The sequence below is a fragment of the Paroedura picta genome, chromosome 4 (genome assembly GCF_049243985.1).
Source record: "Paroedura picta isolate Pp20150507F chromosome 4, Ppicta_v3.0, whole genome shotgun sequence".
Lineage (NCBI taxonomy): Eukaryota > Metazoa > Chordata > Lepidosauria > Squamata > Gekkonidae > Paroedura > Paroedura picta.
The window spans coordinates 137,639,372-137,760,741 of record NC_135372.1 but is presented as its reverse complement, the minus strand read 5'-3'; the positions used below and the strand labels follow the sequence as shown (position 1 = coordinate 137,760,741).

General features: G+C 47.5%; 2 protein-coding genes and 1 long non-coding RNA gene across 9 annotated transcripts; 2 read left to right on the top strand and 1 right to left on the bottom strand.

Moving 5' to 3' along the window:
- The first annotated feature begins 5,675 nt into the window (after positions 1-5,675).
- On the top strand, positions 5,676-68,635 carry CABLES2 (Cdk5 and Abl enzyme substrate 2). 6 transcript variants are annotated; one of them, XR_013230623.1, is made up of 11 exons: positions 5,678-6,511; positions 40,781-40,852; positions 41,061-41,153; positions 43,089-43,166; positions 48,649-48,757; positions 51,975-52,140; positions 55,684-55,787; positions 59,802-59,908; positions 60,513-60,717; positions 63,906-68,038; positions 68,177-68,635. XR_013230623.1 is itself a non-coding variant. In XM_077335791.1 (10 exons), exons 1-10 carry the CDS (start codon positions 5,796-5,798, stop codon positions 64,044-64,046), a joined length of 1,788 nt encoding a protein of 595 aa, XP_077191906.1. In that variant the 5' UTR covers positions 5,676-5,795; the 3' UTR covers positions 64,047-68,109. The 6 variants fall into 6 exon arrangements, 3 of the variants coding, with proteins under 3 accessions (XP_077191906.1, XP_077191905.1, XP_077191907.1); XR_013230621.1 differs by having other exon boundaries at positions 63,906-68,059; XR_013230622.1 differs by having other exon boundaries at positions 63,906-68,059; positions 68,169-68,635.
- Positions 68,636-72,668: 4,033 nt separating this feature from the next.
- RPS21 (ribosomal protein S21) lies at positions 72,669-81,667 on the top strand. Its single transcript, XM_077335788.1, has 6 exons — positions 72,669-72,813; positions 74,813-74,908; positions 76,976-77,039; positions 78,764-78,835; positions 80,766-80,821; positions 81,600-81,667. Exons 2-6 carry the CDS (start codon positions 74,859-74,861, stop codon positions 81,607-81,609), a joined length of 252 nt encoding a protein of 83 aa, XP_077191903.1. The 5' UTR covers positions 72,669-72,813; positions 74,813-74,858; the 3' UTR covers positions 81,610-81,667.
- A 13,996-nt stretch (positions 81,668-95,663) lies between these two features.
- On the bottom strand, positions 95,664-102,462 carry LOC143836895 (uncharacterized). Of its 2 annotated transcripts, none has more exons than XR_013230823.1 (3): positions 102,324-102,462; positions 98,368-98,475; positions 95,664-95,969 (listed from the first exon to the last, which is right to left on the bottom strand). It is a non-coding gene; the product is annotated as an uncharacterized LOC143836895 (long non-coding RNA). The 2 variants fall into 2 exon arrangements; XR_013230822.1 differs by lacking the exon at positions 102,324-102,462 and adding an exon at positions 99,967-100,099.
- Positions 102,463-121,370: the final 18,908 nt, after the last annotated feature.

Below are 121,370 nucleotides of genomic sequence, written 5' to 3'. Positions count from 1 at the left end.
GGAGCAGTCCCTTGCCCTCACAAAACTCCACCCTCCCCAAGCTCCAGCCCCAAATCTCCTGGAATTTCCTAGACCAGCCTAACTGGAAAAGCCCTTTCATACAGATGAAAGGTACCACAATAACGACACAAAATTATTCTCTTTGGGTTTGTCTGTTAGGTTCAGCTGCTAGATACTAGTCCTACGGAGGGCTAAACTCCTTCTTTACACACCAGTTAACCCTTGCGAAGAAGAAGAGCACAGGGGGGTCGCCGTGCTAGTCTGCAGCTGCAAACCAAAGTGGTAAGGAACCTTCCTGACCATCCATCAAAAACTTCCCTCTCTCCCTTGGACTGTGGCTGCCACCTTGTGGACGACAAGGCAAGCTTCTAAAATTTAGAAATAGATAGCTTTGATAACATTAAGACAGGTTTTCCCGATCTTTCAACCAGGGAAAAGCCCCTGAAATACATAATAATGTGCCCTCTTTTCATTCCCTCGCCCCACCTTTACTACTAGTACGGTGGTTTAGAATCATAGAATCATAGAGTTGGAAGGGGCCATACAGGCCGTCTAGTCCAACCCCCTGCTCAATGCAGGATCAGCCCTAAGCATCCTAAAGCATCCAAGAAAAGTGTGCATCCAACCTTTGCTTGAAGACTGCCAGTGAGGGGGAGCTCCCCACCTCCTTAGGCAGCCTATTCCACTGCTGAACTACTCTGACTGTGGAATTTTTTTTTCCTGATATCTAGCCTATATCATTGTACTTGAAGTTTAAACCCATTACTGCGTGTCCTCTCCTCTGCAGCCAACAGAAACAGCATCCTGCCCTCCTCCAAGTGACAACCTTTCAAATACTTAAAGAGGGCTATCATGTCCCCTCTCAACCTCCTTTTCTCCTGGCTGAACATTCCCAAGTCCCTCAACCTATCTTCATAGGGCTTGGTCCCTTGGCCCCAGATACCTTCTGCCGCACGTAGGCCGGAAAGAAGTGCAGGAGCTGAGAAGACAGCTCAGACCCCCATACCATGCCACAACCGACTCTCCTCCTTTTGGTTTTTACACCCATGGACTACCCACCAAACCCGCAACCAGTTCCCTAGCTTGTGCCAAAGTCCATTTAGGCTGGAGGGGCCAGGCCACGCCCCTCCCTTAGCACTTACGGACCGCCAGTAGTCCACGGACCCCTGGTTGGGAATTCCTGCATTAAGGCAACGCACCATGATAAAGAGCCTCTTGTGGCGCAGAGTGGTAAGGCAGCAGACATGCAGTCTGAAAGCTTTGCCCATGAGGCTGGGAGTTCAATCCCAGCAGCCGGCTCAAGGTTGACTCAGCCTTCCATCCTTCCGAGGTCGGTAAAATGAGTACCCAGCTTGCTGGGGGGTAAACGGTAATGACTGGGGAAGGCACTGGCAAACCACCCCGTATTGAGTCTGCCATGAAAACGCTGGAGGGCGTCACCCCAAGGGTCAGACATGACACGGTGCTTGCACAGGGGATACCTTTACCTTTACCTTTACCATGATCTAGTTGCAAAACCAGGATGCTGAATGTAGATTCAACAGTTACATCTGGAGACTCAGCTGCATGTTCGGGATTTCCCAGCTCCCCAGCAGTGCCTAGAGGAAGTGGTCGCATGTGAATTTTCTAGGGAAGCCAACCTCCAGGTGGGACCTGGGGATCTCCCAGAATGACAGCTCATCCCCAGACTACAGAGATCAGTTTCCCTGGAGAAAATGACAACCTTGGAAGGTGGGCACTATGGAATTGTACACCTCTGAGTTCTATGCGGTGGCACAACTTGCCCCATGGCAGGGATGCACAGGACCCAGTCTGCACATTGAGGGAACAACAATGCTAATATCACTTGTAGTCATAGAATTGGAAGGGACCTCCAGGGTCATCTAGTCCAACCCCATGCAGAATGCGGGAAACTCACAACTACCTGCCCACCCACAGTGACCCCTATTCCATGCCCAGATGACGCGCCCCCCCCTCCAACCAGAGTCTCACACCAGCCTGGAGGAAATTCTCCTCCCAATGCCAAAGTGGCGATTGGCATTTCCCTGGACATGAAGAAAGGGCAATAAGAGGTCCAAGGCAGGATCTTAAACCTGTGCTGTAACTGACCAACATCCAGGTAGATCCCCTCTGCCAGATCCAGTCAGGTTAAAGAGAAACTGACCAATAGCCCAGACTGGCAGGAAGATCTTTTGTGGGCCTTGTGTATGTAAGTTGGGGTTGGCCGAGGGTTTCTTCGGTTCAGTTTCTGCCTCTCACCCCATCGTGCTGGGCTCACAATAAAGAGCTGAAAAGGTCTCTGAACCCCTGGATCTTGCATTTCGGAAGACAGGGGCGGCAGGGGAAGTGTTCCCCCTACCGCCACATTTGTTCTTGTCCTCACCTTTCTCCCTTCCTACACGAAAGCCCGGCAATTCTTTTGTGAGTTCCCAGATCAGATCCCAAGGCCGGCGGTTAAAGGGAATGTATTTAATCCGTTCACGTCAGGCCTGGGAGACTGCTTCATCAGGGAAGGCACAGCAGCCTCCGCAGGCTGGCGCCCCGTGATTAAATCCATCCGCTCCGCCATTCCGAAACACTTAATGTCACAATAAAAACCCTGATTCATTTCCCAAGGCTGAGAGCTACGGGCACTGCGTGTGCTGTTCTTTGCTGGCAGTTTCTCTCCCTGAGCCTGGGCAGCTCCCTGCCCTTTGGAAAGGAAGTCTTGCGGCACCAGAGAGAAAGAGAGAAAGGCAGCTTGACGGGGACACGTTTCTCGCTTCAGATGCAGAGAGACAATATCCGTTCCTGCTGGGATGATGGAGAAGCAGTTATCGTGGGATGTGGAGGATAACAGGGACTTCTGCATAGAATCATAGAGTTGGAAGGGACCACCTAGTCCAACCCCCTTCACAATGCAGGACACTAACAACCCTATTGCTCATCCACTGTCACCTGCCACCCCCTTGAACCTTCACAGAATCAGCCTCTCTGTCAGAGGGCTAACCAGCCTCTGTTTAGAAATTTCCAGAGATGGAGAACCCACCACTTCCTGAGGAAGCCTGTTCCACTGAGGAACCAATGTAACTGTCAGGAACTTTTTCTGGATGTTTAGACGGAATTTCTTTTGCATTAATTTCATCCCATTGGTTCTAGTCTGTCCCTCCGGGGCAAGAGAGAACAACTCTGCTCCATCCTCTATATGGAACCCTTTTAAATAGTTGAAGATTATTATCAGATCCCCTCTCAGTCATCTCCTCTCCAGGTTAAACAGACCAAGCTCCCCCAACCTTTCCTCATACATCTTGGTCTCCAAACCCCTCACCATCTTTGTTGCTCTCCTCTGGACACGCTCCAGTTTGTCTATATCCCTCTTCAACTGCAGTGAAGGGGCGTGAAGGGGGCTATAAGATGCACCAATTGCTTAGGAGTAGGCCAAGGCCCTTCTCAAGAAAACAAAGATGAAAAATGAATGCCACAGGCCTGCCTCAGCCTCTTGCAGATAGGGTTGCCAACTCCAGGTTGGAAAATCCCTGAAGATAGGAGTGGGGGAAATCAGTAACCATTGGGTTTAGGAAGGCGAGGGACTTCAGTGATGTATAATGCCATACAGTCCAAATCAGCTGGAGGGAGTCTGTTATAATTCTAGGAAGTCTCCAGGCTCTACCTGGAGGTTAGCACCCCTATAAGCACTGTGCCTTGCCAAAATATGTTCAGGAACTATTACAGGTTCTGGTATCTTGGCACTATAGTGAAACATGAAATGGCTTTCTAAATATTCCAGGAACCGGAATACCTGAAGGCCCTCCGTAGCCAACATGAAGACAAATGCCACCCGCTTGGTGTTTTGCCCTCTCTGCCAAGCACAATTTCCCCCTTTGGAGCTGCAGGCCTAATTCAATTTAGCTAGCATAGCTAACGGCACTTTGAAGGGATGCCAGCCTCCAGGTGGGGCCTGGGGAATCCCTCGGAATCACAGCTCATCTCCAAGCAACGGAGGTCAGCTCCCCTGGAGAAAATGGTGGCTTAAAGAGGTAGACTCTACACCTTGTACCCCGTTAAATTCCCTTCCCTCCCCAAACTCTGCCCTCTGCAGGCTCCGCCCTCAAAGTCTCCAGCTTTATCCCAACCTGGAGCTGGCAACCCTACCCACACTCCATAAATTCTCTTGCCCCCCTTGTAATGCCCACTGAGACAATGGCCATCCCTCCCTCCACAAGCTGTCTAATTCCCCATAGAGGGGAAAAATTATTCATTGTTTGTCCTGAACCTACTGCCCATCGGCTCCTCCTATCCTGGCACTATAGAGCAGTGATAGTCAACCTGTGGTCCTCCAGATGTTCATGGACTACAATTCCCATGAGCCCCTGCCAGCATTTGCTGGCAGGGGCTCGTGGGAATTGTAGTCCATGAACATCTGGAGGACCACAGGTTGACTACCCCTGCTATAGAGGAGAAAGAAAAAGAAAGGGTGAATATCGGCTTTAACAGCAAGAAATCCTTGGTATCTCCAGTCTAAGGATTAGGACATGGGATTTATTCATTTAGTTTATTGTTGTCCTTTATTGTCGTTTTTATCATTATTGAAGCGTATTTTATTCCGTGTTGTGAGCCGACGCGGGCTGGCTGGCTAGGAGCGGAGGAATACAAGTTAAATAAATAAATAATAAATAAATATACAGTATCCTGCTGTCCAGTGAGGTCTGGTGGCTGGCAATTACAGAAAGTTTCAGGGGTGGGGCAGGGAACACGGCTGGCACCATAGGGTGACTGTGTGATGTCACTTCCAGAGAAAAACTGGAAGTGACATCACACATCCCTAGGAATGGTGGAAACCTTGATGAGAAAATTATAATGAAGCAGCTAAGGAGACATATTTTGTTTTCCAGATGCCTAGCAATGTAACCAGTGTGTGTTTGTGTGTACATACACACACATATAAATAACATTTTATATATATATATATATATAACATTATATATATATATATATATGTGTGTGTGTGTGTGTGTGTGTGTGTGTGTGTGTGTGTGTGTGTGTGTGTGTGTGTGTGTGTGTGTGTGTGTGTGTGTGTGTGTATATATATATATATATATATATATATATACACACACACACACACACTTTTTCTTTTGTATCCCTTTTATATTATTTTAATATTTAATAATGTAATATTTCTAATATATTCTAATCTGTTTATTTTAAACACAGGATAACGATGGCCCGTCTTTTTAAAGAATATTGTTATACAAAGATTTTTTTTTTAATTTTAAAAACCCGGGCAATAACATTAAGGATACACAAAGAGGAGCAACAACCCCGATTACGATTCATACAAATCCAGCAAGCCAAATGCACGCAACCGAGCTCCAACAAGTTGCTGCGGGAAAAAAATCCTAAATCCCGGCGGGAACCCTAAAGGGCAACGTCGCTCTCTCCCCTTCCCAGATCCTTTTGTTGTCGATGGGCGCGGGAGAAGCCACTTCCCGGTCCGCACCCGGCGCCCTTTAGGACCCAGCGTCCAACGCCCTTCCTGACAAAGGGAAAAAGGAGCGGGCGCGGAGAGGGAGGGGGAGGAGAGAAGAGAACCCGGCGAGTCGCTAGCGGAGGAGGGGGGCGTGGTCCAAAGGCCGGCCTAGACAATGGGCGGCGGCCGCGCGCCAATGAGCGCCGTCGCCGGGCGTTCCGTCATTTACATACCGGCGCGACGCGCCCAATGGCCGCCCGGGCGGCTTCCGGCGCGGTCTCGGGCTCGGGCCGTGGGGGGAAGGCGAGTCAGCTCCACCCGGGCGGCCGCTCCGGGGAGAGCCAGAATGGCTGCGGCTGCCTGCGGCTCTCCCACCAGCCCGCCGCCCAAGCAGCAGCAGCAGCAGCAGCAGCAGCAGCAGCAGCAACAAGAGCCGCCGCCGCCTCCTCCTCCAGCCCCGCCGGCCGCCGCCACCACAGCAGCAGCAGCAGCAGCAGCAGGGAGGAAGCGGGGAGGCGACTCGCGGCGCAGGCAGGCCGCCCTCTTCTTCCTCAACAACATCTCCCTGGACGGGCGGCCGCCCTGCCTGGCCGCGGAGAAGCCGCTGCAACTGCAGCAGTTGCAGCAGCTGCAGCAGCTGCAGCAATTGCCGCTGCAGCCGCCGCCGCCTCCGCCTCCGCGCCCGCCGTCGTCGTCCTCCTCGACCGAGCAGCCGCCGGACGAAGATGCAGCCGCCGCCGCTGAGCCGGGCCCCCGCCTCCTGCTGGCCCCGCACGGGCCTCCGCCGCCCGCGGGGCTCCTGCTGCCCGCCGCTGCCGCTGCCGCCGAGCTGGACCCCGCGCGGGGACTGGGCGCCGCCGCCCTCCTGCTCCTGGGCAGCCCCGCCACGCCCGCCGCCGCCGTCGTCGCGCCCGCCGCCCTGGCAGGGGTCCTGGCCGGCGCCCCCAAGCCGGGCATCGCGGCCCAAGCGCTGCTCAGCCCCACCCAGGCCACCGCCGCCGCCGCTGCCGGAGGAGGAGCAGGAGGAGGGGGAGCCTTCCCCTTGGAGGTCCAGAGGCAAAGGTGAGGGCCGCTCCGCGGTTCTGGAAGGGAGTGGGGAGGCAAGGGCTGTACCAGGTGGGAGAGGGCTGTACCAGGCATGGCTAAAGAGCCTGGGCAAGGAGCGGCCCTTGGCCAAAGATGCCCGTCCCAAGGGTGTTTCTCCGTCCGGTTGCAAAGAATTGCTTTCTTTTGGGACTGTGGCTCCTTTTTTGCACAGGGCAAGATGGGGGGGGGGGGGCTTGTTGTTAAAACTTCATCCACTTCTGCTTCTCACCCCCCTGGAGGTTTTTTCCGGCAGATCTGTTGCTGCAGCTTCGTTTTTAAACTGGGCAGGTTTTGAACTCACACCTGGTTATTATTCTGGGCACCTGGTTATGGCTTTCCCTCTGTCGCCTCCTTGGGTCTGGTCTGCACTTCTTGGCCGTTTGCGTCTCTTTGTACGGAAGAGGTGCCTTCCCAATTTAATCTTTCTTAGTTGCGAGTTTCCCTTCCCTACAGGGGTCTTCTTTTTTGTTGCTTTTTATTCCCCCTCTTTAATAACGCGAGATAAGAGCAAGCGCCCCGTGGCACCTTGAAGACTAACACAATTGGTGGCAGGGGAAGAGCTGTCTTGAATCACTGTGACACATGATGACACTTTCCCTGCTAGTCTTTAAATGCCACAACTCCCTTGGTCTTTTCTGCTGCTACAGGCCAACTTTGTCAGGTGTCTGAAGAAGGGACTGACTTCCTGCCACCAATTTGGTTAGTCTTCAAGGTGTTCCTGGACTCTTGTTCTTTTCTGCTGCTACAGACAGACCATCGGGGCTACCCACCTTGATAACACTAGGAAAAGGTATACAGGGGGGAAATCTATGAATTCTGCAATAAAAGCCACAGTCCTTGAAAAAAAAATCCTACAAAGCAACCTAAAATGGGGAGGGCTCTTGACTCCCTAGAACTGGGTCATTACCCTGAAGTTGTGAGTGGCCGCCTCCATCTTGGCAGAGAGCCCCTGGTTTCATGGCATTAATGTGGTGCTCCCAAACTGGAGTCAAATCTGAGGATGATAGGAAAGGTTTGAACAAAAGGTGGATGAGTGTAAAACTGTTTCTCCAGGTAGCCTCATCTTTCTTCTGGTACCTGGCGGGCAATTGGGATGGGGGTCAAGAAAAGGTACTTGCAATGAGCTGGGCAGATTAAAACGCAGTTTAGATGCTGTTTACGGAGGGAGATTGTGTCTCTTTTCTCCCCCCCCCCCCAAAAAAAAATCTTAACCCGTCCCCTTCCTTTTTCTCTACTTCGTGTCCCTGTATAACTTTGGAGAAATTAGTGAAGAGTCTGAGAACAGAGAGACCCCTCTGCTAATAATTCCCTTCTTGCAAGATATGTGAAGGACCCGTTTGTGTCTCTGACCTGGATCGCTCAGGCACGCCAATCCCGTCTGATCTCAGAAGCAAGACCATGCCTTGCATTTAGATGGGAGACATCCAAGAATTTGGATGCAGTTCTTCCCAGGAACACTAGGGGGCATGATGCAGAGGCAAGCAATGCCTAACCACCTCTGAATGTCACCTACCTGGCAGCCCTCCAATCCCCTGGCTACGTTACAAACAACATACAATAAATAATAGCAATTTAAGATGCCTCTCTGGCCTGGGATATATCTTTCAGTGTCAGCAGAGCTGCTGACTAAAGCTTTCTGGTTCTCATTTCCTGCTCAGAGGGCCCACGGAGAAGGCCTGTGTGTGTTGGGCAGACAGAGGTACCTGCAAAAAATAATAGCTTGGGTTCTATTTGTGGGTCGTGGGCCCTGGTTAGAGCAATGCACTGCGGTTCCCCAGAGATTGGTCAACAGGTTTAAGATATTTATGTATTTTTTATTAGTTTGATTTATTATCCGCCACTCCCAGCTGGCTCGTGGCAGGTTACGTGTGCCTGAATAAAATCTCCATAAAACCCCAGACATAAAAACAACACAATTCATTAATCAAAAGAAGAATATACAGTGGAGAAACTCAATTGACTATTCTCATTCCACCAATAAAACATCGCCTAGAGGGGTGGGTGGGAAGAAGGGCGTAGATGGAAGTTGCAAATTGCCACTCGTGCCTCTGTATCTTAGAAGGGGGGGGGGCATGCAGATCTTCTTAGCTGCACCGGCCTCAACCATAGATCTAGCGGAAGGGCTCTGTTTTGCAGGCCCTATGGAATGCCAAAAGCTCATACAGGGCCTGCAGCTTCTCTGGGAGCTCATTCCACCAGGTAGGGGCCAGGACCAAAAAGTCCCTGGCCCTAGTTGAGGCTAGGCGTGCTTGCTTGGGGTTGTCTTGACAGGGTTATCATGTTTCTGAAAGGAGCAGGTCGATAGATTGGGCCTACTCCTGGATGTACAGGTAGCATCTGAGGCCAGGGAGACTGATACCAATTTCAGTTAGATAACCAACTGGGCAGGAAAGATCTGGCCTGTGTGGTGGGTGCCTTGGTTACATATGGATTAGATTGCTGCAGTGCACTCTGCATGGGGCTGCCCTTGGACGCTTCACTCAGTACAGAAGCCTGTAGCCGGTTGGCTGGCTGGTCATGGGGATTATCTTGGTCCATCGTCATTGGCTCCCAGCTTGTTTCTGGGCGCAGTTCGAGGTTGATGTTAATTGGGGTTTTTATAGGGATTTTATTGTGTTTTACATATTTATGTTGTAAACCGCCCTGAGACCTATTTGGAGAAGGGCGGTCTAAAAATTTAATTAAAAAAAAAAGGTGTTGTCTCTGCCATTTAAAGCTGTATATGGCTTGGGACCAGCATACCTGAAGGACAGCCTACTCCCATACAAACATACCTGATTGCTGCAGTCATTTTCAGGGCTTAGACCAGCCTTTCTCAACTTTTTTACCATTGAGAAACTCCAGAAACATTCTTCAGGCTTCAAGAAACTCTAGAAGTGGTGCGATCATGCAGAATATGGTGGGGAAGCAGAGCTGTGGCCACGCCCACTCAGGGCCCCTCCCCTTCCTATCCCCTTCAGGCCCATAATATTGGCCCTTTTGGGAGGTGGGAGCAGGTCAACATGACAATATATGGTCATATCACCCAATAAATGGTTAAGACGTTTAAATCATATATAAGAATTAATTAACTCTCACCTCTTTGGTAAATCCTTCCAGGGCTGTCAAGAAACCCCAGGGTTTCATGAAACCCTGGTTGTGAAAACCTGGCTTGGACAGGTAGCAACATTGGTTGTAGTCCCAAAATTGTGGAGACACCGCCCCCAGGGACACTGACATTTTCCCTGACATCACGGTCTTCCACCTGAAGGTGAAAATGTCTGTATCCACTCTCCATTCCTGCCTGTCCTATGTTTTAACAGCTATATAATGAGTTGCTTTTTTAAAGGATGTGTTTCATAACTTTTTGACTTGATCGCTACTTTGGTGGCTCTGACAGGGCAGAAAGAATAGATAGTTTGTTAAAGAGTTCTTGGATTCAGGCTATGGAGTGGGAGGGCTTCTCCAGAAGGTTCCAGAAGCTTTCCCCAGAAGACGGTACATGGCCCTGTTTTATTCCTGTGAAGTCACCTAGGTCAGGGGTAGTAAACCTGTGGTCCTCCAGATGTTCATGGACTACAATTCCCATGAACCTCATGGGAATTGTAGTCCATGAGGCTCATGGGAATTGTAGTCCATGAACAGATCCTGCATTGAGCAGGGGGTTGGGCTAGATGGCCTGTATGGCCCTTTCCAACTCTATGATTCAAAACATCTGGAGGACCACAGGTTGACTACCCCTGATCTAGGATGTAAAAAACTTCGCTTCGTGGTGACATTTCTGTTGGCTTTTATAAAGGGCTGGAAAAAGAATAGATATAAAGGATCTAGGAGCCTTAGTGGACCATACATTGAACATGAGTCAGCAGTGTGAAAAGGCAAATGGGATTTTGGGCTATATCAATGTCCAGAGCTGTTCTTGGAGTTACTTGGAGTCCTGTGTTCAGTTTTGGACACCCCAGTTGAAGAGGGATGTAGACAAACTGGAGCATGTCCAGAGGAGGCCAACAAAGATGGTGAGGAGTTTGGAGACCAAGACGTTTGAAGAAAGGTTGGGGGAGCTTGGTCTGTTTAGCCTGCAGAGGAGATGACTGAGAGGGGATCTGATAACCATCTTCAAATATTTAAAAGGCTGCCATGTAGAGGATGGAGCAGAGTTGTTCTCTCTTGCCCCAGAGGGATGGACCAGAACAAATGGGATTAAATTAATTCAAAAGAAATTCCGTATCAACATCCGGAATAAGTTCTTGACAGTTAGAGCAGTTCCTCAGTGGAACAGGCTTCCTCGGGAGGTGGTGGGTTCTCCATCTTTGGAAATGCTTAAACAGAGGCTGGAGAACCATCTGACAGAGAGGCTGATTCTGTGAAGGCTTAAGGGGGTGGCAGGTGACAGTGGATGAGCGAGAGGGTTGTGAGTGTCTTGCATAGTGCTGGGGGTTAGACTAGATGACCCAGGAGTTCCCTTCCAACTCTATGATTCTAAATAACCATGGAACTTTGTTTCGATATATGAAACCGGCTGCAAAACGTTTATAAGCTGAGAACCGGGAAAATACACCCACCATAGAGGGCTGGCGAAGATGTTAGAACTGGCTGAAAAGGTTCAACTTACGTCCCTGATTAGAGCGAAGAGAACCGCTTCCTTTACGGCTAATTGGAAGCCTCTTAGTGTCTTCTTGCAGGGAAGAGAATAAATTGATTGGACGACTGGTGGTTTTAGAGATTAAAGACAACAAATGCAGCATTAATTTTCATCCTGATCGTAACAAGTACACTTGGTTGCAATCGATCAATCTGTTGTATAGACTGCAATTTGCAATTTGTTTGGCTAGAACAGGGGTAGTCAAACTGCGGCCCTCCAGATGTCCATGGACTACAATTCCCAGGAGCCCCTGCCAGCATTCGCTGGCAGGGGCTCCTGGGAATTGTAGTCCATGGACATCTGGAGGGCCGCAGTTTGACTACCCCTGGGCTAGAGTCTCAACAAGTTATTGCAATGGAGTTGAAATGTCTGTTCTTTGTTCTGTTGTTTTTTAATTCTTCTTATTTATATCTCCCCCATTCTTTTTAATCTGTATGAAAATCTATAATAAAAGTCCTTGGGGGGGGGGAGGAGAAACTACAGTTCATGACAAGGTGAAAATCAGAACCCAGAGGTATCCCCTGTGTTAAAGCTACTAATTGGGAACGCAGAACTTATGTCACGGATCTCAAAATGACATTCTTAAAAAGACTACAGTTTGCCCTGGAAACATGGCAAGTTTCGTACCTGTTAAAACAGCTGAAAATTGACCGCTATGTACAACATATTCTTTATATTCTTTAAAGAATATCCGCCTGCATTTGACCAGAGTCAACTGATCAGCATTCCAATCTTATGCGCCCCTTTCAAGAAACGCTATCATCTCTGCTCTGGCGTATTCTTGGGTTCCTTTGGATTTCGTTTATGTTTACATCGTAAGTTGCCTTGATCTGTAAGGGAGAAAGGAGTCTAATAAATGCTTTAAATAAAATTCCAGCGCCTGGGGGCAAAAGGGTTGGGCAGCTATTATGCAGCCAGGTGTGGAGCCGTAAAGCCAGCAGGTGTTCATGGGAATATTTTTTTCTAAACTCTTACTGGATTCAAACCGGTACTTCAGTCTATTGAATCGAGAGCCACTGGGGTGTAGTGATTAAAGAGCGGTGGTCTCTAATCTGGAGAACTGGCTTTGATTCTCCACGCCTCCACATGCAACCAGCTGGGTGACCTTGGACTAGTCACTGCCCTGATAGTGCTGTTCTCAACGAGCCCTGATAGTGCTGTTCTCTCCGCCTCCCTTATCTCACAGGGTGTCTGCTGTGGGTAGAGGAAGGGAAGATGACTGTCAGCCACTTTTGAGACTCCTTCAGGTAGTGAAAAGTGGGGGTAGAACAACCAAGTCTTCTTCTTCTATTGACCTAGTCTTAAAATAGTCAGCTGCCAACCCCAGGAGGGCTTTTGTACCAGGATAAAGTGCCCTCAAATACCAACCTCTTTATGCTGGGCCTGTCGGGTTTTCAAGGCAAGAGAGGAACAGGGGCAGTTTCCTATTGGCTGCTTCTGTGTAGCAACCCTTTGACTTCCTTGGTGGTCTCCCATCCAAATCCTAGTCAGGGTTGACCCTGTTTACCTTCTGAGCTCTGACAGGATCAGACCAGCCTGCCCTGTCCAGGTCAGGACTGATTTATCTTACCCAGGGGCAAATGTTTCCTTGTATGTTTGTTTTGCCCTTGCTTCTCGAGGACTTGGAGGATTGGCACCTAGAAGAAAGAGACATTTCGTTCTTCAGCAAAGGAGTAAAAACGAGAGCCAGTGTAATGGTTAAGAGTAGCAGCTTCTCATCTGACGAGCTGGGAGAGCCAGTTTGGTGTAGTGGTTAGGAGTGCAGACTTCTAATCTGGCAAGCCGGGATCAATTCTGCGCTCCCCCACATGCAGCCAGCTGGGTGACCTTGGGCTCACCATGGCACTGATAAAGCTGTTCTGACTGGGCAGTGATATCAGGACTCTCTCAGCCTCACCCACCCCACAGGGTGTCTGTTGTGGGGAGAGGAAAGGCAAGGTGACTGTAAGCTGCTTTGAGACTCCTTCGGGTAGAGAAAAGTGGCATATAAGAACCAACTCTTCTTCTTCTTCAGTAATATCAGGGCTCTCTCAGCCTCCCCTCCCTCATAGGGTGTCTGTTGTGGGGAGAGGAAAGGGAAGGCGATTGTAAGCCACTTTGAGACTCCTTCAGGTAGAGAAAAGCAGCACATAAGAACCAACTCTTCTTCTTCTTGACTCCCTGCTCTCCACCTGCAGCCAGTTGGGCTAGCCACAGCCCTGATAGTGCTGTTCTCACCAAGCAGTCCTGTCAGAGCTCTCTCAACCTCACCTCCCTCACAGGTGAGAGGAAGAGAAGACAATTGGAAGACACTGTGAGACTCCTTCAGGCAGTGAAAACGGGATATAAAACGACTGCTTTGAATATGTCAGGCTGCCCTGATCAGAAATAAGGGTGGGTGGTCTTCATGCAGCGACCCAAATGTATGTTTACAGAGATGCTTTTCTTTTTTCTCCCTTGAATTGAAGTTCTTGAATAGCTTTTCTGGTGCCCCGGATCACCAGTTGTAGCAAATCTCATACTGGTGCATCACAGTTTTCCCCACAGATAATAAAACAATCAAGCACCGTTGATTGAGCTTCCGATCTGTGTGGGTGAGACCAAAATATCGTCCTTGACATTGCTAGCTGCGAGAAATCTCTAGAAGCAAAACGGGGAGCGATCTTTCCAGAGGTGGAATAGACTTGCTGTTTCACAGGGAGGGATAATATAAATATTGATTTATTTGCCGCCAAGTCACAACTGAATTATGGTGACCCCGTAGGGATTTCAAGATGAGAGACGTTCAAAAGTGGTTTGTCCTTGGCTGCCTTGGTATTCCTTTGAGGCCTTGCATCCAAATACTAGCCAGGGTCAGTCCTGCTTAGCTTCTGAGATTTAAGGTGATCAGGCTTGTTGTTGATGTTAGTTGCGAAGTCGTGTCCGACCCATCGCGACCCCATGGACAATGATCCTCCAGGCCTTCCTGTCCTCTACCATTCCCCGGAGTCCATTTAAGTTTGCACCGACTGCTTCAGTGACTCCATCCAGCCACCTCATTCTCTGTCGTCCCCTTCTTCTTTTGCCCTCGATCGCTCCCAGCATCAGGCTCTTCTCCAGGGAGTCCTTCCTTCCTTCTCATGAGGTGGCCAAAGTATTGGAGTTTCATCTTCAGGATCTGGCCTTCTAAGGAGCAGGCAGGGCTGATCTCCTGTAGGACTGACCAGTTTGTTCGCCTTGCAGTCCAAGGGACTCGCAAGAGTCTTCTCCAGCACCAGAGTTCAAAAGCCTCAATTCTTTGACGCTCGGCCTTCCTTACGGTCCAACTTTCGCAGCCATACATTGCAACTGGGAATACCATAGCCTTGACTAGATGCACTTTTGTTGGCAGGGTGATGTCTCTGTTTTTTAGGATGCTCTATCTAGATTTGCCATAGCTTTCCTCCCCAGGAAGCAAGCGTCATTTAATTTCTTTGCTGCAGCCCCCATCTGCAGCAATCAGGCTAGCCAGTGTTAACCAGGGCTGATTCTGAACCTTATTTATTCCATTGAGGATCCTGCTGAATTCAGATCAATTTGAACTTGGGTCTTCCTCTATTCCCCCCCCCTCGAAACAGAAAAGTGTTCTGCACATTATAAGGGAAGCTCAGAGAGGTGGGGAGCCAAGCACAGCAGAAGCCTCTTTCTTTCTTTTCTTGAACGGGGAGGCGGGAGAGGACTGGAGATAGGAGAGGAGGGGGAATAAATCCAAGAGGAAAATCTCTGTTGAGAGAAGTTAGGGCTTCTGGAGGTTCTGCTGAGAGAAGTTAGGGCTTCCTCTTTAAGGGAAGCCTTGCAACATCAGAACCAGGAACTAACACCCTGGCCAATCAGGGCTTTTCTACAGCATTGGAGGCTTGAGGAAGCAAGTTAGTTTGAGACAAGCAGAGAGCTGCACGCTTCCTCATGCCAATTTTTCAAATATCAAGAGTTATATCTATTCCAGGATATCCCGAGGGGAAGGTAGGGTCACTCCAGATCAATCATGCTTGTTGCAGAGGGAAAATTTAAATGGCCCAAAATCAAAATGAAAATTGCATTCAGTGGAGGCGGCAGGGACTGAATCGACCTGGGATTGGAATAAAAGCTCTATGTAGATTCAGCCCAGGTCAGGGCAGGGGCTTCACACCATGGGTCAAACTAGTGGGCAAATGATACATTGGTCTGAATTGATATACTTAAAACAGTGTACGTAATTCATGGGATCTCAGAAAGAATGCAAAATGTGCAATAGGAAACTGAGTGCATTTTCCAGAGAACAATGGGTTTATTTGTGCCTTTAAAAAAAAAAGATCTAGTTTCTGGCCATCAGGACTGCAAAGATATTCTGGGAAGCATGTGGATGAAACGGCAGAAGCTAAACAGATGAGTGAATGAATGAGGTTTTCAGAGGATGGGGTTGGATATTTGTTGTCATGCATAAATCCCAATTTTCTCCCAGATCTGCAGAGCTGGAATACATCATGAGAAAGAGTATTAAAGTGGGTGTGCTTGCATCATTTATGTGCCCTTTCAGTCCACAGAGGCATCAATCTTTATTTTTAGCATGTTGTACCCCACAGATTTGGCCCTGACCTGGACAACCCAGGCAAGCTGGTCAGATCTCAGAAGCTGACTCAGCCTTGGTTATTACTTGGGTGGGAGACCTTTAAGGTAGTCCAAGGTCACTACACAGAAACAAGTAGTGCAGACCAGAGGCCCATCAGTGGCTATTAGCCACAATGTAAAGATGGAACTGCCATATAGAGGATGCCATGTAGGGCAGGGGTAGTCAACCTGTGGTCCTCCAGATGTTCATGGACTACAATTTCCATGAGCCCCTGCCAGCAAACGCTGGCAGGGGCTCGTGGGAATTGTAGTCCATGAACTTCTGGAGGATCACAGGTTGACTACCCTGATGTAGAGGATGGAGCACAGTTGTTCTCTCTGGCCCCAGAGGGACAGACCAGATCCAATGGGATAAAATTAATTCAAAAGAAATTCTGTCTAAATATCCGGAAGACGTTCTGACAGTTATAGTAGTTTCTCAGTGGAACAGGCTTCCTGGAGAGGTGGTGGGTTCTCCATCTTTGGAAATTTTTAAACAGGGGCTGGATAGCCATCTGACGGAGAGGCTGATCCTGTGAAGGCTCAAGGGGATGGCAGGTGACCGTGGATGAGCGAGAGGGTTGTGAATGTCCTACATATTGCAGGGGGTTTGACTAGATGACCCAGGAGTTCCCTTCCAACTCTATGATTCTAAATAACCATGGAACTTTGTTTTGATATATGAAACCGGCTGCAAAACGTTTATAAGCTGAGAACCGGGAAAATATACGGATCACTTCCAACTCTATGATTCTATCTCTGTCTGGACCAGTGGTATTCTGCATTCTTGAAGGGCATCAATGGGAAGATCTTGGGCGTTCTGGTTTTGCTGGTGGACCTTCTGACGGCATCTGGGTTTTGACCACTGTGTGACACAGAGTGTTGGACTGGATAGGCCATTGACCTCATCCGTCATGGCTTCACTTATGCAGTGATGCTCTATATTCTTGGTGCTCAGGGGGAAAGAGCAGGAGGGTTTATGGAATTCTGGTTCCGTTGGTGGAGTTCCTTGTGGCTCTTAGGTTTGGGCAACTGTGTGATACGCAGTGTTGGAGAGGATGGGTCACGGGCCTGATTCAGAACAGCTTCTCCTGTGCTCTTATGTACAGCAGAGGTCCATGAGTGGCTATTAGCCACAAGGTACAGATGGAACACGATCTGTGGGACATGGGTGCTCTTTCTTCGTGGTGCATGGAAGACCACAGTAATAGGTCTTCTGGAGTTCTGACCCCGCTTGTGGACCTCCTGATGGCAGCTGTATATGACACAGAATGTTGGACTGGATTGGCCAATGGCCAGATCCAATATGGCTTCTCTTATAGTTTTAATGAAGCTTGCTGGTTGGCTCTCCTGATGACACCAGGGTTTTGGCCACTGTGTTGACACAGAGTGTTGAACTAGATGGGCCAATGGCCTGATTCAACGTGGCTTCTCCTATGTTCTTAACCACTGCCTCTTGTCCCGGAAACCATAAGTCAGCCATGACTTGGTGGCACTTCCCACCCACGGATCTGAGTAAAAGGTAGTGGGTAGCATTCTTCGTTTAATACTGGGTATGTCGTCCTGGTGTGTGCATACACTGCTCATCTCCTTCCCTTCTGACTTCTTTGCTTTGTGAGATCTATCTGGGCTATTCTTTCTGCGTTGGCACAGCCAGCATCGAAATTCCAGCCCTCTTTTTCTCACTTCCATGCGCCATGCGCATGACCAATCCCTAAATCTTTTTGAAGGCAGCCAGCAGCTTGGGTGGCTCAAAGGACTCTGAACCTGCAGCGGCCCTTTTTGCTTGTAGAAAATACCTCCCACGCATCTTTCCTGTCCCCTGTACGTTCTGTACCGAATCTTAACAGTGCTCGCCCTCCCATAAGTCATCAGAGCTATTGATACTGCCACACACCTCCCACCCCGTGGTGTTCCTCATAAATCAAAAGGTGACATCACAATAGTCCCTTGATGCAATACCCTCCTTGTGACCTTTTGAAATCTGTCTGCTTTTCTCCTTTTTCATTCGGCATTGTTCGATACGATCTCTCTCTCTCTCACGCACTAGCTCATTAGAAGTTCAGGGCAATAAGCTATTGGGTGGCATTTCTGTCCATGCCTGCCATGCATTTTTTTTTGGGGGGGGGGGTTTGCAGAAGTTGCAACAATGCTCCATGCATGGATTTTTTAAAAAGAAACCTGGCCAGGTTCTATCGTTTCATAGAATCCTAGAGTTGGAAGGGGGCCATACAGGCCATCTAGTCCAACCCCCTGCTCAACGCAGGATCAGCCCAGAGCATCCTAAAGCATCCAAGAAAAGTGTCTATCCAACCTTTGCTTGAAGACTGCCAGTGAGGGGGAGCTCACCACCTCCTTAGGCAGCCTATTCCACTGCTGAACTACTCTGACTGTGATTTTTTTTTCCCTGGTATCTAGCCTATATCGTTGTACTTGTAGTTTAAACCCATTACTGCGCGTCCTTTCCTCTGCAGCCAACGGAAACGGCATCCTTGTTCACTAACTCACCAATGTTATTGTATTCAAGGAGGACTGGGAACTGAGTTCTAATCACAGCACAGCTTCTGCCTAGGCTAGGCCCGGCCTTTCTTACCTTTTTTACCATTGAGAAACCCCTGAAACATTTTTCAGGCTTCAAGAAACCCCAGAAGTAGCATGATTGTGCAGAGTATGGTTGGGAAGCAGAGCTGTGGACATGCTCACCCAGGGCCCCTCCCCTTCCAGGCCTGTTGTGAAACCCCAGGGTTTTGTGAAAGCCTGGGTTAAAGAGTGTCAGACTCTGATTTGGAGAACCGAGTTTGATTTCCCACTCCTCCTCCACATGCAGCCAGCTGGGTGACCTTGGGCCAGTCACCGTTCTCTTAGGGCTGTTCTCATAGAGCAGATCTCTTAGAGCTTTCTCAGCCCCACCTACTTCAAAAGGTAGGAAGGGAAAGATGTTTTTAAGCCGCTTTGGGTCTCCTTCAGGCAGTGAAAAGCAGAGGTATAAAAACCCACATCTCTCTTCCTTTCAATGTCCTTTGCCACTGGATTTCACTGCATGGAACATCCGAATCTACTTGCAAACCCGTCGCTGAAAGGGCATTTATTTTTGCAAATCTTCTATGTTGCATCGGTTTCAGCTGCGGCTAGCAGAAACGACACCCCCTGAAGACCAAAGCCAGGTGAAATTCCACTAGCTTGCCTTCGGCTTTGATGGCTGCCCCTAAATTTGCGGAGCCCAAGCGAAATGCGGTTGGGGGAGAACAGCTGAACAGCAAGAAGACCATTTGTCTCCGAGCCCCGGTGGGAGAGATGAGGTAGCCGACATCCCTGCTCAGCAACAAATAAGGAAAAGCACATTAAGTTCTCGTCCCTGCAGGGTTCAGAATTAATGACTTCAGGGCCGGCATGATATTGACTCAGACTGTCCCTTTACATAACAGGGTCAGGGAATATTTGTTTAGTTTCGTGCACTTGATTTTCTTTCTTGCCTTTCCGGAGCAGTTTGATTCTGTCTCAAGCAAGGGCCCGGGAATGCCGTGCCTTAAAATTAAGTTCTGCCTCGGAGCCTAAAAGCGGTTCTCGGCAGGGATAACAGATCGGCAGACTGGGGGCTTTGTGCTTTGGAGAAGTTGCTGCAGAGCTCTCTCAGCAATGAGCCCAAAAGACGGCGATATTTTTAGCCTTTTTATTTTTTAAAAAAAGAGACAGGACACCTTTTATCTGGCTAGAGTAGAATGCCTTCCTGGTGGGGAAGGGGGGCAGGAGGTTGTAACTAGGCCAACGCTGTACTTCAAAGTGATAAACCTTTGGGTTTTATCTTCCATCTCTTGCATGCATGCATGCATGCATGCATATCAAAACATTATTTATTTATTTATTTCTGGATTTATTTCCCACCTCTCCCAGCAAGCAGGCCTGTTTGGGGGGGGGGGGGTTACAGAATAAAACCCCAATTAAAACCCAGCAAAAGCCACACTCGTAACACAACATGACAGTAAAAAAATAGAACCCTCTACCATAGCGGTGTGACTATCGAAGGGGACGTCAGGGAACGGATCAGCTGGCTACGACCCATGATGTTCAGATGTTCTTCCTTAGAGAGGGCCCAAATGATCTTCTCCCTGTACCGGCCTCGACCACAAACCTGGCGGAAGAGCTCTGTCTTACAGGCCCTGCAGAATGTCGGAAGCTCCTGCAGGGCCTGCGGGTCTTCTGGGAGCTCATTCCACTAGGTAGGGGCCAGGACTGATAAGGCCCTGGCCCTGGCTCTGGCCCCTGGCCCTGGCCCTGGCCCTGGCCCTGGTTGAGACCAGGCAAACTTCTCTGGGGCCGGGAATGACCAGCAAGTTGTGGGACAGAGGACTTTTCCTTGAGCTACTTGTCAAACACTGTGCATAGTTTAGATGTGCAAAATTTAGTTCCTACTGTGTTGTTTCTTGACTTCATTTATATATTCTCTTCCTTCCAGCGGGGACTCAGAATGGCTTGTGTCATTCTCCTCTCCTTTTTATCCCCATAACAACCCTGTGAGGTAGGCTACACTGAGAGTATGTCACCCAGCAAGCTTTGCTACACTGAGAGTATGTCACCCAGCAAGCTTCCACGGGGTGTGGAGGAGACTGTACCTTGGATCTCACAAACCCTGGTCCAGGGATTCCCCATCAGGGTTCCGGGGAACCTTGGCGTTACGTGAGAGATCCCCAGGGACTAAGTGGCCTTTCTCAAAGGTTTATATGGCCGCTGATGTCACTGGATTTCACTGCATGGAACGGCCCCTGCTTCCCCTATTGATCTACAAGCCTGGTCTCTTTCTCCACAATGGAAACAGTAAATGCTCGATTGATTGATCGGCTGGCGCCCGCATCTTATTTCTGTGCTGCTTCTCTGAAGAGGCGTGTCACTGCATCAATGGTTTCTTGAATCCTAAAAAATATTTCAGGGGTTCTTCCACGTTCAAAAGGTCGAAAAAGGCTGCCCTGGGCTGATGCCCTAAGCAGTATATCGCACTGGCTTTAGAGAGCCAGTTTGGTGTAGTGGTTAGGAGTGCGGACTTCTAATCTGGCATCCCGGGTTCTATTCTGCGCTCCCCCACATGCAGCCAGCTGGGTGACCCTGGGCTCTCCACGGCACTGATAAAACTGTTCTGACCGAGCAGGAATATCAGGGCTCTCTCAGCCTCACCCACCTCACAGGGTGTCTGTTGTGGGGACAAGCCGCTTTGAGCCTCCTTCGGGTAGGGAAAAGCAGCATATAAGAACCAACTCTTCTTCTTCTTCCTTTGGGGAGAGAAAAGCGGCATATAAGAACCAACTCTTCTTCTTCTTCTTCAGTAATCTCAGGGCTCTCTGAGCCTCACCTCCCTCACAGGGTGTCTGTTGTGGGGAGAGGAAAGGGAAGGCGACTGTAAGCCGCTTTGAGCCTCCTTCGGGTAGGGAAAAGCGGCATATAAGAACCAACTCTTCTTCTTCTTCTAGATATATGTTTGTATGTATACCCAAAAGCCTACATATTAACAGGCGAGTACAATGGTTAGTTGGTTTCTAATATTACTTTTCTGCTGAAGTGCTCAATGCCATTGACAAACTTCTTACTGGTAAAGACAAAAGAAAAATCATTAAAAACCTTAAAAGCATTGCAGAACTTCCTAAAATAGCAGTGGCAATAGTATTTCCCCAAACAAGTGAAACTGGTCTTTCAAAATGGGGGGGGAGGGGAAATCACCTGCCTTTGAAATGAGACCAGGTGACAATCTACAGTAGTGGTGGATCAGGAAGTTCAGGTAGGTTATTGATCCCTTCCTGTTGGCTTGTCGAGAGAACCTCAGACCACCTGCTGTAGAACCTTAATGAAAGGAGTGGAGAAGATTTGTTTTTAGCAGGGCTTGTGTTGCCACATGGCTGTGATGTCATGTTACTTCCTGTCACCTGCTTCTGACTCCGTGGGTCCCAGATCTAGAAAATAAGGTTTGTGTGTCCAGGGAGGGAGCAGAGTGGGTTGAACCAAAGACAAATCTAATAACTGGGTCTGGAAAATTGGGAAGCAGGAGGCCAAAAGCTTTCAGAATGCAATAATCCCAGGTGAGATTTGACTCATTTTGCATGGCAAATAATAACCCCAGACTTGTTTTCCATGAATTCTTAGAGTCGAGGGGCTGTAACAAATTCTACAAAAGGAATTTTTGTTTGATTTTAAAGATGGTTTCTTTGGGTTGACCCTCCCTCCATGTTTCCATCCTGTTCAGATCTTCAGTCTAAGGCTAACAAAAAGGGGAGGGGGGGTTTGGAGAGGCTGGGGCGGGGTCCCACTCTTGCTGCGTTGCTAGAACTTTTAATGCATTTCTGCAGAAATTGGCAGGATTTGCAACAGCAGCCAAAAGCTTTGCATGCTGAGAGGGAATGAAAATGTGAAAACTGGAAAGATCGCAGGTGCCTGCCTGGCTGTTCAGCCTTCAAATGTGTTAGAGCAGGGGTAGTCAAACTGCGGCCCTCCAGATGTCCATGGACTACAATTCCCAGGAGCCCCTGCCAGCGAATGCTGGCAGGGGCTCCTGGGAATTGTAGTCCATGGACATCTGGAGGGCCGCAGTTTGACTACCCCTGTGTTAGAGTCATAGAATAACAGAGTTGGAAGGGACCTCATGGGTTATCTCGACCAACCCCCTGCCCTATGCAGGACATTCGCAACCCTATTGCTCATCCACTGTCACCTGACACCCCCTTGATCCTTCACAGAATCAGCCTCTCTGTCAGATGGCTCTCCAGCCTCTGCTTAAAAATCTCCAAAGATGGAGAACCCACCACCTCCCGAGGAAGCCTGTTCCACGGAGAAACCGCAAAGAGGAGTCTTTGGCAAGATGGGTTCCCTGGCAAAACTTAATTCCCAAGGCTTGGAGGAACACCCACAACAAGTGTGAACCTGAACTGGTGAAATGCTATGGGGAAATAATGCTTAATTTCCCTCATTGTGAAGTTTGCGGCTTTTCCCCAGAGCTGTATGGAGGTTCCTAGTCTGCAAAACGGTCCATGGTTCAGTCTTGTGACACAGAGGCCAGAGTGGGTAGCTATGTTTCCCAGGGCAAGCTGACCTTGTTCCCAAAATGCTCTGCACACAAGGGTTAGGCAGGTGTCAATATTTATGCTACACTATGTTAAAGGTCCCTGCCGTGAGGGCCTTGACACTTAAAATTCTCAGTGGAGCTGCGGGATTCTCACACATTCACATGCACCAGGGCTTGGCTGTGGTTGGGAGTAAAGCACCGGGGGAGAAGTGGAATGAAGAAGAGTTGGTTTTTATAACCTGCTTTTCTCTACCAGAGCCTCTTGTGGCGCAGAGTGGTAAGGCAGCCGCCTGAAAGCTTTGCCCATGAGGCTGGGAGTTCAATCCCAGCAGCCGGCTCAAGGTTGACTCAGCCTCCCATCCTTCCGAGGTCAGTAAAATGAGTACCCAGCTTGCTTGCTGGGGGGTAAACGGTAATGACTGGGGAAGGCACTGGCAAACCACCCCGTATTGAGTCTGCCATGAAAACGCTGGAGGGCGTCACCCCAAGGGTCAGACATGACTCGGTGCTTGCACAAGGGATACCTTTACCTTTACCTTTCTCTACCAAAAAGAGTCGCAAAGAGGCTTACAGTCGCCTTCTCTTCCCTCATAAAGAGCCAGCGTGGTTAAAAGCAGTGGATTCTGATCTGGTGAGCTGGGTTCGAATCCCCACTCCTCCACATGCAGCCAGCTTTGGGCTAGTCACAGCCCTGATAGTACTGTTCTCACAGAGCTTCGTCTACCTTACAGGGTGTCTGTTGTGGGGAGAGGAAAGGGGGAGGCGATTTGGAAGCTGCTTTGAAACTCCTGGTAGTGAAAGCAGGGTATAAAAACCAATCTTCTTCTAGTGGTTAAGAGAAGCGGCCTGGAACCTGGTTGAATTCTCCGCTCTTCCCCATTTGGCCAGCTGGGTGACCTTGGAACAATCACAGTTCTCTCGGGGTTCTCTCAGCCCCACCTAATTCACAGGGTGTCTGTCGTAGGGAGAGGTAAGGTAGGCCATCGTAAGCCAATGGAGACTTTGGGTAGTAAAAAGCAAGGTTTAGAACCTGGCTCCAGCTCTCTTTCTCTCAAGCTTCACTACGCAAGACTTATTAACCACTTAACAAGACTTATTAACCACTGTGTGAATTGCTTCCTCCCTGCCATTCACCTTGGAGCAAAGTTCACTATAAATGTGATATGTTCTCGCCACACGTTTGCTAGAAGCCTGCGGAGAACTGGAAGGAAGGGCACATGTGAGAAACATTTTGACATGTCTTCAGGCTGAGCATTTCCCCCAAACTGGCTCCACATCAACTTCACAAACACCTCGCAATCCAAGTGTCAACAGCAGTAAATTCCCCCTTCGAAGGAGGGAGCGTTTTTTAAAGCGATGACCACAGTTTCCATGAGGTCAGCAGCTGCAGGCCTGAAGTGCCCCCTGTTTATCTACAAATATGGAGATCCTTAGCCTATAAAAAGCCGGTGGTTAAAATGTCATTCGAAAATCTAAACATTTACTTATTACCCATAAAAAAAAGATATAGACTTTTACCCCATAAACTCAAACAAGACTGTTCCTCACTATGTGACGCTTGAAAAGAAGAAGAGTTCTTCTTTTCAAGCGTCACATAGTGAGGAACAGTCTTGTTTGAAAGCTTTTATACTCCGCTTTTCACTTACCAAAAGCATCTCAAAGCGGCTTACAGTCGCCTTCCCTTCCTCTCCCCACAACAGACACCCTGTGGGATAGGTAGAGCTGAGAGAGCTCTGACAGAACAGCTCTAACAGGACTGTGACTGGCGTTAGGTCACAAGGCTTCCAACTGCCTTCCATTCCTCTCCCCACAACAGGCACCCTGTGAGGGAGTTGGGGCTGTGAGTGCTCTGAGAAAACAGCTCTAAGAGAACTGTGACTAACCCATGATCACCCAGCTGGTTGCATGCAGTGGGATATCAAACCCAGTTCTCCGGATTAGAAGCCATCGCTCCTAACCACTATATCAAGCTGGTGTAGAGGCCTCCGTTCGACAAGAGGCATACAGGTTACTCATTATGTAAAGAAACTGGATTACAAGGTGAAGGGCAATAAAAGCCTTTCAGTTGCAATAAATGCAGGCAATACCTACAATTATCTTAGCGGTGGACTATAATCCTGTTCCATTATAAAAACACATTCCTGGGCTGTTAGGTCTCCTCTCTTATTAAAAATGCCCTTCTGTAAAGTTTATTATTTATTTATTTGATTTTTATACCACCCTCCCCTACGGCTCAGGGCAGTTCACCTAAAAGTTTGCAGGGGTAATACATAGAACAGTTTAAACAAATAACACAGCCATAAATAACATGTCAACAATACAACAGGGGCTTCAAATAGAACAACAACCTTACAGATTCCTACTGTTATGGTGGTCAGTCCTTAGTCTGACAAAGAGTGCTTGCCCTCGAAAGCTCACGCCTTGCGTAAATCTTTGTGTTGGTCTTAAAGGTGCTAATGGACTCCGATTTTGTTGTGCTACTTCAGACCAACACGGCTACGCATTTGAATCTGCCAGTCCCGAGCCCGGCTTGTGGCGGGCTATGTCCCGGCTAAAACCCCATTAAAACAATACAAGGACATAAAAGGACATAAAAGAACATAAAAGTCGTACAACAAAAAAAACAGAACAAAACAAAACATGGTGGTAGTACTAATCTCCCACCACACCCCCAGTAAAATACTAATAAAGGGAGTGGGAAGAGAAGGCCATAGATAACACATGGCCTAAAAAGGTTGTCACTTGGAGGAGGGCAGGATGCTGTTTCTGCTGGCTGCAGAGGAGACGACACGCAGTAATGGGTTTAAACTTCAAGTACAACGATATAGGCTAGATATCAGGAAAAAGGTTTTCACAGTCAGAGTAGTTCAGCAGTGGAATAGGCTGCCTAAGGAGGTGGTGAGCTCCCCCTCACTGGCAGTCTTCAAGCAAAGGTTGGATACACACTTTTCTTGGATGCTTTAGGATGCTCTGGGCTGATCCTGCGTTGAGCAGGGGGTTGGACTAGATGGCCTGTATGGCCCCTTCCAACTCTATGATTCTATGATTCTATGATTCTAAATGCTCCCTAAAACCGGGGGCGCCCCAATCAGATCTTCCTCACTGCCCCGGCCTCAACCATAAACCTGGCGGAAGAGCTCCGTTTTTCTAGAGCTCCGGATTCCCAGCCCGGAGGTCCGCAGACCCCTGGAGGTCCGTGGGAGCTCTAGAGGGGGTGTCTGCAACCTTCCCCCTCCTGACTTAATAGCTAAGGAACTGGTCACTTCCGCTGCTCCCCCGGCCAAGGATGAGGAAGTTCTCTTGTGATTTCTGAGCCTGAAAGGGGGGTGCACAGCCTTCATATTACTCCCCCCTTAAACCACCTCCTGTCTCCCCCTCCCGTCCTCCTCAAACCCGCCTGTTAACACAGGTGGGGATTTCCCCTCCAGTGACATGCCACTTCCGGGGGTATGGTGTGGGCCAGCTGACATCACTCCCAGGGCTTCCGGAAGCCTGGGAAAGGATAAAAAACTTGGGAACGTCTGTTCTAATTCCTTGTCTCGCGGTCTCCTTTTCGGTTGACGATGGAGCCCAAGGAACCGAAAATCTGGAACCGTTTCGGTCTCTTCATCGTCGGCCTTGACGTTGCGTCACTCCCCGGGAGTCATTGCTCCCGTCTTCTTGATCTGTAATCCGGCTTCATCCTTTCTCAGTCGTTGCTTCAGGTCTTCCGCCTGTCACATTTCTCCTGCATCACTCCTTGCATCTCGCTGGCCACCAGCCAAGAGGTCCTGCCCCAAAGCCCGGTGGTTATGGGTGGAGGCGTACAAACCGCCAGCAATCCGTAACAAGATGGAACAGAGATAAAAATAGCTTCTGCTTAATTGGGTGCTGCTATTAGGGCAGTGACTCAGCTGTTGAGGAAACTGAGGGCATCTTGGGAGCATTGGGTGGTAGAGCTTCCAATCCCCTCTCTGCCAGAAGGCTCCCAGGATGGCCAGCTTTGGCCTGTTCTTGGGCTGACTCTACTCACAGGGTTACTATGAGGAGTGCGTTACTCTCTCCACAACCGGGTTAGTGTCCCCACAACAACACCCTGTGAGGGAGGTGACGCTGAGAGAGCCTTGAGATTACAGAAGAAGAAGAGTTGGTCCTTATATGCCGCTTTACTCTACTGGAAGGAGTCTCAAAGCGGCTTACAGTCACCTTCCCTTTCCTCTCCCCACAATAGACATCCTGTGAGGGAGGGGAAGCTGAGAGAGAAGAAGTACTGTTGGTTCTTATATGCCACTTTTCTCTACCCGAAGGAGTCTTAAAGCGGCTTCCAATTGCCTTCCCTTCCTCTCCCCACAACAGACAGCCTGTGAGGTGGGTGAGGCTGAAAGAGCCCTGAGATTACTGAAGAAGAAGAAGAGTTGGTTTTTATATGCTGCTTTTCTCTACCCAAAGGAGTCTCAAAGTGGCTTGCATTTGCCTTCCTCTCCCCATAACAGACACCCTGTGAGGTGGGTGAGGCTGAGAGAGCTTTAAGAGAACTGTGACTAGCCCAAGGTCACCCAGCTGGCTGTATTTGGAGGAGGAGTGGGGGATCAAACCTGGGCTCACCAGGACCGTTTATGCACTGGAGGTTTCATGCCGGGCTACAGGCTGGAGTTTTAGTTGTGGCAGATTGCCCCACCTCTTCCTGCACCCACATGAGGGAGCATTTGGCCTGGTGCGCCTCATCTGCCCTTGATTTGTGCTCCTGCATGAGAACTGGGGCAGTGAAGTTCCCAGTGCATAAATGGTTCAGGTGAGAGCCACCACTCTTAGCCACTACACAAAGCTGGTGTATATAGGGAGACAGTACTTTAGCTGTAAATTAGCACCATGAAGATATTGTGCGTAAGCCTGCAATGGAAAGCAAGACTCAGCAAAAATGCACACACCCTGGTTCTGTGAGTGCAAATCTATCGCTGGGTTGTCTGTATCTCCTTCCGGAAAGGCATAGTTGGTTGGCTCCCCCCCCCCCACCAACATGGCACTCTGCCTGCATTTGCCAACTATGCCAACGCGTTCTGTTTCCTCAAATTGTCCGTTCTGCAATGCACTTCCTACGGTCTTATGCATGAGTGCTTTCTCAGCAGCTGGAGTGCTTAAAAACGCTGAATACACGTTCTGGTCTCTGGTCTTGAAAAATTCAGAACCGTGGGGATTTTGGGGGCTTTAAAAAAAAAGAAAAATGAATAAACCACGCAAGAACAAAGCCGCACACCTGAGCCTTACAGCAAAATGCCCAGTGCCTGAATAAGACCGCAGGGGAGCTCTCTGTGCTCAAATACCTTGAGCGATATCAGCCACCCAGATCTGCCTAATTGCTCACCACAAGCAGAAGGAAGAGGCAGATGAGCTGGTGGTAGATAAAGAGGCCTGCAAGCTAAGGATAGTTCTTTTCCCTGGCATTGCCCATTTATCTCGGAGCATAGGGGTGAGGAAGGGGAGCCTGTCCCAGCTGGTAACCAACAGTGTCTGTAGAACTGGCATGGCGTGTTGTGTCCTCCTCGTTTCCCACCGACAGCAATCTACCGAGAACTTTCCCATGACCTCTGGGGGGTCAGATGCTGGCAATTTTGAGACTCGTGGATTTAAAAAGGAAAATGTTGATTCTTGCTCTGCATCTGGTTGTGATCTAATCGTTTGCAATGGTGATCAAAATAGAAGAAGAAGGAGGAAAAGAAGAAGGAGGAGAAGAAGAAGAAGAGTTGGTTCTTATGCACAGAGCTCTGCACCTGCGTGCGGCCGCTAGAGATGCATAACGTCTGAAATGGTATAGTCCAGCGATAGCTATGCCACCCCGCTGGCCCTGTGAATGAGTTTCATAATGTTGCAGGGAGCAATTGACTTTGTGATGCTGTTTGTGTGCATTGCCAGGTTAGGGCTTATCTGTAGTGGGAGTCCATGACCCTTTTTCAGCCCTTTAGGAATCCCAACATAGGATGGTGGGTGCAACCACAAAATGGTTGCCACAGGAGGCAGAGCCAGCTGCGAAACATCGGTCAGTTCAGTTATGCACCACTCTAATAGTAGGTCTTCAACATTCTGTTTAACAGGATGCATTCTTAGAAGAACATGCTCTTTTTTCTTCAATACCCACCGCTTACCGTCACTCATGAGAGCCAGTTTGGTGTAGCGGTTCAGAGTGCGGACTTCTAATCTGGCAAGCCGGGTTTGATTCTGCACTCTCCAACATGCAGCTCACCACAGCCCTGATAAAGCTGTTCCGACCGAGCAGTAATATCAGGGCTCTCTCAGCCTTACCTCCCTCACAGGGTGTCTGTGGGGAGAGGAAAGGGAAAGCGACTGTAAGCCGCTTTGAGACTCCTTCAGGTAGAGAAAAGCCGCATATAAGAACCAACCCTTCTTCTTCTTCAGTAATCTCAGGGCTCTCTCAGCCTCCCCTCCCTCACAGGGTGTCTGTTGTGGGGAGAGGAAAGGGAAGGTGATTTTAGGCCCTTTTGAGACTCCTTTGGGTAGAGAAAAGCGGCATATAAGAACCAACTCCTCTTCAGTAATCTCAGGGCTCTCTCAGCCTCACCTCCCTCACAGGGTGTCTGTTGTGGGGAGTGGAAAGGGAAGGCAACTGTAAGCCGCTTTGAGACTCCTTCAGGTAGAGAAAAGCGGCATATAAGAACCAACTCTTCTTCTTCAGTAATATCAGGGCTCTCTCAGCCTCACCTCCCTCACAGGGTGTCTGTGGTGGGGAGAGGAAAGGGAAGGTGATTTTAGGCCCTTTTGAGACTCCTTCGGGTAGAGAAAAGCGGCATATAAGAACCAACTCTTCTTCTTCTTCTTACTCTTCACCCAGAGAAGATCCTTGGACTCTGTTGGCAGCTCCTGTCAAAACAACATATTTTAGAGATCTGCCTAGTTCATTTTATTAATGTTTTTAAATGGGAGGCCCTGTAATTTCACGTTTTGAATTCATATCGCAGTGCCAAAACTGAAATTCACAGGCTGCGGACATAAAGTTCCTGGAGGCATTTTTTCTTTAAGGCTCCTCGATTTTAGAAGCCTCTTTTAGTACGTCTCCCAGCGCTCCTTTGCTGCTATTCATCTACGGCTTAAAGTCGTATTCTTCATGACGTTTGACATTTATCCCCACTGTACAGCGTGCCGTTAAATTTCACGAGCAAAGGCTTCATTACGGAGATGGCTTTCTGTTTCACGGAATAAAACCCCTTATGCTTTTAGGGCTTTGCTTGCCAGAACTGCAGAGCTATGACCGTGATATACGGATACCCTCACCTGATATTTTAATTAATTTATACCCCTCTATCCTTCCCCTCTTGCCTGGTTCACACGGGTCCTCCAATAGCTGCTGGTGAAGTTTACACCAGTCTCAACTTTTGAACCATTGAGAAACCCATGGAACATTCTTCAGGCTTCTAGACCCTCCAGAAGTGGGGCGATCGTGCAGAATATAGTTGGGACGCATGGATGTGTACGTGCCCCCCCCCGGAGCCCCTCCCCTTTCCCCCCTCCAGACCCTTCATTGGCCTTTGGTGGGGGTGGGGGGGGTCAACAGGACTGTATATGATTATATAACCTGGTAAACTAACAAGAAAAAGAAGAGTTGGTTCTTATATGCCGCTTTTCTCTACCCGAAGGAGTCTCAAAGCGGCTTACAGTCGCCTTCCCTTTCCTCTCCCCACAACAGACACCCTGTGAGGGAGGCAAGGCTGAGAGAGCCCTGATATTACTGAAGAAGAAGAAGAGTTGGTTCTTATATGCCACTTTTTTCTACCCAAAGGAGTCTCAAAGTGGCTTACAGTCGCCTTCCCTTTCCTCTCCCCACAACAGACACCCTGTGAGGTGGGTGAGGCTGAGAGAGCCCTGATATCCCTGCTCGGTCAGAACAGTTTTATCAGTGCCGTGGCGAGCCCAAGGTCACCCAGCTGGCTGCATGTGGGGGAGTGCAGAATTGAACCCAGCATGCCAGATTAGAAGTCCGCACTCCTTACCACTACACCAAACTAAAATATTTTTAAAATGAACTCCCACCATTTTGGGAAACCCTACCAGGGCCGTGAAAAAAAACCCAGGGTTTTATGAGACCCTGGTTGAGAAATCCTGGTTTAAATGAGCTGTGTTATTGCCTTATCTAAATTTCTGTTGTAGTGGGATTTGCCAGCTTTTACAGAGGGTATTTCTTGGGATTATAGGGTGCCACCTTGCAAAGGGGGGCGGGAAAGGCTTATATTGGAGTATATCTTAATTCTTTTGACTGTTGTGTGTAAAGTTGCAGCCCATTTACGATGACCTCAGCGGTCCCAGTGTACACACCCATCTGAGGCCCCTCCCCTTCCCACCCCATCCAGTCCCATGATTGGCCATTTGGGGGAGGCGAGATCAACAAGACCATACACGGTCATATCACACGATAAATGTTTAACAAATTCAAAATATATATTAAAAATTAATTAACTCCTACCCAACCAGGAAATCCTTCCTGGGCCTTCAAGAACCCCCCGGTTGAAAAGCCTGCTCTGCTGGAATACCGTCCTTCTTGCGGCAAAAAATCCTAGTTTTGCCAGCCTCTGCTCTGCTTGCTTCGAACCCGCTAAGAGCTTTGGGTAGGAGCCGGAGCAGACATCTGATCTCCTGTACGTGACCCGGCGAGAGGAAATCTCCGATTTCACATGCTAACAAGGCTCGCCGGAGTCTTGATTTTGTAACCTGCTACCCTCAGCCCGTTAAAACGTCACTCTTCATTGTGTCTTGCCAAGGCAGTAGAAGCAGAGATAATGCCTAAGTGGGGCAAAGCCTTGAAATTTCTGCTGTCACGTTAATGTGCTTTTATCAGTATTAAATTGGGCACTCGGGCTGTCAGGCCGGGGAAGGAGGGTGTGTATCGCCAAACAGAAGTTGTATTTTTTTTTTCCAAAGCAGAGCAAGAAAACACTGCAGCTATGTCCCAAGGAAAGAATGATTCTCTAAAGCAGGATCACTGTTGGCTGGAATCAAGGATGCTTTTGAGGTTTTCGGGGCTGGAGGCTTAAATTTGAATACGGAAGGAGGGGGGGCTTAGTGACCTTCTAGAATTCTCCAGGATTCTGGAAGAACCGGAATTATGTTACCTGGGTGGAGATCCTAATAGCTTCTCTTGAAATGCTGAAGCAAGAAGGATTCAGGGCAAGGTGTTTTGACCGAACAGTAATATCAGGGGTTTCTCAGCCTCACCTCCCTCGCAGGGGGTCTGTTGTGGGGAGAGGAAAGGGAAGGCGAATATAAGCTACTTTGAGACTCCTTCGGGTAGAGAAAAGCGGCTTATAAGAACCAACTTTTCTTCTTCAGTATTAACAGGGCTCTCTCAGCCTCATCTCTCTCACAGGGTGTCTGTTGTGGGGAGAGGAAGGGAAGGCAGCTTTGAGACTCCTTCAGGTAGAGAAAAGAGGCATCTAAGAACCGACTTTTCTTCTTCTTCAGTAATATCAGGGCTCTCTCAGCCTCCCCTCCCTCACAGGGTGTCTGTTGTGGGGAGAGGAAAGGGAAGGCGACTGTAAGTCACTTTGAGACTCCTTCAGTTAGAGAAAAGTGGCATATAAGAACCAACTCTTCTTCTTCTTCAGTAATCTCAGGGCTCTCTCAGCCTCCCCTCCCTCACAGGGTGTCTGTTGTGGGGAGAGGAAGGGAAGGCAATTGTAAGCCACTTTGAGCCTCCTTCTGGTACAGAAAAGCGGCATTGAAGAACCAACACTTCTTCTTCTTCATATGATCAATTAGGATAAATTGGTAGATTTATGTTTTGAACTGAGGGTTAGCAAAGGTCGGTCTTGTCATTAAAAAGAAGCAACAAGAACAAATAGTTTATTTAGAACATTTTTATGCTGCAGTGTGAATCAGTCCCTAAAGCAGAGGTCCCCCATCTGGTGCCCACGGTCATTGTGGGGCCGACTGATACCTTCCTGGGTGCCCACCAAGTGTTTTTAGAAAGAGGGCAGGGACAAATGAGGCTTCTGCCCAGTATGGTTTCTGAGTGACCCTTCGAGATTTGATTAATGGTGCCGATTTTTGAAAACATTGCTTCGTCAGCTGCTGCCACCACAGCACAAGTCACAGTTCTCTCAGAGCTCTCTCAGCCTCACCCACCTCACAGGGTGTCTGTTATGGGGGGAGGAAAGGTCAGGCGACTGTAAGCCGCTTTGAGACTCCTTCAGGTAGTAAAAAGTGGGATACAAAAAAACACCCAGTTCTTCTTATAGAACCTGTAAAGTACCACCTTCACGTCAATCTGTAGCGTACCTTGAACGATGCCTTGGAAATTGCAGAGGTGATGTAATAACATTCCCAGGAGCTGTAGACAAGATCTTCAGTGTCTCCTGTAGCTCCCCTTTCTTAACCACGGCCAGAAGCAAAATGAAAGAAACCCCATTGACTTCGGTTGCATAATTTTATGAAGGTCAGAATTCAGCTTCCCTTGGCTCTGAATCTATTTGTCGAGAGCAGAGTTGATGTGGTTCTTTTTCTTTTTATTAGCATTGAGTACACACACAGCCATGGCAGCAGGGATCCAGTGTCAGTCTCATGGCAAGGAATAAGAAGCCGGTGGAGAAGCCAAGCCAAGTTGAAAGCCTGCTTGAGTATCTGCTTGATCAACAGAGTCCTGACTCCCTGTTGCTTCTCTTTGGCCTGAATGCAGCTGGGAGAGCACAGAGAGGCAGTCATTTGAGAAACCCACTGTAGGTTGTTTGCCACGACTGAAGAAAGATGGAGAGAAACTGGAGTGTGTCCAGAGGAGGGCTGTGAAGATGGTGAGGGGTTTGGAGACCAAGACGTATGAGGAAAGGTTGGGGGAGCTTGGCCTGTTTTGCCTGGAGAGGAGATGACTGAGAGGGGATCTGATAACCATCTTCAAGTATTTAAAAGGGTGCCATGTAGAGGATGGAGCAGAGTTCTCTCTTGCCCCGGAGGGACAGACCAAAACCAATGGGATGAAATTAATGCAAAAGAAATTCCGTCTAAACATCCGGAAGAAGTTCCTGACAGTTAGAGCGGTTCCTCAGTGGAACAGGCTTCCTTAGCAGGTGGGACTTCTTTGGAAGTTTTGAAGCAGAGGCTAGAATCATGTGACAGAAATGCTGATTTTATCAATTTAGGCAGGTGGGCAGGAAGGGATGTGCCAGTGTTTGTCTCTTGTGGCTCTTCCCTTGCATATCCAGGGAATTGCTGATCACCACTGTGGGATGGTGGGTGAATTCCCCGCAGGCCACGCAGGATTCTGGAGATTTTTGGTGGTGGTGGGGATCACTTGAGCATGAAATTGAGGTCACTGTGGATAGGCAGGTAGTTGTGAGTTCCTGAGTTGTGAGTTCCTGCATTGTGCAGAGGGTTGGACTAGATGACTCTTCCAACTCCCTGATTCCATGATCCTAACCACCATTTTCCGCTTTGACCATAAGATACAACTGTTTCTGGTTCTGCAACCAAATTCTGCTATCGATTCAATATTTTCATTGATGGAAGAAACTGCGAGCAGTTTTTGAATTATTTGATGTTTATTGTAGTTAGCATTTACTGCTGCACTATTTCTCTTTCACTCTTGCTCTCTGTTTCTTCTTTTGTTATATTAAATCTCTTTGAGCTCTGGCTTCCGCATAGGGGCTCTGGGAATAGGTGAATTTTTGACTTACCTGGGCCAATCATCTCTCCATGGTCCACTGGCTTCCTTACCCATCAGTTCATTTCCTCTTCCTGCTGGACGCCTGACTACTTCTGTGGATTGGCCTAGTCTTTCTGCTTTTAAGGACCAGGTCTACTTCCGAGCCACTGTGGCCCTTGGCTGAGACTAGCTCTTGTAGGTCTTTATTCTATAATATTGTCACCAGAGCCACGCCGGAATTTGTGCTTTTTAATCTGCCGCTCAGCCAAAAGTGGGTCATTGGAATTGGAAAGCATTCAAATGACGTACGACTTCAACAAAAATATCCCATGGGGAGGCATTCTTGGCATCAAAGGAGATTGGGAGGGGGGGAACCCACAATAAAAAATCAGGTTATGAATTAAATGAATTTAAAAAATCCACATTCATAGATAGAATCCTAGTGTGGGAAGGGCCATAAAGGCCACCTAGACCAGCCCCTCTCAGTGCAGGATCAGCCTCAAGCATCCAGGAGAAGGATCTATCCAGCCGCTGCTTGAAGACCACCAGTGAGGGGGAGTTCTCCATCTCCTTAGGAAGCCCATTCCACTGCTGAACTAGACTCCTAGAATCCTAGAGTGGGAAGGGGCCATAGAGGCCACCTAGTCCCACCCCCTGCTCAGTGCAGGAGCAGCCTCAAGCATCCAGGAGAAGGATCTGTCCAGCCGCTGCTTGAAGACCGCCAGTGAGGGAGCTCCCCACCTCCTTAGGCAGCCCATCCCACTGCTGAACTAGAATCATAGAATCCTAGAGTGGGAAGGGGCCATGCAGGCCATCTAGTCCCACCCCCTGCTCAGTGCAGGATCAGCCTCAAGCATCCAGGAGAAGGATCTGTCCAGCCGCTGCTTGAAGACCGCCAGTGAGGGGGAGCTCCCCACCTCCTTAGGCACCCCCTTCCACTGCTGAACTAGACTCCTAGAATCCTAGAGTGGGAAGGGGCCATGCAGGCCATCTAGTCCCACCCCCTGCTCACTGCAGGACCAGCCTCAAGCATCCAGGAGAAAGATCTGTCCAGCCACTGCTTGAATTTAGCTTGCTCCCTTTCCTCTCCACTCTTAAACCTTCACCAAACCCCCAAACACTCCCCAAATCCCAGTCAATTTTCATGTCTCCCAGAATTTCTGGAGTACTTTTATCATTTTGGTTGACCAGAAGCCAACCTGAAAGAGCTGTTTCTGGGTTTAACTGAGAATCATCGAATCCTAGAGTGGGAAGGGGCCATGCAGGCCATCTAGTCCAACCCCCTGCTCAATGCAGGCTCCGCCTAATGCAGGGGTAGTCAAACTGTGGCCCTCCAGATGTTCATGGAATACAATTCCATTTACAATCTGGAGGGCCGTAGTTCCACTACCCCTGGCCTAAAGAAGGATCTGTCCAGCCACTGCTTAAAGATGGCCAGTGAGGGGGAGCTCCCCACCTCCTTAGGCAGCCCCTTCCACTGCTGAACTAGACTCTTAGAATCCTAGTGGGAAGGGGCCATGCAGGCCATCTAGTCCCACCCCCTGCTCAATGCAGGATCAGCCTCAAGTATCCAGGAGAAGGATCTCTCCAGCCGCTGCTTGAAGTTGGCCAGTGAGGGGGAGCTCCCCACCTCCTTAGGCAGCCCCTTCCACTGCTGAACTAGACTCCTGGAATCCTAGAGTGGGAAGGGCCATCCAGGCCATCTAGTCCCACCCCCTGCTCAGTGCAGGATCACCCCAAAGCATCCAGGAGAAGGATCTGTCCAGCCCCTGCTTGAAGAGGGACAGTGAGGGGGAGCTCCCCACCTCCTTAGGCAGCTGATTAGGTTAGTTTTAAAGTAATGAAATTGTGAGTTAATAATTTGTAGTTGTCCTTGCAAACTTCTTGGGATGCCTGTAAGGGTTTGTTTGACCTGGGCTGTGTTCCAGAAATAAATGAAATGGATGACAATATTGACCAACATAATGAGATGGCAATTTCATGGATCACTGGGTAGCGTTCGGTAGAATCAAATATCTCCTTTAGGCTGAGGCTCCAGAATATAGATCACAAAGAAAACTACTCCTAATAGAATTGTGCTTGTGTGTTAAGTACGGTCATGTCGTTTCCGATTCATGGCAACCTTAAGTTAGCAATTGATACCTCCTGCGGTTAAGGCTTGTTCAGGTCTTGTAAACCAGGGGTAGTCAACCTGTGGTCCTCCAGATATTTATGGACTACAATTCCCATGAGCCCCTGCTAGCAAACTCATGGGAATTGTAGTCCATGAACATCTGGAGGACCACAGGTTGACTTCCCCAGTTGTAAACTGATGACAACATCAGGGGGAAGCCTCAGTCTCTATGCCAGGGATGGCCAAATGGTGGCTCTCCAGATGTCAGTGGACTACAATGACCATGAGCCCCTGCCAGCATGGTACAGGCAGGGGCTTATGGTTATTGTAGTCCATCCGAAGAGTCACAGCTTCACCACCCCTCCTCTATGCCCTGTTGTTGGCCGTACTGGTTGGCCACTGTGTGAGACATGATGGTGGACTAGACGGACCATTGGGCTGATCCAGCAGGGCTCTTCAGATGTTCTTAGGATCTGATTATCAGATTTTTATTTTTATTTTGCTGATAACAAAGATGGGCTACACGATATGTCATTATTATTTTTTTTTTACCCTGTAAGCAGAGTTCGGGGGTATCTGCCTTTGCCCGAAGTAAATTAAAAAGCCCAACAGAAGCTAAATAACATCTTTTATCAAGACCTGCCCCAATACCCCAAGATAGTTCTGCACACTCTTGTTCTGCATTATCTATTTTAAAACACTGGCCACCCCTTGCAGGACTTGAAGCAGCTGGCAGTACAGATATTAATATGGCCTTTGTGCTTGGATTGTATTTGCCATGCTTCGTTTTCTTTAAACCACAGGCTGTTTTGTGGGCAGCAGGGGCTGTGAGGTTGAATCGAACAATTAGCCGACCAATTCATCAGGACGAGCGTGTTTTGACTGGTGAGAATGAGAGTTAGGGACACCTTTGTTCTTGGCGTCTTTCAGAAGAAACTCCATGTCAGGTGACCTATAGCTGGTGAGCTTGATGGGAAATACTCCCATCATCTTCGGTGGTCTCTGGAGCTCATTTCTGACCTTTGAACTTCTTCCGGGGCTTAAAGCAACGTTGAGGGAAGGGGAGCCTATCTGTGGAATGTTGTTTTTAATCCTCTCCTTCCTCCAAGGCAAGGGTAGTCAACCTGTGGTCCTCCAGATGTTCATGGACTACAATTCTCATGAGCCCCTGCCAGCATTTGCTGGCAGGGGCTCATAGGAATTGTAGTCCATGAACATCTGGAGGACCACAGGTTGACTACCCCTGCTCCAAGGAGCTCCTTGCAAGAGCATACCTTGCTCTTTCTACCATTTCCTTCTCAGAACAATTTAGAGGTCATTTTAGCGGAATGACAGTGAGTAACCGGGCTTCATTCAACAAGCTTCTTGGCAGAACAGGGGTCTGAACCCAGGGGTCTCAGACCCTAGCCCGGCACTGTAAGCCCTATAATTCGGGCTGCCAACCACCAGGGGGTGGTTGGAGAACTCCTGGGATTTCAGCCGCAGGCTACAGAGGTCAGTTCCCCTGGGGAGAATGGCTGTTTTGGACAGTGGACTCCGGGACATTGCACCCCACTGAAAACCCTGTTCTCTCCGAGCTCCATTCCTAAATCTCCAAGTGTTTCCCAACCTGAATCTGGCAACTTTGCCCGCCCCGACCCCCATCCCTCAGTGGTGGATAGCCCAAGCTAGCCCGATCTTATAAGATCACGGAAGCTGAGCAGGATGGTCCCCAACTAGTATTTGGTTAGAAGATCTCCAAGGAATGCTCAGGTCATGCTTCAGAGCCAGGCAATGGCAAAACACCCCTGAAAACCACACAGGATCTCTGTGAGTGAGGTCTGATGAGGGCACTTTTGAAGAACATCTGGAATAGGATTCAAGGAGTTGTCAGGTTTAGTCCCTGAGGAATAACACCCTGCAAACTCCCCAAAGTGATAAATAGTATTCGTCTTCCACGGCTGTATACTTTACCATTTATTCCCAAAGAGCAAGGCTGCTCCCAGTGGGGTGGTCGGTCTGTCATGCAGTTGGGAGAGAAGAACAAATGTAGCAGCTTTACAAGGTGAAGGTAAAGGTATCCCCTGTGCAAGCACCGGGTCATGTCTGACTCTTGGGGTGACGCCCTCTAGCGTTTTCATGGCAGACTCAATACGGGGTGGTTTGCCAGTGCCTTCCCCAGTCATTACTGTTTACCCCCCAGCAATCCAGGTACTCATTTTACCGACCTCGGAAGGATGGAAGGCTGAGTCAACCTTGAGCCGGCTGCTGGGGTTGAACTCCCAGCCTCATGGGCAGAGCTTCAGACTGCATATCTGCTGCCTTGTTGCTCAGCGCCACAAGAGGCTCATAAGATACGGGTTCTCAAAAACCGGATCACAGGTTTGTAAGGAGTTGTGCAGAGCAGTGATTTATCTCAGATGGTGCAAAACTGCTCTTTTGATATGCTTGCTCCGGAGAGCAATTGGGTAGAATTTCATAGGCTAGGTCAGAAGCTGTCATTCTCAAGTGACATTCAGGATTTGTGACTTAGAAGGCCATTTACTTTTTTTTTTTAATGCCCGTCCCTAAATATGCAATCATAAGACTGCACAGCTAGCAATCTTATTGCATGCTTGTGCCACTTTGGTTCACTTCTGCGGTGGGAAGAAGGGAAACAGGCTACCCCTTGATCCCTGTGTAGCTTTGCAGCTTGAAATTCGGCCATCTGTTTTTGACTTATTGGCATTTTAAAGGAGACAGGACATACCCTTTAAAAAAATACACTTTCCATTTGAAAAACGATCCAGCAGGAACTTTGTTTTGAATAGTAAAAATGAAAGTTAATGGGTTTAACTGTACCTCTTCCCTGCACAGCCTAGAGGCAAATTGAGGCTTCACTTGCTGGCAGTTGGCATTGTACAAATGGAAAACAATGGCTCAAACTCCACTGTTTGAGCCTGGCTGATTCTCTCAAAAGCTAATGTTTAAGAGATGAGACCAGGCTGTCTCCCCTCTCTTTGCTTCCATCAAATTCTGCCTTTTGAATCAGGAGTTCTTGATGTTAGGTAGAAGAGCATTCAAAATGTGATTATCTGCCTGCAGTCTGAATTGGTGTAGTCCATTCTACCAATTCATCCCTGCCTCATTCTCTTGCACGCGCAAATATAACCATGTACGAGTTTTTCACTTGTATGTGATCCGGGCTGATTCTGCACTTACTTTGTTTTTTTCCGTTGTGGATCCTGCTGAATTCGCATCGATTTGAACTCGTGTCTTCCTCTATCCCCCCCCCAATTGAAATAGAAAGTGTTCTGCACTTGATTGAGGAAGCTCAGTGGGGAGGGGAGCCAAGCGCAGCAGGAGTCTCTTTTCTTGAACAGGGGAGGGGGACAAGGGTTGGAGACAGCAGAGGAGGGGGAAATAAGGCAAATATCTTCTGGGAAGAAGTTAGGGCTTCTGGAGCGTAGTCACTTTAAGACAAGCCTTGCAACCAGGAATCAGAAAGTCTTTGAACTGACGCCCTGGCCAATCAGGGAAGACTGATTTGCTAAGAGGCACAAAGCAGGAATCTGCACACTTACTGATGGCAGTTTTTCAAATATCGAAGCTTATATCCACTTCTGGATATCGCGGGGGGAAGGTAAGGTCACTCCAGATCAATTATGCATGTTGCAGAGGAAAATTTAAAGCACCCAAAATCAAAATGGAAATTGAATTCAGTGTAGACGGCTAGGATTTCTTTGGACTAGGAGCGGGTAAAAAGCCCCGTGCAGACTACACCCAAAACTCCAGCAAGCAGGGGGATCTCGAGAATTTTCTCAGGAGAATGCTTGCTCATTAAACAAACGGCATACCAGGTTCAGCACTAGATCAATCTATTCAGTGAACTGATTGGAAGCTTGTCAGGGGTTCCATACGGACAGGAGATCTGCTGGTCTTTCTTTAAAAAATGAAGTTGTCCAAAGTCAGTTGCATGTGTTTTTAGGACACTCGGTTCATACAGGAAAATTGGGCGGTCCATCATGCCTGTCCTCTGCACCAGGGGAACTGTGTGCCCCTTACAATGAGGCCCAGAAATCCCTGTTGTGCTTGAGGCAGAGGTTCCATGCCAGATGTTTAGACACTCTTCAGTAGTAACAGGCCAATGGGGAAAGGATTCCTGAAAACTTTCCACTGCCAGGGTATTGGGAGGGGGGCCGAAAAGCACTAAACTTACAGGTCTGCTGTTGTACTAAGACACCGTGCGGATCTCGGAGGCCATGAACTAATACTGTTCGCTCTTCGTGATGTTGTGTGCATTTTTGCAGAAGGCGGTTTATCTCCCAGCGCTGCTCTCTAGAGTTTTTAGAAGACATAGTGGAATGTGCCAGTGTCCGAAGGTACTTGTTCAAAAGCAACGTCCACCTGCTCTTGTTGCATGCGTCGCGAGCCCTTACTTCCCCCTGCATCCTCCTCCGAACTGAATACCCAAGGCCCTGCATGCGAGCGCATTCCAGTTGTACAATCCGCGTTATTTTGTCACTTATCCTTCCAAGTGAGGATTGCGTAACTGCAGCGTTTCCTTTTTTTATCCTCCCCTCGTTGTAGAACCAAGCACGTATCTGGTTCGCCAAGACACAAAGGCTTGAAGAAGGTCCATTTCATCAAGAACATGAGGCAGTACGACACAAAGAACAGCAGGTAATCTTCTCGTTAACAGAAGGGGCCCCCCAGGGATTACGGCAAACGTTCCCACACTTAGGATGTGCCGAGTGTTCAGAAGCAGAGATTTGTCCTGCCGAATATTCAGAAGCACAGTTTTATTCGCACTGAAAGTCTCTTTTGAGGGAACAGAACTCTTGCTTGCCAAGGTATTGTTTTGTTTGTTTTGTGGGGTCTTTTTGTCCCCTACATCAGTGGTCCCCAACCTTTTTATCATCGGGGACCACTCAACGCCGGGGACCACTCAACGCCTTTTACTGAGGCCCGGTGGGGGGGGGGGGATAGTTTACTCCTCTACTCTCAACCACTGCCCTAACGCTCTCTGGTCGCTATGGCCATGTTTAAACATCCCTTCAAAATAAGATACAGACACGCCACAACAATGAAGTGTGTTGTAAAGGGCTGGGGGGATGAAGTAAAGGGCCGGGGGGGGGGGAGAAGGCGTACTTCGGGGCCCACCTCCAATTAGTCGAAGGACCACATGTGGTCCGCAGCCCAAAGGTTGGGGATCGCTACCCTACATGATTCTAGCCAATCAGGAATTATACAATATGTTGATGTCAAGCCTGGCAACCAATCAGATTTGACTTCGTAGAGCAGCGGTTCTCAACCCGGGGGTCACGACCCCTAGGAGGGTCAATCGACCCTTTTCCCAGGGGTTGCCTCCGCCCCTGCCTTCCCAATGGCGCAAGGGTGGCGCGCAGCCACTTTGGCAACCACAGAAGCCCGAGGCAGCCAGTGGCGCGGAGGGGAGGGGCGCCAGTGGCACTCCAGCCAGCGCCTGCACACAGGCAGAGAGCTTTGAGCCTGTGTGCAGGGACTGGTGCCCCCTCCGTGATGATGGCCACCTCGGGCTTCCAAGCTCATCAGAGCGGCCGCACGCAACCCTACGACCCCCTTTGGATCTCCGAGGCAGTTGTAGCCTCTGTGACCCAAAGGGGGTCGCTCCCTCTTTAAGTATTTGAAAGGTTGTCACTTGGAGGAGGGCAGGATGCCGTTTCTGCTGGCTGCAGAGGAGAGGACACACAGTAATGGGTTTAAACTACAAGTACAACGATATAGGCTAGATATCAGGAAAACAATTTTCACAGTCAGAGTAGTTCAGCAGAGGAATAGGCTGCCTAAGGAGGTGGTGAGCTCCCCCTCACTGGCAGTCTTCAAGCCAAGGTTGGATACACACTTTTCTTGGATGCTTTAGGATGCTTTGGGCTGATCCTGCGTTGAGCAGGGGGTTGGACTAGATGGCCTCTATGGCCCCTTCCAACTCTATGGTTCTGTGATTCTGTACGTCGAGAACCACTGGCGTAGATGATGTTGCTGAGCGTGAACAAAACTGTCTAATGCCACTAATCTGATTGGAGTGGGAGAGGAGTAACATCTGCCATAACTGAGGTTCCTTTTCTTCCACTCCATACAAAATGTTCGAGCATCGCTGTGTTCCAGTATATTAAAATGAATTAACTCCCACCCAATTGGGAAACCCTTCCAGGGCTGTCAAGAAACCCCAGGGTTTCACAAAACCCTGGTTGGGAATCCCTGGTCTGATCTGAAGGACAGTGGTTCTGACAAAAAGGTTCTACTTAGAACTTCCTGCCCAGGATCTTTAACTGGAGGTTGCAAAATATTGGATTCTCGGAATTCGGCTTGCAAAACATGGGCTCCATGGCTGAAATGTTCGTCTTTCTCTGTTAGGGCAATGTAGCAGAGATGGTTAATGGACAAGTATGCTCCTGTTTGCCGCGAAAACAAAGAAACCATTCCATTGCTGAGCTACCTAATTTCCAACAAGTGTTTAATAAAAACTTGTTCCAACAAGTGTTTAATAAAAACTTGAATTAAACGGGCAGTTAGGAAGGTTGCAGATAGAGACAAAATACTACTGACGTTTCATACGTGTTGTTTGCCTCCTTGTAGGATCGTATTAATTTGTGCCAAGCGAACTCTGTGTGTGGCTTTTTCTATCCTGCCGTATGGGGAGAGCTTACGGATCAGGTGAGCAGTTGCTGTTTTCTTGAGGCCGATAGCCTTTTGTAGCTGTTCCCATTTGCAAATGTTGCATGTCACTTCTAAGTGGAGAATTCTGGAGGTTATTCTTACGAGCTGAGCTGAGTTGTATACATCTGCATGAAGCATCAGTTGAATATGCGCAATATCCAAAGCTTGTGTACAGCAAGCATGCTTGGGGTATAAGTCTGCTTGCTTCATAAAAAAAAATAAATATCCACAATTTTCTCTTCCTGATTAATGCCTTGGAAAGTTTGGAATAATAAGAGCTGCTTTTTTTTATACCCTGCTTTTCACTACCCGAAAGAATCCCAAATCAGCTTACAAGCACTTTTCCTTTCCTCTCCCTCCAACAGAAATCCTGTGAGGTAGGTGGGGCTGAGAAAGCTCTGAGAGAACAGCCCTATGAGAACTGTGACTAGCCCACACTCATGTGTCGGAGTGGGGAATCAAACCAGGCTCGCCAGATCACAGACTACCTCCCTTTAACCACTACACCAAGCTGGTTCTACACACCCCCTGGGCAGGGTGCCAAAACCTTGGGATACTTTTGAAATTTCTTTTGATATGAAAACCAAACAGTAATATCAGTAATATCAGGGCTCTCTCAGCCTCACCTCCCTCACAGGGTGTCTGTTGAGGGGAGAGGAAAGGGAAGGCGATTGTAAGCTGCTTTGAGACTCCTTTGGGTAGAGAAAAGCAGCATATAAGAACCAGCTCTTCTTCTTCTTCTTCTTCTTCTTCTTCTTCTTCAGTAATCTCAGGGCTCTCTCAGCCTCTCCTTCCTCACAGGGTGTCTGTTGTGGGGAGAGGGAAGGGAAGGGAAGGCGAATGTAAGCCACTTGGAGTCTCACTTGGAGTAATGTAAGCCACTTGGAGTCTCTTCGGGTAGAGAAAAGCGGCACATAAGAACCGACTCTTCTTCTTCTTCAATCGTACAACAGGTCCTATTGGCATGGGGTGAGGGAGTGGTTACCATCTACATGCCACTGAACCTCTGTTATGCTCCCCCCTTCTCTTAAACCAAGAAGTCTCCCGCTGCTTGTGTTCCTCAGAGGCAGCCCAGCCACACCGTCTCCTCCCAAACTCCTGCAGAAGAAAGCATGTTGTCTGGAGGTTGGGCCTCCAGCTTTGTTTAAATGGCCCGTGGTCCTAAACACCGCCTCCCCCTTCTCACTCCCCCTCAGAAATAATAATAAGTCGCAGCTGGAAGCCTGTTCCTTTGTTCAGAACACTAACAAATGTTCATTTGTCTGAGGATCCTACTGCGTTGGCTGTTGAAACATTTGACAAAAGGGGTGGGTCTGCCTGGATATTTCCTTGCTGGAAATAGGCAGCTTTGCTCTTGTCTGGAAAGGAAGAAGTTCCCCAGCCACACAGAAAGAGAGGAGAACCGCTCCTAAACTGTTGGAAAGTCACCCGATCTGAGCTGCTGAGCTCTTGACAGTTCTTTGACTTTCTTATGCTCTTGTGCGGAACTCTTTGGTGCAGAAGGATCTTCCTTTCCTTGGCTCGCACTGTTCAAGCCCCTGTGGCCTAGTGAACAAGAACTGAAGAAGAAGAGTTGGTTTTTATACGCTGTTCTCCACTATCCAAAAAAGTCTCAAAGCGGCTTACAATTGCTTATTGTAATCTTCCTCTCCGCACAACAAGACACCCTATGAGGGAAGTGGGGCGGACAGAGCCCTAATATTATTGAAGAAGAAGGTTGGTTCTTATATGCCGCTTTTCTCTGCCTGAAGGAATCTCAAAGCGGCTTACATTCGCCTTCCCTTTCCTCTCCCCACAACTGACACCCTGTGAGGGGGTTGAGCCTGAGAAAGCCCTGATATTACTGAAGAAGAAGGAGGAAGAAGGAGGAAGAAAGAAGAAGAAGAACTGGTTCTTATATGCCGCTTTTCTCTACCCGAAGGAGTCTCAAAACGGCTTACATTCACCTTCCCTTTCCTCTCCCAAAAACAGACACCCTGTGAGGGAGGTGATGCTGAGAGAGCCCTGATATTACTGAAGAAGAGTTGGCTTTTATACCCAGTTTTCCACTACCCAAAAGAGTCTCAAAGCAGCTTCCAATCGCCTTCCCTTCCTCTCCGCACAACAAGACACCCTGTGAGGGAGGGGAGGCTGAGAGAGCCCTGATATTACTGAAGAAGAAGAAGAGTTGGTTCTTAGATGCCGCTTTTCTCTACCCGAAGGAGGCTCAAAGCGGCTTACAGTCGCCTTCCCTTCCTCTCCGCACAACAAGACACCCTGTGGGGAAGGTGCGGCTGAGAGAGCCCTGAAAGAGACTGCTCTGTGAGCACAGAATTATCAGGGTTCTTACCAGTTCAAGGCCACCCAACTGGTTGCATGTGGAGTGGGGAAGGAAACCTGGTTTGCCTGATTAGAAGCTACCACTGTACTACGCTTCTCAGTGAAGCAAGCCTCACTTGTTCTTTTACACGAAAAATGGACGATTCCAAATTAGTGACAAAAGAAAAACAGAATCTATCCAGTGGCTTAATAAAGCTTGAAAAGATAAAGAGTCTCTTATATTATTTATTCAGGCTTCGACTCTGCCAGAACGGTCTCTAGATTTGTTTTCCGTTTTCAATCTTTCATCAGTGGCAGTGAGTCCGTCCTTGTTAATGTTTTTAGGCAAACGCTCCTGTATCATGGAGAGTCAAGGCCTCTCTCTCTCGGGTTCTGTGTTATCATTAAGTCCTATTCACCAAACTTCTCACAGCCTTGACTCTCCATGATACAGGAGCGTTTGCCTAAAAACATTAACAAGGACGGACTCACTGCCACTGATGAAAGATTGAAAACGGAAAACAAATCTAGAGACCGTTCTGGCAGAGTCGAAGCCTGAATAAATAATATAAGAGACTCTTTATCTTTTCAAGCTTTATTAAGCCACTGGATAGATTCTGTTTTTCTTTTGTCACTTGTTCTTTTGGCAGTGGCAGGCATGAACTGGGGTTGGTTTCCAGAATTGGGGTTGTCAGCAGACCAGCATAGGGATGCCGGAGAACATCTCTGTGGGATAATGCATCTGAATTCCATGGAATTCCATGTGTCCGATGTCATCTAGCACTGCTACTTGTCCACCACACCTCTTGCATGCAGCTAGAAGAAGATTGGGGCCAGGATATTCCCCTGAGTGTCAACAATGATTAAAATGGCACTCTGGTTACAATTGTGGTTAATAAGAGCTGACCGTGGTATTCAGTGGCAGAATGGACTCTACTGTTGCAAGCTGCAGATTTGGGGGTGGAGCCTGAGGAGGGCAGGGCTTGGGCAGGGGCGGGGCTTCAACGCGCTATAATGCCATAGAGACCCACCCTCCAAAGCAGCCATTTTCTCCAGGGGAACTGGTCTCTGCTACCTAGAGATGCGCTGTAATACCAGATTTCCAGCCACTCACTCACGGCTGGCTGCCCTAACACATCGTCTTTAGAAGGAAACATGTTTGAGTGGTCGGTCAAGCTTCCCCACCCAACACAGGGAAGAAGGAAGTGGGTATGTTCATGATGGAAACCCACATACAGATGTGTGCTCTATAAATAAGCTATGGGAAACATCTCTCAAGCTCCCTGGGAAAGTTGTTAGGTCACTGTGGAAGAGCATAGCTCTGCTAAAAACTATTTGTTTAAAGGGAGGGGGGTCTTAAAGCAGAGAGAGCTGTTGGTTGGAGCCAATCTGACCCAAGACTTCTGCTGGAAATCCCAACTGAGTTCTATAAATATGTATTCCCATCAAGCTGCAGGTCAACATTTGTGGGGAGTACTTCTCTAATCGGTCTTGTTATGAATTGAAAGCACAGCCAGCTTTTTCTTGAGAAGCAGAACGTTTTCGATGTCTCGGGCGTTTCAGAGCTGAAAGCTTTAATTCAGGGTCATGAGCCCAGAATGTTAAGGTCACTAATCCACGGTTGACAAAGAAATAGATTTGTGTATACTTGTCCAACTCACACTGGGCCTGGAAACCCCATTTGGACTAGAAACTCCTAGGAAATCTTTTCCCCTTTTTTTGAGGAATGGAGGTCTGTTTAGCCTAGAGAGGAGACGACTGAGAGGGAATCTGATAACCATCTTCCAAGTATTTAAAAGGGTGCCACATCGAGGATGGAGCAGAGTTGTTCTCTCTTGCCCCAGAGGGACAGACCAGAACGAATGGGATGAAATTAATTCAAAAGAAATTCCCTCTAAACATCAGGAAGCAGTTCCTCACAGAGTGGTTTCTCAGTGGAACAGGCTTCCTCGGGAGGAGGTGGGTTCTCCATCTTTGGAGATTTTTAAACAGAGGCTGGAGAGCCATCTGACGGAGAGGCTGATTCTGTGAAGGGTCAAGCGGGAGGCAGGTGACAGTGGATGAGCGATTGAGATGTGAGTGTCCTGCATAGTGCAGGGGGTTGGACTAGATGACCCAGGAGGTCCCTTCCAACTCTATGATTCTATGATTCTGGAGACAGCATGATGTAGTGCAGGGGTAGTCAAACTGCGGCCCTCCAGATGTCCATGGACTACAATTCCCAGGAGCCCCTGCCAGCGAATGCTGGCAGGGGCTCCTGGGAATTGTAGTCCATGGACATCTGGAGGGCCGCAGTTTGACTACCCCTGGTGTAGTGCTTAAGAGCAGGAGGACTCTAAACTGGAAAAACGGGTTTGATTCCCCACTCCTCCTCCTGCCGGGTGACCTTGGGCTAGTCATGGTTTCTCTCAGCCTCACCTATCTCACAAGGTGCCTGGAGTGGGGAGAGGAAGGCTCCTTGCGGTAGAGAAAAATGGGGCATAAAAACCCACTCTACTTCTCTTCTTCTTCCTCTTCCACAAGTAGTTTGTTGGGTGACCTTGGCCAGGTCACAGAACTCTCTCAGCCTCACCTGCCTCTCAAGATGCCTGTTGTGGGCAGAGGAAGGGAAGATAGCTGTAAGCTGCTTTAAGACTCTTTGGGGTAGAGAACAGCAGGGCATAAAAACCCACTCTTTTTCTTGTAGATCTTGTTTCTAGGCATAGGGGATTCATTGCAAATCAGACTCCCATAGCTGGATCAGATGTATTTTCCTGTTAAAATTTAATCTTTCTACTTGCGCCAAGCGGCAGTTTATAAGCTGGTTCCCATAATGTGCTCAGGAGATATAACCAGTCATGGGAACTCCTGAAAGGAATTGTGCTTTTTGTGCATGTGTGCGTGTGTGCGCGCGCGCACATGCGCTGTCGCGTCTGCAAATAAAGTGTGAACCATCCTGTAGACAAATGTTTTTTTAAAAAAGGAAGATACGTCTGTGCCAGTTCTAGAGCTCTTTCTTTCTTGAGTTTTGTCAAATAAATCTTTAGAGGAGCAAGGAAGCTGTGGGAATTGCCCTTTTAATCTTTCAGTAACTATGCACGTTGGGGAGGGGGGGGGTTGTTTATTTGTGTGCGTCCTTGTTCTAACGCTAGGGACGAAGAAGCTGCTTTAATTTCAGTCTTATAAACTTTGTGCCTCGCAGTGAGCTGAAAATAGAGGGCCAAAAGCAGAGGCATCCTTCCGGCGGAGTTTCTGTGTCTACGGAGATGGTGCTGGGCATGGAAGGCGTCGAGGTGGGAGCAGATGGCAAGGTGAGGAGCCCCGCGCGCGAGGGGTGAGGAGTCCATCACTGAACTGCACTTCTCTGCTTCTGGAGACCTGTGTGCAGCAGGTCTCACCTGTGTGCAGGTGTGCGGTTCTGGAGGCCTCCCTTCAAGAGGGATGCAGATTAAATGGGGGAGGGTGCAGAGGAGAGCGACGAGGATGATCCCAGCCCTAGGAGGAAAGGCTGGGGGACTTGGGAGTGTTCAGCCTGGAGAAGAGGAGGTTGGGAGACACATGATTGTTCTCTTTAAGTAATCGAAAGGTTGTCACTTGGAGGAGGGCAGGGAAAGGTTCCTGTTGGCAGCAGAGGAGAGGACTACATGTAGAATGAGACTGGCTAGATATCGGGGGCGGGGGGGGGGGGGTGGGTCACAGAGTAGTTCAGAAGTGGTGAGCTCCCCCTCACTGTCAGTCTTTAAGCAGCGGCTGGACTGATACCTCCCATGGATGCTTGAGGATGATCCTGCGTTGAGCAGGGGGTTGGACTAGATGACCTGCATGTCCCCTTCCAACTCCAGGATTCTATGAAATCAAGTTATTTGAATGGCGACTTTTATGGGCTTTATAAAGTTTGTTTTTATTGTGCTTTACATAAGGCTTGATTTGTATAGTAGGCCGCCACAAGGGGGGAAAAGTGGCTAACAGATGTTCACCGTTGATAGGATGTGTCGTTTTAAGCTGGCCCATGACTCCTGATCGATCTTGCTGAGTTCATGAGTCACTGCTCACAGATACCCGTGGCCATTTCTCACAAAGACGAACTGCGCAGTGACTCACTAGAGCTCCTCCCCTGTTGTCATTTGACCTGCAGGACCGCCCCTCTCAGCCCAGCCATCTTGGGCCGGCGTACATCAAATTAAACCACGTAGAATTGCTCCTGTGTCCTTACTAACAGCCTCTCCTGCATTTTTTAAAAGTGCATATCAGAGTATAGATCAGGGGTAGTCAAACTGCGGCCCTCCAGATGTCCATGGACTACAATTCCCAGAAGCCCCTGCCAGCGAATGTTGGCAGGGGCTTCTGGGAATTGTAGTTCATGGACATCTGGAAGGCCGCAGTTTGACTACCCCTGGTATAGATGTTACAAGGGAGAGTGTTGGCGGGGAGGGGTTCTTAAATGTTACAGGCCGCCCGGCTTCAACCAAATGCCTGGAGGAAGAGCTCTGTCTTGCAGTAAGCGCTGACAGGGCCTGTGTCTCTTCCGGGAGCTCATTCTACCAGGTAGGAGCCAGGACCGAAAAGGCCCTGGTCCTCTCATGGGCCGGGGACCCCAGCTTGTTGGAACTGACTGGGGGGACGTATTCAGAGAGGCGGGCCCTCGGATGAAAGAGGGGGATGGCATGAGAAGAGAGGGAAGCTTTGCTTCCCCGTTGTTTTCTTGGTAGGAGAAATCACCAGAAGCTGCTTTTACCACTGCTGGGTGCAGGGGGAGTATTTAGCACCTTTATGTTTTTTTCATTGGCATCAGAAGCAGTTCCCAAAAGGCTTCCCCCCCCCCCCCCGTTAGAAAGCTGCCCAGGCTGGAAAGAGTTAAAATCCTTCTTTTGCATGCACTCTTAAGCAATCTACCATCACTCTCAATAAAGGAACCGTCCTGGTGGCTAAATGTCAGGATCAGATTTTTTTATGGGCGAACAAAAAGAGAAAAAACAGGGGGGAAAATAACATCCCGAAGCATGAATTCTTCTACAATTGCAAGATCTCACGGTCAGCTGTAGAAACTTGGCAACCAATTCAGTTACTAGCGGGGTTTTGTTTGCCAGTAAGAAAACATTAGGGCTAGCTAAGTCTGAAGAAAGACAAACATGTTTGTTTTAAACAAGGAAGGAATCTTAACTTGAAGCGGACCCTGAAACCGTTCCTTTTTCGGCGTTTTCTGCAAGCCTGTTCTTACCTACTTTTTAAAAAAATCAAGAAGGTTCTCCTGATTTTCTTGCAAGAGTGAGGCTGTTTTTCTCTCATATTCCCAAATGATGAGAAGGGCCAAGGAAACATTTCATAGGGTTGGTTTCCTTGTAAGGAGAGACTCCAAGGAGCTTTTGTTGGTCTCTGTCTGAGTCCCAGGGCAGAATGCAGGCAATGTAATGCAGTGCTGGTCTGCCACAATCCGTGGCCTTGGAGTTCTCGAAAACTCTTTCTTGCCCACCAGGTATTCATCTTCTTCTATTTGGCTACATTGGATCAAAACTTGTTTGGTCTATGGCCCTTGAGATTGTATGTGCAGTAGTGCACAGATTCTGTTTTTTTTCTATTTTAATCTTCTTTGTGTGCACTAAATAATAAATATTATTAATAAATAAATAAATATTACTTTTAAATAGGAGAATCTGCTTCACGAGGAAGTGACTGGTAGCTGGCTGATTCCGCACATGCTGGTTAATGCCCTTAAGAAGCAGGTTTTCCTGTTTTGCACAGCCAAATCCAGCTGCAAAAGCACATTGAAAGGGCATGAACCAACGTGTGGGGAAAGAGCAAAGTCAAAACAGTAGAACTGTTCATTTTTCCGAATATTCCTTTGCAATCTTGGAAAGTTATCAGCTGTCCATAGAGATACAAGAAAATTGGAAGAAGTGTTTTCTATGCCCCACTTTTCACTACCGGAAGGAGTCTCAAAGCAGCGTACAGTCCCCTTCCTCTCCCCACAACAGACACCCTGTGAGGGAGGTGAGGCTGAGAGAGCCCTTTCTGAACTGCTCTGCAAGGACAGCTCTAATGAGACGGTGACTAGTCCAACGTCACCCAGTTGGCCGACTGTGGGGAAGGAGTAGGGAATCATACCCAGCTCTCCAGATTAGAAGCCGCTGCTCTTAACCACTGCACCAAGCCTGCTCCATCGTATCTTGTGTTCGGATCCAACCCCACACGATTTCTGTTCTCCAGAAGAGAGGCCGATGCTTTTTGCTGGTCCCCACCCACACGGGAGACCCTCCCCCTTCCCCCCAAAATTCCTCTAAATGTCCATATACCCTTTGGAATAAAATTTCAGAGGATACAATGGGCTGATGGGGGGAGGCCAGCAGGAAAATTCCAGCCCGAATGGCTGGATACCAGCCACTGCTAACTGTTTCCATCGGTTACTTTGAAAATGGAAAGTGAAGCGTCAAAAAAATCCTGTGCAAATCAATTGCACGGTGCTTCTGTCCAGCATTAATGGCACTAACACACACTCTCTCTCTGTCTCTGTCTGTCTCTTTCTCTCTGCAGGTTGTGTCCTATGCAAGGTTCTTGTATCCAACCAATGCTCTAGTTGGCCGTAAAGTCGAGGTCCATAGTGCCATTCCCTTGTGTCGTGCTGGTGTTCCGCGGAGCGCCGGGGGCTCAAGACACAAAGCTGCAACCGCCAAAGCTTTATCCTCGGCAGCAGATATTGGTAAGCCCCCCCCCCCCCCGCCCTGGTCTTGACATTGTTGCCCCCCCCCTGCCCTGGTCTTGACATTGTCTACCTTTTGGGGTGTGAGATTTCAGGAAGGGTTGGCTTCAGGGGGGATCTTTGTTACCCGCCACGAGCCACTTGCGAGAGTGGCGGGCTAAAAATCAAATAATAAAATAAATTTAATTAATTAATTAGCAAAGGAAACACAGTCATTTGAAAATTTCCATGTGTAAAATCAGGGTTGCCAATTCTGAACCCAGATTTCTTTTTTAGTGCAGTAACTGAGCAGTTTCCATGCTTCTTTTGGAGGGGGGGGGTCAAATCTCCCTTTATAATTAGTGCTAATGTTACTGTTATCCTGACCTCATTAGATATTAGAAACTCAGTAAGGTCGCCCCTGGACATTACTTGGCTGGGAGACCTCCAGGGAGATCCAGGCCCTCTACCCAGAGCCAGACCCTGGCAAACCATCTCTTGATGTCTTTTGCTTTGCAAATTTGCTTTGCAATGTCACCACACTGGCTGTTTTTCTAATTTTCTAATTATTAAATGCCGCACAGCCCTATGGTGGAGGATTGCAGAAGAAAAAGGTTTTGTACCCCATTTTCTTTATTCTAAGGACTCTCAAGGCTGACCATCGCCTTTCCCTTCCTCACTCCACAACAGGCACCTTGGGAGGTAGGAGGGGGCTAAGAGACTTCAGTGAGAGGCCCAGTTGGCTACCTTTCAGGACAGACTATGTCCTTGTAAGTCAGGACAGAGAAGTAGAAGATTTAGAACACGTCCTTCTGAGTTGCCCTTTTTATGGTCAGGCCCGGCCAAGTTGATCCTCCCTTGGGTGGTGCTAAAGCTGGGGCCAGGAGCTGCGAACAACACAAACATGATTTAACAAACTACCGCCAGATGAATCACCAGGAATTACTAAATCAGTAGCCGGTTTCTGTCTTGGAACTAGCTGGGTGCACCTTGTGAACTGTGCATGTATTTATTATATCCTAAGACCTGTTAAATTGGGCAAGATCACAGTCTTTAGACTTTTTCCAGGTCTACTTAGGTTGCAGTTTTAACTCGTGTTCTTCAATTTCCACCGTTAAACCATTAATCATTTCTTAAGCAATTCATTTTGCTTGCGTATTATGTGGTAAGTTATACCAGATAACTGTCATCTCCTACGTCTCCTGTATCACTTTATTATTATTATTATTATTATTATTATTATTATTATTATTATTATTATTATTATTGAATTTATTGCCCGCCACTCCCCGAAAGTTCGCGGCGGTTTACAACCCCTGTTAAAAAGCCAGTAAAAACTTCAGAGTACTACGAAGAACCATAAACCATAAGACACGGTGGCAAACACGACCCCGTACTAATAAAACCCTAACCATCTAAGAAGGAGGGGGGAGGAAGAGGGTGCTGATCGAATTCGCTGCCTAATCCTTTGGCGTGAACAGGTCTATTTTGCATTTTATTTCTCTGGCTCTGGTGTAATTCCATAATCTACCCAACCATCAAACGAGGAAGTTGTTCTTTTTAACAGGAAGGTGGGAATCTCAGAAGGCAGAACTCTGCACCAGATGCCAACTTTCATAGCTCCGTAGGAGAGCCACTGGCATGTAGCTCATATCCGAATTCTCTCTGCCGCTACCGGTTTAATCATGCTTCCCTCTGGCCTGAAGAGGAGGCAGATCTGCCCTTTACGATGCTTAGATTCAGCAGCTGAGCACGAAAACGTTGAGACAAGTCTAAATATAGAAGAGAACTTTTCTTTGGGGCTTCCGAACCGTGACTGAGCACAATACGCACACGTTAGGCGTTCTCTGGGAAGTAAAGGCACACAGTGAAATGCAGGAACCAAACACCTTTTTAAAAAAGGAATTTGGGCAAAGCATCAACTGCTTTAAGGCCAAAGCACTGAGAAATTTAGCGGCAGTGCTTCATGGTTATTTTTTTTGCAGCCAATGCCGGTTTCCTCTGCTTTCCCAAGCCCAAATCTCTGAACGCCCCAGTCTGGATTTCAAGATAGAACACCAGCTTCCTTTGCAATCTTGCGACGTTAAAGCGTGCAAAAATGCCAGCAAAACCTCTTGGTTTTGCAATGCAAACCGTGCAGCTGTGGTCTTGCTTTAAGCCCTATTGAACCAACAATCCAGAGGAGAGCGACGAAGATGATCTGGGGCCAAGGGACCAAACCCTATGAAGATAGGTTGAGGGACTTGGGAATGTTCAGCCTGGAGAAAAGGAGGTTGAGAGGGGACATGACAGCCCTCTTTAAGTATTTGAAAGGTTGTCACTTGGAGGAGGGCAGGATGCTGTTTCTGTTGGCTGCAGAGGAGAGGACACGCAGTAATGGGTTTAAACTTCAAGTACAACGATATAGGCTAGATATCGGGGAAAAAATTTTCACAGTCAGAGTAGTTCAGCACTGGAATAGGCTGCCTAAGGAGGTGGTGAGCTCCCCCTCACTGGCAGTCTTCAAGCAAAGGTTGGATACACACTTTTCTTGGATGCTTTAGGATGCTTAGGGCTGATCCTGCATTGAGCAGGGGGTTGGACTAGATGGCCTCTGTGGCCCCTTCCAACTCTATGATTCTATGATTCTATCCAGCCACGCTGGGAGCGAACTGCACAGTGCTCTGTGCATCGGTGCCTGTAAAAAATGGAAGGCGTGTGACACCTGATCCCACAGAGTCCCAGATGAAACCAGGCTGGTTTTCAGAGCTGTGATTAACAGCAGCCCTTGGGTAACCAGCATTACAACTCTCTTTGCAAACAGCTTGAAGGGAGGGGGCCGAATACGTTGATGCTCCCCCAACCATGGTCCAGTTGGGAGACTGTAAGTTAAATTTTCAAAAGGGGGGGGGGGGAGGCAGCTGCAGGACTGGAGGAATATGGGCAAGTGTGGAGGTGTCTATTTAAGCTTATTTACAAGGTGACAAATGTATGCTGTATTAGAGGAATGCACGTGTTTGGGAAGGAGAAATGCTCAAAACATTCCACCTGGAAATCTTCTTCCATTTCTGCCAGCTCCTTCCTAAAGCACGGTCCCAGGTCTTTTTCCAAATGCAGTAAAACGCATCCAAACTTTCACAATCTCTTCGTTACGCCACGAATGGGATGGGGTGGGGTGGGGGGGAGTAGTAACCAGCCCTGGATTACTGTTTCCTGACAAGCAATGTTTCTGGGGCTGACTTCCACCAGTGTGCATTTTAACAGAGCAGCAGACATGTCGGACTGGAAGATCTCTGCCCCAAGGAGCTAACAGTCTAAATTCCAACGGCAAGAATTCCGTCAGAGAGCGTGGAGGAAGGGATGGGATGGGCAGGACCTGTGAGGAAGATAACCAGTTCTTTCAGGGCTGGTGCGTCCCAACCTAAGTCAGCTTTCCGTTCTTGTTCAAAAGTCTTTGCTTTCCTCTTGTTTGCAAACGGCTGCTAGAATTTAGAAGGGTTTTGTGTTCCTTTTTGCCCCTCAAGTGTTATCATGCTGCTGAAGCACTTCCTCTCTCTCTCTCTCTCTCTCTCTCTCTCCTTGCAGGGAATGAGGTGGGGGAATTAGCAGAGTACAACCCCAATCTCCTCGATGACCCTCAGTGGCCGTGTGGGAAGCACAAACGCGTCCTCATCTTTGCCTCCTACATGGTAAGAGGCTGACAGTGCACATCCTTTGCACACGGTGCTTTGGGGTTGATTGTTTATTATTATTATTTAATTTGTTACCCGCCACTCCCGAGAGGCTTGTGGTGGGTTACGGAAAGTCCAGCCATCCCGCTGCAACTTATTAAGGGGACCCCATAGGGCAGGGGTGGCCAAACCGTGACTCTCCAGCTGTCCATGGACTACAGCTACCATGAGCCCCTGCCAGGAGCTTGTCTCCCACCCGAGAGCCCACCAGGGTCAACTCTGCTTAGCTTCCATGATCTGATGAGATCATGCTAGCTGTGTACAGTAGCATAAGGTGACCAGATTTTAACATTGGTAAAGCAGGACACCATTGACCCGGGGGGGTTCCTGATTAAAAATTTGGTCTATATGGAGCAACAAAAAGTTTCATAGAATGCATAGAACACAAAAAGAGTATTGCAATATATATATTTTTAATTGCAACATAAGTACAATTTGCCAGGTGCCCCCAGATGTCCCTCCAAAAGTGGGACAATCTGGTCACCTTACAATAGCAGAAATCTATGAGTGCTGGCGTCATGATTTTTTTTCTGATTATGTAGGATCAGGAATTAGATGTTTTCAATTCCGCATGGGCCATAAATTCCCTGGGGAAAACCACTTTCTTGGTATAGTGTCAATCAGCTCGGTGGAGTGGTTAAGAGCAATAGCCTCTAATCTGGTGAGCTGGGTTTGATTCCCCGCTCTTCCACATGCAGTCAACTGGGTGACCTTGAGCCAGTCGCAGTTCTGTTAGAGCTTTTCTCACGGAACAGTTCTGTCAGGGCTCTCCCAGCTGCACTTACTTCACAGGATAAAAAAAGCAACTCTTCTCCTCTCTGTCCTGCCTGGGACCCACATTTGAAATAAAGGGATATCAAAGCTAAGGAATTCACACGGACAAAAAGTCGAGCAGTGAGGAGACAGAATTGATTAAAACTGCTCCTTTCTCTGCAAGTGAAGCTCTGAAACAGAACAGCAGACCCTGCTAGTGCTTGTAATCTGCCTCTCTAAGAAGGAGTTTCAGTTTGATTTCCACACACTGAAGTAGTCAGCGGAATCTCTTGCAAAGTCATATCATTTATTAATGTATGTACTAGGAGCCAAGCCCGTTGCATTCAGGAATCCAATGGGTGCTAGATTGGGGTGGTGGTGGAAGAACTCTGCTGATGGCCTCCCCCTCCGCACAGGACCTGGAAAGCCTGCAGCCAGCTGTTAGGGGCAGCTCTCATGAAGCAGGGATCTGCAGCCTCCGAGCCTCAGGGGGAAGTGGAAGGAGGAGGCGGTGGGTCAGGGGATGGAAGGCGATTGGCTGGCTGCTGGACAGACAGGCAAGCCGGTTGGAGGAGGAGGCCCTCAGGGGCGGGACAACCGCCCTGAGTGGGTGTTAAGCGTTGAGTGGCATTTAAGCCATGAGACACGCTCCTTCTCTAAGGCCTTACCAGAAATATATTATGTGGAACAGATTATTTATTAAGAGATTTATATACCGCCCCTCTTGGGCATTGCCGTCTCAGGGTGGCGAATAACAAATTAATCAAATTAATACAACCATAAATTATACACGGGAGATCTAATCAAATCAATGTCTCTGTTCTTTAAGCTGTTCCCGGTCTTTTCTTCTGTTGCTCTAACCACAAACTGACCCGTTCAACCACGGGCAATCTGAACCAATGTTATTATTCCTCCCCCTTTTTTCCACTTGAGGAAAAGAGTGAGCTGAAGTTAACTGGTTTTAATTATTTAGCACTGATAATTAATTTTTAAATTTCTAAAACCTTAATGTTTCGTTCCTTTATTTAATCCTCTTGGAAGCTGCGCTGAGCCACCAAGGAAGGGCAGAATATAAATGCAAAAGAAAAAAAAAAAGGAAAACTGCCCTCCCTTACAAGGCGGTTGTACTGATAACCGGTTTGTGTGTGTGTGTGTGTGTGTGTATCGCTTTGAATGTTCTGAAGTGGCCCATGACTGCCCTGTAGCATTCATAGCCAGTTTGGTGTAGTGGTTAGGAGTGCGGACCTCTAATCTGGCAAGCCGGGTTCGATTCTGCGCTCCCCCACATGCAACCAGCTGGGTGACCTTGGGCTCACCACGGCACTGATAAAACTGTTCTGACTGAGCAGTTCTGTCAGAGTTCTCTCAGCCTCACCCACCTCACAGGGTATCTGTTGTGGGGAGAGGAATGGGAAGGTGATTGTAAGCCACTTTGAACCTCCTTCAGGTAGGGAAAAGCGGCATATAAAATCCAACTCATCATAATTGTTGAGATTATTGAAGAAATAAGCCAGGTATGCTGGCTACCACCTTCTGTATTCTCCGGGGGCTGCTTGGCTGGACAGCCCTTTGTTCCGGCAGAGCAAGGAAGTTCTCACAAAGTCACATTTCCTTCCTGGGGTCAAGTCCTGTGCCATAGCCTCTTCGTGAAAACTGGTTCCAAGCCCAACAGCTGCTCCTTTACCTTATCGTGGGGTTGAGGCGGCTGGCTTCCCTCCGACGGCGCACCTGCCAGTCACAAAACACCCTTGGGATCCCGGTGGCATTTCTTTGCACGCGTTGCCAAAAAGAGAAGCCCTATGAACTCCAAGTGTCACGCTTCACTCGAAATGCCAAAGATCACAGGATTAAGAGATTACCTTCTGTCCTCGAGGAGATTAAGGCTTTTTCTCATCTGGGATTCCTCAGCGGTGGCCTAGATACGGGCAGATTGGGTGCGAGACCCGGCAAAGAGAAGTCAGCGTCAAGTGATGCACTTCGTATAACACGAAACCAGGCCAGGAATGTCATTTTGCTCTGAAGCTGCCCTTTCTGACAGCCAAGGCCCCATTTTGGAACACGGATGAGAGAAGCAGCCTCTAGGTTCCCCCCACATACACACCCCCTTCAATGTGCATATATAAACCTATGCTGGCACCATGGTTATAATCGCCACAACAGTGATACACAGATCCTGGATGAGACGTAGGCCGCATGATCTGCCAGCTGTAGCCAACATGCTGTCATGGTTAAGAGTGGCAGCATCTAATCTGTTGAGCCGGGTTTGATTCCCCGCTCCTACACATGCAGCCAGCCGGTTGACCTTGGGCCAGTTAGAGTCCTGTTAGAACTGTTCGCACAGAGCAGTTCTGTCAGAGCTCTCACCCCCACTGGCCTCATAGAGGAATGGAAGGGAAGGCAACTGTAAGCCGCTTTGAGATGCATTTGCTCGAGGCCGACCAACTCAAAATATCTGTTCGTTTCCCCCCCCCCTCCCATGACTGAACAATCTGACCTCTCCAGGAACATGTCAGTGGTTTTGTTCTGTTGAAATACTGTCCGGGTTGACATGCTATGTTGTGTTATGATTGTTATCGGACAGATTGTTATAATGTTCTATGTGACTATTTTTACAGCGTTCTATGTAAACCGCCTAGAGCCTTATGGAAGGGCGGGTATAAATAAAAATCCAAAGAAATCATGAAAAGTGGGATTTAAAAACCAAATCTAAGCATGAAACACTTGGTGGAGGCTTACTGTATTGTGTGGCTTTGGGGAGGAGAAATTGCAATTGCTGGGAGAGACAGGCAGCTGCAAATACTTATGTGTTTTGCCTTTCTTTCTTCCTTTCTTTCTTCCTTCCTTCCTTCCTTCCTTCCTTCCTTCCTTCCTTCCTTCCTTCCTTCCTTCCTTTCTTCCTTCCTTCCTTCCTTCCTCCCTCCCTCCCTCCCTCCCTCCCTCCCTCCCTCTTTCTTTCTTTCTTTCTTTCTTTCTTTCTTTCTTTCTTTCTTTCTTTCTTTCTTTCTTTCTTTCTTTCTTTCCTCCTTCCTTCCTTCCTTCCTTCTACCTACTATCTATCTCCTTCCTCCTTCCCTCCCTCCCTCCCTCCCTCCCTCCTTCCTTCCTTCCTTCCTTCCTTCCTTCCTTCCTTTGGTGTTTTGGATGCTGGGGCCCTTTTTTCCTGTTAAAACTGGCATTCTTAAAAGCCTTTTTTAAATGAACTTTTTTTGTTTGTTTCAGACCACAGTCATAGAATACGTGAAACCATCTGACCTTAAAAAGGATATGAATGAAACCTTTAAAGAAAAATTCCCTCACATTAAGCTGACTCTGAGCAAAATCAGAAGGTAAGGAAAGACTGAGGGTTACAGAGGAGAAGAAGAAATGGCGGGCGGGGGGGGGGGGGGAAAGCATCACAGCAATTGTAAATCTATATGGGACAAATCAGTTTCCCTTCTGAAGTTGTCCTAAATAAGAGCTCTGTGGTTACATCCACCCAGCTGGGAGACCTTGGGCTAGTCATAGTTCTCATAGAGCTTTTCAGTTCTGCCAGAGCTCTCTCAGCCCCACCTACGTCACAGGGTGTCTATTGTGGGGAGAGGAAGGGAAGTCAGTTGTAAGCTGCTTTGAGACTCCTTCAGGTAGAGAAAAGCAGAGTATAAATCCAACTCTTCTTCATCCTCATACTGTGACTCTGATCAGCAAGCTATCTTAGAGGAAGGGTGTGGAGGTACCACATTTTAAAAGAAAGAAAAAACTCTTCCTCCTTACCAGGAGAATATGTAATCTGCTTGCAAACAGTCCAATAAACTACCAGCTATGGGTGGCATTTGTGTAGCACTGAGGCCGTTTGACAGAGGATTCATGAGAATCCCAAGTTTTGCATCCTTCCTGAACCATGGGAGCTGGGCTTGACATCGGTGTCCTTTCTCTCCTCCTTCCCATGGGCAGCTTAAAGCGAGAGATGCGGAACCTGAGCATGGAATGCAACCTGGAGCCCGTAACTGTCTCCATGGCTTACGTTTACTTCGAGAAGCTTGTTCTCCAAGGCAAGCTCAACAAACAGAACCGAAAACTGTGTGCTGGTGCTTGCGTGCTCCTTGCAGCCAAGATTAGCAGTGATCTCAGGAAACACGAAGTCAAACACCTTATTGATGTAAGTACAGATGTCATAATTTCCAGAACTCTGAAGACCCTGTTGTTGTTAGTTGCGAAGTCGTGTCTGACCCATCATGACCCCATGGACAATGATCCTCCAGGCCTTTCTGTCCTCTACCATTCCCCGGAGTCCATTTAAGCAGGGAACCTTTTTCCTAAATCTGTGTGTAAGATGCGCATTTTAGTTCTTCTCCCTTGTCTGTTATTTGCTTGGAAACATCTAATGAATTTCCACGTGGAGAGAGAGTACATAACAGATGCAAGTTTGAGGGTGTGGCAACCAAAGTGGTCTCCCCTTAGTTCAGTGGTTCTCAACCTTCCTAATGCCACGACCCTTTAATGCAGTTCCTCCTGTTGTGGTGACCCCCAACCCTAAGATGATGCAAGGGTTCTTTCACAGAAATTATACCAAAACTGACCAATGGAATGAAAATCCATTGTTCATAATGGTATATAAATTGGCTTTTTTCCCGGGGTTTCTCAGCTCAGTTCTGCCTCTTGTCCCACCATGCCGATCTCGCTCTTTTCTGCTGCTCCAAACAGACGAACACTCTATCTCGATCTACCCCACAAGGCTGTTGTGTGGATGGCTCCTCCCCCCCCCCCGGCCAAGCTGCTTGCGCTGCCATGACCCCTGTGAAAGGGTCATTCAACCTCCAAAGGGGTCCCAACCCCCAGACTGAAAATCGCTGCCTTAGGTATCACCATAAAACTGAGAAAAGACCAGAGTGATACACCACCTAATATTTCTGATGTTGAGTTAAAAGTTCCCGTTTTGATGAACAAACCCTGTTGCAAATAAAAACATAATAGAAGCCATGTTGAATTAGGCCAATGGCCCATCCAGTCCAAAACTCTTGTGTCACACAGTGGCCAAAACCCAGGTGCCATCAGGAGGTCCAACAATGGGACCAGAAGTCCTCCCTTTTATCCCCCCCAAGCCCCAAGATGACAGAGCATCGCTGCCCCAGAAATAGTATTCTATCTATATCTTGTGACTAAGAACCATTGATAGATATTAAGAGCACTACTCTCATATGATAGATATGAGAGCCAGCTTGGTGTAGTGGTTAGGAGTGCAGGTTTCTCATCTGGTGAGTCGGATTCCCCACTCCCCCCACATGCAGCCAGCTGGGTGACCATGAGCTCACCACAGCACTGATAAAAGCTGTTATGACCGAGCAGTAATCTCAGGGCTCTCTCAGCCTCACCTGCCTCACAGGGTGTCTGTTGTGGGGAGAGGAAAGGGAAGGTGAATGGAAGCCACTTTGAGACTCCTTCTGGGAGAGAAAAGCAGCATATAAGAACCAACTCATAGTCTTCAGCAATATCAGAGCTCTCTCAGCCTCACCTCCCTCACAGGGTGTCTGTTGTGGGGAGAGGAAAGGTAAGGCGACTGTAAGCCACTTTGAGAGTCCTTCGGGTAGAGAAAAGCGGCATATAAGAACCAGCTCTTTTCTTCTTCAGTAATATCAGGGCTCTCTCAGCCTCACCTGCCTCACAGGGTGTCTGTGGTAGGGAGAGGAAAGGAAGGAGATTGCAAGCCTTCAAGCCATGAAAAGCAGGATATAAAAACCAACTCTTCTTCTAATCTAATCTGTATGTTCATAGCAACCGAGCAGCCTCTAAGCTCCTCATCAGCAACACCCGTTTCCTTTGCTGTTTCTTTAGGTGGGTTTGTTCAGTCAGTCTAGAATAGTGATCTCTAGCCCATGGCTCAGGCCCCTTAGTTTGGGATTACGGGGTCCCACCTGCTGGGTCATGAGTGCCAGGATAGCGTCTATTAGAGCAGTGGTAGCCAAACTATAGCTCTGCAGATGTCCGTGGGCTACAATTCCCATGAGCCCCTGCCAGCTGGCAGGGGCTCATGGGAATTGTAGTCCACGGACATCTGCAGAGCTACAATTTGGCCACCCCTGCATTAGAGAGACCTGCTGCTAAGGCCTATGAACACAGGCCCAGCATGATATGCCCTCTCTGCCTCCCTTTGCACAGATTATAAGAGCAGCCCACAGCAGTGTGTGATGACCCAGCGGTAGCGAAGATGCCTTTTTATCACTGGCTTGTACAAAAACTGTTGCTCTCCCTTTTCCTGTCATGTGACGGTCACTTCCGGTGTCCTAAACTTGCAGCTGAGTATCTCTCTGCTGCTGCCTGGGAGTTAAAGTACGGAGGGTCCCGGGGCCTTGAAAGGTTGAAGAATTCTGTTCTAGAAGGGTGTGACCAGTTTGGGGGTGGTGTGGAATTATTGCGTAGCGGTTCAGATGTCTGACAAGGACGCTGGAGACCTAGGTTCAAACTCCCACTCAGCCTCACTCTTATCTACGACCCTGGGCTTCATCACACTCTACCATTCTGGTCCAGAGAGAAGAGGAAAGGGTGTGGCCAAAATGACCAGCCAGAGTTCATGTATATCAAGCTGCTGGGTCCTGTGGTTTGATTGGAAAACTGCTGCCAGGGGCTCATGGGAATTGTAGTCTATGGACATCTGCAGAGCCGCAGTTTGGGCACCCTGGCATTCGATTGGAAAACTGCTAAAGCTAAGCAGATTTGAGACTGGTCATTCCCTTGAAGGCAGGCTTCCCAGAAAAACCATACATGCTGTCCTGGGATCAGTGACGGGAGAAGTTTAGTGAATTAAAACAGAGATTTGCGAACAATTCTAAATGCTGGTATGGTTTTCGGCAGCCCAGTGACCTACCTAAGTGTTCTGTCCAAGTTACTGTTCCAGTTGAAATATTGTTCTAGATAAAGGTAAAGGTATCCCCTGTGCAAGCACCGAGTCATGTCTGACCCTTGGGGTGACGCCCTCTAGCGTTTTCATGGCAGACTCAATACGGGGTGGTTTGCCAGGGCCTTCCCCAGTCATTACCGTTTACCCCCCAGCAGCAAGCTGGGTACTCATTTTACCAACCTCGGAAGGATGGAAGGCTGAGTCAACCTTGAGCCGGCTGCTGGGATTGAACTTCCAGCCTCATGGGCAAAGCTTTCAGACGGCTGCCTTACCACTCTGCGCCACAAGAGGCTCTATTGTTCTAGATATACGTTATTATATTTGTTATATTTGTTACTATGTCCTATTTAACTACCCTAGGAAGGGGCGGTATAAAAATCTCAATAAATACATAATAAATAAATTGTTTTTTTTTTAACACTTCTTCTCGGTCTTTTAAAAATCTCTTCCAGAAGTTAGAAGAGAGGTTTCGATTCAACAGGCGAGATCTCATTGGATTCGAATTCACGGTACTGGTCGCTTTGGAACTAGCCCTCTATCTTCCCGAAAACCAAGTGTTACCTCACTTCCGCCGTCTCACGCAGCAGTCCTAGCAAAAGCTCCGTCTAGCCAAGCACGGCTGGCTTGCTGCTGACTTCGGTATTGACCACTGGTCTTTTTGGCACCCCAGTATCTAGCCAAGTTGTGAATATAACTGGCCTGAAGACGACAGGAGAACATCTGGGGAATCGGGTGGACCGTACAGCTTCTTCCATGTGTGGGAAATGGTCAGAAAGAGTGTTTGAGCTTTGGACATTGAAAGCACAAACCGTTCTCTTCCAGTCGCCGCAGAGCTGCTGGTCATGCCCTACAGATGTGTTCAGGTTTTTACTTAGCTCTTCCCTCCGAGCATTTCTTGCTGCATCGCTTCCACCCCTTGAAAACTTTGCCCTTTGTTTCTTCGCCAAACCTAAAGGACGACCATCACTTCCACTCCAAAACATCACACCTTTCGACTAGTATTACTGAGAACTCTCGTACATTTTAAATGAAACTGCTTTGGGGAAGGAAAGGGAAAAGATGTGCCTAGGTCTAGTCTGGGCTGGTCCCAGTCTTGTGTGTCTGTGTGTGTGTGTGTGTTTTTTTAAACAGACATTACATTGCTTAGTGGAGAATTCTGAAATAAGAGATTTATCATTGTTTGCCTTGTTTTTAACATGCTCACTAAGGGGAAAGGATTCCAGTGTGTCCCCATGATCACGTCTCTGTTCTAGAATGTTTGTTGTACTCAGATCAGAGGTAGTCAAACTGCGGCCCTCCAGATGTCCGTGGACTACAATTCCCAGGAGCCCCCTGCCAGCATTCGCTGGCAGGGGCTCCTGGGAATTGTAGTCCGTGGACATCTGGAGAGGGCCGCAGTTTGACTACCTCTGACTTAGATCATGAATAAAAGGGTGGGGTTGTTTTGGTTTTGTTTGTTTTTAATATATTGAAACCTCTCTCTCAAATATTGCACTTGTTGAACAAGGCAGCTACCACAAAGCAATTCCCATCTTCAACCTGTCCTTTCGTGAGAAGCCGAACGTGGCTGGCTGATTTAAAGGGGGTAAAAACGTATTTTATAGCGGTCATCCTTTGTTGCTGCTTACCGTAGCCTGAAATGAAGAACTGTTTTATTTATAACAATGTTATTTCACGTATTGTCTTTCCTGAGCGTGCTTGACACAAGTGCTGAAGCCGGTACAGCTGTCGCTATCTAAATTAAGCCAATGAACTTGAGCATGTCTGACTTTTTTTTTTAATGCTCTTTTTTTTAAAAAAAAAAAAAAGAAAAAAAATACTTGGACTTCCAAGCTGTTTTGCCACTGTGATGAGACTCACGAACCTGAACTTCATTGTACTTCCAAGTCACCTTGTTCTAAGAGGTTAATATCTAGCACAGTGACATGTATACAGAGGATATAGCTCCTGCCACCTTTAGCCAAAAGTTTTGGCTTTAGCCAAGTTGAAAGATGGAACTTTCATTTCCTGACTCTGTAGCAGAAAAAGTGGAGGAGGGTATCTGATTTCTTTTCTAAGCAATATTGTGATACAAGTCAATGTGTTTGTGTGTGTGTGTGTACGTATATATCATTTGCCAGGGAACAAAATTCCTACTTGGGTGTTGTGATTGAGAATTTCAAACCCTTTTGTTTTTTTGTTTTTACTGTGATTTTGGCCAATTCTGTACATCATATAAAATAAGGAGGTAGAGATCTGGACTGTGACTTTGTAGGAACAAGAGTCGTATTTTTGGAATGCTTCCCCCCAGGTGTAGTAGATACAGAAATTATATCCCCATTCTTCTGCTAATTCTTGTACATGCCAGGAGTTCTTCCCATAGGGGAAGACCACAAAATATGACCCAGCTCAGAATTCTAGCACCTTATCCTGAGCAATGTATAGCAGGGGTAGTCAAACCTGTGGTCCTCCAGCTGTTCATGGACTACAATACCCATGAGCCCCTGCCATCATTTGCTGGCAGGGGCTCATGGGAATTGTAGTCCATGAACATCTGGAGGACCACAGGTTGACTAGCCCTGATGTATAGGACAGTGCCTAGAAGCCTCATCTCTTCTCAGAATTTTCCATATAGATCTTAAAGCCAATTGGCCGTTCAACCAGAAAAAGGCAGCAATGTAGCAAAACAGTTATTGCTGCTTGATATTCATATTTAATTGCAGCAGCTATATATTTGCACAGAACTAATGTTATATTAAAATCCAGGTTTTAAAATCCAGTTTGCTAACAAAGTCAAGAAATGATACAAGCTTCTTATTCAGATGAGGATCCAGAAATGGTTAGAATTTTAGAGGCCTTTATGTCTTCTAGAATGCCATATAGTCTAACCTTAATCTAGGGGAAGGGGGAATCACTCTGCGGTGCTAGAAGAATCTGAAACTAAGAAGGGAACATGCAACCAACTTATTCCTGCATTGTCCCAGATGGGAAATAAATGGCTTGTTTTTTTTTGATTTCCATATCTCTGGCCACCCATTTGTGAATATAAACTTTTTGAAATAAGTCCAGGTTGACTTCGTCGAAATGACTACAAATGGTTAAAGATCATGTCCTGAATATTAATATATGTAATTAAAATAGTATCGTACAACTGTAACACCTTCTAGGTCATTTTAATACAAGTATATATGCATCAACTGCAGTTGCCATGCCTCACTGGAGGAATGATGTTTCTGAGCAGATTTTTAACCGTGCAGAACGATGTTCCACTTTCTACGTAGGGCAAGCTTTAGATATTATTTCATGGGGAACTGAAACATTTCATTCCCCACCTGGATTTCTAAACTTGTCCAATGTGTGACTTCTGTCATCTGTCTGCCAGCCTGGTGGTTGTATTACAATACTGTTGCCAACTTAATCTCATCTGGTTAATTATCACCTTTTTTAAAGTTGCTTAAAATGAGTGGGTTTTTTAAAACTTTTCTTAAGGTTTGTTTGGGCTGAAGGATGCTTTAAGAACATATATAGTTTTCCAAGGACAGAAAGTTTCTAGGATTTGGGTGGTGTGCTCAGATTAAAAGGGGCCCAAACTAGCCCAGTCTTGTCAAATCTTGAAAATTAAGCAGGGTCAGCCCTGGCTTGTACTTGGATGGGAGGCTACAACATTTACCGCATGGAGCTTTGGGATGTTTTCGGCTGATCCTGTGTTGAGCAGGGGGTTGGACTAGATGGCCTGTATGGCCCCTACCAACTCTGTGATTCTGTGAGTCCAGTGTGCCAGTCTATAGCCTGCTGTTTGCACCAGGGCAGGTTGCTCCAGCTTTTCCTGCTCCCGCATAGGGGAGCATTTTGGCAGCTGCACCTCGTCCACCCCGGATTTGTGCCCCACACAGGCAGCCAGAGCAGCAAGGTTCCGCTGTGGGGCAGCGAGGGCATTTGGGGGTGGTTGTTTTCAAATGCGGTATTGCGTGGGGAAGCAATACCACATTCCTAAGCAAAAGAAAATGCCCCAGGTGGCTCCCCAGCGCTGTGCAACACTGCAGAGCTGCCTGAGGCATTTTTTGTCCTTTCTGAGATGCCATAGTCAGTGGCGGAGCTGGACACTGACAGCTGAACTCTTCCCTTCCCCATGGCCCAGGTCCAGCATAGGCCCCGTTGCCACCCGGGACAAAAAAGGGAACGCAGATATATCCACATTCCCTTTCCAAAAGGCAATAGAGGACCAGAGTCAGGCCACACCTGAAACAGCCCCAACTCACCGCCAATGTCAAATGGAACTTGGAATTTGTCCCGCCACTGGGTAACCAGTAAGGTGGGGCTAATTCCCAGTGCAGAATTGATCCACCCAAGAATTCCCGGGTTGCTCCACAGAAGCAGGCAGATACTGTCTATAAGATTTCCTTGCTGTATTACAGTATGAGAAATGGGCTCACTGTGTTAATTTTTCAGCCCTCCGGATAGATCCCGCATAACATAACCCAAGAGAAATGTTGGCTCAAAAGACCTGAGGAAGAAAAAGAAGGATTGAGCTTCAAACTGCCATTTTCAGTTTTGCCACTTTATGTTGAACATCGTCTTCCTGCAAGCTACATGCAACAGCTCAGCTGTTGAATACACTAGTGCAGAGGTAGTCAACCTGTGGTCCTCCAGATGTCCATGGACTACAATTCCCATGAGCCCCTGCCAGCGTTTGCAGGCAGGGGCTCATGGGAATTGCAGTCCATGAACATCTGGAGGACCACAGGTTGACTACCCCTGCCCTATTAAATATAGGAGGTGTGGGTTTGTATTCTTTAATCTTAATTTTTTGGTCTACTCAATCGACTCTCATTGTAGTTCTTTGTTTGTGCAAAAGCTGCCACTGTGTGGTTAAACTTTATTATTACAACCAAAACTAGACCTGCTGTCTGTCTCATTGTGCTGGGTGGTGGCCAAATCATGTGATCTTATGTAAATAATGGTGCTTGTTTACATTCAGCCCAAAACAAACACTCCTGACGGGAGTCTGTACATTTTTAATGTAAATACTTATATTTCCGTGTTGTCGTAAATTTAATTTGTAAATTGCCCTATTCTGTTCTTCCAATGAAATGAATGAACTTGTTAATAAGGTGCTGTGTAATTCAGTGTTTTGATACATATTTTATAACCAAGCACAATTGAAGGTACTTTAGGTTTGTGTCATAAATATTCATTTAAAAAACCCTTCTGTGTTTCTGTCTTTTTCCCCCCTCCGTTTCTGTCAGTAAGGCGCTTGGATTTGGAGTTTTAGTACCCTTTAATAGAGGAAAATCATCCCCCCTCCCCCTGGTTGGGTGCCCCTTCGAGTGCTAACACTACTGTACCTAGCACTGGGTTATGGAATATCAGTGGCCCCCTACTAGCCTAACTAGGGCCTCTTGTGGCACTCACCGACTCATCGCCAGTGGTAAGGCAGCTGACATGCAGTCTGAAAGCTCTGCCCATCAGGCTGGGAGTTCAATCCCAGCAGCCGGCTCAAGGTTGACTCAGCCTTCCAGCCTTCCGAGGTCGGTAAAATGAGTACCCAGCTTGCTGGGGGGTAAATGGTAATGACTGGGGAAGGCACTGGCAAACCACCCCGTATTGAGTCTGCCATGAAAACGCTGGAGGGCGTCACCCCAAGGCTCAGACATGACTCGGTGCTTGCACAAGGGATACCTTTACTAGCCCGCGTGTTTAAATATTGGTAAGAGGGTCGGGTTAGGCTTTGTCACCTGCGGTTTTTTGTTTATTGATGGATGTCCTGTTTTTAATGGGGTTTTATGATGGGCTGGCTTCGGGAGTGGCAGGGAATAAATCTCATAATATTTTGTCCTCTGGGTCAGATGCATGCTACAGGAACAAAGTTTATGATTTTTAAAAATGATAAAAATTTGTCATTGAATTGCCCCATTCTGCAACAGACTAACATAGCTGCTAATCTGGCATTAGCTCCATCTTCTTGTAAAAAGAAAAAGAAAAAAAGATGCTACCAGCCAAAGTAAACTATCATTAGGGTCATATTTGCAATTGGCACGCTAGTCGTAAACACCTTAGCCCAGTCAGGTGCATGTTTTGCGATATTGTCCTGGTAACAGACCAAAGGTGACGCTGCTTTAGCTGTACTAGGCAAACCACTGCGTTACTGATTCAACAAAACACTGAATGGAACCACTGTGTTCGTGCAAGTTTTGCCTTGCTAACTTGTGGAAAGGTTAACCCCAGTAACAAAAGGAATATCTGCAGTATTTTGCAAGTGTCCTTCAGTTAATCAGATCTGTTTCTTCTGAGCTTGTTTCAAACAAATGGCTTACCTTCCTCACTGGATGGGGGATACGCTTCCAGGTAACACTGTGTGAACGAGACCTTGGGGTACTTGTGGATTGTAAACTAAACATGAGCAGGCAGTGTGATGCAGCGGTAAAAAAGGCGAATGCCATTTTGGGCTGTATCAACAGGGGCATCACATCAAAATCACAAGATGTCATAGTCCCATTGTATACGGCACTGGTCAGACCACACCTGGAGTACTGTGTGCAGTTCTGGAGGCCTCACTTCAAGAAGGACGTAGATAAAATTGAAAGGGTACAGAGGAGAGCGACTAAGATGATCTGGGGCCAAGGGACCAAGCCCTATGAAGATAGTTTGAGGGACTTGGGAATGTTCAGCCTGGAGAAAAGGAGGTGGAGAGGGGACATGATAGCCCTCTTTAAGTATTTGAAAGGTTGTCACTTGGAGGAGGGCAGGATGCTGTTTCTGTTGGCTGCAGAGGAGAGGACATGCAGTAATGGGTTCTTGTGGCGCAGAGTCGAAAGGCAGCCGTCTGAAAGCTTTGGCCATAAGGCTGGGAGTTCAATCCCAGCAGCCGGCTCAAGGTTGACTCAGCCTTCCATCCTTCCGAGGTCGGTAAAATGAGTACCCAGCTTGCTGGGGGGTAAACGGTAATGACTGGGGAAGGCACTGGCAAACCACCCCGTATTGAGTCTGCCATGAAAACGCTAGAGGGCGTCACCCCAAGGGTCAGACATGACTCGGTGCTTGCACAGGGGATACCTTTACCTTTACTTTACAACGATATAGGCTAGATATCAGGAAAAAAATTTTCACAGTCAGAGTAGTTCAGCAGTGGAATAGGCTGCCTAGGGAGGTGGTGAGCTCCCCCTCACTGGCAGTCTTCAAGCAAAGGTTGGATGCACACTTTTCTTGGATGCTTTAGGATGCTTAGGGCTGATCCTGCGTTGAGCAGGGGGTTGGACTAGATGGCCTGTATGGTCCCTTCCATGATTCTATGAAAAGAAGCTAGTCATCCTTTCCTATTTTCTGACCTGCTAGCAAACTGACCCTACTCATCAGTTACGTAAATTGGGGGGGATTCACAAATAGCTCCTTATGGATGTCGCAATTATAAGTACAAGTAGGCGTTCAGTTCCAATGCCTGGCTTTTTAAATACCTGCTGAGTAAAGATATATTTAGATATCAAAGTGGCAGTATTTGGTTATTTACATTCTTATGGAGACTCAATGGGAGTCTGATTCTAACAATTTAATTCCAACAATTTAATACTGAAATAAGAAAGCAGGTTTATATATCCCCACTTTTCTCTGCCTTAAGGAATCACAGTGCAGTTCACAATTGTCTTTCCTTTCCTCACAAGCAGGCACCCTGTGAGGTTGGTGGGGCTGAGAGTTCAGAGTGAATGGTGACTGGCCCAGTATCACCCAGCAGGCTTCATGTGGAGGAGGAGCACTGGGAAATCAAACCCAGTTATCCAGATTTGAGTCTACTGTTCTTAAAACACTACCATCTGCCTACTCTGAGTCACATCCAAGCTAAATTTTCCAATGATGAAAGTCACTCAAACAGAACTTTCCTGATTCCTGACCACCCCACACACACCAGCCTGTTCATTGCTCAAAACTGCTACTCTTGATAGGCAAGGAACCCTCTGAAATTAGATAAATGGCAAATTGGGGGTCTGCTGAAAGAAGCAGGAATTAGCAGAAGTTACATCTCCCGCTTTGGTGTAGTGGTTAGGCTTCTAATCTGGTGAGACAGGTTTGATTACCCACACCTGCACATGCAGCCAGCTGGGTGACCTTGGGCTCGTCATGGCAATGATCAAGCTATTCTGACCAAACAGTAATATTAGGGTGCACTCAGGCCCTCCTACTTCACAGGGTGTCTGTTGTGGGGAGAAGGTGATTGTAAGCCACCTTGAGACTCTTTCTGGTAGAAAAAAGCGGCATATAAAAACCAGCTCTTCTTTCCATTATTAAAAAGTGTAGTCTTTCTGATCCTCTTGTCTTATCAGTGCTAGTGAATGTGTAAGCTTGTATGCTGTTATGTTATTTTGGTTGGACTTAAGGCATGACATGGATTGTTTCTGTATTTTGCTTTGGACTACCTGCAGCAAGAGTCATGTTAGCTAGCAGGCCGCTGCCTTTCTTCCCCCAAGCACAGTGCGGGGGTCCAAAAATCAACCTTGCTGTTTATAACAGAGCGCTCAGCTGCTTTGCTGTTCTAACAGCTTGGCCACGGATTCAATTTGCAACCCCTGGACTCCAGTCTGCCTCACAAGCCCTGCTCTCTGCATCCCCTCCTGCAAAGGGCAGCTGGGTGGCAGCCAGGATCAGGGCCCTTTCTGTAGTGGCACCTCCCTTGGGAAAATTCCTTCCTCTTTATTCTAAGGCGACCAGATTTTAACATTGGTAAAGCGGGGCACCATTGACCGGGGGGGGGGTGTTCTTGAGTAAAAATTTGGTCTATACGGAGCAACAAAAAGTTTCATAGAACACATAGAATGCAAAAATAGTACTGTAATATATATATTTAAATTTCAACATAAGTACAATTTGCCCGGTGCCCCCAGATGTCCCTCCAAAAGTGGGACAATCTGGTGACCTTACTTTATTCCCATCTAGCAAGCAAAGCCTTCTGTTTTAAAAAAAATCTGGCATATGATTTTAGGACTAGGGCTGAGGAGAGCTGCCAGCCTTCATGGACTACAATTCCCATGAGCCCCTGCCAGTTTTGCTAGCAGGGGCTCATGGGAATTGTAGTCCACGGACATCCTGGAGGGCCGCAGTTTGACTACCCCTGGAGGGTTGTTCCTTTTAATCGCGTTTCAAATCGCCCCCCCCCGTTCCCTTTCCTTGACAGACGGGACGGCCGCGAGAGCGCATGCGCGACCAGCCAGCCTTTCAGTCAAAAGCCCAACTCGCTCGAGCGAGGACAGAAAGTGGGCGGGGCCGATGGTCTCCACGTGTTCGTTATGTCACTTCACCCGCGACTCGGCCTGCTCCCTCCCGTCGCGGGCTGTGTCGTCGCACCCGAGTGACGACATCTTTCCTTTCCGGCCTGAACGCGCGGCGTGTGAGGAGGTGAGGCGAGGCCTGGTCCGGCCGGCGGGTGGGTTTTCTCGTCGCTACCGGGGCGGCGGGAGAGATTTCGAGCGGAGAAAGAGATGGGTGGGGAAGGCCTCCCGTCTGTGTCGCTCTTGGAGCCTCTGTGTACTCGAGGCTATCTAGAGGGCCTTTCTTGGCTGCAGAGGGGGGGGGCGAGCTGAGAGTTCTGCGCATGCGTGGAATCTCTCTCTCTCTCTCTCTCTCTCTCTCTCTCTCTCTCCCCCCCCCCCCCGCCTTTCTTAGGTGTCTAGTTCAGGGGTGGCCAAACTGCGGGTCCCCAAATCTCCATGGGCGACAGTTACCACGAGCCCCTGGTCTAGTTATTCTTCAAGAACCTCAGGAATTAAATCCCACCCCCCAATTTTATCCTTGCAGTTGCCTGCTAAACCCCCTCCCCGTGTGCCTTCTGCAAAAAAAATAAATAACTTTTTTGGAAGTTCGACTGCAAAAGCTTCTAAGCTCATTTACTTGAGTGAACTTGAGAGGGGAGAGGGGACGGTTTTGTTTAGGACTGCGAGGTCAACCTACTTCAGATATTTCTCCTTTCTCTGCCTTGTCTTTTATGGAGTGGGAGAGGGAAGCTTCTTTGTTGGTATTTGATGACCTGAGGCATGCTAGCCCTCTTTTGGTGGCGGAGGAAGGTTTTACCTATTCTTCTCTGCTTGTGGGAGAGAAGTGGTTTGCCAAATATTGAATACATCTTGCTTGTGATATGGCTGACTCCAGTCCTCATTTGCAGCAAGGTATTCTATAGGTACATGTATCCATAAGAGAGTTTACTACAGTAGCCAAGTTGTTCTTTATTAAAGGATCTAGGTTCAAATCCAATAGCACCTTAGGGATCTACAAGATTTTCAGGGTATAAGCTTTTGAGAGTCAAAGTTTCTGACAAAGGGAGCTCTTGAAGCAGATGCCTTGAAAGTTTTGCTGTTCTGTATGATGCTGTAACATCAGTCAGAACCTGGGGGGAGATTTACTAAATGGATCTTTAGTTTAAGATAGCCTAATCTCTTTCCTTGTATATAAAATTAGAGTACTGTACAGTGTGTGTGATGTTAGCTTCAGGGCAGCTTTGGCTAAGACAAATTCCATGAAACACCCAAAGACCAGGATTCTAATCAGAGTTCTTATTTTAAAGCTTTTTTAAATCTGGCAAACATGCCCAATAATTGATTTTATTAGTCTTTAATCTTCCACTAAATCACTTAACCAAATAGGTTGAGTGAGTGTTTTATTTCCATTGAGATTTGTGTAACTAGTGGGTCCTAATAAGAGGCATTATGTGGTTTGATTTGATCAAAATCTTCCAGTGAACTTTTTTGCCTTGGTAGTTCTCCAGAGTTCGTGGATGAAGGGACATCTAAACCTAGTTCTAAATAGTATCGTGCTTCTTTTTACAAAGCTCAGATGAGACTAGCTACCTGTGAATAAGAAGTTAAGATCCATACTCAGTCTGAGCCTGGGTTAGTACTTCAGCATCTTTCTCACATTGTTGTTCAAGGTCTTCATATCTTGGTAAAGGGCTGCCCGTTACTTGTTAATTGAAACTAGGAGAGCTCGGTTGCCCTAGTTCCAAGACATCGGGTTTCTCTTTCAGGGAATTTTTCATTATTTCCAGAACACTTCTCTGGAAAGAACACTTCTTTCAGAAACAAATAATCAAGAAGAAAATGCGAGGTGCCTGTTGATAATCATAATCTCGGGATTGTCAAACAAATGAGAATTCTTACATGGTTTTATTATAATTTTTCTCAGTTGTAAAATGCTAATCCCCATAGCTGAGAGCTGAAACAAAAAGAAAATATCCCTGCTTGGTTAAACTCATACACACGTTCTCATTTTAATTATGCACATGGAAATAAGAATCTGCTGAAATAGTTCCCTAAGTGGGTAGTGTTCAGAGATGGCTAGGCATCTTCTCTAATTTCAAGTAACTGGAATCTAAAAGGCATTGATCCACTGTCTTTCTACTCAGGAGAGTCTTGTCGCACCTCACTAGTCGCAAGATCTAAAAACCCACCATGCAGAACGACGCTGGGGAATTTGTGGATCTGTATGTGCCTCGTAAATGGTGAGTAAAAGGATGCAGAGAACAACCAACAAGGCAGCCTGCACTGATCACAGAGAAGAATTTGTTTACTTTTTATTTATTCCATTTGTATGTACCCCTCCTCTGAGGCTTAGGGCGGTTCACATGGAACATAAAGAACAATACCTCGAACTCGGTTTTGTGTCGAGTACAATACAGCAATAGTAACAACAAAAGAGAATAACTATTTAACAGAACAACTAACAGGTCTGTTCAGTTCAGGTACGTGGATTCCTGGGAGGCAGATTCAGGGGCCCAGTGGTGGTACTGGTTCCGGTCAACCTCAACCAAATGCCTGGTGGAAGAGCTGCCTTGGAACTGTTTTAGTTTCATTAGGGCCCTGATCTTCCCTTGGAGCTCATTACACTAGGTGGGGGCCAGGAGAGAGAAGGCTCTGGCCCTGGTTGAGGTCAAGGGGACTTCTTAGGGGCCAGGGATCACTAGCCTGTTGGAGGTGGCAGAGTGCAAAGGTCTTTGAGGGGAGTAGGCAGAAAGGCGGTCCCTCAGGTACATTGGGCCCTGACCGTGTATGGCCTTGAAGGTGATTACCAGAACCTAATCCAAAATTTGACTGGTAGCCACTGTAGTTGTGGGAAGATGGGCCCGATATGGGACCTCCATGGTATTGCTTTGAGGACCCTGGCCACTGCATTTTGGACCAGCTGCAGTTTCCAAATCAAGGCTAAGACGGGAGTAGAATGAGTTGCAGGAGTCTAGTCTAGAGGTGACCGTAGCATGGATCACTGGCTAAGTGTCCTGGGGCAAAGTAGGGCACTGGTAGTTTGGCTTGGCAAAGGTGGTAGAATGCCAGACGTGCTACTCGTGACCTGAGCTTCCATTGAGAGGGAGGCATCCAGGATCATGCCCAGGTTCCTGGCAGAGTGAGCCACTGATAGCTGCACACCATTCAGCATGGAAAGATACACTTCCTCACATGGTCCCTTCCTGCCCAGCCACAGGACCTCCGTCTTTGAAAGATTGGGCTTCATCCAACAAAAGAGCTGATGGTGCAAATGAAGATGGAAATTTTATTGTTTGAGTGAAAAAATTCCATGTAAAACAGTGATTTTTTTCTTTGTCAGCTCTTTTGCATGCTTTTTTCTCATAATATTTCTCTGCTCCATGGGAATTAGTCTACTCTGTTTCAGTGAGCCAGGGAAATGTATTTGTATTGTAATTGTAAGCAAAATGGAGGTCATCAGGTGAGGCTGGGCTGCAAGGACGATCTGCCCCCCCCCCCTTACAGCAGCAGTAGCAAAGACCAACTAGCGCCCTCTCCCCCCCCCCCCTCCCCAGGATGGGTCACTGAGGGGCGGTATAGATAGGTTTGAGTTTTTTGCCACATCTTGTTTTATTGTGCTTGTTTTATTGTGCTCTCGATTGTATGTATTCTTGTTTTTATTGGTTTTACTATATGGTTCTACTGGGATTTTATGTGCTGTAACTCGAGCTTCTGGGGAAAGACGAGTAAGAAAAAAGTGCCATATAAAAATCCTCTTTTTTCTTCTATTTCAGTTACTTCCTTGTTGTTTTCTTTTTGTTTTTAAAGACAGCTGGAAGAAATTCTAGCACACTAGACAAGTGTATCAAACATGCACAACTTAAAATAGTGATGGAAAAGACATGAAATGTTGGGTAGGATGTAGAATACAACAATCTTATGCTCACTAATCTGTCAAAACCCAAATCATTAAAAAAAAATCCCTACCTTTCCCTGTGATTCAACAGCAGATGCAACATAGATTATAACAGTCACATCAGAGTTAAACTCCACCAGAGAGCACAAATCAGAATAATAAGCAGCATTTTTTATGGATTTATTGTTTAATGGATTTATATGCTTAATAATGTCACATGGGTGTTTCTGCCAAGGATATGTGGTGGAATATGCACAGGTCAGCCATGCTGTGTAGGCAGAACAGACGTGGGCCTCTAAGTGTGTGGCCTTGTCAAGATTTGCCTGCACCACCTTGTCATGATGGGGGCGGGGCTTGTTTTCCTAGAGCTGGCTTATTTATGATATTTTGCTGTCTCATTTTTCCCTATCAGCTCTGCGAGCAATCGGATAATTGGTGCTAAGGACCATGCTTCCATCCAAATAAATATTTCAGAGGTAGGTCATCTGTCAACCGAATTAGTCATAATGTGCCAGTAGAAAGCATGAAAGATTTCAGAAGTCTGTTATTTAGCCAGTCTTGTAACTTTCCAGATACCTGAACTGAGTAGGAGATAAACACTTGTATGGCAGATTACCCTGTGCTGTGGATAAGTGTATGCGTATAGCATTCCTTCAGCAGTTCTGTATGACAGCTGTAGGAAAAAGCCGAATTGCTCAATAAATATATATGGTTGTGGTCTTCTAAGCCATTAGAGTTTTATGGATTCAGAAGGGAAAGACTACACTGATTAGCCAGCCAATTTTTGGTCTCCCAAGAAGAGCACTGGGAGAAATTGTGCTGGTGCCATGTTTAACTTTGTCTTGCTCTGTCTCTGGCAGGGGCATTTTAGCATCACTCTGAGCTAATGACAACAGGGACTGCCTTTAGTTCTTATTTATTAGATTTATATCCCAGCAAGCCATCTCATGGCAGGTTATAAGAATAAAAAACCCCACATAAAACATGCAATATAAAACTCCGTTAAAATTACCCGGCAGCAAAACTGTCACCAACCCCCACAGCCACTAAAGCTGCCTCCCGGTATACCCTAGAGTAGCAATCCCCAACCTGTGGGCCGCAGACAACATGTGGTCCTTCGACTAATTGGAGGTGGGCCCCAAAGGATGCCTTCTCCCCCCCCCCCCCCCCCCGGCCCTTTACAACACACTCCATTGTTGTGGCGTGTCTGTATCTTATTTTGAAGGGATGTTTAAACATTACCATAGCGATCAGAGAGCTCTAGGGCAGTGGTTGAGAGTAGAGGAGTAAACTACCCCCCCCTCCACCAGGCCTCAGTAAAAGGCATTGAGTGGTCCCCGGTGTTGAGTGGTCCCTGGCATTGAGTGGTCCCCGGTGATAAAAAGGTAGGGGACCCCTGCCCTGGAGGCATCCAAGTGTTGGCAATCTACCGGAGGCGATGCTCGGCCTGGTGGAGTTCACTTCTGGGGAGCTCATCTGATCATCCAATCCCCAGCCTCAATCACGGGCCTGGTGGAAGAGCTCTGCCTTGCAAGCCCTACAGAATGCCGGAGGCTCCCGCAGGGCCCACGGCTCTTCCGGGAGCTCATTCCACCAGTTTGGGGCCAGGACCAAAAAAAAGCCCTGGCCCTAGTTGAGGCCAGGTGAACTTCTTGGGGGCCAGGAATGACCAACAGGTTACTACCCGCAGAGTGTAAAACCCTGCGAGGGACATAGGGCAATAGGGGGTCCTTCAGATATGTGGGCCCCAGATCGCAAAGGACCTGAAAGGTCAAAACCAGAACCGAACCTGATCTGGGCCACTGATCCAAACTACTTTTGTTGATTGTTTATGTGATTTCTCATTCTGTAATGCATGATTGCGTTCTTGTTTTCCGTCATCTTTAAACAAGAGTTCCGCTTGCTGGGATGCGTTGGGGCTTAGTAACATTTAGGAAAATAAATCCTTCTCCATACATGGGCCAGGACAGACTTCTGCTTCAACAAACCTGGGCAAACACATTTTTCATTAAGGCAGCTAAACCCCATTAATTTACTAGCCAGGGAGGTAGCAGAGAGGCCTAAAGGTATTTTCTGAATGGTGCATTTTCCAAATTTGTAGATCTGATGACACTCTTCCCATGGGGTTTCTTTCAGTATAATGACAAAATAAGTTTACAGGATTACTAATTCTGATGCGGTGAACTGCTTCCAATTACAGGTTGACAAGGGCACAGGCAGAGTCAACGGCCAGTTCAAAACATACGCCATTTGTGGAGCAATCCGTAGGATGGTGAGTGTTTCCTTAACAATATATTTCTAAGGTGTATTGAACTTTCAGAATCTTTTTGTCTCAAGGTGACTTTCTTTTGGGGGCAGTTGCCCATTGAGGCCATTCTATAGGGCATTCTCATGAAAGCCAGTTTGGTGTAGTGGTGAACCGGGTTCGATTGTGCACTCCCCCACATGCAGCCAGCTGGGTGATCTTGGGCTCGCCACGGCACTGATAAAGTTGTTCTGACAGAGCAGGAATATCAGGGCTCTCTCAGCCTCACCTCCCTCACAGGGTGTCTGTTGTGGGGAGAGGAAAGGGAAGGCGATTGTAAGCCGCTTTGAGCCTCCTTTGGGTAGAGAAAAGCGGCATATAAGAACCAACTCTTCTTCTTCAGTAATATCAGGGCTCTCTCAGCCTCACCCACCTCACAGGGAGTCTGTTTAAACAATTTATAAGTTTTAAAAAAACGCAAAGCATAAAAATATTGGTTAGGAAGGATGAATCCTAGGGGGAATGCCAAATACAAAAATGTATTTCCCCTCTGGCAGAAGACGGCAACAGAAGGGGGCAGAAGTGGCTCATGCACTCCTAAGAGCCGGTAACTCAAGGGTGGCCAAACTGTAGCTCTCCAGATGTCAACAGGTTACAATTCCCATGGACCCCTACCTGGACAAGATGCATTTCAGAAATGGTTTGACATTGCTTGCCTCTGCGTCATGATTCCAGTATTGCTCAGTGGTCTCCCATCCAAATAAAAACCAAGGCTGACCCTGCTTAGCTTCTGAGATCCTACCAGGCTGATGTTAGACACACACAGCTCTTAAGTCCAAATGCCTTTTTGGACCTAGAAAGGTACCTAACTTTCATTGGGAGAGCATGTTAGGCTGTCATTGGCTTCCGTTAGATTCAAGTTTAGGGTAGTAGTGTTGGCCTGAAGCAGCACAACAGATTTTGGGTCCAGTGGCACCTTTAAAGGTGCATGCACATGAAAGCTCATCCCTTGAATAAAATTTGGTTGGTCTTAAAGATGCCACTGGACTCAAAATTTGTTGTGTTGCCATCTGTTATTGTCACCTGATCGTTCCTTTGTGAGTGATCTTTGCACCTCTTCCTCAAGCCACTGTGATGCACGTTCCCTTAGGCTGGTTAACAGATAGCTTATTGTCCCATAGGATGTATCATTTTATTATTATTATAATTATAATTTTATTTATATCCCACCTCCCCCCAAAGGCTCAAGGCGGCTCACATAAAAGCCCCTAAAATCCATAACAATAACATAAAATTACAGTAAATAACAACCAATTAATCAACAATAACAACAATAGATGGCAATACTAATCATTGCGTCTCCACCGCCTCAGCTACAGGGAGGTGGAGGGAGCTAGCACTCATTACCACCAGATTTCATGAGGGGTGGCCTGATCCTCCTCACTGCCCGGCCTCACCGTAGGCCAGGCGGAAGAGCTCCGTTTTACAGGCCCCATGGAATGCTGGTAATTCCCGCAGGGCCCTCAGCTCTTCCGGGAGCTCATTCCACCAGGTCGGGGCCAGGACCGAAAAAGCCCTGGCCCTGGTAGAGGCCAGGTGGGCTTCCTTGGGGCCGGGGATAACCAGTAAATTGGCCCCCGCCGAGCGTAAAGCCCTGCGGGGGATATAGGGCGAAAGGCGGTCCCTCATATATGCTGGGCCCAGACCACGGTTGGCAATTTTCTCTCAAGTGTGGGTGTATTTACAGTTCTCATCGATCTCCTCTGAACCCTCTCTATTTGTCCACATTGATTTTTGAAGTGAGGCTTCCATAAGCTTCTCCTTCCAGACAAATGACATATTTCAGAGTTAACCCAAGTTCTTGCTTTGGGTGTGTTTTCCTCTTGCTTTATGCTGCCAGTTTTGACACGCTGTTCTTAGGTGACTTAACCATAGCAATTTCTTTACACCTTTTCAGGGGGAATCCGATGACTCAATTCTGCGCTTGGCGAAGAATGATGGTATTGTTTCCAAGTAAGTATCTGATTATAACGCAGGAAGCTTTAGCTGAGCCAACTTCCTCCTTGTATTAGAATATAATCTCTTGATTTCTGGGGTGTGATGGAGCCTGGATCAAGTCCATTTTAGTCCCACCCTTGCCTTCAGGAAGCTCAGAGAGCTGTTATGTGGTTCTGCCCCATTTCATTCTCACAATTCTCCAGTAAATTAGGCTGATGAATAGTAGAAAAGAGTAGCCCCTTAAGAGCTGACAAAATTTGTGACAAGGAATACACTTCCGTGAGTAGCTCATTTTTCTTCAGCATAATGTGCCTCAAAGGGTTGAGATTCTTATATGTGTTTGTCCTGGGTCCCTAAGATGTCCGCCTGGCCTCGACCAGGGCCAGGGCCTTTTCAGTCCTGGCCCCAACCTGGTGGAATGAGCTACCGAAAGAGCCGAGGGCCCTGTCAGAGTTACCAGCTTTCCACAGGGCCTACAAGACGGAGCTCTTCTGCCAGGCATACAGTTGAGGCCACGGCGGGGTATTGGTGTAACCATTGGAGGATCCCCCAGATAGGTTAGATCTGGTTTCCTGCTCCCAGTGAGAGAGCTTGGCCCTCAGGCTGAATCAGGAGATAGGGGGTGGAGTGTTTAGAATCTTAGGGTAGTGATGGCCATCTGTTTGGTTTCTGATCAGAGCTGTTTTTATGGGGGGGTTATGGAAATTACTGTTTTATATTTGTAAACCACTGTGAGACTTTCTGAGAGCGGCAATATAAAAATAAATAACTAATTTTCCCTCTTCTTTTCCAGGAATTTCTAACTGGAAAAGTACCACGATGCAGAATTTCTTGTAAAATAAACCTGCTTGAAAAACTTAATATACAGAGTCCGGTTTCAGTTTGGAATAAATGTTAGGTGTTCTGCCAACTTTATGAAGTTTTGTGATTGCTGAATTGTCACCTGTAAAGCAGCGGTTTAAGGCTTCGTGTCAGATTAGAACTAATTCTGGACTTGTTTAGGATGGATGACCACGTTGTTTTGTATGGCTAAAATTGTTCCAAAGGTCCTTTTGGCCTCTAAAGTATTACCTTAAATCAGGGGTAGTCAACCTGTGGTCCTCCAGATGTCCATGGACTACAATTCCCACGAGCCCCTGCCAGCGAACACTGGCAGGGGATCGTGGGAATTGTAGTCCATGGACATCTGGAGGACCACAGGTTGACTACCCCTGCCTTAAATGCTTAAACTTCCAGGATAGATTCAGTTACTGGCACCCTTTGTCTGGCTGTACTTTCAGCTATCAAGTCACATGTGTACATGCCTCGTCCTGCAGAGGTCCTAATTCCAATATAATCTACCTCTTACTGCCTCTTAACCTATTAGTTTTAAGCAGATTGCAAAAATATAAGAGAAGCTACTCTATGAACAGCTTTGAAAAATAAAACAGTAAGAGGTCTCCTATTATGTGGTAGTAATTTGACTGTTTACCCGGGGATTATTACTTCATTGTGTTCTCCTTTGTTGCAAGAATAGCTTGCCTTACTGTATTCACTAGAGTGCAAGAAAGCAGTTGTTAGAACTTAATTTAAAATATTTTATTAGCCACCTTTCTAGCTTGCTGAACTCAGAGATAAAATAGAATTCATAAAAACCCCAACATATAAAATGATAATTTAGGATTGCCAGTAGATTAATCAAGCATGGCCCTAAATAAAACCAGCTGCCTCGCAAAGATTGAAAGTGAGGGGGTTAGGCATCCCTCTCTTGGGAGGCTGTTCCCCAGTTGTGGGGCTGCCACTGAAAAGGCCCACCTGTACCCACCAAATGAGCCTCTTTGGTTGATGTGGGTAGTTGGAAGTGCCCTCTCCCTTTGCTCTTGATTCCCAGGCAGGATCATAACTTCTTCTGTTCTCAAGCAGGGAAAGCGTAGGATATTGACATTCTGGAAAGAATACGGTTATTGCAAAATGCCTAAATCTATTTTATTTGAAGGGCTGTCACAGAGAGGATGGAGCAAAGTTATTTTCTGTTGCCGCAGAGGGTCAGACCAGAACCCATGGGATGAAATCAATTCAAAGGGATTTTCAGCTGAACATCCTGAAAATATTCCTGACAGTTCCTCAGTGGAACAGACTTTCTCGGGAGGTGGAGGGTTTCCCCACCTTGCAAGTTTTTAAACAGAGGCTAGATAGCCACCTCACAAAAATGCTGATTCTATGAGGTTAGGCAGAGCCTCTTGTGGCGCAGAGTGGTAAGGCAGCAGGCATGCAGTCTGAAAGCTCTGCCCATGAGGCTGGGAGTTCAATCCCAGTAGCCGGCTCAAGGTTGACTTCAGCCTTCCATCCTTCCGAGGTCGGTAAAACGAGTACCCAGCTTGCTGGGGGGTAAACGGTAATGACTGGGGAAGGCACTGGCAAACCACCCGTATTGAGTCTGCCATGAAAACGCTAGAGGGCGTCACCCCAAGGGTCAGACATGACTCGGTGCTTGCACAGGGGATACCTTTACCTTTATGAGGTTAGGCAGGTTGTGAGTGGGTGGGGAACAAGGAATGTGTTGGCGCTTGGTTCTTGTGGCCCTTTCTTGCATGCCCAGGGAAATGCCAATCCCCATTTTAGTTGTGAATTTCCTGCATTCTGCAGGGAGTTGGACTAGATGACCACGGAGGTCCCTTCCAACTCTGATTCTATGAAATAGTTGTGCAGCTACTTCGGGACTACTAATAACTTATTAACTTGGCAGCAGGTTGATCCCTGAGTATCTGTTTAGCAGAGCCCAGTGGGAACCCAGCTGAATGGAATGAGAAGATGTATGTTCAGAGCCCCTGTGTTCCGGCTAATATCCCCTGCACTTTTGACCTGGTGTGCACAGCTGTTCTTGATTTTAGGTTTGAAAGAGGCTGGCTCTCCAAATGTCATGCAGTCAGGTGGGTTAATGAGGCAGGCCTGTGACAACAGGCAGAGCAGGCAGTGTGAATTGGTGAATTCAAGTGGGAAAGCCGTATTGGTCTGAAGCAGCAGAACAAATTTAGAGCCCAGTGGCCCCTTCAGGACCTGCAAAGTTTTACTTAAGGTATGAGCTTTCTCAAATAACTCAGATGCATTTTAAGACCCCCTTTCCCAATGTGCGGTAAAAGTACCTGTGCTACTCTTGGACAACGAGTCTGTCAGGTTCCATAACATTGTATCTGAGGAAGTGTGCATGCGCTCGAAATACCTTGAATAAAACTTGGTTGGCCTTAAAGGTGCCACTGGACTCTTTCACCCTGGTGATTTCTGGAGGCAGAATGGAGCTTCCCTGGCTAAATAAAATCCAAATGAGTTCCTCATGTTGTGGGGACCCCCAACCATAAAATTATGCAAGTGTTCTTTCACAGAAATTAAACCAAAAGGAAGAGAAGGCTTGGGAAGCGACCTCTGCTTTAGCACAGCTGTATTTGTGGGAGAGGAAGACCAGCAGGGACAGGAAGGGTAGCAATGTCGGAAGCCACAGGTCCCTTGAGCTTCATTGTGGCTTCTGGAAGCAACGAGATTTTTTTGTTTGGGAAATGGTTCAGTAGCCAAGATTCAGCAGGGAAGGCATAACAGACGTTGAGAGAAATACCGAGATAACCTCCCTCCTGTATGGAGATCCAAGTTCTTGGCCTGGATCCACAAACCAAGACAAGTATAACAAATGGCGTTTTTATGCACATGTTTATCGGCTCCTGCTGGTTAGCCAGACGACGGGTTCCTTCGGTTAAGTCTCCCCTCACCCTGAGGAGCAGAGCTATGATTTGTGATTAGCGAGCATTTTGAACAACCCAGGGAGATATATTAAACCGTTAAACAGATGTAGGATTTGCTTAGAAAAATGGAAATCAGAAATAGTAAAAAAAAAAAAAAGACCAAAACAGAACAGTAGCTTTAGTTTGAGTCCAGTGACACCTTTAAGACCTACAAAAGTTTTTTTCAAGATGTGAGCTTTAGTGTGGGTGCACGTTTTTTCAGGCAGCGAAATGGAAATTCCCAGGCATGTGGACCGTCTATTCCTTTCACTGCCCTCTCCTCTGATGCTACCATGACCCAAGCTTGCTTTGGAGGAGACGGCGGCAGGGCTGAGAGAGCTCTAAGACAGGGGTAGTCAACCTGTGGTCCTCCAGATGTTCATGGAATGCAATCCCCATGAGCCTCTGCCAGCAAATGCTGGCATGGGCTCATGGGATTTGTAGTCCATGAACCTCTGGAGGACCACAGGTTGACTACCCCTGCTCTAAGAGAACTATGGCTCAACTTTGTCCACATCTTTCCATCTTGCACCGTTTCTTTTAGTTGAGTAACGCTCTGGCCAGTGTCCACTTAGATCAGGGGTAGTCAAACTGCGGCCCTCCAGATGTCCATGGACTACAATTCCCAGAAGCCCCTGCCAGCATTCGCTGGCAGGGGCTCCTGGGAATTGTAGTCCATGGACATCTGGAGGGCCGCAGTTTGACTGCCCCTGACTTAGATCATGCCTAACCACTGTGTACTTTGTCAGCCTCCTTTCCTTTTACCACTGACCAGTCCTAGCATAACTACCCTCTACAACGTGAGCCGGAATTTTGTGATTGTTGCCTTCCAGTGATATAGCAGCCTCTGTGTGCTTTAGTATAGTATTTCCTTGTTTGTGACTTTTGCTGCCGCCGGTGGAACGGAGAGGGTTAAGGAAAGACCTGGCAAACCTACCTTGTAAAAACATTGCCGAGAAAATCCAATCGATAAAGAAGACGCCTGTCTTAGATTAATCTTCCGTATTCACAAAGCCTGCATAGGTCCATATAATCTGAAGTTGAGACGTTTATTACATCCGCCTTACGCACATTTTTGGTTTCCCTGTGCTGATTATTCTGGGAAGGGAACAATATTTCTGCTGTCTACCAGAGCCTTTAAAAAAAAAAACAACACCCTGCTTCCTTACCCAACTAAAACAATGACGCTGGCCCAAGCTATTCCAGAAGGCTTTTTCAGCTGTATATTTAAGACCCCTTTCCCAACGTGCAGTAAGATGACCTGTGCTATTCTCGGACAAGAGACTTTCGGGTCCCAAAGAGCCATGAAAGGGAATGTGCTGCAGTGGGGATTGTACAAGCAATGCCCTGTTGCCCTTACATGGTTAGACAAAGTCAACTTGTGAAATTCTCCTTGTAACTGGGAGACTTGGCACTCAGAAGGACATCCGTATAGCGTCTGTAGCCTCACACTGCTGTCTTGAGTCTGAACGGATTGTAGCAGCCTCACCACAGCATTGGCGATCGTAGATCAGGGCCCATTCAGCACACATTGGATAATTCAGTGTACTTTAAAAGTAGATAATCCTGTTTTGCACGGGAAAATCCAGCTGCAAAAGCACGTTGTGAAAGTGCATTATCCAATATGTGCAGAATAGGCCCAGGTTCACTATAGCAAGGATTTTCCTGTGTGGACAAGAGAATCGAAGATGGAAACAATTGCTTTAGCCCACTGAGGATATGTGGGTTGGCTTATGTAGTGCATTTTTACTTCTCCAAGAGGCCTCGGGCGATGCACAGGATTCTCCCCTCCCACTTTAGCCTCCCAGCAACCCTGCAGTATATGTGACGAGTCCATGGTCTCCCAGCTGGCTGCTGAGGGAGGAGTGGGGGATCAAGCCCGGCTCGCCAGATTAGAAGCCGCTGCTCTTAACCACTACACCAAGCTGAGTCCACTGCTCTTAACCATGACACCACACTGACTTTATTTATTTACATTTTTATACCACCCTTTTAGAGCCTCTTGTGGCGCAGCGTGGTAAGGCAGCAGTCTGAAAGCTCTGCCCATGAGGCTGGGAGTTCAATCCCAGCAGCCGGCTCAGGGTTGACTCAGCCTTCCATCCTTCCGAGGTCGGTAAAATGAGTACCCAACTTGCTTGCTGGGGGGTAAAATGGTAATGACTGGGGAAGGCACTGGCAAACCACCCCGTATTGAGTCTGCCATGAAAACGCTAGAGGGCGTCACCCCAAGGGTCAGGCATGACTCGGTGCTTGCACAGGGGATACCTTTACCTTTACCTTTACCACCCTTTCTTGTGACTCAGGGCAGCTTGCAGTGACTTCATAGAACAATATAGCGCCTGCTTGCAATGGGCTTTCTTGCTAGTGACTCTATAACCATGAACAGAATAACTGTGGTATGATTATCTGAGAGTGGTTCATTGAGTGATACAAGATGAAACATCAAGTGCTACAGAGATTCCATATTAGGATCCTACTTTCAATAAGAAGAAGAGTTGGTTCTTATATGCCGCTTTTCCCTACCCGAAGGAGGCTCAAAGCAGCTTACAGTCGCCTTCCCGTTCCTCTCCCCACAACAGACATCCTGTGGGGTGGGTGAGGCAGTAATATCAGGGCTCTCTCAGCCTCACCCACCTCACAGGGTGTCTGTTGTGGGGAGAGGAAAGGGAAGGCGACTGTAAGCTGCTTTGAGCCTCCTTCGGGTAGGGAAAAGCGGCATATAAGAAACAACACTTATCCTTCTTCAGTAATATCTGGGTTCTCTTAGCCTCACCTCCCTCACAGGGTGTCTGCTGTGGGGAGAGGAAAGGGAAGGCGACTGTAAGCCACTTTGAGGCTCCTTCAGGTAGAGAAAAGCGGCATATAAGAACCAACCCTTCTTCAGTAATCTCAGGGCTCTCCCAGCCTCACCCCCACCTCACAGGGTGTCTGTTGTGGGGAAAGGAAAGGGATGGAGATTGTAAGCTGCTTTGAGACTCCTTCAGGTAGAGAAAAGCGGCATATAAGAACCAACTCTTCTTCTTCTTCAAAATAAATAAAATAAATATGTAATACCTGCACAGCTCAGAACCTCTCTTTTGAATCTGCAGCGTGCATCCTTTGACGCTTGAGTTGGGCTGCAGAATTTGGAACTTGAGCTGGGAACTGTTTGCCTGGGACAATGCCTGGCTCCCGCCGTGAGTCCCACAAAGAATCAAACCAGAAGTAAACAGAGGAAAGCCAATTAGAGGCATCTTCCAACCAGGAAGCATGCCATTGTTTGAGAACCAAGAGGAATTCCTCTTGCTGAAATCCCAAACTGGAACTGGATCCACTCCTAGATTAACTCAGTTCTGGCCAAATATCTCTCATATCCCAGCAAAGCATCTGCTTCTGTTTTAAATTGGGGTCCAGTGGGAATAAGCATAACACCGCTACGTTGGGGTCATTTGAGGTTGGCCTAAATCAGGCTTTCTCAACAGTAAAGAAGTTGAGTTACAGGGGATGAGCGATAGGGTTGGGAGTGTCCTGCACAGTGCAGGGGGTTGGACTAGATGACCCAGGAGGTCCCTTCCAACTCTATGATTCTATGAGAAAGGCTGTTTTAGCTTATTCACTGTGCAGTCCTCATCAAGCTTTTATTTATTGAATACCATGCACAGCTTAATCCCTTCTTCTGAAGGTACAGATAAGTGTTTACCTGAGAGACGGCAGCCCTTCAGAGGTTTGCTGGAACCAGACTTTCAACTCAGTAGCAAAAACTCAGCCTGGGAATGCCAATTCCCAGGTGAGACCTGGGGATCCCCTGCAATTCTAACTCATCTCCAGACTCAATAGATCAGTTCTTCTGGAGAAAACAGTTGCTTAGGAGAGTGGACTACAGTGGATGAGCAATAGGGTTGTGAGTGTCCTGCTTTATGCAGGGGGTTGGACTAGATGACCCAGGAGGCCCAACTCTATGATTCTATGAATCTAAGCCGCTTTGAGACTCCTTCAGGTAAGGAAAAGTGGCATATAAGAACCAACTCTTCTTCTTCTTCTTCTTCATTAATGGGTTGCTAGCATGTGACCAACAACAGCCAAATCTCAACCAAATCACCGATCAAATGCTGTGCCAAGATGCAAAACCAGCAACCAAGTCAAAAATGTAGCTTGATCTCAGTTTGTATTATCCCTGCTGGCCACTGTGTGGTTCCAGAGAGCTGCCTTCATTCCTTCGGGAAAGCAGGTGATTATAGATGGGCATACCTGTGCTTTATTTCTCCCAAAGCTTATGAAACCCACCACACAAAGTGGTCACTTTGGCCAGGCAAAGTTGGATAATACGGCAATTCACGGGGTCATGTGGCTTTTCTTGGCAGGGGATTATACCAGGCAGCACTCTTGTCTTACGCTGAACTTCAGTTCTTTTCTGGAATTGAAAATGAATCATAGAATCATAGAATCATAGAGTTGGAAGGGTCCATACAGGCCATAGAATCATAGATTCATAGAGTTGGAAGGGTCCATACAGGCCATAGAATCATAGAATAATAGAATCATAGAGTTGGAAGGGGCCATACAGGCCATCTTGTCCAACCCCCTGCTCAACGCAGGATCAGCCCTAAGCATCCTAAAGCATCCAAGAAAAGTGTGTATCCAACCTTGGCTTGAAGACCGCCAGTGAGGGGGAGCTCCCCACCTCCTTAGGCAGCCTATTCCACTGCTGAACTACTCTGACGGTGAAATGAATGCTGTTAGATTTTAGTTTTGCTTTTCGAAACCGTTTTGTCTGATTTTCAGGCATTTGTTTACAATGAGGGAAGGTTTATGTTTAAATGGGATAGGAGAGGATGGAGAAGTAGCATGTAGCGTGTCGAAGTCTTTGAAGGGCTGTCTTATCGAGGAAGGAGCAGAGTTCTGTTCTGCTGCCCCAAAGGCCGGACCAGAATCAGCGGATTGAAATTAAGTCAAACGAGTTTTCAGCTCAACATTAGGAAGGACTTCCTGACAGTTAAGGCGTTTCCTCAGTGGAACAGGCTTCCTTTGGAGGTGGTAATCTTGCTTCCTTTGTAGGTTTTTAAGCAGAGGCTGGATAGCCACGTGACAGCAAGACAAATTCTGTGAATCTGGGCAGATGGTGAGAGAGAGGGCAGGAAGGGATGACGAAGCAGAGTTGGTTGGTTATACCCTGCTTTTTGTGACCCGAAGGAGTCTCAAAGCGGCTTCCAATTGCCTTCCCTTCCTCTCCCCACAGCAGACACCTTGTGAGGGAAGTGAGGGTGAGAGAGGTCTGAGATTACACAAGAGGAAGAGGAAGAAGAGGAAGAAGTTGGTTCTTATATGCCGCTTTTCCCTACCCGAAGGAGTCTCAAAGCGGCTTCCAATCGCCTTCCCCTCCTGTCCCCGCAACAGACACCCTGAGAGGCTGAGAGAGCTTCTGACAGGACTGCTCTGTGAGAACAGCACTATCAGGACTGTGACTGGCCCGAGATCACCCAGCAGGCTGCTCTTAACCACTACACCAAGATGACTATCGCTACACCAATGCTCAGCTCTCATGGCCCCTTCTTATATGCTCAGGGCAATGCTGATAACCGCTTTGGGGCCAGGAATGAATTTTCATTCAGATCAAACCGACCCAGGGAGTCTAGAGGTTTTTTGCTTTCCTCTGGGCATACAGTTGCAGGGTGGGAGGGGGAGTAATTATGAGTCTCCTGCATTGTCCAGGGGGTTGGATTACATAACCCTTGTGGTCCCTCTAGCTCTGTGTTTCTATGTCCAGGCAAACTATGGCTAACAAATTCTGCCATGGGGGTATTTTAAAAATCCAATACAATCAACACTGTAGAGTTGATATACTTAACTTTAATTCTTTGCAACCCTTTATTCCCCCTCCCCCTGGAGAGAAGGTGCTGAGGCCCTGGGTTTTAACATAAATCAGTCTTAATAATTAATCCTTTAATGTTTTAATACGTTTTCAATACTTCACTTGGACTGATCTTGTAAGCTACCCTGAGTCCTTGGGGAAGGGGACATAGAAATGGGGGGGGGAATAAATAAATAATGTGAGCTCAATGATGTTTATTTTGTAATGTTGTACATTTAAAAAAATAGGAGACAACTTATCCAGATTTAACACAAAAATTTTTTGAGGTGGATCTCAGTGGAAGAACGCTTCATTTAGGAAGAAGGTTATTATAACCTGCTTTTCACAACCTGAAAGAGTTCCAAAGCAGTTTACAAACATCTTTCCCTTCCTCTCCCCACAACAGACACCCTGTGGGGTAGGTGGGGCTGAGAGAGCTCTGAGAGAACTGCTCTGCAAGAACAGCTCTAAGTGAACTGGGACTGACCCAAGTTCACCCAGCTGGCTGCAAGGGTGGGAGGAGTGGAGAATCAAACCCGGTGATGGGCTTATTAGATTGTGGAAACTCAGTGGATGTCGTTTACATGAATTTCAGGGACGCTTTTGACAAGGTTCCCCATGATGTTCTCATGGGTAAATTGGAGGACTGCAGACTTCATGTTCAGATGCTTAGGTGAAGAGGGAACTGGTTAGGAAACCATGTCCAAACAGTAGTCGTATCATCAGACTAGACGGAGGTGGGAAAGAGGGCAAATGAGAACAAGATGCAATTCAGTAAGGAAAGATGCAGTGTTTGACATCTGGGTAAAGAAATGAGAAGGGTGCCCACTGGATGGGAGAGATGCTTCTGGGTAGCAGTGTGTGCAAACAAGGTCTTGGGGTGTTTGTGAACTGTAAGCGAAATATGAGCAGACAGTGTGATGCAGTGATAAAGAAGGCAAACACAGTCTTGGGCTGTATCAAGAGAGGTATCACATCAAAATTAGGGTCCACGGGACCAGGCCCTATGAAGAAAGGCTGAGGCACTTGGGAATGTTCAGCCTGGAAAAGAGGAGGTTGAGAGGGGACAGGATGAAGTATCTGAAAGGTTATCACTTAGAGGGGGGCAGGGAGTGGTTCCTGTTGGCAGCAGAGGACAGGACCCGCAGATAGCCCCTCCCAACTCTGTGAGTCTATTATTCTAATCCAGTACCTAAAGTGTCAAGAGGTACACCAAATCTTGATTAGACTATCATCAAGATGACTGTAGTGCAAGAACCAACCTTTGTAAATCCTGTCAGAAGGTTCAAGGGGGTGGCAGTTTACAGTGGAGGAGCGATAGGGTTGTGAGTGCCCTGCATAGTGCAGGGGGGTGGACTAGATGACCCACAAGGGCCCTTCCAAGTCTATGATTCTATGATTGTTTCTTCTGTCAGGCCGATTCCGCCTGACCGACTAAAATAGCCAAATGGAAAATGAACAACGACGACACGGACTGCTCATAGTTACATTTTGTTCCACCGAAGGTCTCCTAAAATAGCAGAGTCATGTTTTCAACGGTGTGCACCATTGACATGCCGAAAGTAAAGTCACAGAGGCCTTTTATGGTAAACAAATTAGCAGCCTGACCCTTGCCAACTTTACGTAGGAGTAAGCCCTACTTTACGTAGGAGAAATATCAACAACCTCAGATATGCAGATGATGCCACTCTAATGGCAGAAAGTGAAGAGGAACTAAAGAGCCTGTTGATGCGGGTGAAGGAGGAGAGTGCAAAAGTTGGCTTGAAACTCAACATCAAGAAAACAAAGATCATGGCATCCGGCCCTCTCAATTCCTGGCAAATAGAAGGGGAAGAAATGGAGATAGTGACAGATTTTATTTTCCTGGGTTCCAAGATCACTGCAGATGGGGACTGCAGCAAAGAAATTAAAAGACGCTTGCTCCTGGGGAGGAAAGCTATGGCAAATATAGACAGCATCCTAAAAAGCAGAGACATCACCCTGCCAACTAAAGTGCGTCTAGTCAAGGCTATGGTCTTCCCAGTTGCAATGTATGGCTGCAAAAGTTGGACCATAAGGAAGGCCGAGCGTCAAAGAATTGAGGCTTTTGAACTCTGGTGCTGGAGAAGACTCTTGCAAGTCCCTTGGACTGCAAGGCGAACAAACCGGTCAGTCCTAGAAGAGATCAGCCCGGACTGCTCCTTAGAAGGCCAGATCCTGAAGATGAAACTCAAGTACTTTGGCCACCTCATGAGAAGGAAGGACTCCCTGGAGAAGAGCCTAATGCTGGGAGCGATCGAGGGCAAAAGAAGAAGGGGACGACAGAGAGTGAGGTGGCTGGATGGAGTCACTGAAGCAGTCGGTGCAAACTTAAATGGACTCCAGGGAATGGTAGAGGACAGGAAGGCCTGGAGGATCATTGTCCATGGGGTCGCGATGGGCTGGACACAACTTCGCACATAACAACAACAACGCCCTATTTATTTTGACGGTCACTTTTTTCAAATGACTTCCCAAGTGCTTTCCGGTTCTTTCCCCGGCCTCTCCATTCATACCCAAATGGACCCAACGCTCTATGAAAAACATGAACTTGTGGGACTGGGACAATCTCTTGGGTGTCACACTGGCATAAAACCGGAAGTGACGTTGTTACATCCGGGTAAAACTGGGGGACTGTCCCAAATAATAAACTATAGAGTTCGAAGTGAATCCTTGATCATCACGCTCCAAATTACTCCAAAAGGAATGGGAAGGTGACTTTAAGCCACTTTGAGCCTCCTTCGGGTAGGGAAAAGCGGCATATAAGAACCAACTCTTCTTCTTCTTCTTCAACAGGAGGATGGATCCCTAAGAATGGAGAACAAGGAAGTGCCTCCCAACAACCAACCTTTATCCTCACCATTGTGAAGTCTGATTTTCATGAACTTAACACTGCATCTTTCTTATGCCCTATTTTATCATTCTCTTTGTGCCAGAACTGATGTTACACATTTTTGATCTCCGTTTTCCCCACTTGCCTTTCAAATACAGGGCAGAAAATGGAGATACAGGCCAGGATATCTCCCAGTAGAGCAGTGGCTCTCAACCTGGGGGTCAGGACTCCTTTGGGGGTCGAACAACCCTTTCCCAGGGGTTGCAACAGGGCAAGCAGCTTGGCTGGGGAGGCACCATCCACACAATAGCCTTGCGGGGTAGATCAGGATAGAACGTTAGTCTGTCGGGAGCAGCGGAAAAGAGCGAGATTGGCATGGTGTGACAAGAGGCAGAACTGAACTGAGAAACCCCAGAAAAAACCCAATTTATATGCAATCATGAACCATGGATCTTCACACCATGGGCCAATTTCGGTTTAATTTCTGTGAAAGAACCCTTGCGTAATTTTATGCTTGGGGGTCATCACAACAAGAGGAACTGTATTGAAGGGTTGCGGCATTAGGAAGGTTGAGAACCTCTGCAGTAGAGCAAGGGACATGCCCCCCCCCTTTATTTCCAGCTATCCTCATTTTCACATTTAGACCTAGAGTTACCTGGTTGTGACTGGCAACTGGTGGGCAGTTTTGGGGTGGAGACATGGGGGGGGGGGGTCATAATGCTGCTGGCTTTTTAAAATTGTGTTGTATCTTGGTAGCCTCCAGTGGCTTTACAGAATGTGGCCACTCTATCTGAGGTTCCGGATTCAAGGTTGTCTATCGTCCCTCTGCAAGAAGGAAGGAAGGATATAATGGGAATGGGAAGGCTGCTTTGAGCCTCCTTCGGGTAGGGAAAAGCAGCATGTAAGAACCAACTCTCCTTCTCCTTCTCCTTCTCCTTCTCCTTCTCCTTCTCCTCCTTCTCCTTCTTCTCCTTCTCCTTCCCAGGATTTTCTGGCGGATAGGTGTCACAAGTGTATATTTAAGATCATTACTGAAGGGTCCATTCAAATCAGCCGTCAACTCAATAGATTACAGCTGTAAAAAGGAGGAATCCTGATAACCAAGAGGTTTATTGGGCAATAAGTAGCTCAACGAATCTGTCCTGCTCATCCTTCGGTGGACGCTCTTGCAAACAGCACCTATTCTAATAATAATGGTATTAAATTGATAAGGGGGGTGTGACTAATTCGAGATCAAAAATTTGAGTCCCACGGCACCTTGAAGGCAAACAAAGTTTTATTCATGTGAGACTTGGTGTGAGGAAGTCCTGAGACAATGGAAGAGAAATCTACAGAGAACATATATAAGGAGAGAGTAAACCAGCAATTAGTAAACGACATCATGAAGACTTCCAACAAATATTGTTGAATAATAAACATTTTTATGACAATCAAATTCCTTGCTAGAGTAACAAACTGAGTTCAGTTCCTGTTCACATGCTATAAATTATGCTAGGATCATAGAGCTGGAATGGGCCACACAGGCCATCTAGTCCCACCCCCTTCTCAAGGCAGGATCAGCATAAAGCATCCAGTATAATGATCTGTCCAGCCACTGCTTGAAGACGGCCAGTGAGGGGGAGCTCACCGCCTCCTTAGACAGCCCATTCCACTGCTGAACTACTCAGACTGTGAAACTTTTAACCTAATATTTTGCCAATATGATTCTACACGTAGTTTAAACCCATGACTTGCGGGTCTTATCCTCTGGTACCAACCGTAACTTTACCCTGCCCTCTTCTAAGTGACAACCTTTCAAAGCATGCCTACTGGATGGGGGATACGCTTCTAGGTAGCACTGTGTGTGAACAAGACCTTGGGGTACTTGTGGATTGTAAACTAAACATGAGCAGGCAGTGTGATGCAGCGGTAAAAAAGGCAAATGCCATTTTGGGCTGTATCAACAGAGGCATCACATCAAAATCACAAGATGTCATAGTCCCATTGTATACGGCACTGGTCAGACCACACCTGGAGTACTGTGTGCAGTTCTGGAGGCCTCACTTCAAGAAGGACGTAGGTAAAATTGAAAGGGTACAGAGGAGAGCGACGAGAATGATCTGGGGCCAAGGGACCAAGCCCTATGAAGATAGATTGAGGGACTTGGGAATGTTCAGCCTGGAGAAAAGGAGGTTGAGAGGGGACATGATAGCCCTCTTTAAGTATTTGAAAGGTTGTCACTTGGAGGAGGGCAGGATGCTGTTTCTGTTGGCTGCAGAGGAGAGGACACGCAGTAATGGGTTTAAACTACAAGTACAACGATAAAGGCTAGATATCAGGAAAAAAATGTTCACAGTCAGAGTAATTCAGCAGTGGAATAGGCTGCCTAAGGAGGTGGTGAGCTGCCCCTCACTGGCAGTCTTCAAGCAAAGGTTGGATACACACTTTTCTTGGATGCTTTAGGATGCTTAGGGCTGATCCTGCGTTGAGCAGGGGGTTGGACTAGATGGCCTGTATGGCCCTTCCAACTCTATGATTCTAAATGCTGAAAGACTTTTAGGCTATGGAGGCTCATTTGCAAGCATTGCTGACATGGGAAGAATATGTAGGAGATTGGAAATTTTTACATAAATTCTAGCCTGTGTTGGTTTTTTGCAGCTGAGTTGCAGACCGACGGAAATGCAAAACTTTCTTATCACGGCTTGTGAAACAGCTGCAGGGTCAGATCTGCCTGCTCATCCTTCCTGGTTCAGTGGTCTGTGAAATGTAAATGGAGAAGATAACAGTAAACCCCCTTCTAAGATACCCATCTCCCCCCCCCCCCATATTTGCAAAATGCCATCGCTCAAACACCATCCAGCCATGGTCTCTGGCAGCAAACATCCTGGGAATGGCTAGGAATAAACCGAGGGAAATTCCATCCAAGAGGGTGGTGACTGATTTGAACGGGAGATTACATGTTTCCAGAGATCCCATAAATCCCCAAACGGTTTAAACAAAATGTCACCCAGCAGCATCCCTCCGGATCCGAGTCCGATTTTGCCGAGGACGGCAGCTGCATCCCTAAAGATAGCATTTCCTGGTTTGTGTTTGCAGGAAAATGGAAAATGAGTTTTGCACACAACCGGTCAGGATAACGCTTTGAACGTGGTCTGCAGATCGCCTGCGTTGTTAGAAATGTGTACGTGAGGGCGACAGTGGACCCTAGATAAGGATGTGAGAATGGTTCTTCTAGATAAGGCCAGGGCCCATCCAGTCTAGCTTTCTGCTTCTAAAAACCAAAAGCCTCTAAGATGTGGTTTCGTGAAACTCTGGGGTTTCTTGATGGCCCTGGAAGGGTTTCCCGAATGGGTGGGAATTAATTAATTTTTATACATTCAATTTCATAGAATCATAGAGTTGGAAGGGGCCATGCAGGCCATCTAGTCCAACCCCCTGCTCAACGCAGGATCAGCCCTAAGCATCCTAAAGCATCCAAGAAAAGTGTGCATCCAACCTTTGCTTGAAGGCTGCCAGTGAGGGGGAGCTCACCACCTCCTTAGGCAGCCTATTCCACTGCTGAACTACTCTGACTGTGAAATTACTTTTCCTGATATCTAGCCTATATCGTTGTAGTTTAAACCCATTACTGCGTGTCCTCTCCTCTGCAGCCAACACAAACAGCATCCTGCCCTCCTCCAAGTGACAACCTTTCAAATACTTAAAGAGGGCTATCATGTCCCCTCTCAACCTCCTTTTCTCCAGGCTGAACATTCCCAAGTCCCTCAACCTATCTTCATAGGGCTTGGTCCCTTGGCCCCAGATCATCTTCATCGCTCTCCTCTGTACCCTTTCAATTTTATCTACGTCCTTCTTGAAGTGATAACTCCAGAACTGCACATATTTGTTAAACAATTATCAGGGATATGGCGATATGACGATGGATGGTCATGTCAAACCCCTTAAATGACCGATGAAGGGCCTGGAGGGGGTGGGGAGGGGAGGGCCCCCAGGTGGGCGGGTCTACTCCTCTGCTTCCTAACCATATTCTGCATGATCATGCCACTTCTGGGGTTTCTCGAAGCCTGAAAAATATTTCAGGTTGTTTCACAAAGGAGGCAAGATGGAAGAGTCAGGTGCGTAGCCCTGTTGGTCTGAAGCAGTAGAACAAAGTCAAAGGCCAGGGGCACCTTTAAGAGCCAGGTCTGAGCTAACTGCTGCCAGCAATTTGCTCATTAATCTCTCAACATGGACCTCTTTATTGTACCCAAAATGTTTCCCATGCAATTCAATCTCAAGTGAATACAAACAAGTCCAAATTGCTGTTTTTTTTTCCTATTTATCTCTGACGTCTGTTAAGCATTCTCATGATGCTGTATGCTGATTTACTGTCACAATTTGTCTATAAGGATGAATTGATCTCCTCCATTTATTTATTTGTTTGTTTATATTTAAATTTATATACCATCGCTCTCAAACACTCGTGGGGGTTTACAATAAAAGAATAAAACAGCCCATCCCATAAAACCCCAATTACCAAAAAATACAATTAAGTACATTAAAACAAGGGTAGTCAACCTGTGGTCCTCCAGATGTCCATGGACTACAATTCCCATGAGCCCCTGCCAGCAAACGCTGGCAGGGGCTCGTGGGAATTGTCGTCCATGAACATCTGGAGGACCACAGGTTGACTACCCCTGCATTAAAAGATGTACTACTATGCCAAACTGGTCTTAAAGATGCTACTGGGTTCAAACTTTATTCTGTTGTTTCAATCCAACATCGCTACCCACCTGAATCTATTGTGAACTGAAGACTCCCTGCTCATTTTGGAGAAAGAAGAGGCACAGATCCATACCCTAAGTGCGTGGAGGAGGGAGTGTTGGAGTTAATTAGATGGGGGCCTTTTCTCTGCAAATCAATGATCCCTGTCTTTGATAGGCATCTTATAGCGGCCAGATTCCTAAAAGGAACATTCTAAAGAATGGATATCGAAAATAACCCATGAATCATCATCTCCAAGCCTTGAGTTCCTTCCAAAACCTACAGTCTGGTTGTAACTGCGACGTTGTCTTGAATTAAACTTTTAATTTCTTCTGCAGTAACTCTCTTATTAATTGCGTGGGCAGGGAATAAATCCTCAATGGGCCTTAAATGAAAGAGGATGTTTACTTACCCGGTAACAGACGAAGTCATAAATTCGCCCACTTTGTTCCCATTCCGTGCTTGTGTCCACGGACGTAGCCAGGAATATCTTAGCCGTATCTTCCGCCATCTCTCGTTTCTTGAGAAAGTTTAAGATATGGTCAATGAGAGCATAGGTAGGGCTGGGGCCTTCTGAATTCAGCCCCTTTCTTTGCTGGAGAATTCCCCTGTCTATCTTGGCAGAGTTTAAATATGCTAAGGACGATGCAAGCCATTTGGCTGCTCTAAGAATCAATAACTTTACTGAAAGGAAGAGAAGAGCTAGGGATTTTTTTGTATCCAGCTATTTATGACCCAGTACCTGAAGGAATCTCAAAGTCTTCCCTTCCTCTCCCCACAACAGACACCCTGTGAGGTAGGTGGGGCTAAGAGAGTTCTGAGAGAAATGTGACTGCATGTGGAGGAGGAGAGGGGAACTCGGTTCTCCAGATTAGAGGCCACTGCTCTTTAGTACTGCACCAAGCTGTCTCTTGAGAAGAGGAACAACTTTGGGGAGAGAGAGAGAGAGAGAGAGAGAGAGAGAGAGAGAGAGAGAGAGAGAGAGAGAGACTAACTGACTAACTGTTGTTCGGGAAGCAATCAGGGAAGGAAGCATGCTCAAAGGAGGACACGGAAGGAGAATATTTCAAAAACAATAGGAATTCCCTAATCTAAATATGCAAACTATACATAACTGATGTCCCTGCAGGAGATTCTTCATATGCTCTTGAGTCAGGCACACTACAGAGCTTATAGACTCAAATAACAATCATTGACACATGAGATTGAATGGGTTTAAAGAAGAAGCATATCTCCCCATGTGGAAGGAAGATTTTCTCTATTCCCCTGAGTTCTACAGCCTCCTGCCTCATCCCCAAAACGGTTCCTAATGCTCATGGGGACTGTCCTTGGGGACAGAGAGCTGTATGTAGCACCGAGAGCTGTACAGCTTGAGTCGAAAATCCGTGGAAATTACAGGAAAGAGGGTCTAGGTTTCCCTCTCTTGAAAGAGCACATTTGAATCCAATTCATTCTCCTTCTTAGGGTTTCCCTTCCAAATAAATGTCCTCCAGCTTATCATAACAATCAAGTGAACTGCTAAAAAGGACGGCTCTTCCCTCGAAACCCGTGCGTGACACGTAGGGGTGCCAACCTCCAGGTGGGGCCTGGGGATCCCCTGGTTTTTCGGCTCATCTCCCCTGGGGAAAAGGGCTGCTTAGGGGGGCAGGTTCCACAGACTGTGAGTGGGTGGGCAGAAACGGCTGGCTCTTGTGGGCCTTTCTTGCATGCCCAGGGAAATGCCAATCGTCACTTCAGGATCAGGAAGTGAATTTCTTCCAGCCCAGACTGTCCAGGGATTCTGGCATCATTCTGGGCATGGATTTTGGGTCACTGTGGGTGGGCAGGTAGTTGTGCATTTCCTGCATTCTGCGGGGGGCTGGACTAGACAACCGTGGAGCTCCCTTCCAACTCGATGATTCTATGAGGTCTTTCTTCTCCTCAAACTCCACCCTCCCCGGGCCCCACCCCCTCTTTTCCCAACCCAGAGTTGGCATTCCCGCCCGCGGTCTTTTACGTCAAGGAGGTTTACCTCTTTACTTAGAGAATCTTTCAAGGGAGTTGGCCTAGCATGATGCATTCCAGCAAACCTGACTCCCACCCAGCCTTGGCCTCGCATTCCTCTGCCCGCTTGCCTGGCTGCAGAAGACTTGCGGGAAAGGCCAGGATCGGCGTTGGCACGAAACAAGGAACTGCATCTCGTTCTGAGGTCACCGCATTATCTATGAGGAATGCAACACAGGAGGGGCCTCCGAAATGCAGTTTACGGAGGGAGACCCGGTTTGGGGCAGACCAAGGAGACTGAGCCAGCCGGCCCAGGGGGAGTGATTTCAGCACCGAAATATGTGCCTGCACCTCGCTTTTAGCCTCCAAGGCAAAACTTTGCCATCCCTGAAGAGGCAAGTCATTTATCAGCTCTTCCTGCCTCCCTTTTGCTGACACGGGTCCTCTGTCTCGTGGGGGGCAGAGCAGAAAGGGCAGCCGTCCAGTGGGGTGCCTCTAACCTCTGCCGTGAGGCATTGCCTGCAGAGCTTTCCCGGGCATAAATTAAGCGGGACGGGCTCTTTGTGGCTTTCTGCCACCGTCATTTATGCCTGCCAGGCAGGGGGAGGGAAGTCAATTGTGCAAACAAGAGAGGGGCTGCCAGAGAACCAGTTAGCCCAGCCATTCTTTCACAGAATCACAGAATCATAGAGTTGGAAGGGGCCACACAGGCCATAGAATCATAGAATCCTAGACTCATAGAGTTGGAAGGGGCCATACAGGCCATAGAATCATAGAATCATAGAGTTGGAAGGGGCTATACAGGCCATAGAATCATAGAATCCTAGACTCATAGAGTTGGAAGGGGCCATACAGGCCATAGAATCATAGAATCATAGAGTTGGAAGGGGCCAAAGAGGCCATAGAATCATAGAAACATAGAGTTGGAAGGGGCCACACAGGCCATAGAATCATAGAATCCTAGACTCATAGAGTTGGAAGGGGCCATACAGGCCATAGAATCATAGAATCATAGAGTTGGAAGGGGCCATACAGGCCATAGAATCATAGAATCATAGAGTTGGAAGGGGCCACACAGGCCATCTAGTCCAACTCCCTGCTCAACGCAGGATCAGCCCTAAGCATCCTAAAGCATCCAAGAAAAGTGTGTATCCAACCTTTGCTTCCCCTTCTTTATGTAAAACCTTTTAAAAATAAAGGTCGGAAATGAGAACCAGGAAGAAGTCTATGATTCTTGGAAAGTAGTGAAATCCGCAGAAGATTTGAGTCTACTTGCGCCTTAAAAAATCTGGGTGTCGTGGTTAAGAGAGGTGGCTTCTAATCTGGAGAGCTGGGTTTGATCCCCTGCTCCTCCACATGCAGCCAGCTGGGTGACCTTGGGCTTGTCACAGCCCTGTGAGAAGCTGTTCTCACAGAGCAGACCTGCCAGAGCTCTCCAGGGCTGGGGTCTTGGAAGCCGGTTCAAGGCAGACGAGGAAGCCAAGGACAAAGGGCTAGGGATGCCAACCTCCAGGTGGGGCCTGGAGATCCTCTGGAATTACAGCTCATCTTCGGACTACAAGGGAAGCCCTGTAGGAAAATGGCTGCATTGAAGGGGGGGCACTGGCACCCCACTGAGGCCTCTATCCCTCACCCCCAAATCTCCCAGAGTATCCCAAACGAGTCGGCCACCCTGCCTCCCCACTCTACCCTCTATGGTGCACAAAAGGGACCTTACAGTCCTCGCGTGAACTATGTTGGTTTTCTCTTTCCAGGCTGTTTGTAACACAGCGGAGACGGTGCGTCTTCCCACCTGCTCCCTCGCCTCGTTCCCTTGCAAGCAGAAATGAAGCACGTTATAAAATTCTTAGAGCAAAGTTGGAGCCCAGCGGCACCTTTAAGACCAACAAAGTTCAGCTTTGAGTATAACCTTTCCTGGGCATGCACACGGAAGCTTGTGAACAGCATTAAATTTTGGTCGTCTTAAAGGTGCCACTGGACTCAAGCTCTGTTCGGTCGCTTTAGTTAGACCAGTGGTTCTCAACCTGGGGGGTTGGGAGCCCTTTGGGGTTCAATTGACCCTTTCACAGGGGTCATGGCAGGGCGAGCAGCTTGGCCAGGGGGCGCTGTCCACACAACAGTCTTGCGAAGTAGATCGAGATAGAGCATTCGTCTGTCTGGAGCAGCAGGAAAGAGGCAGAACTGAATTGAGAAACCCTGGAAAAAAATTTATATACAATCATGAACAATGGATCTTCATGCCATTGGCCAGTTTTGGCTTAATTTCTGTGAAAGAACCCTTGCATCGTTTTATGGTTGGGGGTCACCACAACAGGAGGAACTGTATTAAAGGGTCGTGGCATTAGGAAGCTTGAGAACCACTGAGATAGACCGACATATACGTACCCAAATCTATAAGTCATCCTACGTTCCTGAGGAGTTGGCTTTGCTCCAAGGGGCCAGTGGTAAAACCAAGTTAAGGATCAGTCATTCCGTTCATCCCTCTGAGAACACCCAGGATTTGCACCCAGGATGCATCCTGCAGCACTCCGATAAGGAAGTTATGTTGATCCGGCAGAAAAGACATTAAGATAAGCAGGCCTGGGGGGAGGATCAAGGGGAGGCTGCAGGAGTAGCTCACAGGCCCCTGGTCCTAATCCCTCACCCAGAGGCCTAGTTATATATATGATGGATGGCATGCAAACGCCATAAAGATTAGCCACAGTCAGAGAGGGTAGGGAAAGATGGCTCAGAACTGGGTGGCTTTTCCGCATTCCTGAGGACAACCGCATTCTCCCTTTTTATTCAGTGTGCTGCTAATTTTCTTTTGCCGTTCCTGACCTAGAGCTGCAGGAAGATCAGACTTTGACACAAGACTCTTGCACAGGAGGAGAATAGATGCCTTCAAGTTATGGTGTTGGAGACGAATGCTGCGAATCCCATGGACAGCCAAAGTTACCAACAAGATAGTTTTTAGAGAGGAGCAAACCAACTAGTAGGTCATTTGAAGGCAGGATATTACGGCTGAAGCTCACTTACTTTGGACACATCCTGCGATCAAACTCGCTAGAAAAATCATTCATGCTCGGCATGGTCAGCGGCAAAAGGAAACGTGGTCACCAAAGGATCCGCTGGCTCGACACGATCAAAGCCGATACACGGATGACCATGAACCAACTAAAAGAAGCAGTCAGAGACAGGGACGTGTGGCGAAGACTTTCCTATAGAATCGCCAAGGGTCGGACATGACTGAACGGATGACATCATCATCATCATCTTGCATTTGAAAAAAGGGTTTCCTGGGGGTCCTTACTTGAGACTGCTGAAAGGGTTGATTTAAATATTTATATCCTGGGTTGGCTCCTGCCTGGGGACTGGAACTCTGCTGGTAGAAAACTGTGAGATAGGTAGAAGGCTTGTATACATTGACCTTCCGCCTCGCACATATATGTGCTATATATTGAACTGTAGATCGATGTGTAATGATGGTTAAAGGTAAAAGGTAAAGGTATTCCCTGTGCATGCACCGGGTCATGTCTGACCCTTGGGGTGACGCCCTCCAGCGTTTTCATGGCAGACTCAATACGGGGTGGTTTGCCAGTGCCTTCCCCAGTCATTACCGTTTACCCCCCAGCAAGCTGGGTACTCATTTTACCGACCTTGGAAGGATGGAAGGCTGAGTCAACCCTGAGCCGGCTGCTGGTATTGAACCCCCAGCCTCATGGACAGAGCTTTCAGACTGCATGTCTGCTGCCTTACCACTCTGCGCCACAAGAGGCTCCTAATGATGGTTAGGTCTGGTCAACTGATGTACTCATTCAGTTTGGCATAATCAAAACGGAATAAGGTACCTTCCCAGATTTTGGAAAGCCGAAATGGGTCCCTAGATGGGCTCGCCAACCTCCAGGTGACTGTTGGAGATCTCCTCCTATTACAACTACTCTCCAGACAATAGGGATCGGTTCCCCTGGAGGAACTGGCTGCTTTGGAGGGGGGACAGTATGATATTCTGCCTGTTGAGGTCCCTCCCTGACCCCACTGGCACCCACCCACAAATTTCCAGGTATTCCCCAAACCAGGGATGGCAACCCAGTCACAGAATCATAGAACCATAGAGTTGGAAGTCCTAAGCTATCCAATACATTTTGGAGGAATAGCTAAAATTATTCAAAAATGGAACCTTTATATGCCGCTTCTTTAGGTACCAGCTCAAAATTCTGAAGACACTTTCTCATCAGCACGTCCTCTGTGTTGGAAAATGCAAAATCTACTATGTGCATGATTGAATAGTATACGAAGAGTCATTTTTTATACCTCGCATTTCTCTACCTGAAGGAGTCTCAAAGCGGCTTCCATTCACCTTCCCTTTCCTCTCCCCACAACAGACACCCTGTAAGGTAGGTGGGGCTGAGAGAGCTCTGACAGGACTGCTCTGTGAGAACAGCTCTAACAAGACTATGACTAGCCCAGGGTCACCCAGCCGGCTGCATGTGGCGGAACTAGGAATCTCAAAGAACCAAGCCTGGCACTCCAGATTGGAGGCCATCGCTCTTAACCGCTTTTCACCACTACACCACGGCTGGCTCTCTCAGCCAACACCCTCATAATTTACCTCCTGACACTTTATGAGGTCATCCCATATAATGGCTGCCTCTTGGGTGGGCTTGTCTCATAAAAGAGCACGGGACACCAATACGGACAAACCACACGTGGTTTTTAACTGAGGGAAGGGGAACTTCTACCCCTTGGTCGGACATTGTGGCCAGCCAGCTGGTCTGTCTGGGAGATGAATAGATTTTGGGAATGGCCCATGGGTGGGTTAATGCCTTGCTTCTTTCCCACCTTCCCGCTTGCCTCAGAACAATGTACTCAGTAAGGTGTGAATCCGCTTTGGCCCATGTTTCTTTGTGGACTCAGATCAGCTCAAACTTGTGCCCCTTAAGTCCCTCCCTGTGCTTAAATCTCCTTGGCCAGCGTAGAAAGGGTAGCCATCCATCAATGGTTTGCTTGATGTGGGTAGGGAATGGGAGAGAAACTTCTATAGCCCCCCAGCTGTCCCGATTGTTTCAGGAGGGCCAGTTTCCTTTATGGGGAGTGAACCCACTGTAGCACATGCCTGGGGGTTCTCCAGGCACCTGGAGAAGCAACCTTCACAAATCTTTTGTGCTCCACAACCATTACATCTGGCCAGTCAGCCATTTCTTGAAATGTTCAACTGGACTGGCCAGCCCTTCAAGACGATACGCAGCAGGCCGAGTGAGGAGTCAAATTCATGAATTTGAGCTTTGCTCTGGGTTAATTGGTTTAAAGCACTCAGTTGGATCCCGTGGGTGCATTTGACTGATGTTGGCACTTCCTCCCAGCACAAGGGCCTTCTTCTTGCTGAGGTGGCAAAAAACATAGACACAATGGGTGTGCATGGGCTTTGTGATTCACCTCTTTTCTCAACGGAAATCAGATTCACACGGGAGTCACAGTCTGAGTTTCTGCTGAGAATGGAGAAATGCTTATCAGTCCGGCTGAGAACATCATAGAACAAGAATATCTTTGCAGTTTGCTTCTTGCCTTCTGAGTTGCATTTCTTATAGATGGCCATTGTATTCAGAAGTTCTGTGACTAACAGATTCAAATGTATCTAACTAACCAAAGAACAGAGAATCATAGTTCTAACATAGCATTGCATGCCATATGAACTGACCACAGGTAACTAAACAGAAGCCCCTTTAATCAAAAAATCATAGAGTTGGAAGGGACCTCCAGGGTCATCTAGTCCAACCCCTGCTCAAATTATTATTTACATAATAAAAGAAACACCCTCCAGAACCATCTTTATACCCCCACACTGCGCAGGACCTATTCCGCATGGAGAATTTGGCCTGACTCACCACTCGTCTGGTCACGAGCCGAATTCCTGCTTCAAGACGATGTTGGTGCTAGTCCATGGCGGTCTCATGCTAGTCCGTGGCACGACTCAGGCCCTCAGCTGGCCCGTGACAAGGGAACACAGATAAATCAGCATTCCCCTTTTCGCTACAGGCCTCAATGGGCTGTATGTCAGGCCTGGCTGTCTGGAAGGGAAAAATCGGGCCGTCTTGGGTCAGCTTCTTCCCACCCTCGGCTCCAAGCCCGTGTTCTTAAAAATGAAAAAGAATTGTAAGTGCATGTGATTGCGTAACAATACAATCACATGTTTTTACAATTTTTTTAAAGGTCCACTCCATGCTGCTCTGCAGCGCAGCGGAACCTTATTGCCCCAGCTGCCTCGTGGGGGGCACAAATCCAGGGCGGACAGGGTACAGCAGTCCAAATGCTCCCCTACGTGGGAGCAGGGAGACTCAGGGCGAACTGCCCCGAGCCAGAAACCAGTTGGCAGCACAGCGCAACGCCTCTGATGTGGAATAGGTCGATGGCATGACCAGCGGATTCCAGTGGGAGATTTTGGGGGTTGAAATGGAGGTTACCATGCAATTGACCATGAAGAAGAAGAGTTGGTTCTTATATGCCGCTTTCCCCTACCCGAAGGAGGCTCAAAGCGGCTTACAATCACCTTCCCTTTCCTCTCCCCACAACAGACACCCTGTGAGATGGGTGAGGCTGAGAGAGCCCTGATATCACTGCTCGGTCAGAACAGTTTTATCAGTGCTGTGGCGAGCCCAAGGTCACCCAGCTGGCTGCATGTGGGGGAGCGCAGAATTGAACCTGGCATGCCAGATTAGAAGTCCGCACTCCTAACCACTACACCAAGCTGGCTCTCATGTGAATGTACTTTAATCAGAAGTCGAAACGCTTTGTTCTAGAGAGCCTGCATGCTCTCTGCCTTTTGGATCACTGCTTTTCTTGCAGGGAGCCTATTCCTCAACTGAGCCTATTCCATGGTGCTTTCTTGAATTCAGTGGTTCTCAACCTTCCTAATGCCATGGCACTTTAATACCGTTCCTCATGTTGTGGTGACCCCCAACCATAAAACTATGCAAGTGTTCTTTCGCAGAAATTAAACCGAAACGGACCAATTGCATGAAGATCCATTGTTCAGGATTGCATCTAAATTGTTTTCCCCCCGGGGTTTCTCAGTTCAGTTCTGCCTCTTGTCCCACCATGCCGATCTCACTCTTTCCCGCTGCTCCAGACAGACAAACGCTCTATCTCGATCTACCCCGCAAGGATGTTGTGTGGATGGTGCCCCCCCTGGCCAAGCTGCTTGCTCTGCCGTGACCCCTGTGAATGGGTCCTTTGACCCCCAGGTTGAGAACCACTGATCTTAACTGGAGCGTGAAGACACCAAGTTATCAAACCCATTTGACTAAAACTTCCGTCAACACCCTGACTCAAACAGGGCCAACCATTTGTTTTAGAGGGGTAATGTTCGTGCCACCAAGAATCGGAACCCGACTCCCTTTCTTCTGCCACGTACCATGAGCCTGGTATCAGCAGACCACCCAGGCTCTTCGTACTCCACCCTGAGCCCTCCCTAAGAATGTAAACGTTGCATCTTAAACCCTATCAAAACAAATGCTTTAAAAGGCAATTCGAATATAAGTGAACATTTCCCTCCAGAGCTTGCAGGTCTTTTGCATCTCCGGCCTTTTGTTGTTGGTTATTATTTTTTTAAACCGGGTTTTGGAAAATTCTCCAGTACAATGAGGCAAAGAAAAATAGTCACTCTGAAGATATCCTTAAAGGTGGCCTTACTGTATTAACTCACCTTGAATTAGTAAACCATTTGAGCACAGCCCATGTTTTGTGGGTATGGTACCCATTGTGGGTGTTGGGGCTGTCGTTCTGCCGAGGACCAAGCTTGAGGTCCCAAGCAGGATCATAAGCTTGCACTGCAATTGGCCAGTGCGTGGCTAGATCCCGTCTGCCGGATCCAGTCAGTTTAAAGTGAAACTGACCAATCGCACACATTGGTGGGAAGATCTATTGTGTGGCTTTTGCATGTAAGTTGGGGTTGGTTGTGGGTTTCTTGGGTTCAGTTTTGTCCTCTTTGTACCATCACACTGAGGGACTGCCTCTCCACCTATTCATTCATTCATTCATTCATTCATTCATTCATTCATTCATTCATTCATTCGTCTGAATCATTTAGATTATGGAGAGGACCACTGGATGTGGAATGAGCTCCCCGGAGAGATCAGGGCCCTGTCAGAACTAAAACAGTTCCGCTGAGTCTACAAAACGGATCTCTTTCACCGGGCCATCGATCGAGGCCAATGAACCAATTCAATCAATCATAACCTAGAGACCCCTCTCACTATGAACTGTGCCTCTCAGACTGGCGTGTCAGCGCTGAGATATAAAATCGTGAGTTGTAAAATTATAATGTTAGAATTAAATGTTATTCTATTGTTATGAGCGCTACTGCTGGGAAATATTAGAACAAATTGAGGGTTCAGTGGCACCTTTAAGACCAACCAAGTTTTATGCAAGGTATGAGCTTTCGTGTGCATGCACGGTTCCTCAGATATAATGTCATGGCATGGTCCTGGAGTCATCATCAGCAGATCCCCTAGAATTGGTTAGATCAGACCCTCGCTCCTAACGCAAGTGCTCCTCAATGCAGCTGGACAGGGGAGGGGAGATGGGGGAGTTAACTCCAATGAATCGCTGTCTTTTAATGTACCGTATTTACCGGCGTATAAGACGACTGGGCATATAAGACAACCCCCCAACATTTCCACTCAAAATATAGAGTACATTACAGTACTATGGGCTATTATGGGCAGTTCTGTCTATCCCAACTGAAGTGCACCAGGCGTATAGGACGACCCCCCCACTTGGAGGCATGTTTTTCAGGGGGGAAAAGTAGTCTTATACGCCAGCAAATACTGTATTCAATTGTATTTTTTTGTAATTGGGGTTTTATGGGATGGGTTGTAAACCCCCGCGAGTCTTTGAGAGCAGCGGTATATAAATGTAAATATAAACAAACAAATAAATGGAGGCTAGCCATTCATATAAACAAAGTGTGAGAGTAAATCAGCATACAGCATCATGAAAATGCTTAACAGATTCCACAGATAAATAGGAAAAACCCAGCAATTTGGACTTGTTTGTATTCACTTGAGATTGAATTGCATGGGAAACAACTTGGGTTCAACAAATACGTCCGCCTTAAGAGAATAATAGGGACTAGATAATTAATTGATGACAGCTGTTAGCTTGGATCTTGCCCTTCGGCCCCCTGTCTGTCCTTTCAAGCATGGGGCATCATCTCCTTTGATGTAGAGCCTTTGGCTGTCTCTGTGTGCAGACCGGAGAAAAGCACATGTTATAAATATTATATGTTCTCAATGACTATATCAGGGGTAGTCAAACTGCGGCCCTGCAGATGTCCATGGACTACAATTCCCAGAAGCCCCTGCCAGCGAATGCTGGCAGGGGCTCCTGGGAATTGTAGTCCATGGACATCTGGAGGGCCGCAGTTTGACTACCCCTGGACTATATGATCTCAATGACGGCATTCTTCGTATTGCACCACAAATCTCACTGAAAACCGCCCTGAGCCGCAAGGGAGGTCGGTATATACGTGTCATAAAATAAAATAAAATCATGCCGGTGTCACAATAAAGATCTGAAATGAACTCCCAGCATCCTGGAACCCACAGATCTAACAGTAGGAGTTAATGTAACACGGATCTGGTGGAAGTGACATCATCCGCAGCAATGTCAGAGTGACCCTCTAGGATTCGGACAAAAAGTCTATGGTAGAGTTTGGTTTTTGCCATACAGGTTGTGTTGAAAGACCAGAGGGTTGGGTCACCAACCCCCTAGAACAGTGGATCTCAACCTGGGCATCAGGACCCCTTTTGGGGCTGAATGACCCTTTCACAGGGGTCGCAGCAGGGCAATCAGCTTGGCTGCGGAATGGGGTGGGCACCATCCACACAACAGCCTTGCAGGGTAGATCGAGATAGAGCGTGCATCTGTCTGGAGCAGTGGAAAAGAGCGAGATCGGCATGGTGGGACAAGAGGCAGAACTGAAGTGAGAAACACCAGGGGGGAAACCAATTTATATAAATAATGAACAATGGATCTTCACGCCATTGGTCAATTTTGGTTTAATTTCTGTGAAAGAACCCTTGCATAATTTTATGGTTGGGGGTCACCACAATATGAAGAATTGTGTTAAAGGGTCGTGGCATTAGGAAGGTTGAGAACCACTGCGCTAGGATCTCCTAGCATTACAGGGGAGCAGCAGGTTAGAAATCCAAAAATAATAATAATAATAATAATAATAATAATAATAATAATAATAATAATAATAATAATAATAATAAGAAGAAGAAGAAGAAGAAGAAGAAGAAGAAGAAGAAGAAGAAGAAGAAGAAGAAGAAGAAGAAGAAGAAGAAGAAGAAGAAGAAGAAGAAGAAGAAGAAGAAGAAGAAGAAGAAGAAGAAGAAGAAGAAGAAGAAGAAGAAGAAGAAGAAGAAGCAGCAGCAGCAGCAGCAGCAGCAGCAGCAGCAGCAGCAGCAGCAGCAGCAGAAGAAGAAGAAGAAGCAGCAGCTTTCCACACCGGGATCTTTGTAGCAAATTGGTTGTTGAATGAAAAATCGCCATTTAAAATAGTGGAATTCGTCGTTATGCATACCTGCCTTTGTAGTGGAATCCAGTTGCATTTTGTAGCGTTTCCCACAGGCTTCCGGTCTCGGCAAAAATCGCTAGCCAGGAAGCGCTATTGCCAAGCTCGTCCCACCCCTGGCCGTCAAGCAGCCAATGGGCGGCCGTTAGCATGCTCCCAAACAGCCCCTTTCCCTTTAAGAAAGTTTTTTTAAAAAAAAACACACCCATTGCAACGAATCTGTGTTGATTCGTTGAGAGACCCATCCAGCTGGCAGGTGTGTTTGAGCTGTCGTTTCATCGTTGCCACGCTCCCTCCGAGTGAAAAAAAAAATCCCCCCCCCTCTCACGGGCCGCTTTTCCCTACCCAAAGGAGGCTCAAAGCGGCTTACATTTGCCTTCCCTTCCTCTCCCCACAACAGACACCCTGTGAGGGAGGTGAGGCTGAGAGAGCCTTGATATTACTGAAGAAGAAGAAGAGTTGATTCTTATATGCCGCTTTTCTCTACCCGAAGGAGGCTCAAAGCGGCTTACAGTCGCCTTCCCTTTCCTCTCCCCACAACAGACACCCTGTGAGGTGGGTGAGGCTGAGAGAGCCTTGATATTCCTGCTCGGTCAGGACAGCTTTATCAGTGCTGTGACTAGCCCAAGGTCACCCAGCTGGTTGCATGCAGGGGAGTGCAGAATCGAACCCGGCATGCCAGATTAGAAGTCCGCACTCCTAACCACTACACCAAACTGACAGAGATCAGTTCCCCAGCAGTAAAAATGTTTGATCTGGAGGGTGATCATTGGACTCCTTAGAGGTCCCTCCCCTTCACAAACTCTGCCCTTCCCAGGCTCCATCCTATGATCTCCGTTCGGCCCAATGGAATGGTGATTCTCTCAATGTAATTAATTCTGTCAATTCTGCAGATGCGATTCCTTCCAAGACCCCTTTGATTGGCTTGTGGTGCGTGGAGGAGAGGCAGGGAAGAAGGATACACGTGGGCAAGGGGAAGCCCTTCTCAGAGCTGCCCCACACCCTCCTCTTTTAAAAGAAAAGAAATCCAAAGCAGGGAGATGTTGAAAGGCAAAGTGGACACTTTCCCAGCATGAGCTGTGAATGATTTATGACTATAATTGCTTACTGTTTCTAGAGCTCAGCATTGTTGATTGCCGCTCTGTCTGCATCTCTGCTCTTTTCCTTTTAATTAAACTGTTTGCTTGGGGGTGAGGGGAGATCAGTGATGACAGGGAGTTTCCCATTACACCGTTTCTGTATATGCCCAGATGATGCCGCCATCAGAGTGCATGCCCTCAAAAGCTCACACCTTGAGTAAATTTTTGTTGGTCTTGAAGGTGCTGTTGGACTCTATTTTTGTTGAGCATTTGAGCAGTTTCCGAGGGCGGCCATTTTGGCCTGCAATGAGATGCCTGGATTGGAGACCAAGGGCCTCTCAGGGACCAAGGACCTAAAAAGGTCAACACCCAGGAACGGAACTTCAGCCTGTACAGGGTGGAACACAATTAAAAAATATATATATATAACACCAGTATTTATTAATCAAGTTAAAACCCCAGTAAAATTAATACACAAATGTATACTAACTGACCAGACACGTTTTGGCATTACTGCCTTTATCTATGGTTAGGCATCAAATAAAACCTGCGTATGTAAAATATAAAATAAATACAATTTATTATTATTTATTTATTATTTAAACTTGTATGCTGCCGTTCGCCAGGAGGTCTCACGGCGGTTCACAATAAAACATTAAAATCACAATAAAACCCCATAAGTTCCCATTATATAATAGGCAATAATAACAACAACGATGGCGTTCTAATCTTATAACCCCCGCCTGTTCAGTCAGAGGTCATAACGTTGGTCTCACAAGAGAGGGAGCTGGCCGATGGGTCTAAGGCAGGGGTAGTCAAACTGCGGCCCTCCAGATGTCCATGGACTACAATTCCCAGGAGCCCCTGCCAGCAAATGCTTGCAGGGGCTCCTGGGAATTGTAGTCCATGGACATCTGGAGGGCCACAGTTTGACTACCCCTGGTCTAAGGGATCCAAGATGGAACCCGGGTTCTGCCTTGGTCTCAACTGTATGCCTGGTGGAAGGGCTCCGTCTTGCAGGCCCTGCGGAAAACCGGTAATTCCGGCAATCACGGCTATAGCCAGCCGGCTCCTTTACGTAAAAAGATCTGTTCAGGACACTATGGATTCTATGATTCTATGATTCTATGATTGATAGTCTATTCTGTGGACCAGAAGGCCAGATAAAACAATCTGAGGCCTCTAATATTTCAAAAGCAGGCAAAAAAAAATGGTCAGATTTGTATTGACGGTATAGTAGCATGTTCTGTTCGGTGGCTGACCTGTAGGAATCTAATTACAGTAGAACATTAAAGGTAAGTCCTTGTAAGTCTGTGGACTTAAAAGAACAGCAGGCTTTCACATCCAGAAACAAAAAGAATAGAGAGAGAACTACACTTGCTGTGTGGAGGTGCTGCCCTTTCCATCTGCCTGTCCAGCTTGGGTCCTGGTGGCCCGAAAGAGCTTGCATGTTTCCTGAAAGAAGCTCCTGGGTGGGACCACAGTAATCTAGTAACACACACAAATACACACAAAGCTGTACCATGGTCCTGCGAACTGTAAAATGCAGTTAAGAGTGCCTTTTTGTTGCTGTTGTTGTTCAAATGATTTTAATTATTGGAACGCACAATTTTTTAAAATATGCAAATAAAATGTTTTAAGACCTGAAAGGAAAAAAAAAAAAGAACTGCAGGCGAACTCCATGTTCCACTTGGGCCCATTCTGCACATGTTAAATAATGCATTTTCAATGCACTTTAGAAGTAGATTTCCCTGTTTTGCACAAGAAAATCCAGCTGCAAAAACACATTGGAAATGCATTATCCAGTGTGTGCAGAATGGGCCCTGGTCTCCCAGCTAGCAGCAGAATTGACAAGGACGTATCTTTAACATTCTACTATATTTAGACTCCTACAGGACTGGCAGCTTCCATTTCGAACTAGTATCTGGAGAAGTGTGCAAACACACAAAAGCTTGAATCAAACTTTGTTGGTCTCAAAGGTGTCGCAACACTTGAATCTGATCGCCTCTCGATCTTCTCTAATTCACCCCCAAGCCCGTTCCTGCTTTGAGAGTTGTAAATAGTCTTAAAACGATGCACCGCAGCGTTTCCCAGCTGGAAAGCCATGAATGGCCGGAGGTGCCGATTACCCGCATCTTGTCAGGAAGCTCTGGAAGCATTCCTCAGATGGAAAGCGTAACTGGAGATCTCTCCAAAATAGCTTCCCTCTTAGACTGACTTCTGGATAAGGAGAGTAGGCCAAGATGAAATGCCGTTTTGACTGAGGTGTCTGCCTCCCAGGCGTTCGTGCAATTCGATAGCCGGATGCTCCTGCCGCCACCGAGGTCACTTTGGGTAATAAGGGTAGGCTGCTTGCTACATGTGCAGAATTCTAGAACCGCAAAGTGACACGGAAGGCATGTGCTAATAGGAAATGGGAAGGGGGATGCATGTTGTAGGGGGGGAAAATAGAATCATAGAGTTGGAAGGGTCCTCCTCCAGGGTCATCTAGTCCAACCCCCTGCACTATGCAGGACACCCACAACTACTTTCCTACCCACAGTGATCCCAATTTCAAGCCCAAGTGATTCCTCTACCCAAAATCTCCAGAACCCAGCCTGGCCTGGAGGAAATTCACCTGCCATCCCACAGTGGCGATCAGCATTTCTCTGGGCAGGCAAGAAAGGGCCACAAGAGCCAAACTCAGACACAATCCCTTCCTGCTCACCCACTCACCATCTGCCTAAATTCACAACATCAGCATTTATGTCAGATGACTATCTAGCCTCTGCTTAAAAACTTCCAAAGAAGGAGAACCCACCACCTCCTGAGGAAGACTGTTCCACTGAGGAACCACTCTAACTGTCAGGAACTTCTTCCGGATGTTTAGCTGAAAATACTTTTGAATTAGTTTCATCCCGTTGGCTCTGGTCTGACCTTCTGGGGCAACAGAAAACAACTCTGTTCCATCTTCTCTATGACAGCCCTACAAGTACTTGTCCTGTCTAATGGAGGGTTAATGAGATTTTTAAAAATCCCATTATGCTATTTCCCTCCATACCATGACGAGTTCCCCTTCCTGCTTTCAACCATTGCAGAGATAAGCCACTTTTCCCCAGGCCTCTTGGCAACCCCAGAATGTCATAATATTTCTTCTTTCCTGTTTCTCCATATGGTCCTGGGGAAATGGCTAGAAGGAGCAGGGAGTAGAGGTCAACCATTTTGGAGGGGCCTTGAGGCCTTCCAGAATTGCAACTGAGCTCCAGACTACAACAAAATAATAATAATGCTGCTTTGGAGGGGGGACTCTGTGATGTCGTACCCCAGGGAGGCCCCTCCCCTAACATGCCCTCCCCAAACCCGACCTCCAAATCACTAGGAATTTCAAAGCCTCAAGTTGCCAATCATCGGAGAGCGCTGGAAAAGGGCCGGAGGTATCTTTGAATATACCAAGCTTTCTCAACCCGGGTTTCATGAAACCCTGGGGTTTTTTGACAGCCGTGGAAGGGTTTCCCAAATGGGTGAGGATTAGTTCATTTTAAACACATTTTTGAGGTGACAGGACCATATATGGTTATGTTGACCTCCCCCCCCCCAAAAAAAATGGCCAATGGTAGGCCTAGAGGGGGTGGGAAGGGGAGGGGCCCCAGGTGGGCGTGTCCACAGTTCTGCATCCCAACCACATTCCGCACCATCACGCCACTTCTGAGGTTTCTTGAAGCCTGAAGAATGTCTCAGGGGTTTCTCAATGGTAGAAATGTTGAGAAAGGCTGGCATAGACCTCACACGATCCTTGCACTGGATCCGAACCAACGTCATGAGACTCCAGCATTCCACGTAATGCCAGCCCTTAATTTTCAAGCTTTTATCTTTGCGCGGCTCTGTCTTTCATTAGCCGGCTCCCAGTTTCTCGAAAATTCGGCCAGGGCTTTTCGCAGCAGAGAAGCCAGCGTATCCTGCCCCATGGGGAGCACTCCAATTCACAGGACATGAAGGGCCCTCGGCTTTCCTCCACCTGTTACAGTAACTGGTGTGGTTAATGAAGCACAGCCTTTGTTGCCAATTGCATTTGCAAAGGGGATGGCTCTCCCCATTCAGCGGCTCTGCGGTTTCTAGCCTGCCCCTTACTCCTTCGCTAACAGGGCTGGGAAAGACAGAAGGGCAAACATTTGCCTGAATGACCATGAAAACCCCAAGATAAAAGTGAGAGGGGAAAGTTGCAAACGCTGCAAGATTTCTGTCCCTTTGGAAGGTCCACGAGAGAAATCAGATTAGCCGGAACAATGTAAACAAGAGTTTGAAACGTGGTTGCTCTGTCATGCATTCAGCGAGTTTTCGAGAGGTTTTTTTACGATATCCCAGGGGAGCGTTAGTCACACTGCGAAGACCCACAGTGAAAGGAACAGGGTTTCCTCTGGATGGCTTCTGGCACGTCTGCAAATATTTCACTGTGTGATATAAAACTTTCCCTTCTTTCAGAGGCCTGGAGATAAGGAAATGCCCCTCCCTCCGCCCCCCAGAATGGACGGCCATCTGGCAGGGGGAATGTGTGTGCTTTAGCAAACATGTTCTGCAGCTGTTTTAAGATTAAAAAGTGATTTGTAGCTCTTTACGCAGTCTCGCAAGAACCCTGAGAGGTAGGCAACAAATATCCCCATTGGCTAGCTCAGACTTTCTTAACCAGGGTTTTGTAAAACCCCGGGGGTTTCTTGATGGCCCTGGAAGAGTTTCCCAAATGGGTAAATGTTAATTAATATTAATATATGTTTGAAATTTGTTAAACATTTATCAGATGATATGATCATATAAAGAGCCTCTTGTGGCGCAGGGTGGTAAGGCAGCCGACATGCTGTCTGAAGCTCTGACCATGAGGCTGGTAGTTCGATCCCACCAGCTGGCTCAAGGTCGACTCAGCCTTCCATTCTTCCGATGTCGGTAAAATGAGTACCCAGCTTGCTGGGGGGTAAACGGTAATGACTGGGGAAGGCACTGGCAAACCACCCCGTATTGAGTCTGCCATGAAAACGCTAGAGGGCGTCACCCCAAGGGTCAGACATGACTCCGTACTTGCACAGGGTATACCTTTACCTTTAACTATGACTATATAAGGTAATGTTGACCCACCCACCCTTCCCAAAAAGGCCAGGGATGGGCCTGGAGGGGTGGGAAGAGGAGGAGCCCCAAGTGGACATGTGCCCTTCTCAACCATATTCTGTATGTTCGTGCCTCTTCTGGGGGTTCCCGGGGCCTAAGGAATGTTTCAGGGGTTTCTCAGTGGGAAAAAAAGTTGAGAAAGGCTGGGCTACCTTGATGACTATTTTGCTGCCAACTCAAGGTTCGAAAATACCTGGAGATGTGAGGGTGGGCGGCTGTAGGGTTTAGGGAGAGGAGGGATTTTGCAGGGTATAATGCCATGCAATCTCCTTTTCAAAACTGCTGTTTTCCCCAGGATAAGTAGAATGTTTTAAATAATCAATAAATCAGCTATCTACATAGCCTGAACTCTGGAGGTCTATTGTAACTCTGGGAGCCCTCCAGCCCTCAGACAGAAGTTGGCAAAACTAAAATGTAGACCCATGCCCAAAGTGCTGGGTTTGATTCCCCACTTCTCCACATGCAGCCAGCTGGGTGACCTTGGCCATCGACGGTTCTCTCAGAACTCTCCCAGTCCCACTTACCTCACTGTAGCCCGCTCTGAGACACCTTTGGGTAGTGAAAAGTAGAGTATAAAACCCTACTCTTCTTCTTCTTCTTTTCCACCTAATAGGTAGCAATCCCTTCAGCCTGCAGGCTCCATAGCATTAAATTGAAACTAAAATTGATCAGTGGTTTAAACTTCTGCCCTACCTCCCCCCCCCCCCAAAAAAAAAAACATCCTGGACAGATTTGCAGCATTCTGAACAATTAGAAGAAGAAGAGTTTGTTCTTATATGCTTCTTTTCTCTACCCAAAGGAGTATCAAAGCAGCTTACATTCGCCTTCCCTTTCCTCTCCCCACAACAGACCCCCTGTGAGGGAGGTGGGGCTGAGAGAGCTCTGCTATTACTGAAGAAGAAGAAGAGGAAGAGGAAGAGGAAGAGGAAGAGGAAGAGGAGGAGGAGGAGGAGGAGGAGGAGGAGGAGGAGGAGGAGGAGGAGGAGAGCCAGTTTGGTGTAGTGGTTAGGAGTGCGGATTTGTAATCTGGCATGCCGGGTTCGATTCTGCACTCCTCCACATGCAGCCAGCTGGGTGACCTTGGGCTCCCCACAGCACTGACCGAGCAGTGATATCAGGGCTCTCTCGGCCTCACCCACCCCACAGGGTGTCTGTTGTGGGGAGAGGAATGGGGAGGCGACTGTAAGCCGCTTTGAGCCTCCTTCGGGTAGGGAAAAGCGGCATATAAGAACCAACTCTTCTTCTTCTTCTTCTTATATGCCACTTTTCTCTACCCAAAGGAGTCTCAACAAAGCAGCTTACATTTGCCTTCCCTTTCCTCTCCCCACAACAGACACCCTGTGAGGGAAAGGAGGCTGAGAGAGCCCTGATTTTACAGCTCAGTTATAACAGCTTTTATCAGTGCTGTGGCGAACTGTTTGCATGTGGGAAAGGAGAAGGGAATCAAACGTGACTTGCCAGATTAGAAGTCTGCACTCCTAACCACTACAAGAACTTGGCTGAACTGCTAACGTGGAAAGGACGGACACTGCCAAGTTAATGCTCAGATTTATTCTGTTGATGTTTTCTTTGCATTCTGCGAAATTTTGAAGGACTTTGCCCGTGCCATGTCTTCCTGACTCCAGTTAGAAAAACACAGTTTTCTGAATTCCCTGTGTGGTCTTTGTAGATCTTGGTGGTTGCCTGTCATTGTAATCCTGTGTGAATTACACAGAGACACACACAATTTATTTTAACACGGTGATTATCTAAGCGCCAACTGTGTTTCTGACACCCCTGGTATAAATTCAATTGTACAGGGCGTCAAAATGTCTCTACATGCTACTCTTGATATGCATACGCAGGCCCTCTCGATGCCCAAGTTTGGAATACCCTCCCACAACTGCAATGTGGGGCCTTCTTCCTCCAGAGGCCTCCCCAAAATTGCTCTTTTCGTTCACTTATCCCTCGGACTCAATTCACAGTACAGCAGGTATGTGGCTAAGATGTCATAGTCCCATTGTATACGGCACTGGTCAGACCACACCTGGAGTCCTGTGTGCAGTTCGGGAGGCCTCACTTCAAGAAGGACTTAGATAAAATTGAAAGGGTCCAGAGGAGAGCGACGAGGATGATCTGGGGCCAAGGGACCAAGCCCTATGAAGATAGGTTGAGGGACTTGGGAATGTTCAGCCTGGAGAAAAGGAGGTTGAGAGGGGACATGATAGCCCTCTTTAAGTATGTGAAAGGTTGTCACTTGGAGGAGGGCAGGATGCTGTTTCCCTTGGCTGCAGAGGAGAGGACACGCAGTAATGGGTTTAAACTTCAAATACAACGATATAGGCTAGATATCAGGAAAAAAATGTCACTGTCAGAGTAGTTCAGCAGTGGAATAGGCTGCCTAAGGAGGTGGTGAGCTCCCCCTCACTGGCAGTCTTCAAGCAAAGGTTGGATGCACACTTTTCTTGGATGCTTTAGGATGCTTAGGGCTGATCCTGCATAGAGCAGGGGGTTGGACTAGATGGCCTCTATGGACCCTTCTATTCTATTCTATGATTCTAACCAGCGTGGCATAGTGGTTAAGAGCAGCAGCTTCTAATCTGGTGAGTCGGGTTTCATTCCCCGGTTATCCTCCACATGTAGCCAGCGGGGTGACCTTGAGCTAGTCACAGCCCTGATAGTGCTGTTCTGACTGAGCACTCCTGTCAGAGTTCTCTTACCTCACAGGTTGTCTGTTGTGAGGAGAGGAAAGGAAGGCGATTGTAAGCTGCTTTGGGCAGTGAAAAGCGGGCTATAAAACTAACTCCTCCTCCTCCTTCAAACCACCTTGTACTTTCACGTTTAACAACAGTTTAAGGATGTATCAGAAACAGCCCCCAAAATAATTCTTTTTCATAGACCAGGCAGCCCAGTGTGGGCAACTAGAACACCTGTGGTTACTGTACTGTTCCTCAAGAATTTGTTTAGCTGTAAAAAAATTTCCTTCTCATCCCACCCCATTTTATATCATCTGCATCATCCTTCAGGTGAAGAAGAATATAGTCAGATTGTTGGGACTATCTTTCTTCTATCGCATTACAAAGTTCTTTCCATGCTCAATAAAGCTATTTATTCTTTAAGCAGCTGGTGCTTTACCCCTTTGCGTATTTAAATTCTGCCAACATCATCTAGTCCGGCATCCTGTCTCACACAGTGGCCAGCCAGTTCCTCTGGAGGGCCAACAAAAGGCAGAGAGGCCAAGTCCGTCATAAGGACATCAGAAGAGCCCTGATGGATCAGACCAGGGGTCCATCTAGTCCAGCCTCCTGTCTCTCCCAGTGGCCAACCAGTTCCTCTGGAGGGCCAACAACAGGGCACAGAGGCAGAGGCCTTCGCCTGATGTTGCCTCCTGGCTCTGGGATTCAAAAGCTTAGGTTCCCCTCGGACACCATGGCTAGTAGCCACTGACAGACTTCTCCTCCATGAATCTGTCTAATCCCCCTTTCAAACTGTTTATTCCTGTGGCCAGCACTACTTCTTTCTGGCAGCAAAGTCCACATTTTAATCACTCTCTATGTATTCTTGCCATGAAATTAAACTGAGATATTGTAAGGATTACCATGTATGATTTGATTTGTGTCTTCACTGAGGACTGCCTTGAGTACATGTTGAGCAGAGAAAAAAAGAAAAGTCGTTATTTTAGATCCTGCTTTTCTTTGCCTTAAACGGTTCTCAAAATGGCTGACAGTTGCATTCCCTTCCTTTCTTTTCTTAGGGTGGCCCGCCTTCAATTGGGACTCAGGATCCCCTGGAATTACAGCTCACCTCCAGACTCCAGATTAGTTCTCCTGGAGAACATGGCTGCTTTGGAGGATGGACTCTATTTAGGGAGGTTAACCTCTAGGTGGGACCTGGGGATCCCCTGGAATTACAGCCCATCTTGGAAGTTGGAAGGAACCTCCTGGGTCATCTAGTCCAACCCCCTGCATTATGCAGGACACTCCCAACCCTCTCGCTCATCCACTGTCACCTGCCACCACTTTGAGCCTTCACAGAATCAGCCTCTCCGTCAGATGGTTCTCCAGCCTCTGTTTAAAAATATCCAAAGGTGGAGAACCCACCACCTCTCGAGGAAGCCTATTCCACTGAGGAACCGCTCTAACTGTCAGGAACTTCTTCCAGATGTTTAGGCAGAATTTATTTTGAATTAATTTCATCCCATTGGTTCTGTCCCTCCGGGGCAAGAGATAACAACTCTCCTCCATCCTCTATATCAGGGGTAGTCGACCTGTGGTCCTCCAGATGTCCATGGACTACAATTCCCATGAGAATTGTACATTTCTCATGGGAATTGTAGTCCATGAACATCTGGAGGATCACAGGTTGACTACCTCTGCTCTATATGGCACCCATGTTCTCCAGAGATCAGTTCCGCTGGAGAACATGGGTGCTTTATAGGATGGACTCTATTTAGGGAGGCCAACCTCTAAGTGGGACCTGGGGATCCCCTGGAATTACAGCTCATCACCTGGATAAAATGGAGGCTTCGGGAGGTGTTCTATATGCTATTGTACTCCACTGAGATCCCTGCCCTCCCCAGGCTCCGTGCCCAGATCTCCGGAGTTCCCAAACCAAATTTGACAACCGTACCCTCCCCCCCATCCCCAGTCGGGAGGCAGCAGGGCCCGTGGTGACCCTAACCCA

Bases quoted from the DNA above. Each gene is read 5' to 3' on its own strand.
- CABLES2 (XM_077335790.1), top strand. From the start codon at position 5,796: ATGGCTGCGGCTGCCTGCGGCTCTCCCACCAGCCCGCCGCCCAAGCAG. The intron at 6,512-40,780 runs GTGAGGGCCGCT...GCATTTTTGCAG, and splicing joins TTGGAGGTCCAGAGGCAAAG to AAGGCGGTTTATCTCCCAGC. The intron at 59,909-60,512 runs GTAAGGAAAGAC...TCCCATGGGCAG, and splicing joins ACTCTGAGCAAAATCAGAAG to CTTAAAGCGAGAGATGCGGA.
- RPS21 (XM_077335788.1), top strand. From the start codon at position 74,859: ATGCAGAACGACGCTGGGGAATTTGTGGATCTGTATGTGCCTCGTAAA. The intron at 74,909-76,975 runs GTGAGTAAAAGG...TTTCCCTATCAG, and splicing joins CTGTATGTGCCTCGTAAATG to CTCTGCGAGCAATCGGATAA. The intron at 77,040-78,763 runs GTAGGTCATCTG...TTCCAATTACAG, and splicing joins TCCAAATAAATATTTCAGAG to GTTGACAAGGGCACAGGCAG.